This window comes from Dipodomys merriami, unplaced genomic scaffold (genome assembly GCF_024711535.1).
Source record: "Dipodomys merriami isolate MVZ:Mamm:240054 unplaced genomic scaffold, mDipMer1.0.p SCAF_21, whole genome shotgun sequence".
Taxonomy (NCBI): domain Eukaryota; kingdom Metazoa; phylum Chordata; class Mammalia; order Rodentia; family Heteromyidae; genus Dipodomys; species Dipodomys merriami.
Genome location: NW_027203493.1, coordinates 25041183 through 25185361, shown reverse-complemented (window position 1 = coordinate 25185361; position 144179 = coordinate 25041183). Strand labels below are relative to the sequence as shown.

At 35.4% G+C, this 144179-nt stretch overlaps 1 protein-coding gene across 1 annotated transcript; it reads left to right on the top strand.

The window, feature by feature from the left end:
• The first annotated feature begins 23264 nt into the window (after positions 1–23264).
• Positions 23265–141720, top strand: Gas2 (growth arrest specific 2). Its single transcript, XM_070032713.1, has 8 exons — positions 23265–23282; positions 30465–30629; positions 42589–42710; positions 67175–67316; positions 78839–78902; positions 88540–88681; positions 94627–94734; positions 140503–141720. The coding sequence occupies exons 2-8, from the start codon at positions 30485–30487 to the stop codon at positions 140719–140721; spliced, it is 942 nt and encodes a 313-aa protein (XP_069888814.1). The 5' UTR covers positions 23265–23282; positions 30465–30484; the 3' UTR covers positions 140722–141720.
• Positions 141721–144179: the final 2459 nt, after the last annotated feature.

Here is a 144179-nt window from a genome sequence, read left to right as displayed (position 1 = left end):
TCCTCTTATTCAAGGCTAGAGCTCTGACACTTGAGCTACATCACTGCTGGCTTTTTTTGGGATTAATTTGAGACAAAAGTCTCACAGACTTTCCTGCAGGCTGGCTTCAAAGTGCAATACTCAGCTCTCAGCCTCCTAAATAGCTAGCATTGATTACAAGCATAAGCCACAGGTGCCCAAACCCATAAAAATCTCTTAATCAGCAATTTGGACTCATCATTCAAAATAAGAATGTTATTAATAAAATTGTACTTGTAAAGTCAAATTAATGTTTATCTTCAAAACACACTTTGAATTTGCCTTTCTAAGAAATGATGCTATTTTACCTCTCCCTTGAATCTATCATATTTCAGTTAATATATTTGTATATACTTGCATACCACCCAACATATTTACTTTTAAATTTATAAGCTAAAATGAGCTTCCACATATAAGGGAAAGCATGTATTGTTTGTGTTTCTGGGCTTGACTTTTACCATAATTTTTTCCAGTTCTTTCCATTTTTTTTTTTTACCAATAATACAATATTATTCTTTCTAATAGATGAGAAGCAGGTACTTGAAAGGGGTGAGGAAGGCTTAAAGGGAAAAGGATAAATGGGTGAAGAAGAAAAGAGGGTAAGAATGCAGTCAAGAACCCACATATAGCTTGCAAAATGAGGAACAGTGAGGATTGGGGTGAGAAGGGGAGGGGTGGCTGAGAATGTTGAAAAGGATGACAGTTGATCAAGATGCATTGTTTTCATAAACTTTTGTTAAGTGGCAACTCCTTGTACAACTGTGTAAGGACAATAAAAATGAAGTTTGAAATGTTGGAAATTTTCATATAAATTTAATATTTAAAATTGTCTCTATAATCAGGTGCTGGTGGCTTATGCCTGTAATCCTAGCTACTCAGTAGGCTGAGATCTGAGGATCGTGGTTTGAAGCCAGCTCATTCAGAAAAGACTCTTCTCTCCAATTAACCAAAACTGGAAATGGAGTTGTGGCTCAAAGTGATAGAACACCACCCTGAACACAAAAACTCAGGGACAGTGCCCAGGACCTGAGTTCTAGCCTCATGACCAAAAAATAAAAAAATTAAAAAAAATACAAAATCCTCTATACAAAGAAATTGCAAGCTTCCCCTGCCCCCCAACATTTTATAATGCCTTGCAAATCTTTGGTTGAATGTCTGTGTCTTGATGAGATAGGCTAGAAAGAATTACGCTAAGGGAGGCATTCTCTATCACAAGACATTAAGGAAAGGCTGCAAGACAAAGAGGAATGTGACCTGAATTAGTTGGTCTTAAATTTCTATAAAAAGAACTGGGAGAAATTCAGTTATTCTCATTGACTGTATTAGCACTATTCCCTTGCCCTCTGGCTTTTTGCTGAATTGAGCAATAAAAAGTATTAAACAACCAAGAAGGCAGAAGAGAAATATGCTATGATTCTCTTATCTTGCTGTCTACTGAGGTTTCAGGATTTGAGCTCACTTCTCTAAAAATTCTATAAAGCCTCCCTGAGTTTCTTCTGGCAGCAATAGGGATATCCTGTCTTTGCTAATCCCTGCATGTCCTAACATAGTATTATGGACATCCTTAACCTTGCCCATACTTCTATAAATACTGCTGTATAAAGTTTTCTCCAAAATCCCTGATTAATAGGCTCTTCTTTCCTGACAGATTCTTAACTAACACAGCTGCCTGCTTTCTCAGGAATGCTAAGAAATTTACAACAAATGTAAATTTGTGAGTCATAATATTGTCCATCAGTATGTTTTCAGGGAATGACAAATACTCAATGAGTGGAGTCTCAAATCCCTATTGTTGCCATATACTGTTGCCAATTTATGACAAAATAGTCATTGGGAGTGTGCCTAATGAGTACTATGAGAGACAAGGTGAAGTTTTTCCATCAGCACATTTAATTAAAGAGGAAAAAACATTACTTAGTAGTGGAGGCAATAGTTGAAGTGGATTGTGAAGATATAACAAAGGAATTGAGTTTGTATTAAAATGCTTTTCAGATTCTATTGACAAATTTGGAGTATTTGAATGATTAAGTCACATATGTTTATAGAACAGAAAAAAGAATTGATTGTTACTTGCTGGGACAATTGGCTGAAGACGGAAATCCAATAGAAAAATGTTACTACTATAGTCCTGGAAGAAAAATAATTGTCTCATGGCAGAAGAAGCAAAAAAAACAACAAACAAAAACCATTGAGAGGTCTTAAGAAGGTCATGATCAGGTTTGAAAATTCCTTCTGACGAAGCATTAACAAATATTGAGAGAGGTATTCTGTGTTCTGTGATTTACATGAATGGGTAAAATCTTTGTACCTTTAGAACGAAATAAAACTTACTTGGTGAATGATAGCAGTTGGAAATGAGAAAAAAATTATAGCAGAATATGAATTTGATGGGACATTCTTATATTATTGTTATTTGGCCATTACTGGGGTTTGAATTCAGGGGCTTGAACTTGTTAAGCAGGCCGCCCTAAGCCACATCCTGAGCCTTTTTGCACTCTAGTTATTTTTTGTATATAATCTTTATTTTTTATTGGGCCCAGCTATGAAGGGTGATCATCCTAACTATGTCTCTTCTTTTATGCCTGGGATGCTAGATACATATATCACCACACACAGATATGAACTTACTTCTTTAGGCTTCAACTACTGTCATACCTCACACTCTTCAGAGGCCTCTGGTTTAAATATTAGGTAATAGAAAAGAAAATTAGTGAATACTGTGTATTCCCAGATGTCCTGGAGAACCTTACTTTTTCTTTGTTCCTTTTTCTTTGTTTTTAATTTTTTTTGGTTGAGTCATCAGTATTACTTCAAGTTTTATTTTTCTTATTTTTATCTTGAATTTGTGAACAGTGACATGTCTGAGAATTTGCATAGACTAGAAAGAACAAGATAATCCCAACTTTTGAAAGATTATATTCTGATATTACCATATCAGTATGCTTTCTAGGTATGGAATAGTATAGGGACTTATCTGATGTTTATTCCACTATCTGTGGTCAGGTTTAATGTCAGGGAAAAAATGATAAAATCAATGAAACTAACTATTAAATATTTTATTCTACTAACCTTTTCTATGAGTAAGAGAGCTATTAGTGATTATTGGTTAGGGAAGAGTCTAAGGTCCTATGTATCTTAGTTTTTGGAGTTGTATTAAAACTCTAGTTCCATTTCATAACATTTTCCCAAGTAACTATAATAATGACGAATAAATTTACAATAGGAAGATCATAAAAAGCTTTCATATTTGTTTGTTAGAACTTATAATTCTTGAGATTTAAAGGACAATTTGGTTCAAATTATATGAGAAAACATCTTGTTAAAATTAAATACTCATGTCTGGAATCAGGGACCAAATTAAGCAAAAAAAGAATTCAAATAATAATTTCTCTTCTTCTTAAGTAACATCCAATTCAATTCCCAGAGTTTGACCATTTAACTAGATACTTTTTGGATTGTTCATACTTTGAAACCACTAAAATTCTGCTGGAAGACTCTTCTCTGAGGTTTATCATTTTATATTGTTTGCCAAAGCTTGGACATCTGCTTATTTAAATATCTGTTTAAAAGAGATACTACTCATATTTACATAAATTAGTGGGGAAATGTGTCAATAGAGAGATTACACACATACGTTATCTGCAGATAATGTATACATTTGTATTATAGTGTGAGGAACTTTCTAAGAAGGTAAACTAAATAATAAAAAGCTATTTTGTCTTTATATTACACCTAGATGTATTGTAAAGAAAAAGATTCATATAATATATCTTTGATGGCTTTGTTTCCCACCCGCCATGTGCTAAGTAGAAAGAAAAAAAATCTACGAATTAGTTTACCGTTGAATTAGAAGTTAGATTTCATGCAGAAGAGCTCTGTAATAATAGTTGAGTACCTTTATTTTTGTCCAAGAGTTATCAGTACATTTTTATATCAATGCCTGCCAGAAAAGACTATTTTTCTGGTTCAATAACTTTTTAAATGTCTGTTGTTCCCATTTTCAAGTCTCCAAAACTTTTATATGAATTCTTTCTGCACATTGTTTTCATTATTTCACAACCTTTATTTTTTTCTGGATGGCTGGTCTTTCCAGACATATAACCTGAAATGTCCTAAGAGAATTAATATATATAAAAAAGCCAAGCAAATGGAAAGCAAAAGCAAAAAAGAAGCATATAAAACACATACATATGGACATGTGGATATGTAAACTCACTTTTATTTTCCTTTAAAAGATGATAGATGGATCTAATTTTTCCCTATTATTCTCTCAGTAAATAGCAAATATGGTAAAGAAATTATCAAGAAAGTTCCTTGTTTTTAATCACTTCCAGACCTAATCTGAGTCTTAAATAGTCTAGTCTGTTAATAACATTAATGTCAAGCAGTGTTTTCTCTGAAGATCGGAACATTTCAAAATGAACTGGCTGAATGAAGCCAAGTAAGTGATTAAGATAAAATTCACTATATTACAGTTGCATTTTATTGTAAGATTTTTTTCTGGTATTACATTTACCACTTAATTACCAAATTTTAAATTTCAGGCAGACTTTGCAGAAAATATTCTATCACATTTAAAGGAGACAAGAAAATATGGCTGAATTCAGCTTTGCTATATAGCTTATATGTCATTTTGCTTTTAATTTTGAATAGATGCTGAAATGCAATTTTAAATTTTACACATCATTCTTTAAACATACTAGTGGGTGAAAGTTCCTATTTTCTTTTAATCTTACAATGAGGTGAGTCTTTAACTTTCTCCTAGTGATGTGATTTTACTGTTTATTGGCTTTATTGATGCTGTGCATAGAGATATGCACAGATATTTATCACAAAGAGATATTTATCACAAAGTAACATCTCTGATACCAGGATGTTGATAATAACTGGATCCATTTGAAAACTTTTCATTCCTTGATCAATTCTGCGTGTCACCAAATGCTTAAAGTTTAGAGTAGTATAGAATTACAAAGGAAGTTATAAGGTAAAAAGTAGGAAGATAGTGAAAGTAATAAAGACAAAACTTTAAGATATATTAGAATGTTTAGTTTGACTGTATAATATGAAATAATGGAAAATTAAAGATTAATATCTTAAATAGTAATAAGAATTATTATGCAAAAATAGAATGTTTTATAGTGAAAAAAAATGTTACCTCAAATTGCAATGAAAGAAGTATAATATTTCTCATTCGAATAAAATTTTCTGTATTTTAGTTGTATTTAATTTTATTCATTAACTAAGAAAAAAAAATTCATTTAGTGGTGTTCCTGCCTTCTACCTAACAAGGGGAGTATCAGGTAATACATGTAATTATGTATAGTTAAAAATATCAAAATGTACTCGTTTCTCCTGTAGCTCTCTGATGTGATGATTTTAATTACTTTGTTTGCAGATTTTAATAAAAGGGGAAAGAAGTTTAATTTAATTTTATAAGAGTGACTTACGGTCTCTACGGTGTGCTTTGGGATAGATTTACTTTTTTTCAGCACATTTGGGCTGCTTAGAATTCCCATGTTCTGGACTATGTTTTGGTCTTAGAGTATACTCAATCTAGCCCTCAGGTTCTAATAGTTCAAGTTGTTTCAACTTTAAATATATCTCTGTTGTCTGGTGTTCTGTAATTTCATTACATATACAGCCAAGAAACATAAACTATGAAGATGAATCTAATATCCAGACAATAGGAAACTAACGGTACTTCTGGCACAGCATTATATGGCTGTACAATTGGAACTTCAAAAATATCTCCTCTAAGAAAGCAGAATAGGTTGGAATGAGATCCATGGGCAATTGACTATTTTAAATTGTATTTGCAATGCATTTCTTTCAGAAAGGAGTCCAGAAAACAAAACCTAGTTCACACCCTATCCATGATAAATGGCTTAATTAACTAATATTGGCCCACTGCCAGATTTTCTAATTCTCTAAAGTTTTTCTTCTTCTCTTTCTTGTTTTCTTCCTCTCATTTCCTTTTTATATCCTGTCTCTCCCTCTCCTTCCTGGTCTCACACTCTTACTTTCTCTCTCCTCTCTCTATCTTTCTATTCTCCCCATATGTGTGTGTGTGTGTGTGTGTGTGTGTGTGTGTGTGTGTGTGTGTGTGTGTGTTTCTATCATGAGGCAAGAAAAGGACTCATCAATTTTGTCAGAAATATTCTCACCTGTAAGAATTCAGGAAATAAAAGGCGAGGGGAGAGCTAAGAAGTCAGAAATACATGCAGACTTTATTATATGATACACCCTAAAAGTGCAATTTACCTTTCATTTAAATAACCTACTTTGCTTTCCCTCTTTAGACAATCTTGTTCTTTTCTTTCTCGAATGTTTGTACTGTTCTGCACCTGGAAGCTGTGTTCCATTCTGCCTCATAGCACTCACTTTCTTCCATGGTACCATCCCCAAATCAGATTCTTCCGGTAAATCCTTGTAATGTTTGGCTTTTAATTGATTATTAACATGTGATTTTTTAACTGATTTTAATATATGTTAACTTCTTTTTTATGAGTCAAATATTTAAAGACATGAACTCAATAGATCCATCATCGTGGTAGGAATATTACTATCTTCAAGATCCAATAGGCCAGGTTCATTACATAGAGTTCCTCTTCTAAAAAAAAAAATGACAAAAAACAAACAGCAAGAATACCCAGGTTAATTACACTTTGAAGTGAAAGTATGCATAGTATTTCCAACGCAACCTTTTGATTGTAAAGACTTTGTCTTAAAATATTATTTTAAATTTCCACAATGCTTTCTGGATTCTACACTATGTTCTGTGTATGCAGCATGGCAGAAAAAAGATTAAAAAAAGAGGATTTCCCTAGATGGATAAATATTTTCCATGTGATCTTGAGCTCCAAAAGAGGGGAGGCAGGCCATTGTACTTTTGTCTCCTAGTACACCCCTGTTGCATTACGTTGCATTGTTTGTCTGGCACAACAGAAGTTTACAGTCAGATAGGTATAACTTGACATTGAGAAAGGCATTTTATTTTTCTGTGTCTGATCTTTCATCCACATGGAAGAAACAATTATATTTATCACAGTTGTTTTGAGGTACTGATATAATCATATTTGTACCTAGGACTGTGAGCAGCACATTTATGTTAGTATTAGCATGTATCAAGGTGATAAAGTGTTAGGCAATGAAAAGAATTAGGCAAATGGGAAGTGGTGGTTGAAATATTCACTCTTCAAATATCTTTTATAGTGATAGAAGATATTTATTTGAAGTAAATATATATAATATCCATTATTATTATAATGAATAGAAATAATAATAATAATGAATAGAAAAGTCTATTGATATGTCTGAGAATATAAAGAAAACTTGAAATGTGGCCATTGACAATTAGGAATAAAACAGTTGTGTTAAATGGCATGGAACCTATAGCATCAAAATCCTCGGCAGTTTTTCTTCCCACTGAGAAACTGAGCTTGTGGTTGGTTCAATGAACTAAGTATAATAGATGACACTGTGACTCTTTAGTCCAGATCCCCCAAAGCCATAGAACTTCCATGTAGCTTATACTGCTGCCTTCAGGGTCCTCGAGAAACACTTTCTGGGGAACTCAGCTGTTACCCCAAGAAAGCCAAGTCACATGGAGAATTTTTCAGTTATCATGTCCCCTAAAACAAAGATATGAGTGGGAAAACTTGTAGATCATTGTGATCCTTAACACTTCAGGTTTTCCTACTTGAGATTCCAGCTGCTATGTAGCAACCACTCCTCGGTGCTTTCCTGTATCTCTGGCAGCATCTGTAATCATTGTAACTTGGAGTCATTTTACTAAATCTGAGGTGATTTGTCACACAGCTAGAGAAACTGGAGACTTGAATGATGTTCGAGTGTGGATGATAAACACAAAATCAGGCTAAAGTCTATGAAGTCATTATCACTTATTGGTTCAAATAATATTTCTCAAGTCATGTAGTTGGAATTACCCCATTGTTTTGTTTTTAATTAAGACAAAAATTATGAGAATACATAGGTGTAATCAATATTAAAAATAATAGTATAAAAGATACTCTTCTAAGAAAGGTGGCATTTCTTCCTATTATGAACTGAAAAGTAGATCATAAACAGTCATGGTTAATATAAAAATTATGTAATAGTCCTCATGATTAGAAAATAAAATGCAATCCTGAGATGCTTAAAAAACTGAATTGATAACCAAATCTGTGAGAAAATTGAGTTGAAGTAGTAGATACATTATTATGAATCCAAACTTCTCACTGTGGTGTTCAAGACCATCTGAAAATCTGATTAGCTCCCATTATTATTTAACATTATTTGAAACATCTGCATCTCTAGGCTACTTCCCCTTTCCTGAGACTGTTTTCAGGTCTCCATGCCTAAGATCAATCCTGCTCCACTTCTCTGATGAGGATCCCCAAATTGTCCTTCCCACACTCTTTCCTGGAATGATGCCTATTTTGCCTTTCTTCATTCTCCCACAAAGTATTATTTGCTCCATATTTAGCTTTTTTTTCATTCTGCAATAGATATATTCTTCTGATACCTATTCCTTGCCCATATGGAAAATTCTTCAAGGGAATTACTGTGTTTAATTTTTGTATTTCCACAGTGCCTATCTTAGATACCCAATAAAGACTCCTAAGTTCCATTACAAATTTAAATGTTAAAAATAATATACAAATACTCTGAGGTAAGGTTGGTCTATGGAGGGAGCATTCCAGAAGCATTAAGAATCTCTCTGGGCTCTTGGTCGATTCACAAATTGATTTGTGGTCCCCCCAAAAACAAAAACAACAATTACTGTATATTTTGAAATTAACAAAATTGAGAGTGTGGCAATCATGTTTGTTTTGGAAAAAAAATAGTGTCTGGATGTGCAAAGATAACTGTGCTAGTCCCATACATAATATCATTCTACACCTAAACTTGTCCTTGATGAAAAAAATAATGCATGGTTTGGCAAGGTTTATAAATGCCTTATCTGTTTGTTCAGTAAAAAATTAAACTAAACCATAAGATGTAAAAACATATTCCTTCTCAGTGTATAGCATTGCTTTATCCCCTTCCCTGCGGTGTATCTAGAAGGGCTTGAATATGAAATTTTATATGATTACATAGTTCTGAAGTCAAGTAAACATTCTGTTTCTTTTAGGCTTTGTACTTCCTGTACCTCCATGAGTAATACTTGCTTTCTGTTATTTTGTAGAAATAATCTCACTTAAAAAAGTATTGTAGTGGGTGATGGCATATTGTTTGAATGAAAGTGTGAACAAATATATTCATCAGCAAGGAGCTAAAATGTCTCAAAGAAAATTGGGGTATATTTATTTCGGTCACATCTATAATTTGTATGAACTGTAAAACAATAGCATATGCGAGAAGCGGATATCTTTCCTAATTCTTGGCTTGGTTTTCTTGGTCTTAAACCTGGCCACACTTTCTGAAATGTGATGCCTTCCATGGTCTCCTTAGGAGTTTCAGCCACGTAAGTCCTTAGCGAAAGGATCTGGATCATTTCCTCACTCTTTTTGTTTTTAATCAATTCATCACATGACAGGCACCAGCACCAATTAGTGGGCGCTTTCCTAAGGTTCCAGATGTGGAGAAGTTACCCATTGGTGTTATTACAAAAAACATCAGCAGGACAAGAATAATGCATATGCATCATGTAAATGAGCCATAATTGGAAAAAAAAAAAAAAGCAAACATAAAGGCCTTTTATTACCAAACCTTACACTTTCACAAGTCCACAACAATACAGTATGAACAATTAAACACCACCTCTGGTTTTCACTCCCGCTCCTGCCCTTTTTCTTAATTGACTCATACTTAAAAAATAAAATAAAATAAATACATAGCAAGCAGGGAGCCGGTGGCTCACGCCTGTAATCCTAGCTACTCTGGAGGCTGAGATCTGAGGATCACGGTTCAAAGTCAGCGCTGGCAGGAAAATCAGTGAGACTCTTATCTCCAATAAACCACTCAGAAAACCGGAAGTGGCGCCCTGGCTCCAGTGGTAGAGCACTTGCCTTGAGCTGAAGAGCTGAGGGACAGTGCCCAGGCCCAGAGTTCAAGCCTCACGACCGAACAACAACAACAACAACAAAAGAAAAAATGAAAGGAAAGAAACAAAAAAAGTTGTCAACTTTTAATTTATTTTAAGGACTGCAAATGCCTGTCTGCAACTTTTTATTTGCAGTTTCTGTAAACAACTTGTTTAATAGAGAAGCAGAGAAATAAATTGCCCTCCCCTTAAAAACCAAACCAAACCAAAACAAAACAAAACACATGTCTGTACTTCATTCATTAGCCAATTAGCTATAGGACATACAAGCCAGAAGTAATTGCAGGCAGTTGGATTAGCATACACATTAGAAGTACTGGTTCCTGTGTCCCTACTGGTGATGTTTCCACAGGATGAGTTAGTGCAGTTCTCATAAGTACTTGTCCACTTTTGTATTTTATGCTGGATATTTTCCATTTTTACTCACTAAACTTTTAATATTTTCTCACAGATCATTAATTTTAATTTTTATAAAGTGTTTTGGGATAGCTTACAGAAATTCATGATCATAGGGAAATTTGATCACATAGGAGAGAGTGGGTAAAAAGAAGCATCATAATAAAGAAAGGCAGAGACATTGAAAGCATATAATAGTCAAATTAGAAAAGAACAAAATATGAAAATGTGCATTAGACTAAGAAAAGACAGTGGTCAAGACAAATCAGCCTTTTCAACCCTTGCTTCCTCTTTTACAAAATTTACACATCTTTTAGATGGATAGACAAAATAATCTGACACTGGATAAAGGCAGGATTTTTTTTTTACTCTGTTACAGAGCCAAATGAGAGAAAGCTACAAGACAGATCCACCTAGAGGTAACATGCTAGAACAAGTTAACAAGATGCTGTAACAACCTGACTTGCATTCCCCTGAAATCAGGCACAGCAAAACAAGTCAACTTTGCCCCAACATGGTTCCCATTTTAATAATTGGACTGATAGCTTTTGACACTGCTTGCAAAAAATATTGAATCAATGGCTCTTGACTCTAGCTCTAGGTACTTAGAGTTTTCTGCTCAGGAAGATTCCAGTTAGAGAAAAACTTGAGCAGAAAGGTTGTCAGACTCCTATCTGAACCAAAAAAACTAGGTGTCATGCATTCATATGTGTGCTGGAAGGAAATAGGAGGGCTGAAGTCCAGGCTAGTTGAACATAACTACAAAACAATATTTGAAAATACCTAAAACAGAAAGGACTGAAGGCAAGTTTTGCTTAGCAAATATGTAAGTACCTGAGTTCAGTTTTCAGAATGTCAAAAAAAATCTAGGGAGTCACTTTTTTCCTTTCCTCAAACAACATATTGTTCTACCAGCAAGTTGTGATAGAATTTAAATAGTAATCTAAAATAAATATCATAAGGCATAATGGAGAATATAGATTTGTAGACTAGTATTTATCACTTACATAACTTATCTGTCTTATAAGATGAAATTTCTGCAGAACAAAGAACTGTTATGAAAAGAGAAGAGTTTCCTTTTGAAGATATCCAAATCCAGTTACATACCCTAACTTCATTATTGCTCTCATCCACACACTCACCTCCTCTCTGAATTATTAATAAAAGTCACTAAACAGTTTTCTCTACACTTGCCCTGCTTCTATATAATCTCACCGTAAGAAGTCAGAATGACAGCTCAAAATTATAAATCTTACCATATTCAGTAAGAAAAGCAAACCTTGGAAAGGTCATTAGGGCCTTGTAGAACCTGGACAGACTCTCATTTTCTTGCTGATTTTATCCTCTGTTCCCCGTGTGTCTGCTTGTCATAGAGCCACCTTTATTTTCTTGACATTGATTGTACAGTCCCTTTGTTTCAGTGGATTAGCCATGGCTGCTCCTTTTTCAAGAGTAGTCTTCAGGGCTCTGCATAACATGCACATATCCTTTGTTTCTCTGCTCAGAATCACTTTATTAGTATACTCTTGAATAATCATCTTATGCATAATCTACCAATTCCCTGTTGGTTTCCTGCATAAGATACTCACCTTCTTTTGCATTATGTATTAGTTTTATTTGTGTATTTGTTTAATTTGTTTCTCATTTCATTAAAATATAATGAAGTGGGTATTCTAGGAAGTTAGGATTCGATCTCCTTTAGAAAGAACAAAGCATGTCTCAGTTAAATAATTTATTGATACCAGTATTGAAGAAAATAGTATGAAGGAAAAACACTTCTTGGGAAATGATAATTTTTGATTTTCTATCCAAATAAATGGAGGAAGTTATAAGAGCAAAATTAGGGTCTGCTCTTTGTATGCAAGATTAGTTGAAAATTTAAATAGGTTGTATATTCATAGGACAAACCATTTGGGGTGCAGAAATGCTACTTTGGGACTATATGAGCAAGTTACAAACTCAGTGCTTAATTTTAAATAGGGTCACAATATGAATTCCTCATACTTTTTATTTTTTTCTTGTTTTCAACTAATGCATACTTGTCTCTTTTTCTCTTTTTTTTTACTTGTTTTAAAAAGTTATTTCTAAGTAGTTGTACAAAGGAGTATCAATTCAACATTTCAGTTTATGAGTACCACGCTTTTAAGCCATTGATGTCCCCTTAGCACAGATAAATCATATGACAAATTAATACTTTGTATATAATTTCCTAACTATAGGTTAGAATGTTCAAGGGTTCAGATTACTTCCATTTCTTCAGACCCCTACTAAGGTTCAGAAATTATAATATTCACAAACAAAATCTAAGTGTGTATTTCCTTCAAGTCTTTCCCCTATAGTTTTGGCAGGCATCACTAATAGATGACAGCACACTTTCACCTCTTTAGATTCAGACCCACAGTGATTTCTTTTCAGGATAACAGAATCTTCCTATAGACTTGCATTGGCAGTTCAGATGGAGCTATTCACTGCATTTACTCAATACATTGATGTGTCTGTCACATTCGAAATCAAGAGTATACAACCATCAAACATTGACATTGGTTTCTTTCTCAAACCATCTCTAATATTTTACTTTGAAACATAATCAAAGTTTTAATTGAGATTATTATATTTTAAGTATTAAACATAGTGGCTCTTTTTCACTAGTGTTTAAATATTATTATTGAAAATCAAATCTATCTCTGGCCTTTGATTAAGCCCTAAGGGCTATCATTAAATTTTTTAATCAACTTTTTATTTAAAAAAATATCTAGCCAATTGTTACAGTCTCATTTAGTCTCTTGACTGTTCAGTGCACTCCTGCTTGAGTGAAGAGATATCTAAAGAAATTATTAAGTAAGAGACACACTTCTCTGACTTCCATCTGACTTCTGATCAGAAATCTTCTCTCAAATGTCTTCTACTACATGTTTTTATATTTTCTTATATGCCCAAATATATTTAAACTTAATCCCTGAATTAAGATCACTATGTGATATTGAGCCTTGTTTTTTTGTTTGTTTGTTTGTTTGTTCGTTTTGTCGGTCTTGGGCCTTGAACTCTGGGCCTGAGCACTGTCCCTCAGCTCTTCAGCTCAAGGCTAGAGCCATACCACTTGAGCTTCAGCGCCACTTCTGGTTTTCTGGTGGTTTATTGGAGATAAGAGTTTCACAGACTTTCCTGCCAAGGCTGGCTTTGAACTGCGATCCTCTGACCTCAACCTCCTCAGTAGCTAGGATTACAGGCGTGAGCCACCGGTGTCCACCTTTTATAGAAGTACAGTTCATACTGGCCCCAAGTAAGGATATCTGATAAAAATCTTTTCAATATCTTTTCAAATATGATCTATTTATTTTTTTCAGAAAATTTCATTATTACACTTCAACAAATGAATATTAATTTATTCTAGTACACTCTCAGAAATTTTTAATGTTAACCTATATAGATTCTTATCATTTTCCTTAAAGTGAAATAAAATAGAAGCAAAGCTGGAAGGAAGGAAGGAAAGAAGGAAGGGGGAGGAAAAGAGGGGCTAAGAGAGAGAGAGGAATTTCTTGAGATAAGTTTCTTCACATTTCTTCACATTTATATTGTGAAATAAACACATGCATTTCTAATTGGTCAGACAGATTGAGTCCGAGTCCTGCCTATGCAATTTAATAGATGTAAATGGCCATTAGATATGGTCTTTAAAAACTTATTGCATTCTCGATGCCTATCAATATCCAACCTCATTCTTCAAGGAAATAGAAGAGGCAATCCAAAAATTCATATGGAAAAATAATAGACCCAGAATAGCAAAAATGATCCTTCACAGAAAGAACAGTGCTGGAGGAATATCAATACAAAATTTCAAACTCTACTATAAAGCCATAGTAATCAAAACAGCTTGGTACTGGCACAAGAAGAGACCTCAGGACTAATGGAGTAGAATTGAAAACCCAGAAATAAACCCACAGACCTATAGCCACTTAATCTTCGATAAGGGAGTTAAAAAAATAGAATGCAAGAAAGACAGCCTCTTCACCAAATGGTGTTGGCAAAATTGGTTAATCACCATAGAAAACTAAAGCTAGATCCTTATATATCACGCTGCACCAGAATCAACTCCAAATGGATCATAGACCTTGGAGTCAAAGCAGACACCCTGAAAACATTACAGGACATAATAGAAGAAACTCTAGGTCTCCTTGGCACAGGCTGAAATTTTCTCAATAGAGACCAAGAAACAACAAATCAAAGAAACATTGGATAAATGGAATTTCATGAAGCTGCAGAGCTTCTGCATGGCAAAGGACATAGCTAGCAAGATCAATAGAAAGCCTGCAGATTGGGAGAAGATCTTCACTAGCCATACAATGGACAGGGTCTCATATCTAAAATATACTTGGAACTCAAAAAATTAAATCCCCCAACAACAAATCTTCAAAGAAACAACTGTCTGATAAATTAAATGGGCTAAAGACTTAAAGAGAAACTTCTCTGAAGAAGAAATAAGAATGGCCAATAGACACATGAAGAAATGCTCAACCTCCCTAGCCATAAAAGAAATGCAAATAAAGCCGGGCGCTGGTGGCTCACGCCTGTAATCCTAGCTACTCAGGAGGCTGAGATCTGAGGATCGCGGTTCAAAGCCAGCCCGGGCAGGAAAGTCCGTGAGACTCCTATCTCCAATAAACCACCAGAAAACCGGAAGTGGCGCTGTAGCTCAAGTGGTAGAGCGCTCGCCTTGAGCTGAAGAGCTGAGGGACAGCGCCCAGGCCCAGAGTTCAAGCCCCACGACCGACCAAAAAAAAAAAAAAAAAAAAAAAAGAAATGCAAATCAAAACAACCTTGAGATTCCACCTCACCCCAGTTAGAATGGCTATAATCAAGAACTCTAATAACAACAGATGATGGAGGGGATGGACAAAAGGGAACCTTACTGCATTGTTGGTGGGAGTGTAAACTTGTTCAACCACTTTGGAAAGTAGTATGGAAATTCCTCAAAAGACTCCGCATAGAGCTCCCCTATGACCCAGCAATCTCAATTTTGAGCATTTACCCAAATGATCACAAACAATACCATACTAAAGCTACCAGTACAACTATGTTTATTGCAGCATTATTTACCATAGCTAAGATATGGAACCAACCCAGATACCCCTCAGTAGATGAATGGATAAGGAAAATGTGGTATATATGCATAATGGAATTCTGTGCCTCCATCAGAAAGAATGACATTGCCCCATTTGTCAGGAAATTGAAAGATTTGGAGAAAATTATATGAAGTGAAGTAAGCCAGGCCCAAAGAAACATAAGTCCCATGGTTTCCCTTATTTACAATAACTAGTATATGTCTGATACAAGCAGAAAAGGTCAGATAAAATGATGTTAAGTGAAATGAACCCCAAGATAGGGACACAAGTGGTTTTTCTTCCTTTCTATTGTTTCTAACATATTTATAAGGTAGCATGTGATTTTTTTGTTGTTTTGTATGTCCCTCTCCCATGGTATAACCCCTGTTTTCACTGTATTTGGTGTTGGTATAATTTGGGGAGGAGAAGGGAAGAAACAAAATGATTGACCCATTGAAACAATGATATGTACAAGAAACTTTACAATTTTAGAGGGGGTGGGTCTTTGGGGGGGTGGGGGTGTAGTTGAGGAGGTGGGAGGGACGGGATGGTAGGGAAAAAACAAAGGAGGAGCCAACAATGCTTGATAAGAAATGTGCTCATTACCTTGCTCGTGTAACTATAACCCGTCTGTACAGTATTTTCACAATAAAAAAATTTTTAAAAAACTTACTGCATTCTGAGCTCCACATGAACAGAGCATGAAACATCACCTAGCATAGAGAAGGTTGAAAAATAAATGACTAAACTATTAAACCACTGTTTGTCTAAAGATAAGTTCATCAGGAGAGGATTTGATACAGTTCATCAAATTCTATCATTTTCTCTTTATCTTTTCTCCTTTCTTTTTCTTTTCCTCCTTCCTCACTTCTCTTCTACCACCCTTCCTTCCTCTCTCCCTCCTTCCCTCTCTCTTTTCTCTCTACTTTGTTTCTTCTTTCTTCCTTTCTTTCTTTCTTTTTCTCTCTCTTCTCCCTCCTTCCTTCCCTCCCTCCTTCCTTCCCTCCCTCCCTTCCTCCCTCCTTCCCTCCTTCCCTCCCTACCTCCCTTCCTTCCTTTCTTCCTTCTTTTCTTTCTTTCTTTCTTTCTTTCTTTCTTTCTTTCTTTCTTTCTTTCTTTCTTTCTTTCTTTCTCTCTTTCTCTTTCTCTCCTCCCTCCTTCCTTCCCTCCTTCTTTCCTTCCCTCCCTCCTTCCTTCCCTCCTTCTTTCCTTCCCTCCCTCCCTCCCTCCCTCCCTCCTTCCTTTCTTTCTTTCTTTCTTTCTTTCTTTCTTTCTTTCTTTCTTTCTTTCTTTCTTCCTTCTTTCTTTCTTTCTTTCTTTCTTTCTTTCTTTCTTTCTTTCTTTCTTTCTCTTTCCTCCTTCCTTCCTTCCCTTCTTCTTCCTTCCCTTCCTTCTTTCCTTCCTTCTTTCCTTCCTTTTCCTTCCTTCTTTCCTTCCTTCTTTTCTTCCTTCTTTCCTTCCAAACATCTCTCTTTCTTTCCTTCCTTCCTTCCTTCCTTCCTTCCTTCCTTCCTTCCTTCCTTCCTTCTTCTATGCTTTAGTTCTTTTCCAGGTAAGTTCTCATGTTTTCTCCCTGCTGCCTTCTGCATAGCTGGGATCAGTCCTATAACCAGGTTGGTCTGGAATCACCATATTCCTTCCTCATCTCTGCTGCCTAATTTAGTATTGTTGTAAACACTTACGATGTAAATATGAATAATCTACTTCCTGCTCGCTAGGACTTACCATTTAGCAAGTGAGATAGATTTATAAGGAAAAAACTGTGACACTGTTTTAAATCAGACATCAAAAGAATTACTATGTGCTCAGAACACTGAACCCAAGCAGTATTTCTGCCAGGGAGATCAAAAGACTCCAAAGAAGGCAACAATGAATGAACTGTTTCTAAAGCAACAAATCTAATTCTTCAGAGGCAGGAATGAAAAGGTAAAAATATTTTTCTGATTTATATGAGCAAAGACCAAGGTGTTACAGTGTATGATGTTTGGGATATGATATTATTTTGTCTATTGTTGGTTACTCTATCCACATATCCATGCTATATTTTTATGATGAAATTATCTCACTAATCCTCTTCCTCATTATTGAACAATTTCTTCTTTAGTTCAATTTCCTTACAGTCAAATTTGTTTCAGACTGTGGATCATGAAATAAATTTTGCCATTTTCTAGCAATGTGTCTTTTCAATTGAACGGCACCAAAGAGCCTTAGCATAATGGCAAACAGAAAAATACCAGAATGCAATAACTAGTAAGGCAGATATTTTTGTGTTTAAAGTTATGTGTGTCTAAGTGTGTTTCTATGTGTCTGTTCTATAATGTATATCTTATTGCAGGTCACAATTAAAAAATAAGTGAAAGCCACTGTAGTAGTAATGTTTTCTATTACTTTTCATTTCAATCACATTATATTGGTTATGATTAAACTTTGAGACCAAGTCAACCTTGGTCTTTAATGAAGTGACAACTGACATCAACTGACCTCATTTATAAGCTTGGCATGCAGACAAGCATCTGTTTTAGCGAAATCTAGTTACATTTTACCAGACAAAACGCTCCTGGCTTTGAAATAAAACCATCATTTGTTTCATTGTTTTAACATTAGTTTTCTATTTTGAGTTTCAAAATACAAAATTAGAGATAGCCCATGAAAATATGACTATTAAGACTATATGACTTTTAAGAAATGATGCTGTCCTTAATATTCATTCAATCAGTGATTATTTATTGAGTAGCTACAATGTGTCCAGTGGTGTTCCAAGTGTTGGAGATCAGCAGTGCAAATACAGTAAAGCTTATGTAATGACAATACTTTATGTTAAACTTTTTAATTAAATTTAAGATTTTTGTAGTTAAGATGACAATTATTAAAATGATTTTTGGTACAAATAACAAAAATCTCTAAGGAAGGAAAATGTTTACAACACTCAACTCTAGATAAGAGAAGTCACAATACATTCTATATTTCATAGACTATTTAAAACTAAATGAGTCACAGAGCATGTTTTATAAATTTTAATATATTCCTTGTGGAAAAAAGCATGACATATACTCATACATATCATATATCATATATTTACAGAAGTATTATTCTTGCACAATAAAGAATGTTATGCTACTGTTATATTGAATTAATAAAGTTTCAAATTCTCCATGGAGAATAGATTTTTTAAGTTGTATTTTACATGCAAAGCTACATGTGTAGCAAAACTTAAATCTTCATGAAATTTCTTTCATTTAACATATTTTTTGATTTTTTGAAAGAATGGTAGTGAAAAGTAGTAAGATTTATTGCTAAAATTTCAGAAATTAGTACAGTTTTATTCTTAACACTATTTGTAAGTATAATTCTAGGACTTGTAAAATGTTAAATTAAACCTCTTTGTCACAATGACATTTCATAAAACAACACAGTGAATAAATGATAGATAGATAGATAGATAGATAGATAGATAGATAGATAGACGGACAGATGGCATTGAGGGCTACCAGTACAATGGACTAAGCTGCTAGGAAGGGAAAGATGAACACACTTACTTCACCAATGAAATATTTCCATGAAGTGTAAAAAGCTGTCTGACTTAATAAATGGCTTCATGCATTTTTTTCAGCTCTGTTGCATGTCTTTGTTATAAAGTAACTCAGCTGACGTGAAATGGAGAAGCCTTATTTTGAGAGGTTGAATTAGGAGTCTTTATTGGAGAGCTGGCAACTGTAGGTAGGCTCCTGTCTCAGAGAACCAACAGCCCCTCAAATACACTGTCGGAAAACAGCCCTGAGAGTAGGAGAGGAGAGAAAGAGCAGAGAAACAATATAAAAAAACCAGATCAACTCCAATTGAGAACTGATGTGGGATTGCAGGGTGACCGGAGGAGACAGGAGACACAGGAACATGAGAGACATGGTGTAATGGCACCTGGGTTGGTCCAAGCCTAAACAGGGTCAGTGTCAGGAGGCAAGGTCACAGGAAACTCAAGCACCTCTTAAGTTCAAAGCACAGGACTTATCATCCAAGTCCCTGCCCCTGCCTCTAGGAATTCAGGTACTTCCATCACCTGAGAGGTAGACTTCACCTTCCACCACCACAAAGACAATATGGCACCAGTTAAACCCAATCCCCTATCATCCACCACGTGGCTAAGATGGTGACAGATGCAGCATTCCTACTTCATCTTCAGCTGCTTTTTGTGTCATAATTCTCCCTTGCTTCCAAACTACCATCTTTCGCTGTTCTCGTAAAGCTGTTTCGAAATACAAGAATTTCTTAAGCACCTTTTGAAATTTATTATACATTTTCTAAAATATTGTCTTTTTCTAAGTTTTTTAACTTATTGGAAAGTATTGTCTAATCTCTATATTATCACTTTTCAGAAGAAGTGAGTATATTTTACTTACATTGGACAGACTAATAAAGAGTTAGAAGGTAGCATGTAGATGAGGAGAAATACAATATTCTATCACTCATTTTAAATGCATTTATTAAAGAAAAGGTTAGTATATGTTTAGGAAAATATTGATCGTTTATAATACCAGAAATACTGAAAATCCCAGACTCCTTCAATATTAAAATCCTTGAACTGTGATATTTTTAAAAAATGAACTATGTTTTCTTTAAATTTATCTTGACTTTTTTCATTCTGCTAAGTTTCAAGGATTTATTTAGACATTTTTTATGTCATTATTGGGACAGTTTCTTCTTTATCTTCGCATCAAATAAGCTGTAATAATCTCTAGACTATGGTTTCTCAAGGTGAAGAGTTTGTGTTGAGACTAAATCAAATGAAGATTTGTGGACTAAAGCTTATCTTTGATAAATGTATCAGTGAATAGAAATAATGACTTTGAAAAAGAAATTCATAGGGAGCCGTGACATATCTAGGAGGATTTAGCTGGGGACACATTTTGACACCACTTCAGAAACCTTGCTTTGCATCTCTTTGTCATCAACTCTTGGACTGGGAAGAAAGAAAATGGGTATTGTTTATTTTTCTGGATCATTCCTTCTTCATTCTTCCAAAAAGGATGAAGGATCAAATATAATGCATAATTTAAAACTAACAATATTTGAAGGGTAGGTCATCAAGGGGAAGTGATTAAGTTCTGCAGTGCTCCATAGGCCTTCTCATTTTACATATAGGTTTGGCCTAGTTCTGTAATCAATAAAAATGTTACTGTACACTTTGCTTTTTATAGCATGTGAATTAAACAGTGTGACCAGAATATTTATATCTGGGGAGTTAATAAAGTTATAACAATGTGAGAGTCTAATGTACTATTTTAAGTCTTATTATGACCCAGAAAACACATTAATTAATATTGATTGGATGTTGACTTGATGATCACAAAAAATTAGCAAGGATGTTGGCATTTTCACTTAAATTGAATTGGTTCAGAAACTCAGATCTGGTTAAATTGTATTACTCATAGTTATTTACTCAGATTCACCAATAATGTTCTGTATATTTTGTTGTTATCTATATCTATATCTATGAGCAGTTACATGTGTCTTTTTAAAATGCTGTTTATCTTTAATGTGAGGAATGATTGTTTTCTCTTTTTTGGGGGGGATACTAAAGAGAAATCTCAACCTAGCCCTTGTAACCTCAAACTGAATTATAACTGAATGAAAATAAAAAGCTTGGAGCTCAATATTCCAGACCTGTGAAGGTGTGTATTTTTCTTTCTTCTTTAATTTCACTACTATTACAAGCAAATGAGTAGTTTCTGCGTGTGTTAGAGCAACTAACCACTTTCATAAGAAAGCAATAATAAATACAAAGCATATTTTTAAAATTTTATCTGAACTTAGTTTCATCTATTGCTATTGTGGATTTACAGGTAGATTCTCTTATTTCAGTGGGACTCAGAGAGTAAATCACCAAACACAGGAACATCAAAGGAGACTGGCAACACCAGTATCATGCCACCATAGTCCTTGGATTGAGAAACATGGAAATGAACCTAAGAAGCATGCACAAGTGTGATATTTGTCTGAGGATTCCATAGTCAGGGATAATTAGGTTCTTACCAGTAGGCCTCTGGTCATCAAAGGTGAACCAGACAGTCAAACATCTGTCTATTTCATGGAGGACTTTTCATCTCAGAATACTTGTCCTAATAAACAACAGTTGGATTAAATTGTCTATGATGTTCAACATAATGCTGAACTAAGGCTTGGAGAAGGGAGGGTGGAATTATATTTCCTTTCGTAAAGTGAAAACAGCCGTTGTGTGCAGCCTGCTAAAATCTGATATTTAAAGAGGATTGTAAGACATCAGAATTCTTCACGTTGCAATGAAGAGTGGCCCAAGTTACTGGAAAGCTCATATCTTTGAGTCTGCAAAAAAATTACAGGCCAGGAAAGGAAAAAAAGAAAAAAAAGTTTCCAACACCCAATTTTAATATTGTGCTAAAGCCATTGACTCTGTTAAATCACTGGAGTTAAATATGATCCTTTCTCCACAACCCCCAACCCCCACCCTTTCCCTCCTAGGTTAGTATTGGGGGGGGGGGCATAAGAAGGGGCTGAAGCTTGGCCCCCAATCTCAGATTTGCTGCCAAAAGCTTGTAATACAATATCTCCCCATTTGAAGGGTAAATCAGTGTCAATTGCGTCTGCTGTCCACCAAGGGGGGGAAAAAGTAAGCATTTTCCTTCCGCTCTGTCTTTGTGGACTGATGAAATGTAGGAAATCTGTTTCTGGCAAGGGAAAAAGTCGTCCCCCCCCCTACCCCCCTCTCCCGTCCCCCAAACAGCACCAAGAGGAGCCATCACAGAAGTATGAAGAGGGGCAGGGCGGCTGTAGCTGCTGCCGCTGCCGCCGTGCTGGTGGGGTGCGGGGATCCACGGTTGCAGGACCGGTGCCTGGAGGGGGTCGGCCCCAAGAAGCTGCGGGAGCGCACCCCGCAGCCCTGGCGCCTCTGAGCCGTCGGCAGCCCAGCTCTGGACCCCGGGGTGAGCAAGGGCGGGTTGGGCCAGCTCTGCAGCCAGCGCTGCCGCCGACTGGGGGCTGGCGTGCTTGCGGGGCTCTGCAGCAGCCGGGGTGGCGGGAGCCCCTGCGGCTCTGTTGTTGCACGGCTGGCGCTGAAGGGGGCGGGAAGGGAGCAGCGCTTTCCTAAGAACCTCCGGGATGTGGGATGCGGTGGGGATGGGTGAGCGCCATGGCGATGGCCTTGGTGGTCCCTGCAGTGGGCTACGTTCTGATTTCTTGGAAACAGTCATGTGTTCCTCCGTCCTATGGTGGAGCAATCCAAACCACTGCAGCCCGAAAAGCCCGCTGGGACCGCTCAGCCAACCAGGGGCAGACGTGAGGATTTCTAATTAGCGCATGATTATAAATGCACACATATGCATATGTGCACAGGGCTGCAAGCTCGGTGTGGTGTAGATGGAAAGGGCTGAGAGAGGGTGTTCTTCCATCGTTTGGTTGAACCAGGGAGGCCAAGATAAGGAGGAATGATTCAGGACACAGCATTTGGTTGGGAGCTGGGGGGTGGGGGGGGTGGGCACTGTTTTGATTGCAGTGGGATGAAGTTGAACTTTATTATGTATGCGAACAAAGGCAAGCCCGTGTTTCCATCCGCTCTGCAGTTTTGTACGGTATCTTATTTTCGTCCAGATCCGAAAAAGTAGACTAGAATCTGGAATTCAGAAAGCAGAGGAGCCAGCTTTGCTTTGGAAGAAGTAATTCTTCTGGCAAAATTTAACTTGTATCGACTCAGCGTGGTAAGATCACACTTCACTTGGCACAGACAGCCAAAGTTTTAGTGTTTGAAACAGAGAGAGCGCAATCATGAGTTAACAGATTCTATTTTGTACATTCCAACACACATAGAGATGAATACCTTCTCCCAATCTCTCTATTTCTCTCTCCCTCTCCTCTATGTGTTTCTGTGTCCCCCTTCCTATCTGATTGTAACTCTTTATCCTTGACTCTGTCTCTCTCTTTTCTCTGTCACTTTAACTCTGTCTCTATCTCTGTGGGTCTCTCCCTCTCTCTCTCTCTCTCTCTGATTCTCTCTGTCTCTCTCTTCTTTCTAACTACCCTTATCCCGGTGTCCACAACCATTACCTTTTCCATCTCCTTCAACTTCATTTTTTACAGCAAGAATATACAGAATTACTCTTACCATCTTTCTACCCCTCTCCCCCCTAAATCCTCTCCAGCAAAGCTAGATGAATTGTGTATGGGAGGTTTTCTGCAGAGGAAATAAGATCTGCATGTGCACAGGAACACCCATTTGGCCTCCTGGTTGTTAAATAAAAGCTCAGACAGGTTGGGTGCACCAGCCAGGCGGAGGAAGTCCTCCTTTCCTTCCCACCTGTCCCCTGAGATCCACACAAGCAAGGCCAAGAACAAACCCTTGTGCTCATTGCTTCTTTTCCCCAGCCTCTCTTAGTCTTGTGAACACAGGTTAACTACAGCTGGGATCTGATTTGCCCAGCTTGTCTTTGAAATTGGTCAATGAGCTTCTTTTCAAGTAATGCTTCCCTCTAACTGTGGAGAAGGTGATGGTAGTGATTCTTTCCAACATGGGTGTCCAGGTTCTGACTGCCTAAGAGAAGGTAAGGACCCCAGAGAGGAGGTATGGGATGGTTTGCAGTTCATGGTAGCCTTGCTTAGAGCTCCCTCAGGGTTTTCTGACAAGGGTTGTTGGCTTGAATTTTAGTCTATACTAAATTTGGGTTCACTTCTTCATGTTATTGCAGAACACCCTACCTTGATGTGGACTGTGTTTTACTGGGAAATGAATTAATGGACAAAATTTATTTTACCTATGATTTCCACTGAGTTTTCCAGTAGTTTGGCACAAAACCTTGGCTAAATCTTAAGCTCATATATAGAGTGAAATGTTAAGTCTTAAAGTAATCTTGGGTATGATATGTACGTTAAAATTGTGCTTCAAGGCTACAAGTTTGCATTGTAAGCTTTAGGAGATTTTTGAAGACCTAAGTCACCTTGGTTCAAACTCCAGCAATTTGTTTACAGAATGACTTTTGTGTAAAACTTCTAAACAACATCCACTATCTTTTCATTTCCCTTGAGTAATCCACTCCATGATTTTTTGATTAGGGGAAAGAACTACAGTGAAAGTAGAAATTATCTTTTGGGAAGGGTCTTGTCTGTATAAATATTTGTATTAAATGTTTACAAGGTAAATTTAGTGGAATTTTTGCTCAATTTTCTATGTGCACAAAAGTCTCAGGCATGTACACACAAGTATATGAGTGCATATGTGTGCATGTATGTATATATATATGTTAACAATGACTTTTGCATAGTTTTATACCCAAGTTATGTTTCAATTTAATGTGAAAGAATTTTAAATTTCAGTGCTACATTATTTGGAAGAATAATCTAGCGAGAACCAATGAAAACATAAGACCACTTGGTCCTAGTTTTTGTTTTTGTTTTTGACCATGATTTGAGAAGGACTTATTTTTGTAGCATCATTTCATTCAAATGCAATGATCTTGGAACTATGGTGTAAGAAAGACACATTTAAAGAGAGCTAGCATTGCACAGATGGATCTGCTGAACATCTTGGAAAGCTATTTATTTGTCTAAATAACCTTATTATTTTGGGTATAATATCTTCATAGCCCTCTAGTCCTTATTAATTTTTCTAGATAAACTGTATAAGGTTTTCTTTAATTTAAAGGTTTTGATGCATAATTAAGGAAACTAACATTGAATACTCCTCGCTCTTCATGTTTGGAAATTGTTAAAAATTTGAGTTCAAGTTGCTCCCATACAGAGCTAGACTTTTCATTACAAAATGTAAAACCATCTTTCTGTCTACATTGAGGACTGCTCTTTCTGATTGGATACGTGGCTTAACTTGTGTGCATTCATATGGGTGGAGAATATACATTGTGTGGTGATATTATTGGTTATCCAAAACAAACCACATCAGAGTAAAGTCTTCACAATGTTTCAAGGGCCATCCTCAATTGTTCAGACTTTGAGTCCAGCTTGAAAGGTGACATTTTCTCTTGATAGATTTTGGAAGGATTTGGGGGTTAACAGCCTTCAAATTTTGCTTTGGCATTGTGTGACAACTGAAACACATAAAGTTGAGGTGAAGTCAGTACTACAGAGGGTTCATTCGAGAATAGGACCTCTGACTGCATTTATCACAACTTATTGTTTTTTGTCTACAGCTGAGAGAGTGTGGGGCAGGGGCAGAAAAGAGGAGGTGGGAGGGGAAGGGAGAGAGAGAAGAGAGAGAAGATAGGAAAAAAGTGAGAGAGGAAGGGAAAGCAGTGGGAAGGGAGAGGGAGGTAAAATAGATAGATAGATAGATAGATAGATAGATAGATAGATAGATAGATAGATAGATAGATAGATAGATAGATATGAAATGTCCATGAGTATAACACCTCTATTTTAATAGCTTGTGATCTTTAGTATCAAATGCAATATAACTTGTTAAAAACTTTATTTTAAAAAGCATAAATTACTTCCTAATGTTTCGTATATTTTCGATGGAGTAGCATTTTCAACAGGAAGAACACTTTGGTTTTTAAAAATATATATATTTATGGCTATAACATTAATGCTTTATCTGTTTGCAGTTTTCTGCCATTTCTATTTCCTTTTCTCAGAGATTTTGAGATACCTATTCTGTGGCAGAATTTGTTTCTCTATAATAAGTCAGTGAAGAAAAAATAAGTCAGTGAGAGTTATATTTTGGCTCATTCTCTCATGGTGATCATAGAGATTTTATTAATATAAAACATCAAATCTAAAATCTAGAAGTCAAGAAGTATCATAATATTTAATGCTCACAATTACTTTTGAAGAGTTAACCTTTATTGTACATAGTGTAGTACTCAGGTACAAAAAGTCCTATGATAAGGTAGAATCATTTCTCAATGGCAAACCAGTGGGGCCATCATTTGACTTCTTCATGGAATTGCACAGAAGACAGTACTGATATAACATGTATCTTGTTTGGCCCTACGTTTTTTCTTTCTTCCCTACTTATTTTTCTCTAATATACAAGCAGTTTAGAGATAAGCCAAAAATAAGTCTAGAGAAGAGCTTTGGTCATAATATAAGCAATTCAATAAAAGCCACCTCTAGGTGGCATAAAAATATCCTTTTTCTGCAGGGTCAAAACTATGATGTCTACAGCTGGGATTCTAGAGCAACAGACTAGACAGTCTTTAAACATGTGATCTTTTCCTTACACAGTCATTAACTTTTTTCTTCTTCCCTTGGGTTTGTTCAAATCTCATCATATTCATAATTGTTATTCCAGACTCTCTTCTACTGTGGAAAGAAAGAAAGAAAAATACACTGACAATCTTTGAAGAATTTTTACTTTGTTTCTGCATAGTTTTAAGTTTGTTTTTTGAGTTTCAAATCCTAAGAGTTGAGTTATACACATTTTGGTAGACCCATGAACCTTGCAGGAGCTGTAGTCAAGCTGACTCATAGAAGTGTTTGAGTTTTTACCTCTTTTCAAAGTGCTTGGTTTTAAGTTACCAAAGTTATTGATCAGTGCTTTTAAATACTTATGGTAGGTGAATGCTATTTAAGATATCTTTAAATATTTGAATATACAAAAGATTTGTTTTCGTTTTAACCTCTTCAATCTATTCGATCATTAACCATTTCAGTTCCATCTTTAAAAGCTACCCCTTGACATCTTTTGTACTGTAGGAAACTTTGGAATGCATTCATAAGAAATAACTAAAATGATCTCTTTTGGATATAATTTGTTCTTCATGAACAATCGCATTTCAACTTGTCCAGAGTCATCCAACATTTGTTAAAATTTTCAAAATATCAAATCTTGTAGTTACTATTTTATCTGGGAATTAACTTTTATCATCATTTTTTTCTAAACTCTTCTAAACTCAATGTATTTGTCCTGCTGGCTGGAACCATTTCCATATTTCCTGTCCTTGTCTCATCACATCTCTATCTAAGAGCTATACCTTTTGATTTTCAGGTAACATACTGAGTCACACTTAATGTACTAATTACCTAAAATAAGGGGAAAAAAAGGAAATTGTGTTGACAATCATACCTCTTTTCATAAGGGTCAGATAAAAAGAATCATTATCTATGAAGATGACTTTAGGTTTCTGCAAATTGTCAGCTTTTTAAATGTTTAAGTTTTGTTGAATTTAATTACCCAGTAAGCCTTTTTTTCTTTCATTACAACTTCTTCAGTAATTGTAACTATTCTTGCTCTCCTGCTATACACACACACACACACACACACACACACACACACACACACACATACATCTAAACTTTTGATGACAGAGTATAGAAATAAAAATTGCTTAACTATTCTTACAGTTTTTATTTAATGATTACCTGTTCACATTGGATGATAGTTTGAATTACATTTCTGGCAAAACGCAAGACAGATTACATGAGAAATAAATGTGCTACTGTCCACGAAAATAAAAACATCACTGTTCAGAAGAGCTGAGGGGAAGGATTGTGTCCCACTGGCTCATTGAAATTGCTACACACCATTAGGCCTTCTGTAAACTATCCCTTGATGAATTCTTTGCTGAACAATGAGCTTAAGAACCTGAGGTGTCTTCTTGCTTTTGTAGAGCAAAATAGGGCTCTGATGCTTCAGTGGAAATTGCAGAGCACATAATAGGGTGTAGGTAAAGTTACTGATGCACCACATCTCACTTTCAGGAAAGTAGTGGGAGAGATTGTGTCTTGAGAAGAAAGGCACTTTAGAGGTAACCCTTTTAAGATTTCAATTAATTATTTAAATGTATGAATCATGTGCTTAAATGTATGCTTACTTAAATGTTTGTTTCCAACGCCTGCCAAACCAGCCTTTGGAAATCGTACAGAAAGCATTGTTTTGTTGTGATTGACCATGTATCTTAGAGAATTAGAAGGGAAAAATTGTTTTAGGTTTTTGGTGTTTAATCTCAAAGTTTGGATTAAACCTCAGAACTTTATATATGAATAATATCATTATTATCTGGGAGAGAAAAGACAATGATCATGTTCTGATTTTTATACTGACAATTTAATACAAATAACAAGGTATGTCATATTTATACTGGTTCATTGTGGAGACACAGAAACATAGAGAAGGTTTTAAGGGAATTTTTGGCAAAATTTTCAAAAAGTTACTTAAAAGTGTAATTGCACTGGAAATAAAATGATGCCTTTAAGTTATACATTTATGATGCAGTTTAGGTATTTACTCCATTTTGCCAACAGCATTTTCTAATATTGGGACAATGAGCACATTTTAAACTTTTAGCCAAGATTATATTATTTATTTAAAAGTAATTTCTAAAAGAAATTAATTTATGCTAAGTGAAGTAAGAGTTCTAGATTAACTATAAAGAGATGCCATATAATGTTTCAAAGAATCAAACCCAAGTGAGAATTTAAGATCTCTTATACTTATCATATAATATTTCTATGATAATACATATATATCATATTATACTTATAATATTATAACCTATATAAGGAAATATAGCTGAACTCTTATGTAAGTTTACTTCAGTCATAATACATTTGGTATTCCATGTGTTTTATTTATAAAAACTAAACTACATGTTGTTAAACATTTTTATTTGTCATTGAAACTCCTTCAACACTAATTAATTCTATAGAATCAGTCCATAAAAATATACTATATTTAAAATGAAATACTATTTCTATTATTCAGATAATGGTGGAATAGGCATAAGGTTATTAAGTTAATGAAATAATCTCTTATATCAGATATATTACATTTAATAATTGCTGCTCTGATAATACTTGGAAACAAAATGGAGCATGTAAAAAAAGCTGAAAGATACAGAGCAAGAATAAGTTGACAGGAGAAGAAAAAAACAAAACAAGAACATCTGTGACAATATTTGTTAGACTTATGATACAATTCTTGAGTTACCAATTTGGATTCTTTTTTTTTTCTTTTTTTTTTGTCGGTAGTGGGGCTTGAACTCTGGGCTTGGGCGCTATCCCTCAGTTCTTCAGCTCAAGACGAGCACTCTACTGCTTGAGCCACAGCACCACTGCTGGTTTTCTAGTGGTCTTTTATTGGAGATAAGAGTCTCACTGACTTTCCTGCCTGGGTTGGCTTTGAACTGTGTTTCTCAGATCTCAGCCTCTTGAGTAGCTAGGATTACAGGCGTGAGCCATTGGCGCCCGGCTCAATCTGGGTTCTTGATTAATCATTTCTTAAAAATGTATATTTAAGGAAAGAGTGTTGGTCTTGGAATATGAAGACCAAACCTCAAGTTTAATTCTGTTATAGTCTAGCTAAATCGTCTTGGTTTAGTCACATGACCTCTCTGGTTTTTATTTTCTGAGAGTCAGAGTCTCAGAATATACCTCCTTGTTCTGCCAACCATTTACTACTTTAACTTTTCCTGGCCATCTCCAAAGAAACAAGTGCTATGTGTAATCTTTTGGACAATAGTCAAGAACAATGACTACATGTTTACATAAATTGTGCAAACACTGTCACGGCTAATATTCAGTCTTAAATTCTGTGAAAATCTGTTGTTTCAAAAATTAACCCAAACAATGGGGGTTACCAAGTTAAACATTAAAATTTTAAATCAACTACTTTTTATTGTGCTTGGATAAATGAGGTTTCTTCCTTGAGTAGCTGACCCTTACCAAGTATATTGCTTTATGTAAGCTAAGAGTTTTCTGTTTGGTTTTCTCTTTGACCTTTGATTGCTGCTGTTACCAGGTGGTTTGACTAAAAGAGAGAGGGCCAGCACAAATCAAGCAAATAACATTGCATAGAGTTTAATAATTAATAACTGACCTGTCATAAAAAACTATATATCTGCTTCATTACTACGTTAAAATGGCAAAATTTTTAACCAAAGACATCTGAAATAAAAGCAATTACTTTCTTGTTTTTTTTTTTTTCTAAACAGATCTTTTGAGTGGATAAATAATGTGTACTGCTCTGAGCCCAAAGGTACGCAGTGGACCTGGTCTATCTGATATGCATCAGTATAGCCAGTGGCTGGCCAGCAGACATGAAGCTAATTTACTCCCGATGAAAGAAGATCTTGCCCTGTGGTTAACAAATCTACTAGGTAAGGTTATAAGATATCATTTTGTGAGCAAAGAAACAAACAGTCTGTGTATGTCTCTGTGTGTGTGTGTGTGTGTGTGTGTGTGTGTGTGCGCATGTTTTTTTTTTATATCCTCTTATAGTATACTTCAACTAAACATGTGATTGCACCTTGGAGAGAAAGACTTCCACTATTTGGGGGTTTCCTATGGGAAACTTGAAGCATATGGAAAATTTAAATGAATTTCCCAGTGTGTCTCATATTAATAGCGCTTCATAATTCCAAAACCTGCATTGAAGTGTGGAAATACATGGTCAAATAGCTCATTTCATTTATATATTTTTGACTTTTCTTTCATGCAACTGACCAATTTGACCTACTCCTTTGACATTGTTCACAGGCTAGTCTGAAATCTAGCTTCTTAAAACTGGATTTCTGGATTTCTGAATTTCCTTTTCTAACATACCTTCTAAAATTGCTGAATACTCAAACTCAAGAGCAAAAATATCTATCCTTTGTCCAAACAAGCTGACCAGAGTCATTTAACCTTGAACTCAAAATTTTATTTCCAATTACCCTTTCTTTTTATGTGCTTGTCTAAAAATATTGCTGAGAAAAATGCTGTCTTATGCTAAATATGTCTTTTCTTTTGTGTCTGGCATATTCACAGAATAGCATTTGACTATAAGCAGAATAACTTCATACATTTAAAAGATCACAAGTGTATAGCAACACTATATCTACTAACAATTTTTTCCCATAGAGTCAAATTGACTTATAACTTCAGCAAAAAAAGCCTTTCAAAAGTTTGCAAGATATATAATTTGAATATGGAGTAGGCATAGAATTTATCATTCTGCTTTACTTTTTTCAGAAATAATTTCAACAACACTTTCATTACTTCAATAATCCCTTAGAGTTAGTATCTTTACCTTCTAGCTGATAAAAATGAGTTGCTGAATGAAAAGCATATTATCTGAAATTTTAGCAATCCCTAACATGTTTTTAGTATATTCAAAGCAAGTTCTTGGCTTTGAGGTTTTGTATGACTTTGTATTTATTTTTATCTTTTTGAGTCTATCTTGTGGTTACATGTTTATTCTTCATGATGTGTTCCCCTATTTTGGCCATTTCTAATGTGCAAGTTATAACCTTCATATAGTTTCTTATCCCAAGGTTAATCAGGCCATAAATGCAGAAGGTGCTCCCAAAAAGATCACCTAGAAAGCTGACCCAAGAGTGACCCTTTACTATAGAGTTGACTCCTTACCATTGAAGTTGTCACTTCCCAGGGGAGAGGGTATCACCGCTTAATAATTTATGCATGCAAAGAGAGATCTTTTAATTTCTATAGATAGAGGGAGTAATTTTAGCTTATGCATAGATTTGCAATCTTTCTTTGGTCTTTTCAAGGCTCATTAATGATGGCAATATTAGCAATTTATTAACTTTCTCTTTTATAATATGAACTATCATATGTATGTCAGTAGAAAAAAACGTTAACAGACTAGGCCCTGAAAATAGATTGCCTGTGTTTGAACTCTAGTTCTGTCACGTGCTAGCACTTCTGTCTTCCAGCAAGTTACTTAATCTGTCTGTGACTTGTTTTCCTCATGTGTGCAGCTTACAAGTTTCTGTGGGAGTGAATAATTGAAGCATGCATAGTACTTGAAACAGTATGTATGTTGTATTCCCATTTATGTAGTTTAGTGATGTTGTTAACTTAATGTTATAAATAAGTTTATTTGGTTTCCAACAAATAAGTTTGAGTGTATAACAGAATAAAGTATTATTCTGAAAAAGAGTGAGCTCTGGAATAAGAATGGAATGATTCAAATCTCATTTCTACTGTTTTATTATATCATAGTGAGTATCTGATTTTCCTGTGACTCATATTTATAATATGTAATATTAATGCACTATTCATGTTAACCTTAGAGAGTTGTTGGTTGTTAAAGCAGGTAATTACATTTAGAACAAATTAGGGCTCTTAATAGTCAACCAGTAAATAATGATTATACTTATTAAGTTCTAGATATACTCTGCTAGATCATAGAATGGTAAGAATGGTAAGAATGGACATAATACCTGTTTTAAACAGTTTGGATTAGCATTAGCAAAAAACCTCCACAATGAACACTGGAAATGTAATCCAGTACATGGACTTGTTATTAACATTATTTTGATATAGATTGCAGTTAGAATATGAATTGTGATATGACAGCATCAAGTATCAGAGGGCTTAAGGAAACCTTTTTTAAGGTCCATATTAAAAGTGAGATCTGGGAAATGACTAAAAGTTACCCAGACAAAGCATGGAATGAGAATTTTGAGGAGAGGGAAAGAAAAAAATCTAGGAAAAAGCTGGATTGGAAGACAAAAAAGATCATCTCCACAACACAGAATGACAGAGTTGCATGAGGCTTATTAGAGTTCTATCATATAGCACCTTGAATAGCATATTAAAAACGTTATTGTAATTAATGTGATCATTGAGCTGACAGGGAGATATTTGAGGCAGGGGAAAGTATGATTAGTTAAGAGTACATCCTGTCATGGCCCAATGTCCCATGATGGTGCCATGGTGCCATTTAATTTACTGAATGTGATCCTTTACAAAGGAGTTTGATCAACGTGAGCAGCCCATGACAACCTCAAGAATAGGGTCAGTGTGTGTAATGGAAAGATCCTTGGATTAAAAGTCAGGAGACCTGGCTCCTAACCGGGCATCAGGAGACCTGGCTTCTGGCTCTGGCTCTACCACTCAATAGGAAACTTGCCCAAAGTCACTCAGCTATCTTTCTGGGCTCAGTATCCTGAACCATAAAATGAAGGAGTTTGAGTAGATGAGCTCCAATATCCTTTCCTGCTCCAAAAATCTAAGGTTCCAAGAAATCTATCTTTTGAGATCCAGTTTAGGGCAGTTGAGGTCATCAGGATACATAAGTAAACAAAGAAGATTATGTTAAGGAATGACTTCATTTGAAGAATACGATTTTTTTGTTTTAGATTTTAGACATTGTAACACAAATGCAATTAGTGGCTTGTGGAATTTTTTTCAGAAAAAAATTGCCTTAAAGGGCTGGCGCCATGACTCAGGTCTATAATTCTAGCTGCTCGGGTAGCTGAGATTTGAGGATAGTGTTTTGAAGCCATCCTGGACAGGAAAGTCTGTGAGACATTTATCTACAATTAACTACCAAAAGGCCAGAAATAGAGCTGTGGCTCAAGTGATAAGTGCTAACCTCAAGCACAAAAACTCATGGACAATGTCCAGGTCCTGAGTTCAATCCCAGGATCGGTGTAAACCAAAAACAAAAAAGGTCCTATAAGAATATCATTATAATGCTAAGTGTTGATGGCTCACACTTGTAATCCTAGCAATTTAGGAGGCTGAGATCTGAGGATCTCAGTTCAAAGCCAGCCAGGGCAGGAAAGTCTGTGAGACTCTTTTCTCCAATAAACCACCAGAAAACTGGAAGTGGCACTGTGGCTCAAGTGATAGAGCACTTGCCTTGAGCTAAAGAACTAAGGAACAGCGCTAAGGCCGAGTTCAAGACCCACGACTGACAAAAAAAATTAGTATCAATATGTATTGAAGTATCATGTTCATGTTGACTTCATACAAAGAAGGTAGATAACAGCCCCCAACTGTACACTCTTATGGTAACTTAAAAAGTAGTCCAAAAATTGAGATGATTCAGAGATAGGATAATAATTTTACACACTATAGTGTTAATGATATGTTAGTAGATATTTTCGTTACATATTACAGGTATATACAGTGTCCATAGAATTTGAAAATAAAAGTTAACATTTAAAAGGATTTATTATTTTTCATTTTATCAACTTAGAAATGTTTACAGATTTTAATGTGCAATTCTTTCAGGTTACTTTTTTTTTTTTTTTTTTTTTTTTGGTCGGCCATGGGGCTTGAACTCTGGGTCTGGGCTCTGTCCTTCATGTCCTTCAGCTCTTCAGCTCAAGGCGAGCACTCTACCACTTGAGCTACAGCGCCACTTCCGGTTTTCTGGTGGTTTATTGGAGACAGGAGTCTCACGGTCTCTCCTGCCTGGGCTGGCTTTGAACCGCGATCATCAGATCTCAGCCTCCTGAGTAGCTAGGATTACAGGCATGAGCCACCAGCGCCCGGCTCTCAGGTTACTTTTTATGTATTTGAAATTAAGAGAAGTCTTGAAAATCGTATCAAAGTTAATTCTATTTCCATATAAAGTCTCCAATTTATTTCATGAAGAAGTATACATGTGAAATAAAGCTTTTTATGAGGTTTTGCTGTTTTGACATGAGTTCTTGCTTTATCTATGCTTAGTATACTTCTATAAAATGAATTTTTCTTTATATATTTTTTCAGAGGCATATTAATGACTTTTGAATTCAGATATATATGATCTTACATATAAAATGGCAATTGAAAATGTAGCTTGAAGAGAATGCTTAATTTGTATTTGTACTTTTTACAGTGTGGGGGTTTTGAGCTCAGGGTTTTACACTGTAGGAGGCACCCTAATGCCGACACCATACCTCCAGCTCTTTTTATTCTGCTTAGTTTTTAGATACCTTGCTTTTTTGCCATAGCCAGCTGAGACCATGATCCTCCTATTTACACTTCTTACATATATCTAGAATAAAAAGTGCATGCCATCCTACCCAGGTTGTACTGTTGAGATGGGATTTTACAAATTATTTTGCCTAAGCTATACACAAATTGTAATTCTCTACATCTTAGTCTCCTAAATCAGGTGTGAGTCACTGGTGCCTTACTATTTTCAGAATAAAAGTGATGTGATGTGGATAAAAAATATGTTTTGTTCATCCACAAATATTCATATTTATAGCCCAAATGTAGGTAATGTATTATAATTTTCAGGTATTATATATGTGTTTAATCACTAACAAAGATAAATATCTCTTTAGATTTCTAGGCACAGAATTAAAGAAAAAATATTAAGCAGTTAGGTAAGCTAAAATCTATGCATTCTATTGCAAAGTACTGGTTATCCTGTAGAAGGTCAGCTTGCAAAAGTGAAAAAACAGTTGTGGTTGCTGGGATTTATTAAATATTATCTCATGCCAATATGACTCATGAGCAGATCTTTGTCTGATACCATCTAAGAGGAGATGGGTTAGTCTATGACAAACATTCAGAAAAGACTACAAAGGAGTTATGAAGATACTATCATCCTTCCATATAAAACCTATCCTATATTGTGTATATTATTGTCTTTTACACATCAAGTATATGCATTTCAACTTTATTTTAGATCTTCTCTTTTGTTACTTTTGAACTACTGCTTATTTGATTCTTAACTGTTTTTAGGACATGTCAGAACATAAAACGCTTTCTACCAATAAATCTTGGGGAAAATGTAATCATTACAACGTATTATTAAATTAATAGTCTTAGATTATACCAACTACCCATGATCCAAATAGTTAAGGCTCATTATTCAAATTTCATGGTTGCTAATGGGTTTTGTTTTGTTTTGTTTGTCTAGTTCTTTTTGTATATGTTTGCTGGTTGTGGGGCGTGAACTCAGGGCATGGGCACTGTCCTTCAGCTCTTGTGCTCAAGGCTAGTGTTTTGCCACTTGAGCCATGGCTTCACTACCACCAGCTTTTTTGTAGTTAATTAGAGATAAAGGTCTCATGGACTTTCTGTCTGGGTTGGCTTAGGTCTTTGATTCTTAGATCTCAGCCTCCTGAGTAGCTAGGATTACAGGCATGAGCCATGGGCACCCAACTTGCTAATTGAATTTTTAAGGTCATTGTTGGCTTGGTTTTGAAATGACTAGCCTATGATAACTGAGCCCAAATTGTTTATATCACTTGTATTTTTAATGATTTTTAAATGATAGCTAGACTCTATTTTCTGTTTTTTGAGAAGGAAATATTTAAAAATTAACATTATTCGTAGAGATATTTAATCTTTAGGATCAAGCTATATATGCATGGATATACTCAAAGTCTTTATGAATTTAGAAGATAAATTAAAAATTCAGTTATGTTAAATTGATTTTACTAATATTTAGAAAATGAATTACAGCAGTTAAGGTAACAGTGATTTTCTTTATCTTTCCTTCTACCTACATGGTAAAGAAATTAGTTATTCCAACTTAATATGAACAGTTTTTTTTTTGTTTGTGTCTAAAAAATAGCTTCTTCAGCATAATAAATAAGTGCCTATCTATTCAAGTTGCTAATGTCAAGCCTAACTCAAATCTAATATGTTTAGAACAACTTGCCTTCCTTTTTTTTCTTATAGCATTCTATAGCATTCCTCATGTTCTTGGTATGGTCAGGAAAAATTCCTGAGGAAAAGTAGCATCCTCTGCTACTTCAAAAATTCTAAGAATTAAGTTCATGTTCACTAGTGATGTGCTTTACAGACAGTCTTGTCTGTCTTTTTGAGCAGGACCAGATTCATCTTTGTGAGTACAAGGTGGGTCCTTGTGAATAGGTTCTTGCCTAGGGTTTCCTCTCTCAAACCATCAAAACTCAGGCTCAAAAATATCAATAACTTGAGGTGGCAAATGAGCTCTGCTTGAGTTATCTAGTATAGGAAAGAAACTGAGGCGCTAAGTTCAGGGAGGACAGGAGAGAAGTTTGAGAGCACAGTATTTGAGTCATAGTGTTAAGAGATTGAAAATATGCCTGCTTTGTGATATTTTAATCTTTTCTCCAAGTTAGACTGACATTCACTGTCTTCTCTCCAAGCTATTCATTTTCTCAACAGCTTTCCATGAAGTTATCCAGAGAAAATGACAATTGCATTGGGAAAAATTAAATGTGCTTGGCAAATTTCTAATTTATTAAGCACGATAACCCAAAGAAAAGACTCTTTATTTGAAATACCGAGGTCAAGGAGCCAGATTCCTCTATAAACTGTTTGACTTAAGGAAAGTTACTTAATTTATATCTCTCAGGTTCATTATGTATAAAAGAGAAAAATAGAGCCGGGTGTGGGTGGCTCACACCTGTAATCATAGTTATTTAGGAGGCTGAGATCTGAGGATCATTGTTCAAAGCCAGCCTGGGCAGGAAAGCCCTTGAAGCTCTTATCTCCAATAAACCACTCAGAAAACCAGAAGTGGTGCTGTGGCTGAAGTAGTAGAGTGCTTGCCTTGAGCTGAAATGCTGAGGGACAGTGCTCAGGACCAGAGTTCAGGACCCATGACCACCATCAACAACAACTAAAGAACAAAATAGTGTTCACTTCACATTATTATGGGATTTAATATATAAATAGGTATTTTTTGCATTGCACTTGAACCAGTGCCTTTCTAAAGTATTCAAATGTTAAATATGCTTATTAAACATTGTGATGTTTTTGAGAATTCAGCACTGCTAGTTTTCTGAGAAAAGCATTCCTTCTATGCACCGGAAAAGACAAGATAGTTTTTTTTCCCATGTGTGGCTCCTGTGTAAAACATTGGTAAACTTGATGGAAATTATAGCAATTGGTTTTCTGCAACAAATGTACTGGCACATGTTGATTTTAGTTGCCTAGCCAAAATACAAAATAAAATGAGACACTTTGTCCTATCATTGAGGCCTACTAGCTGAAGTGACTAGCCACAGTATTTGATGAAACCTCTGACCTCTGACCTTAGTCATAATGGCACTGATACTGCGATGGACATGTTTTACAATTATAAGTAAAGGAAGTGAAGATACTACTTTGAGACTAGGGTATTTTACATTATCCTTCAAATCAATAGTTTTTACAACCTAGTGATTTTAATAGTCCAAAATGATTTATTTATATCCATCTTTCTCTAAACTTGAAAACAGCATGGAAAGATAGAGCTGAGGGAAAAATAAATAAATTTGTTGCTTCTAATATCACATTGCTGCTGGTATTTATGACATGTGAAATGAGCTAATACAGTTTAAATTACCTTTTTATCTTATTCTGTTTGCTAGATATATTTAATTTTATATGACTTCCACTTGAGAAATTGAAATTTAGTTCTTCACAGGCTGATTTTATATTTTGTTATCATTAAATATAACTAGTTTTATACTTTACTATTTTCTTATAAATGCCATTGGTTATATTAATATCATAAGAGTGAAGTAATATATCATTCCATATAAAGATTATAATTGATTTCTTACAATTATACAGCATAGTTAAAATGTATATTGAATGATTCTTAATGGCTGGATGGAAAATACATTACATGTGAAGTTTATTTTTTTTAAAGCTTCTCAGTCTTGCATTTTTCCTTCATTTGAGGTAGTGCATTTCAACTATAAAGTATATAACAGTTTCTTTTAGCCAAAAACATCACACACCTTTCCAAGCTGTAAAATATACAGAATTGAAAGTTGACACCTAATATATTTTTCATTAGATACAGATGTTCAGTATAAAATTCTTCAAGTGTTCATGAAAAGCAGGGTAACTAAAAAATCTTCAGGTATAAAGCATAAAAATGTTAAAAAAAAAAGAAAAAAAACATACCTTTTGGTAAATTGCTAATGGCTTTTAAATGAAAACTACTTTCTTTTCAAAATTTACAAGTCCTTTTCAGTTTATTATAATTTTCTAGTCACTGAAATTTGCAATAAGAATCTGTTAATTGCCATGGAATTTAATGAAATGAGAGCAAAGTCCTTTTCCAAATGTAAGCTCCTTTATCTTGAAATTTAAACACATTTGAATTAAATCATAATTTTAAGAAATTATTCTAATATTTACTTTTGTTGCCTGTTTACAAACTTTCTTCTTATTAGTAGCAAATGAAAGCCAACATGGTGAATAACACACAATACAATGTTTCGGGCTGGCATTTTCAGGTCTTGAGACATATTTGTGAACTGAGTTGAGCTTCATTCAATTTTGAAATAAAGGTAGTTCTTCATAGAAAAACCTCTGTAGTCAGTTCTCAGCCCTACTGGTGTTTTTCCAACTGCAGAAACTATTTAGGGGCTAAAATGTGAACTATCCAGTAGGGAAAAACAAGAATGTTAAAAAAAAAAGGAAATACTAATGTTCTCTCTTTACCCACTCTTCTCCCCAAAGTGGGAGGAGAAAAAAAAAGATTTTAAACTAATATTTATTTATTGAATATTATTTATTGAATAATATTTATTGAAATCGAAATATGTTACATACTGTCAGTTAAAACAGCTAGTTTATCTGTGGTTCTATTAAAGTGTTCATGGACTCAAGTTCCCTGTGTCTAGCTGAAGGAAAATAATTATGCCTTTGAAAATCTCCATATAAAAGTAGTTCCTCAAAAGACTCCACGTAGAGCTCCCCTATGAACCAGCAATCCCATTTTGGGGCATTTACCCAAATGATCACAAATAAGACCATACTAAAGCTACCAGCACAACTATGTTTATTGCAGTATTATTTACCATAGTTAAGATATGGATCCAACCCAGATGCCCCTCAGTAGATGAATGGATCAAGAAAATGTGGTATATATACACAATGAAATTCTATGCCTCCATCAGAAAGAATGACATTGCCCCATTTGTTAGGAAATGGAAAGAGTTGGAAAAAATTATATGAAGTGAAGTAAGCCAGGCCCAAAGAAACATAGGTCCCAGCGTTTCCCTTATTGGCAATAACTAGTATATGTCTGAGACAAGCAGAAACAGTCAGATAAGTTGATATTAGGCGAAATGAACCCCATGATAAGGACTCAAATGTTTTTTTTTCTTGCTATTGCTTCTAACATATTTATAAGATATTTCTTTGTTGTTTGTATGTCCCTCCCCCACAGTATAACCCCTGTTTCCACTGTATTTGATGTTGGTATAATTTGTGGAGGGGAAGGGAAAAAAAACCAAATTGTTTAAATAGAGATACAGGTGGACCCATTGCAACAATGAGATGTACAAGTCATTATGTTGAAAATGAACTTTACAACTTTGGCTCCGGGACGGGTGGGGGGTGGGGGTGGGGGTGGGGAGATGGGAAGGGATGGGAAGGGGAAACAAAGGAGGAGACAACAATGCTTGATAAGAAATGTACTCATTATCTTGCCCATGTAATTGTAACCCCTCTGTATGGTATTTTCACAATAAATAAAAAAAATAAAAACAACACAATAACAACAGAAGAAAATCTCCATATAAAATTTAGAACACTTCTATGTCTTGTTTTCTTTTATTTGCATACTTTTTTTTACAAAGATAGTATCTGATATTTTGTCCAAGTTTTTAATACTTTATGACTTGTTAGTTCACATATTCACAGAACCCAAGGACTACACGCCTACTATGTGAGGGAGTCAGTGTGCTTACCTCTGTGAGAGATTTTTCATTTTAAGGTAGCTCCCAAGAGTTTTTTAATCAGATCATGGGAGACAAAAAGCTTACAAAAGATGTTGCTTGAAATGGAAGCAAATACTGGACCTATGCCAAAACAACTGATATGCTTGAGAATGATGATACAAAAAAATAAACTAGTGTGCATTAGGAAATTCTCCTTCTGGTACTGTGGAAAAAGCACAGATGTAAGCGGGCCAGGCAGATGAAAAAGGAGGACACTGCAGGCAAGGGCCATGTTAGAGCAAAAGCAGAGCAGGAGAAGCAGAAAGACCCAAGAAGACTAGCAAAGGCAGTGTGTGGACTAGGGGCAGATACAGAGACTGAGGAAGGTTAGATTTGCAAGGTGAGTTTGAAGTAGCCAGGAAAGCCTATGGTTGTTGGGTAAAGTCCATAGATTTCATATTTTTAGTCAGAGGATAAGCTTAGCAACTGGGAATTAAGGTGTCTTGAGTGAAGGATCTTGACCCAGCTAATTTTGCAGTCACTGTCATGTGCATTGGAAAGAAAAGCCAAGGATACAGAAATAGCCATTGCCTTAGCTGCTAGAGGATTAGACACTAGATTATGAACGCTTTTGTGCTGTTGTGTTTTGTTTTTTAGGTTATGAGGGGGAAACAAACAAAATTTGAATTCAACAGTGTAGGAGTTGTGATATTATGAGGGGTAATTAAAAAGAGGTTTTTTGGCCATGAACTTATTGTTTGTATTAATGTCATCTGTATCTTATTCAAGAAAATCAGATAAATAGAATTTAGAGATATGGTTTTGTGCATTGCTCATCCTATTAAAGTTGTCAATATTCCTATTCTATGATAAACCATGGTTTGATATTAAATTATAGTTCCTGATATTCTTCTCAGCAGACATATACCTAACACACAAATGCAAAATCTGATTGGTGGCCAAAGTAACTGAATGAGCTTTTAAGAATGAGAATGGTTTCTGGAGCCCAAATTCACAATCCCTCATCTGGCTGGTTCTCTGAGTTTCATTGGCTGGTTGATTATTTCCTCTGATTAGGTTCTCTGAGTTTCATTGGCTGGTTGATTATTTCCTCTGATTATAAGCAACAGGTTTCTTTTACTCAGGATATCATTTGTCACCGTTAATGTGAAGTGAAAATCTTCTACAGTTAGATTGTATTGTATGAATATAAAATGTTGAGCTTCTTGAAACTTTATGAATTTGTTTTTTTCAAGGTGTCAGTGGCTCATGTCAATTAATCATTGGAGGCTGAGATTTTTGAGATCATGGTTTAAAGCTTGCCAGGCTAGGGAAATGACCATTAGACCCTTTCTCCATGAAAATATAGGCAGGGTGATTCAGCCCTGCTATACCCTGCTATATCCTATACCCTGGAAAGCTAATAGATAGATCTTAGTAAGATACATGTCCAGGCCAGGAACAAGCAAAAATTATCTAAATACAAAAACAAAAAATCAGGGCTGGAGATATGGCTGTGTTAAAAATATTCAGTTAAAAGCAAGGGGACCTTAGTTTAAAAAAAAAAGAAGAAATTCATTTTTCATGTAAGTTTCCATCTCAGCTATGTAATTCAGTGGAAATAGAAATTTTAGTGATGATAATTATGTGAAATATGTTCTTTAGCATGAAACTGACATTTGTTAATGATGATGATTTTTCAATGTTCCTTTCTTTCTGATTTCAGGGAAGGAGATTACAGCTGAAACTTTTATGGAAAAGTTGGACAATGGTGCCTTGCTCTGCCAACTTGCTACAACCATGCAGGAGAAATTTAAAGAGAGCCTAGATGCCAACAAGCCCACGAAGGTAAAGACCTCAATGCAGGGAGCTCTAAGCAGAGGCAGGTAGCATGTCTCACTGCTTAGGAATTCACTCTAGCTTATAATTAATTGTGAATAGATGCATCAGGATTTGTACTTATAACAAAACACAAAAGTACTTCCTAATTAACTAGCACATTTACTCTTTAGTTACACAAATTACATAAACCTTTCAGTAAATTGAATTAAATAAAGAGGTCATGGAAAAGGATTGCATTAAAAGAAGACTGTATAAATTGGTTGAATCTGATGTATTGATTAAAAACAGCATAGAAGTAACGTGTCATCAGGCAATGGATAAAATCTAGCTCAGGAAGTTGCACTGAATAATAAATCTTTGTTTTAAAAAACACATAGCAAAAATATTAGAATAAAATACTTAGAGTGTAACTTTTTGGACCAATTATTTTATTTTTGCTTGCTCAGACTTTCATTTTGTATATTATTTTTGATGTGTGTGTGTGTTTGGGTTTTTTTGGTCAGTTGTGGGTCCTGATCTCCGGGTCTAGGCACTATCCTTGAGCTCTTCAGCTCAAGGCTAACCTCTACCACTTGAGCCGCAGCACCACTTCTGGGGTTTTGGTGGTTAATTGGAGATAAGAGTCTCATGGACTTTCCTGCCTGGGCTGGCTTTGAACTGCAATCCTCAGATCTCAGCCTCCTAAGTAGCTAGTAGTGCCCAGCCCATGTTCCTTTATAGTGATTGTATTATTATAAACACATGATGGAAGTATGATATTTGTTTTCTTTTACTTTTGGTGGTATATGAGTTTTGAAATTAGGACCTAAAACTTAGTAGGAAAGTGTTCTACCTCTTAAGCCATGCCTCAGCCAATTTCAATTGTTTTGCTTTAGTTCCCCCCCCCCCCATATTTTCCTTTGCTAATTTCAGACCTTGAAATTCCTTTCTATGCCTTTCACATAGCTGACACTACAAATGGACCACTATGACAGTTTTGCCAGTTTACTTTTTGAGATAGGGACTCATTAACTTTTGGTCCAAGTTGGCTTTGAACTGTAATTGTCCTATCTCATTCTTCCAAGGGTTCGCATTACAGGTGTGAACCAACATATCTGGTCTAAAAGTTGATGTGCTTTGGGCTTTTTTTTTTAAATACTAGGGCTTGAATTCAGGGCTTTGTGTTTGTTTGGCATGCTTGTTTAACTGAATCTCTACAAACTGGGTCTTGGCCCTGCTTTTGCTGATTATTTTGGAGACAAAGTCACAGCCCTTTCTTTTGGGCTGGCTGCAAGCATCAATCTGACTATCAGTCTCTTGAATATCTAGGATTACAGGTGACAGACATTGGCACTTGGGGAGATTGTTGGTTTTTGAAGTAGACAGACAGATGATGCCATTTCTAATTACTAAACTATAAAGGAAAACAAATCATGAAATGATGGTTAAAATAACATTTAAGACATGTTAAAATAAAATTAGAAACCCACAAATGTTAAATTGTTTCTGCGATTCTGCCAGAAGAGAATAAAAGTGGTGGTAGTGTTGATTGTGGTGGTGGTGGTGTGTGTGTATGTGTGTGATGTGTGGTGGTGATATTTCATATCACTTGTATTTTTTTACATCTTATTATAAAGATGATGCACAGAGTGATTATAGTAACGTAAGTCAGGTAATGAGTACATTTCTTTTTTGTTTTTGTCGGTTGTGGAGCTTGAACTCTGGGCTTGGTAGCTATCCCTCAGCTCTTCAGCTTAAGGCAAGCGCTCTACCACTTGAGCTTCAGCACCACTTCCAGTTTTCTGGTGGTTTATTGGAGATAGGAATGTCACGGTCTTTCCTACCAGGGCTGGCTTTGAACCGCAATCCTCAGATCTCAGCCTCCTGAGTAGCTAGGATTACAGGCATGAGCCACCGGCGCCCAGCTTTACATTTCTTTTTGGATGTCACCGTCATAGCACTTTTAAATGCTGAAAAATAAATACTCAAGCCCTCCAGTTTTTCATCTTATATGCAGCTCTGTAAAATACCAATTAATTCAGTGCTTTCCAAATTTTGCTTGTGCATATTAGAATTCATGATAATCCTTAAAATCTACTAAGTACCAGGTTCGATGTCTAAACATTCTAGTAAATCACAGTGGTCATTTAGACATTTGAGAAAAAAAAAACAAAAAACAAAAAACACCCCTCAGGAGATTGTGACATTCTGCGGAGTTTGTTAGGCATTATGTCCTTCCCGTTATTTCCCCAAACACACAACACTGCTTTTCCTTCCCTTGGATAGATGCAGATTTAAGATGACATGTGTAAGATTTCCTGGTTGTTGAGTGACTAAGCAAGAATTGGACGGTTTTCTATCAGTTCACTTTGGCTAGAAAGACATGAGAAAACTGTGAAAGAGCTTCATATCAAGCTTGTTATTAGAGCACCAATTTATTTTTTGCTGTGATTTCCCATGTAAGGCATCTGACATTCACTTCAGATTACTGATGAGTAAACACAGTACCTAAACAGGATGGCGGATTTGGGAAGAATATTATAAAGCATTAACAAAGGGGAAAAGTTAAGGTAGCTCCACTGTACATGGCCTCAGTTCTGAACCTGTGCTTTTAAGTGCTGGTTGTTGAGGACAAAAAGGCCAAGTCTCAAGGCTAGAATTCCATGACTCCTTCATGGTAAGTGAAAATAATCAATAGTATCCATACTGGTATACATACAGTACTCTGCTTTGGTAAATAAGAATAATTTTTTTCCAAATGGAGTTAACATCTAAACACTATCAAATATAAGAGATCCAATGTATCAGCCATATTCAAATGTTTGAGTCCACCTTACTTGAGTTCTAATTTTGCTTGAATTCTTAATTGGTTATGTCCATAATGTTTATTATACAAAAAGGTTCTTGATAAATGTGACCATTTGGTCACAAAACATGGTCAACAGACAAAAAGGAGACCTTTCAATTAAGAAGAGGAAAATCAGTATTTTGTAAAAGCTCATATTTAGCCAAAGAGCTGTTATGTGCAAAGATACAAATGTTTCCTCCAAATCTCAATGCAAATATGTAAGTGATATGTAGATACATTGTGGGCAAAGATTTTAATAACTGCTTATCTTTGAAATGTTTATTTCAGGGTAATAGAATTCTATAATAAAACATAAAATAAAAGGATGTTTCCTTTCAATCTGAGTAGAACTGCAGTGAGATTTTATTAAACTTGAAATATTTTCTTAGCTCCTAGTCTTTTGTTTAGTTGAAGATAGAGATAAAATTTGATCAAGATAAACTGACTTTAGGACAAAAAGAAGAGCAGACATTTAAAACCCATGATGCTTTACATTTATTGCTCAACAATTCAAATCTGAACTGAGTAGAGACTGATACAATTGTTCTCAGGTGTCTTATCTTCTGCATTATTGGTAGCATTTTTCTATTTCATAAATAACTTTCAGTGACTTGCTTACATCAACATACAATGTGCCTTACATGTGAAAAAGTGTAAAATTTTTCTTTTCTACATTTTATAAGTATCCTTTAAAGATGAAAAGTGAGGTGGCTAATAGCATTACGGCCATAATTGATCATAGACATATTTTTGTCAAATTATCACTTATCCATCTTCTCGCTATAAACAAAAAAGTAATTATGTATGATTTGACACCATTTTGTTATTATTAAAAACAAATATTGTAAACTATTAGATTAGCTAAACCAATGTAGGTAGGATGACACTGATTATTTCCCATTGGTAGGAAGAAATGAAACTTTCAATTGTGCTTAGATAACAATTTAGTTACAACAGTAAATCTTTTCCTTTCCTTTTACTTCACACCCTCTCTACTCCCCTCTTCCTCTTTCTCTTCTTCCTCCGTGCCTTCCTCCCTCTCTCCTTCCCTATTCTTTCCCCTGGATATGGTACAGTGATCTTGGGTTAAGAACCATTATGATAAAGATATTTTAGTTGGTCATTACCTTCTTTGATTTAATAAATCTATGTATTGGGAAATGAAAAAATAGAAGAATTTTAAAAAAACGGCAAATTTATAGGAAACCCTTGGTAATTTTCGTCAAGCAGCTTAAATTTCATCTTCTTATTTCCATAGCAGTATTTTTGTTTTTCCTGACAGTATATTTGGGAACTTTACAGCTGTGTAAACATATTTGAACAAGTAAGTTACACGTTATGTGTGTCAAGTAGCTCTATGCTAAGAATGATTTACAGGTTCTGAACCTTTGAAAGCAAATCTTAATATATGTTACAGAATTTTTATACTCAATACCTTAGCTACAAATCCATGGCTCTTGTATATCCCTCTCTGGTTTTATAAAAATCCTCTAAATACAATGATTCTTTCATTTGCAACCAAAATAGGACACTGGAAAAATAGCTTCTCTAGGTGAGTTAGCAATTTAGCCATTGTATGGTGGGACATTTTTTTTTAACTAGGCAGAGAGGCATTGATGGACTTACAGAATTAGACAGAAGTTGAAAGAAGCCATGTCAGACTATTGTTTATCAACTTAATGTAAAGGCAATTTAATTATTTTATATGCATTACAATATGATAAGTTGTAATTAGATTTAATTATTTTATATGCATTACAATATGATAAGTTGTAATTAACAACTTTAGTTTTCTAGAGTTCATGTTGCTCAATGGCAAAAATCTATTTCTAATCTTCCCAATATCCTATAAGTTAGGAAAACCGAAACAAATACATAGTCCTTGGTTAGATTTTTAAATCTTTTTATTCTTAGTTAATGGACCAAAAGTTGATTTCTCTAATGAAGACTGAGAAAGTGTAACATTTCTGCATGAACTTTTACTGCCTAGTTCAAATTGAGGTCAAATGTACAAGCCCCTTTGTATTGTATATTTTTTTCTCTTTTTTTTCCTACCACCAACATCTTTGATGGTTTGTGTATAAGAATCTCAAACAATAGGATGTCAACACAGTGCTAGACATTCACAGGGTTCAAACTCTTTTTCTTTTAAAATTCCTTTCCATTGATCTCATTTATTTTGAGTCTCTGCCTCAGACATCAGAGTTCCTCTGGGTTCAGAGCTTCCTTTGACTTCAAAGAGCCAGGGTTGGTTAGATCAAGTTTGAACTACATGAAGAAGAAGAAGTATAAAGAAGTTCTGTTACCTACTAGAATGCTACATTATACTCTAAGGAAAGAACTGGACATTCACCACAGAAATGTAAAATCCAATCCTTGTTCAGAGGAAAGAACATCCTAGTCAGATAGAAATACCTGTCGTACATTTGCCCATCAAGAATACTTAGTTCCTTGAGCTGCAATGTAACAATGCTTCAGGATGTTGTACCAATCAAGAATTTAATAAAATATAAAGATTAGTACTTTTATTTTTTTTTAAAAAGAACAAATAGCATTTTTTTGGGGGGGGGTCTGGTCGTGGGGCCTGAACTCTGGGCCTGGGCGCTGTCCCTCAGCTCTTCAGCTCAAGGCTAGCGCTCTACCACTTGAGCCACAGCGCCACTTCCGGCTTTTTTCTTTTTTGCTTATGTGGTGCTGAGGAATCGAACCAAGGGCCTCATGCTTGCAAGGCAAGCACTCTACCACTGAGCCACCTTCCCAGCCCCAAGCCATTTTTTTGTTTTGAGAATGTCTTTTCTGGTTGACTTCAGAGAAACTGAGAGACTTGTGCTTACTGATGATAATTGTGACAACAAGAAAGTATGGTATCAGTAATAAAGGAAAGCTTTTTAAAAATATTTCTTTCATATTTTTTTGTTTATGTGATACTGAGGAATCGATCCCAGGGGCTTCATGGATGCTAGGCAAGCAATCTCCCACTAAGCTACATTCCTAGTCCAAAACAGAAGTTTTTAATGAAAAGGAACTCTTAGCTGTTATTAGGTGGAAGCCACTGATATCTACTTATGTATAGTTGTATATATCTAAAAGAATCTGAACTGGGAGTAAAACTTAGTGGTAGACTGCTTGCCTAGCATATGTGGGGTCCAATGTTTGATACCTAGCAACAATGAAATAGTAATAACATAGTTTTAGTTTCTTCTAAGAAGTACATTGTCCAAAGTGCAAATAGAAAGATAGTATTATTCCAATAGAAAGTGAATCATAATGAGATCAAAATATTAAAGGCAAAATTATTTGAGAACATAATATTTATATTCAATAAATTATTAACAAATGTTTAATAAATTATTTGTTATGCAATAAATTTGCATATCTAATTAAATATTAACATTTAATATGTATAGGTGTTGTTCCTTGGGATTAAAAGGAAAAGGATAAAAAAACATGAAAGTGCTAAATTTCAATTCTTTGAGATTTGCAAATATATATATATATATACTAAAATATGTTTATGTAGAATTAAATTCTCTTATAACATTTACCACTTGGCTAAGTCTTTCATCTCTATGTCAGACAATTACTTTACTGGGTTAGTTTCTTCTTCACCTGGACAATTCTTGGTCTATACTACCTTACAGAGATATGCTCTAAAAAGAACTCAATTCATTCATTTCAATACACGTTGGTATACCAGCAAGACTGAAAGGATAATATGCAACAATTTCAAATGTTTTCACTCACACAAGTATTTACACAGCTATAGCACGCACATATGTATATGGAAAAATGCTTGCAGTTCTTAAAAAATGGGCTTGGTAGGGAATGAATGATATGCTTATGAAATTTACCTAGATTTTTAGGCCTAATTAATCAATCTGTATATGTCACTTCTTCTCAATGACAAAGGAATGCTAGACACAATTAATGCCATATGATCCACACATGGATCATAAATTCATAAAGCTCATAAGTCATGCAGACTAGGTGATAATAGTATTTTGTTGTATAAATTAGTCTAAATTGCACTATAATTGTAGCTAGAAAGAGTGGCATGATATCATTTGTTAAGAAATCAATGTTACTAGTTGGTTCCTACAGCTAGACCCAGAAACAATTTAGTTGTCATACCTTCCTCCTGGGTTTTCATTGATTTATCCTCCACCCTCTAGAATACATGTACGTTATGAAAACATCTAGTCAGTCTACCATTAGTATTGTCCAACATCAAACTAGTGAAATATAATATAGTAGAAATTGACACAATTGGGAAGTAGAAATACCCATCATCTCATATATGTTAGTGGTAAGTTTGGTGTGAAACATATGCAAACCAGCTTTGAAATTTAATTTATTGCAATCAAGAAAATTACAGTTTCTAGACCAACAGATGAATGTTAAATGCCAGAATATTGATTGATATACTTCAATGAAAAAGACCACAACTGCAAACAGTAATTCTGATTGAAATTCTTTTTTCATTATAAACACCCTACTGTCTTCCAACACCCAATGATATTTTATATTTTCTTGGATTGAATAGAAACATAACAGAAATAATTTTCAAAGTTCTGGTCATGAATAGTAGTTTGAATCTGATTTCCTTTCGAAGGTATGAAATATTATTTGGTCCTTTACTACCTAAGATCTTTTCCATGTGTCATGGAAAAAGAATTTCAACAGTTGTTGAAATCCATACTAATTATTCATTCAGATAAGACTACAAAAATAACTTCTGATATAGTAAAATTATGCCTATTTATTATGTAAAGTAGACTTACTTTCTAAAAAAATCTTATTACCTACTCTTTATACAGCAAATCATTTTATAGGAACCAGGAAAATTTACATAAAGATATGAAAAAATTACTGTTATTCCTTCATTCACTCAAACTGACTCTAACTTGGTAACTTGTTTATCAAAAGATTCTATAATATTTTGTTGGTTTTATTATAAGAAACTACTTATGGGGATGGTTTTCAATTAATATTTAAAGGCCATGTGATTAATAAACCAGTTGCATTTCCTGTGGTACAGTTTATTCCCAGATTTGATTGCCCTGTCTTTTCATTCTGGCAGCATTATCTATTTGCAGGTGGAAATTAAGTTTACCAAGTATTCTGCCACCCTTAGAATCCCCATTACAGTAAACATGAAGGTACTTTTTTCTCTCATTCCTTTCTGGAAAAAGAAGTGATTAAAACATTTAGAACTTTTCTTACTAACTTATTCTTCATATCTTAGTTAAAAAAATATTCTCACTGGGTGCTGGTGGCTCACGCCTGTAATCCTAGATATGCAGGAGGCTGAGATCTGAGGGCTGCAGTTCAAAGCCAACCCAGGCAAGAAAGTCTGTGAGACTCTTAACTGCAATTAATCACCAGAACACCAGAAGTGGCACTGTGGCTTAAGTGGTAGAGCATTAGCCTTGAGCTGAAGAGCTTAGGAACAGTGCCCAGGCCCAGAGTTCTAGACCCACGACCAAAAACAAAAACAAAACAAAACAAAACAAAAAAACAAAAAAAAAAAAACGCCAAAAGTCTCATGAACCTCATCGAATGACATGATTGATTACAAATATGTTTAGGTGAAATACATGCTATAGATTGTCCCATTTCTTTCTCTGTATCATACTAAGCCTGTATGTCATTGAGTATAAGATAGCATTACATCTACATTTGCACACTTTCACAGGGTGACCATCCATGCTAGCATGGTACATTCAAAGACTCCTGTTAGTATAATCAGAATTCATTAATTCTGCCTAATTTAAAATTATAGCCTGCTCTTTCTAGATATACACTCCCAGAATCTCTTACATGGATAGAGAGTAATTCTCTACATAAAGTGGTGTTTATATTTTAAACATATATTAAAGCTATGTACCTACTTTGCCAAGAATTTGAGTCTTGCTGTGATATGCAACAAAATCCATCGTGAGTCTGGCTGCAGTGTTTTGACACCTGGTCTAAGTTCTCAGTTGGGGCATAAAACATAGTTTCTTAATTCTGTGGCTGAGATGTTTAAGGACAGAGATAGAATTCCAGGAATGTCCAGAATACTTGGTATAGTTTTCTAATCCTAGTCTAGAGAAAGTAGTGGGAGATTCAGGGAAGGTAATGGTCCTTCCCGTTTATATCGTTGCCTTAGCACACAAAGTGTTCAAAAACTCACTTCATAATAGAACTTGATCAAAGTATAGGACTTAAGCAAAGACCAGGAGCCAGTACCAAAAGTAAATCATATTGCTATCCTTATTCTTTCGGAAACTCTTCAAAACCTAACAGTTCATCTATGAGTAAAACGTGGTCGATTTCTTGGAATTTGACAATATGCTTGTGAATTTCAAGAATTATGTTTGCCAGTAATGATTTGTGAAGCTGAAAGAGATTTTTGAAACTATTAAAGTATGTGTTTCTATTACTCATGCTAGAGGAACAATTCCATAACATTTCTATTCCCACTATATAAATATGTCTATATTTGTGTTTAAAGTGGCATTCTGAAGTATAAAGCCAGAAACTACAGGGAAAAAATAAAGTAGGGTTCTTATGGCAGTTTATAAGAATATGGTGTTTTATATGATTTGTTTTTTTTTTTTTTCTTTTTGGGTCTGGTCGTGGGGCCTGAACTCTAGGCCTGGGCGCTGTCCCTCAGCTCTTCAGCTCAAGGCTAGTGCTCTACCACTTGAGCCACAGTGCCACTTCCGGCTTTTTTCTTTTTGCTTATGTGGTGCTGAAGAATCGAACCCAGGGCCTCAGGCATGCAAGGCAAGCGCTCTACCACTGAGCCACCTTCCCAGCCCCATGATTTGTAATGATTGTATAGTTTACAGTGTGTGTGTGTGTGTGTGTGTATGTGTGTGTGTGTGTGTGTGTGCGTGTGTGTGTGTGTGTGTGTGTGTGTGTGTGTGTGTGTGTGTGTGTGTGCGCTGATCCTGGGTCTTGAACACAGAGGCTGGAAGCTGACCCTGACTTTTCTGCTTATGGCTAGTACTATACAATTAGAGTCACAGCTCCATTTCTAGCTCTTCTTAGTTAATTAGAGATGAGAGTCTCATGTACTTTCTTGCTTTGGCTGGCTCTGAACCATGATCTTCAGATCTCAGCCTTGTAAGTATCTAGGATTACAAGCATGAGCGATCAGCACTGGGCTGTTTATCACCTTGTAAATGCATTAGTTTATCATGTTAATACAATTTTTACGAGACAGTAGAACATTTAACTCTATACCTAATGTAGTATATAGTACAGTTTTTCAAAAGATGATTCATCAACTAGTATAATCTCAATATTTCATAAAATATTTCTTTTTTGTATGTTTTTTCTTGTAAAAATGCTGTACAGAGGGGTTACAGTTACATGAGCAAGATGTCATGGGCTGCTAGTTTTCTAGTGTAGTCTATAAGCTTCTTCCAATATCAGCTGAGAAACTTTTAAAGACCCTACATTTTTTTCTGATACTTGATGTTTATATGCTGCTGTCTAGTTCTAAAGAAAGAAAAACCAACTCTTGCTACATTAGCCAAAATAATATAATAGAAAAATGTGTATGTCCCTGCAAGAAGAAAGATGTTTGTAGGATTGTGAACATAACCCTGGAGGCACTATGATTTTGACTATATCCAAAATTTATGAAGCATTAGTTAGTTCATGAATAATCATTTCAGAGTTCTGCTACAAGAAGTAGTCATTTCAGATGGGTTTTATAGAAGTCAACTGTACAGAGTGATTAATTGTGTAAACTCAGCACACAGACTGCCTTAGCTTAATTGTAACTCCAACTCTTATTATCTTGAGACAATTATTTAAAATCTCTGTGCTTCAATTTCCTCATTTGAAAAATGTAGTTATTAATAGTGCCTACATTATTGAATTTTTATTAGCATATATTAAATGTATACAACCCATTTACTTTGACCCTATTTAACTTCCATTACCTGCATACAATTTCCTTTCTACTTTAAGAATATTCTAATCTATATCATACATTTCAGAGAAAACATATGGTATCTGTCTTTCAGAAATTGGTTTATTTCAGTAATGTGATGATCACTGGTTCCATCAAGTTTTCTGAAAATGATATGATTTCATTCTTCTTTATGGCTGAGTGATACTCAAATTTGAGTTGCTATGAGAACTAAATGAGTTAATATAAAGAAATGCCTGAGTAGAAAATAGTATATATGGGCCCTTTTTCATATTTAGCTATTGATTTGAGGCTATGAAGCACTTCAAGATTAACATTTCATCATGAAAGTGTTTGAATGGTCTTAACTATCAACTGCCTGGACAGATCATAGCTTTCTTGTTTGACCAAAAGTTCTTCCAATGAATTATAGTGAGAAATGGATTGTTGCCTTCGTCAGAGATTGATGTGATTCTACGTTAAAGGGGAGAAAGGAATCTGGAGTCATAGAAATGTCTTGCACTACCTGTATACTCCTAGATAGAACTGTCATCCTTCTTCATAGGTTGCCTATTTCTGTATCATTCTCCATCACTGCCATCTTGTTATACTTGTTTTGTTGTCTTCACCTCTTTGGGTTCTCATCTGTGGGTCTAACATAGTGTGAGATATTTTAGGTTAAATAAGTAAACAAAATAATAAACAAACAAATGAAGGTCTGCCCCAATATAAATGTTGTTCAATTTCAGATCCAGAAGTTTCTAATAATCTTTGGTTTATCATCCTGAAAATGTTTATTAACTTGTCCATATCTTGGAAATTCTTCCCTCTGCTGGTTTAATGTTCAAACTCATAAGGAAAATCTAACATTTTATGTAACAAAGATGACAGAGGAGTATGCATATTTGGATAGCTTGAGGAAGGACCAGGGTCTCAGGAAAGTGCTGACAAAAGATTGGGTGAAGTGATATAACATGGAAGTCTAAATTATTTGTACAATTCATCCTAGAAAAGTTTTCTCATGTGCCTAATCATGGATGCTAAGCATATATGATATCCAGTTACTGGAACTTAGAGCATTATCTAAAGACAATAATTAGGATAAAAGTTTGCACATTAACAGCTCATTCAGTGTGAGGATGTAAGACTTGTTTATATACTTTAGTTTATATAATTCCAATATAGTTTATATAGTTCCAATAAAACAATGATTAGATGAGTAATAATTAGTAGTTTTGTCAATTTACTCATCATTTAAATGAAGGAAAAGATTGTTGTTTATGTTTCTTGTAATGCATTTTCAGAAGATGTTAATGTGAAATAAGATGTTTTTACAATAATTAAGAGTTGTTTCTGTCAGTTCTGAAGGAGCCATAATGATGAAATAATTTTTTTGATGAAATCATCTTGTTTTATCTTTTGTATCTTTCCCCATAACTGCCCCCTTTGGCCCAATAAAACACTTGATGAGTGAAATAGGCATATAAGGACCTTTGTTTCTTCCAGAGCCCCTAATTAGCCATCTACCAAAGGACTATTTAACAATCATGGTAAAAAAATTAGTAAACCCAGTTTCTGTAAAACTAAAAGAACAAGTCAGGGAATTCCAGTGAATAGTGACATTTTATTAATCAAATGTTAGCTCTAAAGGGAATGAAAATGTTTGTGGACTATGCAAGTTCATCTTTTTAATTAAGCTTTAATCATATAGAATATTATAAAATGTAAATACCCTTTGAAATTAATACCTGTATATTATTTATGTATCATATTTAAATTTGATAGAAGTTTGATAACTAAGTTAGAAAGAAGATGTGACATACTTTGCTTAGGAAGTTTATGATTATAAATATATTGTTTGTGTTAAAAATAGGTATAAGCCTATACTCAAAACATTTACTATTTTAGAGAAAAATAACTTGCATGTGGTACAATGATACTGTTTGTAAGATGGAGTCAAAAAAAAAAACAAAATTAGATGCAGCTTGGTGCCAGTGTCTCACATCTGTAATCTTAGCTATTCATGAGTCTGAGATCTAAGGATCACAATTTCAAGCCAGCCTAGGCAGGAAAGTCCATGAGACTGTTCTCTTCGATGAACCACCAAAAAGTCAGAAGTAGAGTTGTGGCTTAAGCTGTAGAGCGCTAACATTGAGCAGAAAAAGCTTAGGGGCATCGTGCAGTCCCTGATTTCAACACCAGAACCATCACAAAATAAATAAATAAATATAAAAAAGACTGATTTCAACACCAGGACCATCACAAAATAAGTAAATAAATAAATATAAAAGATTGGGCAGAGTAGCTCACATTATTTGTAAGACAAAGCCCAGGAGGATTGCAAGATGAAGCCATCCCAGAGAAAAAGGAAGACTCTCTGTCATCAAAGAAGCCAGTCATGGTAGTCAATGTCTATCATCTCAGGTACATACATCCTTAGGAACAGGGATCACTGTCTAGATCCAGACCAAAGAAAAATATAAAACCAAATAGGAAAAATATCTGAAGTAAAAAACATGGGCTGGGTGTATTATGCAAGTGGTAGAGCACTTATCTCCAAATGGAAGGCTCCAAATTTAAAACTCCAATATTAAAAATTTTAATTGAACTCAATCACAGGTTTTAAGTGTACAAAAATTAATATCTTAGCATGTGGCTAAATTTAGAAGTCAAAATGTAGAGGAGTATATATTACATATTTCACCCACATTTGTAATACTGTATTTTGAGTTTTTCTCATTTAGTATCTAAGCCAAAGAGTTATATTGGTAAGTAAGAAATAACTACAACTGCTTTAGAATGTATATAGCATATCTTTAGAAGGTGGACCGTATTCTCACCCATTTATTCTCAGTGAATCACAGAAATAATGGCCATTCTCCTTATTGAATAATTTTTCTGGCAAGTAACTAGAAGAGAAAACTGGTTCCTAACCAGATAGATGGTTTGAAATACTTCAAGAAAAGCATGTAAAGCAGCATAAGATTCTATGGACTATCTGTAGATGGAATTAGAATATGAATCTAATTACTTGACATGTTCTTAAACTGATGTAAGCAAGAGTCTGTAGGTCCTGGACAACTAAAAACCATATTTGCAATGAAAAGGACTTGATCTTTGGGAAAATATTCAAAACTAAGTTGGATTTCCTTTCATATACTAAACAACAAATGAGAAATGGAAGATTAAGTTAGACTATGACCCTCAAACTATGACAGTAAATATTGTCATGTTTGTTTGTTTTACCTTTTTTTGTATTTGTTATTGACTAGAACCTGGTAAACTTTCTGTTTGAGTAAGATCAAGCCATTATTTCCTGTAATCCTTATGCTGTCTCCGTATTTGAGTGTGCTTCTGATAAGATCTTTGAGCTAGGATTGGTGAATGGGAGTATTTCTAGCTGCATTTTGTAATCTGTTGAGAATTTATATCCCAAGTTAGGGGGAAAAAGCAAAAGGAAAGGAAAGATAAAGATCTCCTGGCAGCATCTAGCCTAGAGTTTGTCTAGTTTTCAGTGGCTCCAGATTTTATGTGAATGTGCAGACAAAGGATCTCTCTTTCATATGACACACAAAATAAATATTTTAAATAAAAACTCGAGAACATCACAAACCTAAAATAAATCCTGATTTTGAACAGGGGTGTGTACATGTGTGCAAGCATACATACCACATATGCAGTTTCCAGCTGTACGTATGATTTCTCAGCACCAGCAACAATTTGCTCCTGGAGCATGAAAGCAGAGTTGATGAAATTTTTCTGCAGTGAGGTCATCTCTTGCACTCACAGGCTCACATCCTGCCTTAACCACATGCAGGCCCATAGGCAAGACAAGATTGTAAAAGGAGTGGAACTGGGGAACTGCGCTCATGCTATTTGATAGCCCTAATTGTGCTCAGTGCTTTCAAAGAACCCTGAATGTAGAATAGTATGTCAAGAAAAGTCGCTCTCACCATATGGAAATGGGAAATTAATTTTTTAAATGAGCTGTTACTAAATGCTTTGGAGAAATTCAAGTCATTCAAACCAATCAATAATAGATGTATATGTCCTTTCTTTAAAAAAAAATTCATAGACTTTGTTTTAAATGAGAGTCCTTATAAGGAATTTAAAACTCAGGGGAAAGGCTTGTTTTTTCATTTAAAATATGTCTGAGAATTAATAATTTTGAATGTGAGTGCTCACTAGATTGTGTGTGTGTGTGTGTGTGTGTGTGTGTGTGTGTGTGTGTGTGTGTGTGTGTGTGTGTGTGTGTGTGTGTGTGTGTGTGTGTGGTCCAAGGTAAGTGATACTGGCACATTACAGAGCAATGGCATGTTGTGTTTTAGATGAGGTAATTGAATTTGCAGTGTATAGAGCTCTTCAACTTCATCTTAAATTGCAGGAGCTGACTATATGAATGCCTTCTATTGTTTCACTTAGCCATTTGCAAATACATTGCATATCATGCATGAAGCCATAAAGTATGGGGATTGGGCTCCTGAAAATTTTCTAGTCATGTCTAATTTCACCCCAGCCTTGGCTGTATGTCTTTTGGATGCCTAGATAGTGTTATTGCTCATATGAAAAGTAATGCATTAATTTGTGAATTTTAAAGCCAAAAGTAAAAAAAAAGCAGCTCAATACGAAATTATTTAAATCATTAGACCTTTAATAAGAACAAGGAAAGAACTTTAAAAGGGAGATGAACTAACATAATACATTCATGATGTCTTTTGAGAATCTATTTTGTATCATATCTTATGAAGAATGTGAAGGAAATAAATCTGATTATCTTCCAGAGCAAGGGTACTTAACAATTTCTGTGCCACACTCTTTGTGGCAGCTGACAGAAGCCTACAGGTATATCCTCATATTGTTATTTTTAAATATGTGAAATAATCAGTATTACAAATATAACACAAATGGAATAAATTTTATTAAACTAGACCACAGGAATCTAAAGTGTTCCTACAGCATTAAAAGTAAATCTGAAAGCTCATAGAAACAATATACTTACATTTCTTAAAAAAAAAAAACCAAAACAAAGCAAAACCTTAATCCTGCACTGGTTCCATTAAACACTGTATGAGTTTCAAAGTATAGGAAAGAGTATTTTTGTGGAAAGTAAACCAAGTGTTTTCAGACACCCTGTGACATATTTAAACCTACTTTATTTTTATGGGTTGGTCTTTGGGGCTTGAATATGAGGCCTGGACACAGTCTCTGAGATCTTTTCAAGGCTAGTGCTCTATCATCTTGAGCCACAGCACCATGACCAGTTTTCTGGTAGGTATTTGGAGGTAAGATTCTCATGGATTTTCTTGTCCTAGATGGCTTTGAACCATGGTCCTCAGATCCCATTCTCCTGAGTAACTACTCAGGATTACATGCATGAGCCACCCACGCTCAGCTCTAAACCTATTTTCATAACTTTAGAAAACTTTAGAGGCCTATGAACATTTAGTTTGTGTTCATCTCAATGCGTTGGCCCTCTTGTGCATGATCTTTTTGTACTTATAAGATTATCATATAGACTTGCAAACCTCAAACAGATTTTGACAGAGTAAACCAAGTGCATCAGAAATTAAAGTGAGAGAGATAAATCTGACTATGTAATACATGTGTGTCAATCCTTACCTATATAATAAATATATGCACAAATGTATACACATATATACTAGTTGAAACTCTAATCTGAAATGTTCCAATTTTAAAACTTTTTTGAGCACAAAGAATGGATGCCAAAATTGGAAACTATCCACCTAAACTGATATAGGAGGGATTCAAATGAAAATGCAGATTCACTGAGAAGGTTGTATAAAGTAGCCTCAGTTATTTTGTATACATGATATAGAAAATATAAATGAGTTTTTTGTTTAGGCTTCGCCCCTCCAAAGATATATCATTATTTATCTACAAACATTCTAAAATCTGAAAAAATTGGAATGTGAAGACACTTCTAAATATTTGGATAAGAGATACAAAATGTCAAAATAAACTACATAATTTTCCCTGTTCTCAGAGTTGCTATTTTTGGAAGTTGTTTAACTATTGATAGGTAATGCAGCACATGTGTAAGCCCTGAGATGTGCACCGTAATTTTGAGAAAGGAAAGGAACGTGAGTGTGTCTGAACACTCATGTGCCATGGGGCTGTCACGTGTTAAGATAGTAGCTTAGCTGGAGAAGATTGGCCTTTATCCTTACAACCACATTATGACACTGAGATGTTATAAATGAAGCATGATAAATCTTGTAAAGAGGTGATACTAGCCACGTGGAAAATGGATCACAGGGGAAACAAAGGAAAAGTGGAATTGAAATTTTTTCATCAGTGAAACTATTGTCTACATCAGAAGAATGGCCATGTACCCTAAGGTGGTGGTAGAGGAATTGGAATGGTGTAGTTGGTTATGAATTAGGGTGAAATGAAGCAAAACATGTGACGGACCTGGTGAGGAACTAAATGAAGTGTTCTCTATTTTTCAATTGGAAAGGCAAGAGAAAATTAGGATGGAGGAAAGAACACGGCTGAATATGCATTATGTGCATTATGGCCTCATGGGTACTCCAGGGTTAGAAACTCAGTGAGTTTCCTGTCATATCACTCCTTTCTGTTCAAGGAAATGTATAGGCAAAGGAGTACAGACGTCCTCCAGAGATAACCCTGTCTTCAGAACTAGGCTTGCTATAGTTCTTAAAAACTGTTTTGGTTGTAATTATTTTTTTTTATTTTATTATCTTTAAGTAACTAAAAAGTAGTGTCTATTTAACAAAGCAGTTTTTTAAATTGTGAAAATACCGTACAGAGGGGTTACAATTACATGAGCAAGGTAATGAGTACATTTCTTATCAAGCATTGTTGCCTCCTCCTTTGTTTCCCTTTCCCATACCTTCCCATCTCCCCCCCCCAACCCTACACCCCCTTCCACAGCTCCAAAGTTGTAAAGTTCGATTTTCAACCTAACGTCTTATACATCTCATTGTTGCAGTGGGTGCACCTGTATCCATATTTAAACAATTTGTTTTTTCCCTTCCCCACCACAAATTATATCAACATCAAATACAGTGAAAACAGGGGTTATACAGTTTATGAATGCAATAAATCTTGATCAGTGTCTACTCTTTCAATATTCTTACACCCTTTTGACTCACCTCCTTGTTTACTTTTCTTTTGTAGCATATATAGACTGCATTTTCCTCTCCTTTTGCCTCTTCCTTCCTCTACCTCTGTAACCCTGACCCTGTCCTCTCTCTTGCAAGTATCCACTTATTGGTGCTTATTTTGTTGGGCTTTGACTTGTCTTTCTAAGGGATTACATTATTGAAGTTCTCCCTAGAGTCTACCATATTTCAGTTAACACATTTTTTTTTGCCCCTCCTGGAGCTCAAACTCAGAGTCTAGGCACTGTCTATGAACCTCTTTTCATTCAAGGCTAGTGATCTGGCACTTGAGTCAGCGTGCTGCTTATGAGCTCTTTTTGAGTGGTCTCACAAGGACTTTTCTGCCCAGGCTGGCTTTGAACTGTGATCCTCAGATCTCAGCCTCCTGAGTAGCTAGGATTACAGGCATGAGACATTGGTGCCCAGTTAAAACATTTGTAACCACTCACATACTACTCAATGTGTTTATAGATTTATAAGCATATTCTAGCTATCACAAATGAGGGAAACCATGCAATTTTTGTTTTTCTCTGTCTAACTTACCTCACTTGATATAATATATTAATATATTAATATATATTTCCCAGCTTTTCTATTTCCCAAAGCATGGTCAATAGGTGCATGAAGAAATGCTCAATATCCCTGGCCATAAAGGAAATACAAATCAAAACAGCATTGAGCATCCACCTCACCCCATTGGTCATTATCAAGAAAACTAACAAAAACAGATACTAGCAGGGTGGTACTTTGGATGATTCTTCACCTGGGAACTGCAATTAACTGAGCAAAAAATTATGAGAAAGCCAGTTATGTGTAAGGACCACATGGTGGCATATATGGAGAGAATACAGGGTAAGAACAAAAACCAGTGTGATTATAAGAGATGGGGAGAGGAGATAAGAAGGGAAAGAGAGAAGGAAAGGGACAAAGATGTAAAAGAAAGAAATGCAGAGAGAGAAGAGAGAAGGACAGAGAGAGATACAAGTTGCACTGGGAAAACAACATTTTTAAGCAGGGGAAACAAAAAGCTTACCTTTGGAAAGTCCAGGTTTTGATTAGAATGCACATATCAGATAAATCCACAACCAGGTAGCATGAAAACCACATTGAGAAAAGCAATTTGTAATTAAATTACCACACAAATATAGAGCTTTTCTCTTATGAGTTCTTATATGTGTATATATATATGAGTTTATTATAATTATTACAGAGGTGATGTAACTAATATGTTCCTTTCACTGAAACATTTGAAAATGCATCCTAAAGTTGATATGCATGTGAAAAAATAATACTGTTAGTAAAGCCATAATCTAAGATCTCTACTATGTACTTTCCAGAACATATTACTTAATCCTTAATATGAGTTGTATGTTAGACCTGCAGTTGAAAAAAGGCTAAATAGGTTAAATAACTCATCGTGGCTACTCATTAATCAGTTGGCAGGCACTTACGGCATGCCCTAAAAAAATTCCGCAATATAGTGGAAGTTAACCAAAACACCAACAAAAATCAGCATATCCTTTGTTGAGAATGTTCAGGGGGCTGGGAAAGTGACTCAGTGGTAAGTGCTTGCCTTGTTTGCATGAGGCCCTGGGTTCAATTACTCAGCACCACATAAGCAGTAAAAGCCGGAAGTGATTCTGTGGCTCAAGTGGTAGAGTACTCTCCTTGAGCTGAAGAGCTAAGGGACAGCTCTCAGGCCCAGAGTTCAGGCCCAATGACTGACAAGAAAAAAAAGTGTTTGGGAAACCTCATTTGGTTTCCTGGAATTCATCAATAAAATAATTTGATTTTCTTAAAAACGTATTTTCTGTTTATGTTATTTCACAGAGAGGTATCAAAAAGTACCTATCACTAAAAAATTACAATTAGTGACTCTGTGAAGCCAAACTTTGTTACTAATAATGATCAATTATTACACCTTAAAAGATGCAAACTATTTATTAGAAATGAAAATCCAATATATATATATTTAAATTAAGGTCAGTTTTCCTAACCTTAAAATCCTGTGTGCTCAACCTTCTCATGAAGTCCTTCTTGGATGCTTCCAACTTTTAGTAATTATGCAGAAAGCTGCCATGAACTTCTGGGCAGGTATTTCAGTAGGTGAAACTTTAGAAGTTATTTATAGCATAACATTTATGGTTTATCTTATTTAACCCTGAGGTTTGATATCTATATGTGGCCTTCATTTTTAGCATCATTTCATAGTTATATAAGATATTATTCCAAGTAATTCAAAATGCTTTGCATCTTTGCTAGCTTGATTGTATAAATGATTATTCCTGAACTTTCAAATGCAGAAAAGTATACCATATGTCTACATAAGAAACATTTTTTATTCCTTTTTTTATTTTGTGAATATAGTTATACTATGGTATTAAAATTATAACAAAACTTTGATGCATGGTGAGATCTTTATAATGTAGAATTCCTCTTGGAGAGAAAGTAAGGTGGCTCCATTTGGAATTCCAGATTAGCTCTTTCAGTTATTACTGTACTAAATCATAACTAAGGCATGTGGTCCTATAGCTGATTCCCCAATGCTATGATACTAGAAATTTATTTTCTCCTCTTTAAGAATTCTCTACAATTTTGATCTTAGAGAGTGGGTTGTTATCCTCTACAAAACCACTTGCTATTTATATTTAGACACAGTGATGCCATGAATGTTCAATGAGATGATTTTAGTGAAAGAGATTATTTTTCAATAAAATACATAGTGAAACTAAATGCAACATGGGAATACAGATGGAGGCTGTGAATTCCATCATGGAAAGAGTGAGTTTATTGCCTGCATATTTGAACAGTACATTCTATATACCCTTTGGAAAAGCAGAGATATTACTTCTTGGCAAGCACTATGTCTTCTTTCTGTTTTATATCTGCAATGTCTACTGAAAGTAATTGAGAGGAGTATGTCTTAAACTCTGGTGTAGAATGCATTATTTAAACTCCTAGTATTAAACTTTCAATTTACTATCTACACAAAGACTCCATACTCTCAGTCTTTTTTCCTAGATGAAATAGGAGACAGGCAAGATATAATTCTTTATTTTAATTTTACTTGGCCAAAAAATTGGGAAATAAAATCACATGCTGAAAACTGTTTAAATTAAGGCGTAGTTGGTTCTCATGGAGTAGTTCACAGTCTATGGATGTGAGACTGAATGATTTAATTTGAACTATATGGAAACTCAGGTTATTCATCTGGAAAATGGTGATAGGACTATCTACCTCATTCCTGATGCTGTGCTCTGAGAGTTGAAAGGGCTATCTCACAAAAAGTTAAGTGCAGTATGCCTAGAGAGACTGGTGGGCATTCCCTCTATAGATTAATTCATCCCATCTAGACTATAAGTTTGAAAAATCAAGGCAGTACATCCTTTAAATAAAGCACTCTATCTGTGTCACAGAGCACTGCCCTTAATAAGATACTGGCTCTCTGGATACAGATTATTACATATGAATTATAAATAGATTAATCATTAGTGCTCTACTAGTAGATTCTTGTGTTGAACACTTCATCATATAAATAAAATCCTGGTAAATAGTGAGCACAGTTGTCTATCTCAAGACCACACATAGCAGGAACTATAGGATTTAAGGTGAACTGGAGACATGGAGATGATGGTATGGTTTGGGGAAAAAAATCTGTCAAGTGGTCAACATCCAATTTTACAAAAACCAAATAATTTTTCTTTCCTCATTACATATGTTTTATCTACCATGATGGTATTATCTACATGTGGCTATTAAAATTTAAGTTGGTTAAAATAAAATAAAGTAGGTTACTTATCCAATACACTAGATATCTAGTACACTCAGGACAGCTCAAGGCTCATCAGTGTTTAATACACTAGATGCAACCTTTCCATGGGTGCTGAAAAGTATTCTAGAAGCAGATATTTACATTAACAGAAAAAGGAAGAATCAAATTATTTTCCAGTGCTTTCATTGAACTTTATATCAAAAATAGAAAAAAAGTATCTATGAACGAGAAAAGGTAATTTAATGTGTTGTTTGCTTGTATTGAGGACAATGACAATATACAGTCTTTGTTGAACACTTACTGCTACAATTGAATTATATGATTTTACTTTTACTTACATAGATGAGATGTATATGTTTTCTATGTGCATTGTATAAAAAAGACTGAGACATAGGTTTGATTGAGTTGCCAAAGTGCCTACAGTGTAGATACTATAGTTTGTATGAAGTCCATTAAGTGCACTCCAAAAGTCAAAGCAAATCACCTTTTAATCAAAAAGTGATTAATGTGAGAGGCCATGGATTAGATGAAAACCTTTACAAGATAATTTAAATTAGTCATTTTTACTGCAGCCAACTTTAGTAATTGCCTAAAGAAAATGAGAACAGTGTTTTTGAAGCATATAAGCATTCTCTCTCTCTCTCTCTCTCTTTTTTTTTGGTAGGTGGTGGGGCTTGAACTCTGGGCTTGGGTGCTATCCCTCAGCTCTTCAGCTCAAGGCAAGGGCTCTACCGCTTGAGCCACAGCTCCACTTCCTGTTTTCTAGTGATTTATGGGAGATAAGAGTCTCACAGACTTTCCCGCCCAGGCTGGCTTTGAACCCAGATCCTCAGATCTCAGCCTCTTGAGTAGTTAGGATTACAGGCGTGAGCTACTGGACCCCGGCCTAAGCATTCTCTTTAGGTTACTCAGCCAACCAATCAGCATCAAGACACTACAAGTGTATATCTTGGGTTAGTATCATTGGGAAGTATAAGGATAACACAGATTATAGAATGAGAGGGTGAGCTACAGTAGCAAGACATTCTCCTGAGTGATTGAGTCTAAATGTCTATCAGATCTCAGTTCAGCTCCAGCAATTCCATTCATCATTCTATGTAAATAACAAAAATGTTTGAAAGGCAATATTTAAAATTTTCATGTCTAATTTCATAGTTTATGGGATGCATTCAGGCATAACCACACAATAATTATATGAATTTTGAGGGTGCTTTGAGGATGTAAAACTTCTAATAGAGAATATGTGGTCCCACCTCAAGTTTATGAGGCATTACTGTATGCTATATAAGAGATAGTTATAAGACAAATTGCTATGTGGGTAATTTATATATAGTTTCTACAACTACACCTAACACAACTATTTGTATAAATGTTAGTACATCCATGCAATATTTTTAATTATGTCTACCCGGAATCAAAATTATACTTCAGGTGGGAAGGTGGATTAGTGGTAGAGTGCTTGCCTAGCATGCATAAAACCCTGGGTTCATTTCTACAGTACCATAAAGGCAGAGAAAGCCAGAAATGGTGCTGCAGCTCAAGTGGTAGAGTACTAGGCTTTAGCAAAAGAAACTCAGGAATAGTGCCCCTACCCTGAGTTCAAGCCCCAGGACTGGCAAAACAAACAAACAAAAATCTATACTGCAGCAGAAAGCTCTTAGAGATTAGACCAATAAAATCTGGGTGAGATACTGATGGATTATTTTTCTCATAGCCATTAAATCTCTGCATATAAAAATTAGTAATAGTTGATGTCAATGACTCCAATGCTCCACCTAGGACCCTACTTCACCTTTAATAACTATTATAAATGAGCTCAACAATCTACAACATTCTGGTCATTGCATTTGCTGGCTCTGTGATTAAAAGAAACAACCTGTCTATGAATTTAATAACAAGTGTTTTCATCTGTTTGCTCTTTGAGATAAAGGTCTGCATAGCACAAGCTATCCAAATATTGGCTTCATTTTTACAACATATAGATGCACATTCTATGGCTTCATGCTTTGCCATGGAAACTGGCTATACCCCATTAAAGAAAACAAAAGTAGTATTAGTATGGTGCAAGTGGAGATTTCTTGGCTGAAAGATGTATGCATCTAGTAGTATCATCCTCAGTTTGAGTTCCTGTCTTCCCTTATCCTAATCATCTTCACATCTTCACAGTGAAATGATGCAGAATTTAAGTAGTAACTTTCAAGGATACTAAACAGAGTATAAACAAGAATTATGTTCATATTATATAGTACAGCTATACAGTATGGTGAAAAAGGAAAGAAACTAGAAGAAAGACTGTAGAAAGTTATTTCAAGATTATTTTAATATTTTTATTTATCATATAGATGTGGAAACTATTGCTCTCTTTATGATTTGTATAATTATGAATTTTATGATATATATAACTATCGGATTATATCATTTACTAATTTTATTTCTGTATTTTTGGTTTGTTTTACAAATGAAAAAATACTATGTGAACATACAGGTAGAATAATTACATGAAATAATAAGTAAAAAATGACAACAATAAACAAAGCATAAAGTGTCAATTAAAACCTGCAAAGAGCTTTGCATATGTTTACTAATAAGTATACAATAGACAAGGACATGTGCCTGTATGCACAGATTTTCATAGTGTTTTAATTTTCATAATGTTTAAGTTTCAGTAACACTACATTTCTTTTCTATAATTCTTCACAAGCCTATTTATTGTTAAGTTCCTTCCAAAGAATTCTGTTGATACATCATATGTTTTGGCATGTAACTCTGACAACTTTACCAGATATTCCATCCAAGTGAAATTCCTTTACTTTTCAGACTCTGCCATTGAAGAAGATTCCATACAAAGCCAGTGCACCTTCAGGCTCCTTTTTTGCTCGAGATAATACAGCAAATTTCTTATCCTGGTGCCGAGACTTAGGAGTGGATGAAACATGTCTATTTGAATCTGAAGGTTTGGGTATGTATTTCCTTCAGAAATGTAGCTGATTAAATATTGCAATTGGTTTTGGTCAGTATAGTTATCAAGAGGTATGGTATCATGGCACAGATTTTTTTTTTAAAGAATAGAAGTAGTACAGTCTTTTTTCAAGCTAAAGATGAGAGTCATTAAGGCAAATTTGGTGAATACTTGGAAATTCAGTGTTATTGTCAGGCTGTAATCTGAAATAGAAGGGTAACTCTATAAAATGCTACCATGAAAACCATGTCTTTTCAGCCCTATGAAGTAAGAAAGGTTTTGTCTCTCTGTGGATTTGTCTGTTGAAACTGAAGTTTGCTAGTTTACAGATTCACCTAGCTTTCAGAGAATTACAAAGTGGCTAGGGGAGTAACATATTGACACTGAAGATGATTAAATGAGCAATATTATAAGGTAACCTCTACCCAGACTGTTGTTTTGCTTTGTTTTGTTTACTTATTAAATTTGGCAGATCCATTTTCAGGCCATATAAAGATGTTTTGTATTTCTTTTGAAGAAAATATATAAATTTCTTCTATAGGCTCCAGTGAAGCATAACATTAATGTAGAGAATATTGGAATTAAATCCAATTTTAGGGAAATGGAACAAACTTATGAAATGAGACATCTAATGGGGAAAAAGTTTTGGTTATCTTGCCTGAGGCTTAAACAATCAATTTTCAAAACATAGATATCATGTATTAACATTAAAGTAAACCGAGTATACTTTGGAGAGAACAAATATAAAAATTGCCACCTAAACAATCAAAATTTCCTTTGTCCCTGGGCAATATTACTTTGCTGAACACAAAATAATTGAGGGTAACAGACAAATTTTTGTGGTTAAGGTAGTTTTCATATCTGTTGTGATGCAGAAAAGAATGCTGATACATTTTGGGGAATTCTCCCAGCACAGAAGAAAGTAGCAGGACTTGATCTGAAAGAAAGATAAACCAGAATATTGCCACAGAAGCTAGTCAATATACAGAAGTGAGCTGCTTCAGTGCTTCTTAAAGAAGTGAACATTGATTATCTTTCCCATTTCTCACACCAAAGTAAAAGAATCTTGCTAGAAGATGTGTGTGTATGTGTAGCGATGTCATTTTTACAAATAGATGTTAGTGTTTAGGTTTATAGGAAACCATGTGAGTGGAAGATTATAGAAAGGGAATGCAACTATAAATACAAACACATATAGAAACCCATGGCAGACCTAGTAATTATCCATGTATAAACACACACACAATATTATTATCTAAAAATGTTGAAGTCAATCCAATTGTCAAGGAACTTAATAGTGATATATTAGTTTATGAATTTATTATAAATATTTTCATTAAAGAAGCATTTTTCATTGTAATTTACAAGCCAAGTCGATTATCCTTGTAAATACTGTATTTTCTCTATTTTCTCACAGTCTGGGTTGTTACTTGAACAAATACAAATTTCTGAAAACATGGAAGCAGAATCAATTTAATATTAAATTTTCTCTATGGAAAATATCATCAGAGTCAATGTCTGAGTGTGGTTTTTGCACATTATTTATATTTCTGTCTTTTAAAAGTCCAATTCAGGTAATAACACAGTTCATTCAGGAACTTTAATGTCTAAAGCAACCTAGATGATGGCAATGTAAAGGAATATAAACTTTAGAATATACAATTATATCAATAAAAATTTGAGATGGCATACTTTCTTAATGTGCTAGAAAAACAGGCATAAAAAGAAAATCAGTGGGAATTTATACATATATAAAACTATTCAAGTATTTTGTTTTTTGAGCTGGTGGCTCACACCCATAATTCTAGCTATTCAGGAGACTGAGATACAGAGGATCATGATTTGATCCCAGCCAGAACAGAAAAGTTTGCTGGACAAAGTCAGATCTGGCAGCATGATATAAGTGGAGAGCTTCTTTCTCTCTCTCTCATTCTCTCTCTCTGTCACACACCCCCACACACCCCCCACACACATTAATCTTCTATTTGTTTATATCTTGAAATTAAAATGCATTTAATAAGGTATATTAACACTAAGTTTTCAAGGCTTACTTAATTTAGAAATCATCTTTAATCTCCTGAGAACCAAAGCACATCAAACAGGCTTTCTATTTTTCTTTTCTCAATTAAAAGTAACAGGACACAAGGAAATGCATAAAAGTTCCTGGCGATACAGCAAAAGGGGACCAGTATGATCACATTGATATTAGAATTAGTCAAAGGAAAGGAAGCAGCTGTGCCCATAGATGTTAATAATAATCAAGAGGAGGAACAAGAGAAATTCCATTTCCACAGAGGGAACCCTTTCTCCTTCCTCACAATGGGTGAGGAAGTGATTGGGTTGCTGCTGCTAGCGTTAGCCTCTGTGGTTACAGAATTGACTTTCCTGCCACAATAACATACTCGGCTTGATGTCTTTCCACACTTCACTTTGGAAAGGAAATTTAGGGCATCGTTTTTCTTTCTTTCTTCTTTTTTTCCTACCTCAAGATTTCATTTTAGCGGAATACAAGATGAAGAGCATCCTTTGTCTGCTAGTGTTTTTGAACAGCAAATAAAATGAAAAGATGCCCTGATGAGGGGAAAAATGTGTTTGCATGATAACATAGATCACTGTGCTGTGTGTGTAAGAAGAGGGATCTGTTGGGAGTGTTCAACGGTCTTTTCCAGAATAAAGCATCCTTATCTGTGGCAACTGATAGGTTACCATATAAAAAGACAAGCAGGGCTTTCTTGTACAATTATTTGTCAGAAGATTGTGATTGACAAACTCATACAATCTGTGCTCTTTCCACAACAGCTAATAACCAGCTAATAACCCGCATCCTCTGTGGGATTGCCAGGGGTGAACTTGAGAATACGGGCAGTCACTGATTTCATTAACCTCCCATACTTCTCCTGCCTTTTTGATGGTTGGGAGATTACTTCTTATACTACCTAAAATTGCACGTATGGGGTACAATCTGAAATTTACTATCTCTGACATTGTAGGAAAGATAATTGTTTCCTCTGTAAAATGTCATTGGTTAATTCTAAGCCCCACAGTGGTTCAAAAGTTAGCCAATGAAAGTGTACAAATGTCACAAAGAACCTAGTCATAAAAGACTTATAACACCACTGAAAGTGTAAAAAGTCATGGATGAGCCAGGTGACCATAGTTCATGTCTATAATCCTCGCTACTCAAGAGGCTGAGATCTAAAGATTGTGGTTGAAAGCCAGCCAAGCAGAAAATTCTGTGAGATACTTAATACCAATGAAGCAGCAAAAGGCCTTGAGTAAAAAATACAAGCAAGAATGTGAGGCCATGTTTTCAACACCCAGTGCATACATGCACACATACACACATACACAAACACACACACACACACACACACACACACACACACACACACACACACACACACACACACACATGCTAGATCCCTTGTAATAAGGTAAATATAAAATAAGACCAAAAATATGAACAAAAATTTAAACATTGTATGTTTAGACTTCTATTTTCTATCTGTCTATATAGTTTTCAAGAATAGCATATCAATGTCTATATATTTTGTTTAGGAATTAGTCTTTCCTGCAGGACAACTTGACATATATTTTATACTATATACACATATATAGTATGTTTCATATATATGTATCTCACCAATCTCATTCATATATATAGCAAAGATCTCATCATATATTTCAAAGCTATATCAAAAATCTGACATATATATCAAAGATCTGAGGAATATATATATACTGTTCATTTTTTCTATTTCTAAAACTTATCTAAAGGAAATAAGAAGCACCAGAATGTTCATTGAAATTATTTTAAAAATAAGTCAAATCTATGATATTTGATATCAGTATAAAGAAACAAACTCTAGCCATCCAAAGATAATATTTTTGAAGCTACTGAAGGATATGGGGAAAACATGACACACTATAAACATGAAATTGCGTATTTACTGCTAGTATATCACAATAAATTTCGTACTCGGGAGTTGAAAGAAAAATGAACACTAATTGGGTTGTCAGGTACATTTTCTTATCTCATCAATTAACAGACCTTACATAGTGAATAATTATAGCATACACTTTGAAGCATGAATAATTCATTATATTTAGACTAAAGCGTCAGAATTGATGGTAAGTCACGACAACCCTAGGGCTTTTTTGGCTAAGCACAAGTATCCTGAAATGAAGACTGCATAGTGAATTGAAGGCAAGCTTGGGCTGCAGAGCAAAATCCTCTCTTGGGTGATATATATTAAAAACAAAAATGATGAGAGTGAGCCTTCTTGTTTGGGGGAATTATTTGTTGACACTTTTAACATCCACATGTGGGATTCTTTTTTCCCCCTTTTTTGCCTTATTGAGGTTTAAAAGGAAAAACCCTTGAAGTGATTTTAGAGTCAAATACATAATACATACACTCTCTCCAGCAACAGATATCACAGAATGTTACAGATTTTATTTTATCACATTGGGGTTCAGACTCAGGGTTTTGTACTTGCTGAGAAAGTACCACTTGAGCCATACATGCCTCCAACCCTTTTTGCTCTTCTTAGCTTTGTGGCATGGTCTTATTTCTGCCTAGACCAGCTTGGAGTGTATTCTTAGGACATTCTCCACTGTAATTAGGATGACAGGCACAGGCCACCAGACTCAACCTTTATTAAAAATGTAGTCTTGTGAACGTTTTTCCCCTAGGGACAGCTTTGATTTTTTTTTCTCTCAATCTCAGTCTCTAGAGTAACTAGGATTACTTTACTGGGCCACCACTGCTTGTACAAATAGCATCCATTATTAACACTGTGGAGCATAGTCTAACCTGATACAATTGCTCCTCCTGGTCCCTCCTGTTGAAAGCCTGTTGATATGCAAGGAACTGCCTAGAAGTCTTCTCTGTCCTTCCTTGTTTCATTAAGATTGATGTTTTGCTTTCATTACATGCCTTGAAAATATTTAGGATTGTGCTTTAGGTTAAAACGATGAGCAAAATATTTCCTTGAATTAAGAAATATTAGCCTTCCAATAGTTTTAAAGACATGAACTTCTAGTTGTGGAATAAAAAGTTAATGTATTAAGTAAAAAACTATTTCAGTTTTAGTTTCAAAGAGATGTAAATGTCATTCGGCAGTAGTAATCAGTACTAATATTCCTGATAGTGATGTTAATAATTTTTAAATATCAATTTAGAAACTTTAATAATCTGTCATAAAAATATTGGATATTTCCATGTAGCTCAATTTTGCCATCTAACATAAAATCTGAGGTAGTCTCAGCTTAAAATCATTTTTAAATTATGCCAGAAATCAATTCTCTTCTGTGGTACTTTTCCAAGGTATTGTAAGTATACATAATTTCATTTAATTAACATTATTGTTTGTAAGGTATGTATAACTTACAATGGAAATTTGGAAACTGTTTTGCTTTTCATTCCCTGGAGATTGTTTATTTTTTTTCACATACAGCTGACCTGGGGATGGAGGAAAAGAAGGGATGTGGGGATTTTCTAAAAATACACATTTTGCTTTCTGTGATTGTGATAATATCATCATGTTATAGGATTTGGAGGCCAGTGACTATTCTTCAGCTATTTCTCTGACAAAGAATCTACCCAGCAAGAAAAGGGTTTGCTATCTGCTGTGTAGCATGCAACTGTGTGATGTGATGTGTTTGATTTTAGCTTTATTCCCCGTGTTTGTGCCTGTTGTGTGGTCTTGTCTTCTTTTGATGCATCACTCTGATGAACACATTGGACAAAATTTTTTTGTTCTCTGGAATATAGGTCAAAGGCAAACATTACCTCTCTGTGGTATTGGTTTTGACTTTGCTGCCCCAAAATGAAATGGATTGTGCTTGGATTTTTCAACACTCACACTTTCCATTTTATACTTTGAAGTCATTGGTTGCATCAGAAAAAGAATCTTTGCCTGCTTTTTAGTGTTTGCCAAATCACCTCTGTTCTTGTCTTTGTCTCTACTGAAGACTGCAAGAGTCTTTCTGGGTGGGAGACTCTATATTATTAATATTAATATTAATATCAATGTAAAGTAGCAATTTCATGACCCTCATTTAGCTCCAGTTTATTGACATTCACTTTCTTTCCAAGACTTTTATTTAGTATTTTTAGAACTGTTAAAAAAATAAATGTTGTGTTGACTATGGTAGTATTTCAATATACTTTTGTTGCTTTTGAACTCATGAAGCCCTTTTTCAAATCTAGTCATCAGCCAGGGTAAAAGTAAGATAAAATGATGTTGAAACTGACCAAGGAAGCTGAGTGTCTCCCTGAAATGAAAGATATGTGTCAAGATCTTGATGAGTCAGGGTTGACTTAGGAAAGTGGGCAGCTTTTTGGTTTCTATTAGCTTTTCCCTTTCCCAGGATTAGATCTTTTTTCTTCCTATGTCTGGTGATTATAGCTCTGTGCTCAGCAAAAGTTAGCTAGGCTGTGCACATAGGTCAACATAGATGTTCCGCCCCCAATCTAGCTTTTTATAAATGGGGAGCTTTTGAGGCTCTGAGAATTAAATCACTTGCTCAGTGTTACTCAGGGTTTTTTTTCCTGCCTAGTTTAATTTCTCTTTTTTAAAATACATCTGTATTGTAAAGGTGATAGACAGGGAGGGTTACTGTTACATAAGTAAGGCAAAGTGTTACTCAGTTTTTCAATGACCCAAACATTTAAAAATGGAGCTGGATTGAAATTTAGCTAATTCAGCTCAAAGATGGTGCTCCTTTGCTTTGGAAATTTATACTTTGTGTCCATTTTCAGTGCTTGTAGATTAGTTAAGATGAAAGGAAAAGTGAAATGTAAATTATTCAACTAATTTAGAAAATACTCTTGCCCTCAGTTGCTGTGTCTGAGTGCTGAATGCTAACGAAGAAAAGAAACTCTTGTTCTGTGATATTTCTAATCAGAAGTAGAAACAATTAACTACAAGCATTCCATTCTGCAGATCTCATATTGTTGATCTGTAGTGTTGGAGTAGGACTGGATAATAATATTTTCAAGGGAGTACTATTTACTGTATACCTTGTCCCAACTGCTGTTAACCATATAATTACTTCATAAGAAAGAGTAAGTAGAAGGCATGCCACCTATTTTATTTTATATTTATGTTTATATTAGGCAGCCTTGGGTAGAACTCAAGTCTTCTGACTTCTAATTACTAGAAGTTATTTATTTTGTTCTATAGTAATAGAACTCTCTGAAGTAGTAAAACATATTTTCTACTCTGTCAAGGTAGGAGCCATTAATGATGTGTTTATAATTCAACAATATTTAGGCAGTAATACACTTCTAAAGTTTTCTTCACAAATAAAAAAGCTTAAAAACAGGCCTCCTGAAAAATTACTATAATTACTGTAATCTTTAGCTATATAGAAACCAAATGGACAACACATTTCTCCTGCTTTCATTTCTTTTCCCATCTGTTAAAACTTAATATATTGAGCTAAGCTATATGTTCATGCTCTAATGCACTTTATCCTTACAGACTCCATGACATTGAAATTTGACCCCTTGTTGCAGTGGAAGGCCTCATTTTCTCTTCCTGGAGCCAGCAGCATTCTAGCTGATATTTGATACCCAGGAGATTTTTTTTCTTTTTTTTTTACAGAATCTAGGTTATGTGATGGAGTCTCTAGCCACACATATTTGAGTGAGGCTCTGCATTACTTTTTCTAGAGGCATTCTGCATTATATTTTCCACTGATAGGATTTATAGGATTTAGAATATAATAATAGCCATTGGTAAGAGAGCTTTTTATTCTTTTAATGAGAAACAAGAATATGAATCCCCTTTTCTACCTATACGTCAAAGGAAAAGCTCATGTTTATGTTATAGTAATACAGTGGGAAAAATATATCTGGCTATAAATTTCATTATAAGTGGGAGTTATTAATTGTTAGGAAGGCAATGAGGAAGTATGTTTGAAGTAAGTAATATATATGACTCAGCTGAAACACAATACATTAAGATTCATCTCCATAATCATTTTTAGGAACACACACATTCAGCTATTTGGTTTTCTAAAAGAAACAATGCAAGTTGGGTGCCTGTGGCTCATGCCATAATCTTAGCTACTCAGAGGCTGAGGTCTAAGAATTATGATTGTGTTTCGAAGCTAGCCCAAGCAGAAAAGACAATGAGACCCTTATCTCCAATTTTATTCTTAGTGATAGAGGAAAATTAATAAGAAGATAGTTGATGCATTTAAACACCAATACCATCTGTTGATGTCATATGCACAAATATAATTGTTTTTAAAACTTACACTACATAAAAATTTGTTGTAACTCTATATATGTGTATATATAGACATATATTTATTAGCTTAAAATATGTTTATGTTTATATTTAGAACTAACACTTGCAGATATAATGCTAAAAATAACTAAAATATCCTCAGGATCATAGGACTACACTAAATTACATCTCGCAATAATGAAGATTTTTTTCTATCATTTAGTGTAGCAAGTAATACATTATATGTTCACAAAAAAATGTCTACAATAAAAAAGTAAAAGTTAATGGTAACTAACTAAACCAAATGAAGATAATAGTTCTACAAACCATTTATGACAACAGAAAGCTAAATAATAAAATGAAGACAACTATCATTGAACCAGAAATTCCTATGTGCCAGTTATTATTCTAGGTATAATAAATATTACTTTGTTTAATTGTTACAAAATTACAAAATACATTAAGAAGTGATCAGTACTGTTTTTCCTGAGAAAGGTGAAGTTTTACAGAATAATCTCTCCAAATAAAACAAATAGTAAACGTTAAAGGTCACATTCAACACCCAGAATTGGTGCTTCAATCACACAATCACTAGATTTTTTTTTCTATTTTTAGCTTCAGTTTAGAATTTACTTTAGGCCAAAAATACAATGTGGACTCTTAAGTATAATAGACATATAGAGACCACTTAATGACTTTTAAATTTATCATGATAATAGGCTAAATTTTTGCCATTGAATAAACTTTTGTATAAATTGAATTCTTGCATTATGAAAGACTAGGTAAAACCTCATTCTTTGTAGTTTGCTCATCCTTACAATCCTTGTAGCCACCATGAAATTCTGGTCATCATCCTTCATGTGCCATATAACCTAACTAAAGGATTGGTCTGTCCTAGGTGTGGTGTTAAGTCATGCATCTCTGAAGATGGTCACAGTTAGTGCTTAGTAGTCATCATCATTTTGTTTGGAGCCATTTAAAACCAGGCATGGTGTGTCCAGTATTTGAAAATCCAATATCATTTGAGATGATACTATATAGCTAGGATATTTTCAAGAAATTCTGTTGCTTACTAAAATAATATTTCTGAGAAGACTTGAAAGCAACATCTTTCTGTTCATATTGTCCTAAGAATTGTGGGTGGAGAAGCTTATGTGTGTTGAGCTCTAAGGTGTGGTTCTGTTATGAAGATGAAATAGAGTGATGCCTTCAGTTTTAATTTGGCAAGAATGATTCTCCTTGGTTTTTAGGCACATAATATATATTAATTTGACAAAAAAAGGAAACAGTGAGAAAATTAAAAAAAATCTTTTACTTGAATTCTCTCTTATATGGCCCATAGTATTGTTTTTCTTTGTAACAAAATTGATTTTTCATAACATCTATTTGCAACTATTGTTTCTAAAAGTCTTCACAATATGCATAGTAAGTTGGCTCAAGAGCCACCAGGGTTGAAACAGGTGTTACTTTTCATTGTGAGTTATGGAATGTGCATTGGCACAATTGGGTTTCTTCACTAACAGACACACCTCCTCTTAATTTTCATTAGCATGAATGCTAAAGCTCCTGGGGCTTTAGTCACTTGCTCACACAGCTTTCACTTAACAATGAGGGCATTGACAGAGTCAAAATCTTTACCTCTTCAATTGTTGCTCATCCTTCCTCCCACCCCAAACTCCTGCTTGTTTCAGACCATGGAAATCTGTTTAAGTTAGAATATGAGGTTGGAGATCTAGACAATTAGGTAGCTTTCATGTGCTGACTTCTGTTTTGGTATGTGTATTCTCTTTCTCCGTGTACAACTGATGTTGTATATAATAATGTAATATAGAATATTAAACAGCCCGTGCTTGAAGTTGATTTACTTGTGAATTTGGTATCCTTCTCAACATAGTCAGCTGATAAATCCAAACCTGGAATTAGTAGTTACCTCTATCTTGTTAAATAAGTTAAGGCTTCCCTTAATAGAATTTGGTGACAATTCATAGTGGTCAACTGATAACAAAAATTGTATTATCAACAATGGAAACAGTCTATAGTCATACTTTTCATAGTCAATTCCAACTTAATAAGCATTGCTTGAGAAACATGGCATGTATATATTTCAAAAGATAATTTTTGTCTATTTAAAGACAAGTGAAGTCACAAAATTTTTAAATCCAAACAAAGGTATTTTTCTACATATAGTGATTTCAAGAAAACTCTATCATGTTGTCAGTAAATATTACCACTGCCATAACCTGTAAAGATGAATTACATATTAAAATAAGTTAGATAGAAAAATACTGAACATCAAATGATTTCCAAATTCTATCCTGAAGAATTAAAGCAGCAGTGCTATTTTTCTTAGCATTCTATTTGATTAGTAATTTCAAAACTTTGTGAAGACTGTTCTCAAGGAATTGACAGCATTAACTGTTTTCTTTATATGATTCTGAATTTAATATTTTTAACATACCCTAATCATAGTTTTAAAAGGGAAAGTTGTCTGAACAGTATATATTGCTTTGTATACTCAACAAATGCAATTGTGAGTGTCATCATTACTGAAAATATCCAAAGCAATCACATATTTAACTAATAATATTTCCTTAGGGTAGAAATATTAACTAAAATGTAAGGTCCTCCTTTGATGGACAATGCTCGCTGGTGTTACATGGGTACATATTTACAAGTCCCAATCAGTTACAAATGTCTTATTCTAAAGTATTACTTAATCAAATTTGATCAGGATGGGACATCAAGTTTCATTTCACTCTTGACATCTGTCATTATTTGGAGGAAACCAAATATATGGCTTATAGTTTTTATTAGTTTGTATTGCCTAATTCTCATTATTATGTATTTCTGCTAAAGTCACTGGTTGAGGGTAGTCCTAGGATGTTAAAAATCCCAGTCCTTATCATTGTTTCATATGTCTATGTGTTTATAAGTGTCAATCATACACTTTGAGAATTAGTTTTATGTATATCCTTTATGATTTACATATACATTAATTCCAGAAAATATTAACTAATTGAGTAAAAACTTATTTAGGGTGAAAGGCCTTGAGACTAAGCTTTCGTGAGGGATGGCAGACATAATTTTTTGAAAACTCTTTTTTTTTTTTGAAATCTGTCTATACTGGGGAGTTGAAATTAGTGTTTTGGAATGTCAGACCAAATCCAGCTTGTCCCTGGCATCATGAGTGATTGGAGGTGGTGTGATTTGCAAATTGTTGGTTGTTAATCTCTTTCAGAGTGCTTTCTACCATAAAGAAATCTGTGTCTTGTCTTCCAGTTCTCCACAAGCAACCCAGAGAAGTGTGTCTGTGTTTGCTAGAGCTGGGCCGGATTGCTGCCAGGTAGGTCAATGTACTGCCACCAAGTCAAGACATAGACCATCTCAACCCAAGTAACATAGAAGCTACCGGCTTTTTATTGCTAATATTTACCTTAGTTGTTGAGAAAAACACTTATTCAAGTAGGATGTGAGACCATCTTGAGAGCAGTTGTTCAAACTAAAAAGCATGCCACCAGTACTCATAACATCTCATCAGAACTTCCATCTCTAAGAATTGGCTAATATCCTTTATTCCAACACATTTTCTTTTAAATCTTCCTTGATAGCATGTGGAGGAGAAAGTTGGACATGTAGGTTTATTTTACAATTAACTCAATTACTTTGGTTCAATTACCTTATTTACTACATTATTCCTCAGTTCTTTCAGTTTGTACTTCTGAGTGGGGAGATTGTTTGTAAATTGCACTCTAGTTTTTTTTTTTTTTTTGGTTTGTTTGTTTTGAGTATTTTTGTTATCTTTACATAGTTGTAGAAAGGTGTGGCCAATCACCAAAGTAGTTTATTAATAGTGTTGCTTGATCAATGTCACCCCTTCCAACCTTTTCACCTACTCCTCCCTACCTTAATTTATGTACTATTTTTTATCTTTTAACAAAGCAATTCATGCGTGTAATGCATCTTTATCTGTGTCATCATTTCGACATCTTCACTTCCCTTCGACTCACCCACCCCTTTTCCTTACATTTCCCAATTCTTTGGTATATACAATGAATTCTTGCCTGCATTTTCTCCCCTTCTCAGCATTATTTTCCGCCTCCCTCCACTTGTCCCCACCCTCCTCTTTTGCCAGTAGCCATTTCCTGGTACTTATTTGTTGGGCTTTGACTTTTTAAAGAATTTTAAAGAATTGTACTATTTGCGCTCTCCAGAGTCTATTACAAATCAATCAATTCATTTGTAACCCCTTGATTACTACCCGGTGTGTTTACTTGTAGCTTTATAGACACCATCTGGCTAGCACAATGAGGGAAAATATGCCACCTATGTTTCTTTGGCTCTGCATTTTGTTTTTTTTTATTGGAGAAAGACATATAGTGTTACTCTTATATAGAGACATAGTTAGAATCTTTTTGTTCTAGGGGAATAAAGAAATCATAGCCAAATAAGCAGAGAAAGGGGACCTTAATAATGAAATCAACTTGTTTTGGTTTAATGTTTTCACATTTATTATTTTGCAGCTAGATTGTTTCTTATAGTTCTCTGAAACTCAACCAATGAAAAATGATAATATGAAAGTTGGAAGAGGTCTTAAAAATTCAGAAATAATTAGATATTTTATGATCAAAATCTAGGTATACTCCTGTGTGTATGTGTGTTTGCACGTGTGTGTTTATGTCAGTACTGGTGCTTAATTCAGGGTCTGGACACTATCCATTAGCTTTTCCCACTCAAAGCTGGTGCTCTATCACTTAAGCCACAACTCTACTTTGCCTTTTTGTAGCTTAATTGAGAAGAGAAGTCTCACAGACTTTTCTGCCTAATCTGACCCAAACATGATCCTCAGATCTCAGCCTACTGAGTAGTTAGATAAGAGGTTTGAACCACCAGTGGTTGGTACATTCTTTTAGTTAAGAATATGGAAATAGAAAAGTATGTAGAAAATCAAGCAAACAAAAATAGAAAGTGTGACAGTGTGGCTATTAAACATTTTTTATGATCCATTAGAAAATTAATCTGGAGTCCAGAGTAATACTAAATTGTTTAAATCACCATAGTCTATCTAATTTTAATGAATAGTGCATCCAGTCTGAATTTTATTGAACCATTGTAATTGAATTGAGAAAGAGTGCTTTAATATTTTAATTCAAATTAAATGTTATCAGTCTGATCCAATCTGGGATAAAAATGAAATGGTTTTGAGACACCTTAAGTCTTTCCTGTTTTCTGTCATATCTTTTCTAGGAAATTACACAAAGGTGTACACAGAACTTTTTGTCTATGGCTCAACAGTTATCTACCTGAGCATGTGGCCTGTATCTGTTTAAGACTGAATTTCTTTTGGTTCTGCCACATCCCTGAATTTCATGAGAGAAGAGAACAGAGGCCCTGTTGCTTCTACAACCCTTCCACACTCTGTTCTTTCCTATTAGTCTTGGGGCTTCTGGCTACAGGACAGACAACCAGAGTCAAAGAAATACCAAGGGAGTCATTAGCCATAACTAGGGGAAAATAGGCACAAAGTAAAATATCTTACTGAATGAGCTGCTGCCAGTGACATACTTGTAAAAGAATGTGATTGATTTAAAGATCCTACTAAGAAAACATGGCATTATGCATTTAAAACTGTATTTTATGCATCTGAATGTATTTTAATATATAAATATCGGAGGAAATATTTGTTTTTTTACCTATCTGAATTGTATAAAGGTGTTTTAGTTAATATTTATAACTAGCATATAACATACTTTGATCAAATTCAGCTCATTTTATTACTCTTTTTTAATCATTCTGTCTCTTTCCTTGTCCTTTCTAAGAATTTTGGGTAAGTTTTATTATGCTATTCTCATATACATACACAATGTACTTCTATAATGTTCACATACACACACACACACACACACACACACACACACACATACACACACACACAAATACACCTCATATCATTACAGCCACAGTATTAAAGGATGTTGAATGATAAAATGCTTTAGGACTCAGCCATCTTTCTGCCAACTGAATTACCTATTGGTTACTTTTCCATAGAATGTAAGACAGATTAACATTGTGGTTAATGAACCTTAATAACTAGGGTCAATTTACCATAAATATTTTATATTGTGATTATTCTGGGTTATCTCATATCTGACCACACTTTATTATCACATGAGCAGATAAACCCGATGATTATTGCAAAAATTATATTTGAAAAAGTTACCGATAGCATGGTGGAGATAAGTAAAAATTAAGATAATTTGAAAGGTTTACTTTCCATCTTCTTTACCTACTTGAGTGGTGTGAAATACTATTTATTTTTAAGTGGGAAAATATGCTAACATATTACAGTGTTAGTTTCCTTATGATGTGCAGGGTAAAGAGAAATAATTGAATGCCAGTTATGTAAATTATTTAAGAATAAATACCCATTTAAATTTTTCTGTCTGTATTTGAAGATATTTATTGTGATTGAAGGTATATTGCACTGAATTAGGTCAAGTGACTTCCAAGTTTGCCTTAGATATATCCACAACCATATATTGATATGGAGATACTTAAATTTTTGTTCCCTTCTTATCCACACCTATTCAGGAGATTACATAAATTGATGAATTTAAACAGCTTCAGCCAAAAGTGTCAGTGATATTTGAGAGAGTACAGAAAACCACATGGTTAATTTGTACACAGAGGAGATAAGTTTCAGCACTCACAAAGTTCTAAATGCAATCTGTGAGTTTTATATTTTTCATCACCAAGAGATGATGTGTTCTTATATCTGCCTCTAAACATTTACTTCTGCAAATTTCATAAATATCATCTTAAAGGCAACAACATCCTCTGGAAATGATTTTCAAAATGTTTCTGAATCTCTGCCACTTTCTTCTGCCTGGGGACATTTAGTGTGAAGCTCTTCTGAGAGCTGTGGGCTGCTCTGTGTTCTAAGATGGAGAAATGAGACCACTTATGTTTTTTCTCATGGGTAAAACTTCCTTTTGTTTTTAACTAAATAGAGCAATCATTGCCAGAATGTGAAATCTCTCTGTGCTTATTTCAAAAAGACATCCGTTTCTGAATGTGAAATTTGTGTTTGTCTTGTGAAAAATAAAACATTCAGCAAAAGTAATTTGGGACAACCTCAAATGTATTTATAATGACATTGGTTTGACGTTAATTGTTGGAATGAAGGAAAAAGATATAATGAATTCAACAGTTTTATTGACTTGAGAATTAAGATTATAACAAAGGCAAAAAACTTCTAAAATAATAATGAACATGGTAGTGGCAGTTTCTGCTTTATTTTTGAGTGCTTCCTTGATTTGGAAAAAATGTTATGACAATTGAAAAGAAATGTTCTATTTAGATCCCTGTTCTTTTTTTTTGGGGGGGGGGGCGTCCGGTCGTGGGGCCTGAACTCTGGGCCTGGGCGCTGTCCCTCAGCTCTTCAGCTCAAGGCTAGCGCTCTACCACTTGAGCCACAGTGCCATTTCCGGATTTTTTCTTTTTGCTTATGTGGTGCTGAGGAATCGAACCCAGGGCCTCGAGCATGCAAGGCAAGCGCTCTACCACTGAGTCACCTTCCCAGCCTCTAGATCCCTGTTCTAATGAAAAGAAATATCAATTAAAAAGGATATATTTGTATGTCAAGATTACATACTTTACTAATTTTTACTCAGAGCACATCAACTATCTGCTAAGAACAGAATTTGCTTTCACATGATTGGATTTAAAAAATGTATAAACCTGCGTTTAAATTCCTTTAAAATAGGAAAAATGGGGCAAGTTTTATCTCGCAGGGATCTATAAAGGATAACATGCATTAAAAAAGGAGTTTCTTCCATTTGCCTATAAAATTTGTCCCTCTAGCTCTAGTAAAATAGACTCCAGATGTCTTGTTTGAAAGCCATATTCTATGAAATAGCTTGAGAAATTTTTCTAGTTTGCTATTCAAGTTTTTCTTTTTTTTGGGGGGGGGGGAGCGGGCAGAGGAGGCCGCAGTTATTTTATCTAGATCCATTGCAAAACTTGCTTCATGTGCCAGAAATATAAGAAACCCATTCTTAGATTATCTTCATGAAGTCATCAGTCATAACACCCTTTCCTTGGCACTTTACTTTCCTCTAATGAAATAAAAACAAAGCTTTGCCTTCTAAGTATTTACCTTTTTATGTCACTTAGGTCTACAAGTAGGAGGCTTTACAATTAGTGGCTTCAACCTTCTTAGTACCTTTAGTTTGATCCTTATTGAATTTGAGAACAGCTAGCTCCCTCTACCACTAAAATCTTACAATTGGGAAAGAAAAAGGTAAACCATTACCTTTGTGAGAATCTTATGGAGAAAATTGAAATGTGAACTAGTATAGTGTTAATTATGGAAACTGAAGTATAGCAACCCTTTTTTTGAGAACAGAAAAAGAACTATTTGATGATGAAGTTGGCTTGCAGGTGTAAGCCCCCAGCCCCAGGGGAATCTCATGATATACAGCTTGTTGACAACTCCAGACAGACAGGAAGCCAATGAATGGTATTTAAGTGTGCATTTCAGGACTGTCTGACTCTACCTTAGGCAGCTTGTAGCATTCCAAAGCCAATATAAGCAGAGATTTTGGACTTAGTGTTGATTTTCTATGTTCAGTGGCACAGCTAATTTTCAGCTTTCCCAGATAAAAGAAATCTCCAGGGCAAAATTTTCCATGTGTGATTTTTTGTTAATCAATTTTCTTCAGACTTCGTCCACTTTGTTTATACTGGACATGAAGTGGAGTCTGTTGTTACTCTAAGAGCATATTTATTTTCATTCCACTTTGTTTTAAAAAGTCAAACATATGTACCCCACTTCTGAAAAGTGGCATGCATCCACTACAACTGCAAATGAAATCATATTTTCCAATTGACCTAATGTGTGTTTTCAAATATGATGGGTGCTTTCACTTATGATTGACTTTAAGTTGGCTGTTATTTCCAGTGCATTAAGTACCACTAGCCTTACTGTCAAGTTTATATTATTCTCCTAAGAGCATTAAACATGACCAAATTGTATACCTCAGTAGAACTAAGACTCCACAGAACTCTAGAAAGATTAAACAGGGCTACCTGCTTAAATTCATCCAGCCAATTACGAGAAAAGCTGAATTTATCACTTGGCCTGCTAAGCTCTCTTTCAGAAATATTTCTATTATTTCACAGTGTAGAAAAATTCCTCTACCCTAGTAAATTCCTTTGTGGAATGCAGCTATAGTACTAATACTACCCTTCATCTCAACCATACCTTAATTTTGACTCTGTTAACATTATATCTCATTTGATATATTTAAAAAAACCTGAGGAGTTTATAGCAGATAGTCACTGTTGTAATTTTGTGCAGAAAACTAGGTCATTAATTATGAGTTACTTAACCCACAGAAATTTCAGAAGTTTTGCCATGTCTCAGAAACTGTACTGGACATGTATTAAGTACACTGGTACTCAGAATACCAATGGCACAAAATTGAAGCTGAGAAATAATGTTTGTCAAGATGTCTCATAGTGACAGATACTTTGAAGGTGTTCCATGTTGTTGTCTTGCTAAAATTCTTCCTTTTTCTTTCTTTTACTATTAACAGACATAAAGGGCAAGCCATTTTCATCTCTACTTCTCTGATACAAAATAGAGTCATAGAGTGTAAGTGATTTGATCCATTTGAAGAGTAGGCTATGATAGTTCAATTCTACCACAGACAAGAGCCATAAATCAATCTCCATATAGTATTATTTGTATTTATCCATAGTATTCAGAGGCTGTGTTCATGAAGACCAATGATTGTGTCAGCAATTTTAAATATGCATTTTAATTTGGGGCTGTGTTCAAATATCTTTTACAAAATGGAGTACATTTTTATTTGTAATGTTGATGTTCAGTGTAAGCGATACATTTAAGGATTCAAGACCATGAAACTGAATTTATATTTTGAACACGGTAGCACTCATGTGTAAGAAAAAGGAATTTTCACATTTGTGGGTAGCTGTCATGTACCCACTCTGCACACAATACTAGATGCTAGAGATACTTTGGCTCAGATAGAATGGCCTCTAAACTTACTGATTGGAAGCGTTTCCAGTAATACCTCATTAATTGGTTAACATGTGTAAAAGACGACTAGGTCTTCATAGCTAACTATGACTCATTATGGAGTAAACCTTACTCTGTAGACTAGAGACTATGCTCAGAGCAGTAATTTTTCAGTTGAGCTGTGTCTGTTTAAGCTGATATGTACTGAATTCTAAGGTACGTTTTCCACCTTTCAAAGGACACCTGAAATTTATGGCCTCTTTTTACAATCTGAGTTCTAAAACAGAGTATGAAACAAATGACTGGGAAATGAAATAACAACTATTGCTTTTATAAATAAAAAGATCTAAGTTGCAGACATGGGTAATATCTTCAATGAGAGTTAAACTAATTAACCAGGGTGGGGCTTCCAGTCTGCTGCTCCTACATAGAGGGTTCTCAGTGTTCAGAGGCTAAGATCATTCAAATTCTTTTGTCTCACTGGAGAGTAGAAATCAAGAATTGAACTGATTGAGCCCATAACAATACATCAAGAGTAGATAAACTGCTTAACCTTAGAAATGTGTACTGAGCAAATGTGCAATATTATTGGTTAGAATTACAATTCATTAGAACAGAATAATAATTTAGGCTTTACATCCAATGATGTTTTAAAATAGAATTCAAAGGCTTTAAATCTACTGTCAATATACTTATTGTCTATCTGAAGATTGTATTATTTGTTATCTACTTTTTGATCTGTGAGGGACTTTCTCCTCTCCTCTCTAATAAGCAATCACTTGAATAAAAATGTTAAAGAAAGTGACTCAGAAACCCGGCACTTGGGGACTTACCTGCTCCAGCTGGTTCCTCTACTATATATTTGCATTCTTGTCTATTAAAATGAATGTGTGACTGAATGGGACTAGGAATAAGCCAGATCCAAAGAAACATAGCTTGAATGTTTTCCCTCATCTATGGTAACTAGAATGTGCCTATAAATTTACAAGTAAACACACTGGATGACAAGACAAAAATAAACTGGGACAGGATAAATCATGCAGGTCTCTAGACATGCACACAGTGAGACCAAAGGAGGCTATTCATAGGAGAGGATCACATGGCTCAATAGCTATGTATATGTATCTGATCATATAAAATAATATTTATTAAAATGAACTCGAAGAAATGGGTATGAGTTTTTTTTCCTTTACTTTGTTGCTGTTTTTGTTTTCTGTATCTTTTTTCTTGTTTTGTAAGTTTATCTGTTTGGGAGAGGGTAAAGAGGGCATACAGCAATGGTAGGACAAAGGGTGGACAAACAGCAGTGATACTAGACACTATGTTGAAAATGAACTATACAACTTGTAGGGGGATGGGAGGGAAAAACTGGAAGAAATCAAGGGAAAACATACTCATTACCTGACCTGTATCTGAAATACCTCTATATATTACCTTTATAATGACAATAAAGAATGAGTGTGTGCAAGTAACTAGGTGATTAAAAAAATATCCTTACTGGAAATGCGTGATGGCTCAAGCTGTAGAGCACTTGCCTTGAACTGAAGAGCACAGGCCCAGAGTTCAAGCCCCACGACCACCACCACCACCACCAACTATATATATATATATATATATATATATATATATATATATATATATATATATCCTCACAACTCCTGAACTTTACGTAACCCTAGCCTTCCTGACCTAGTTGTAGTTGACATTTATCTAGGAAACCAAACTTTTAAGAGTTTTGCTTATAGAAAATGTGATTATGAGAGATAATATGGAAAAAAAATCTCTGTCCCTTGATTTCTTCCCCTCACTTTTCTGCTCTATCTTCTTTTCCTGGTCCTTCTGCCCCTCCCTCCCTCCCTCTTACTCTTCCTTTTTTCCAATCTCTTCCTTACTTTCCCTCTTGCCTGGCCTTTCCTTCCCTCTTTTCTTTCTTCCCTTCCCTCCCCTCTTCTCTCTCTCTCTCTCTCTCTCTCTCTCTCTCTCTCTCTCTCTCTCTCTCTCTCTCTCTCTCCTCTCTCTCTGATTTTCTGTTGCATTTAAATTCACAAATCATGAATTTTTACATATTGTTATTCTAAATCATTCTCGTGTCCTTTCTGTTCCTATTCTTACCAACAACAATGTGTATGCTTTTATTGTATTGTTCCTAAAAGTTTAATACCTGCTCCTCTATTACATAGAACATTGTTCTAGGCCCTTAGGAAATGCACAATTAACACTAAATTTCTACTCTGTGCTATAATTGACTCTGACCTTATAATTTGACTTACATCTTTTACTTACTGTGGTCAAAATGAGTATAATTACTGCATTGATGATATTGTCAAAGCTGGTAAACATAAAAGCTAAAAACTGAACTTCCCCTGGTTATTCATGTTATTGACTCATTAACATGTACATTGAAGATTTTATTTTTAGTATGTTATCAAGTGTGTCTCATACATATACAAAAAGTGCCTGTGGTTTTCTTCTTAAAGGATACTTACCATTTCAATATTGGAAAACATTACTGCCTTTTAAAAAGTAGTAGTTGGGCTGGGATAGAGCACTTGCTTTGCATGCATGAGGCCCTGGGTTCGATTCCTAAGCACCACATAAGCAGGAAAAAAAGCCGGAAGTGGCCCTGTGGCTTAAGTGGTAGAGCACTAGCCTTGAGCTGAAGAACTGAGGGACAGCGCCCAGGCCCAGAGTTCAGGCCCACGACCGGACCCTAAATAAATAAATAAATAAAAATAAAAGGTAGTAGTAGTTTAAGAAAGCATGCATGGTTCAAGTGGTAGAACAGCAGCATGACAAGCATAAGGTCCTGGGTTCAAACCCCAGTAGGAACAAAACAAAAGAAGAAAGAAAGGAAAAAAAGAAAGAGAGAGGGAAGTGGAATGTGTTCTCATATCATTGTAACTTATCATGTAAAGTGATCTTTCTTTTCTTTTTTAAGGTATGGCGTGGAACCTCCTGGTCTGATAAAACTGGAAAAAGAAATTGAACAAGAAGAAACACTTTCTACCCCATCTCCTTCACCTTCTCCTTCATCAAAGTCTTCTGGAAAAAAGAGCACAGGAAACTTGCTAGATGATGCTGTAAGTACAACTGACCAGATGTCTTAATAGCTGTGTCTTCAACTATAATACACATAGCTGTCTGACCTCACTTGATTTCAATGTCCTGAAATTTATCTCAACATGTTGTGAAAATGTTTGTAGACTTTACAACTCACTTGGAAGTTCAAAACAGCCTGCCATTTAAAATAAGCTCCACTTAATGCTAGGATGTAGAATCTAGAACTGTAGAAAAATAAGTCAACCCCTTAAAAAACTAGTATTTAGCATTACTGTAATTCTCAGTTACCATTTCGTGTTGCCTCTTTTTTGAAGTCCAAAAAACAAAATATTGAGGCTTTTAAAGAAGAGAAAGTGAACCCATGATGGGTGTTAAACGTGCTCTACTGAATACTAGCTATTGGCGAGTGTACCATTTATTTTCTCAAGATCTGAGATCTGAAAGGCAGAGCTCTTAGTGAAGAAGGGAAACAAAATTTGTGAAGCCTTCTGAGAGAAGAAAAGTAGTTTAGATCCTCATAAAGTCTTATCTGACATTCTGAGGTCTCTCTACTGAGCAAAGTCCTTGGGTCAGAGGTTTTTTTGGTTTCTTGGATATCATCACAGTGAGAAGAAGTAATTTCTAAGTAAAACAGCAAACAGGATGATTTAAAGGCTCAAGGTAGATTTGCTGTCTGTTCAGTTTTTCTTGGTTATGATTACTGTGTTGGATTGTATGGATGCATATGCCCCCATAAACATTTATTGTAGGACAAACTTAAAAAGAATGATGAAGAAAGAAATCATGAGACTGAGAAGTTGCTTAGATGTAGGTATAATAACTTAGGAATTATATCAAAATGGTAACACCACGGGTCTTAGAATTAAATATAGCATTCATTCATAAGCAGAACCTTAGAAATGTATCACCAACTATGATGGCAGCTGTACAAAAAAAGCAAGATTGTGAAGGACCACTGGCATTTAGCTGGTAATTTCATTATCAGGGTTCTGAACTGAAAAGGGCTTGAAAAAAATGCTGATGGACACTCTAAGATACAGGAAAGGAGATTTCTCCTTGATTTTCATTTCTCCTTCTGAAACTTTGACAGGCAGATTGAGATAAGCAGAAACACAATAATTTATCTGAACAATTAAGGGCTCTCATTTCTCTTGAGGGCAGCAAAGGTAAACATGCATCAAAGTAACTTAGCCAATATAATTTGCATTTAATTTCTTTTGGGTAAGACTGTTTAACCCATTCAGGGAATAATGAATGGGAGAGACATTTAAATTTAAAGTATCTTACAGTCTTCTTAAGGATCAGTCACACATCTTGATTTTTAAAATACTTTATTCTCTTATGAGAAAGAGAGCATTTTTTCCTGGGGCACCATAGCACTCCCTACTCATTTCCTTTGAACTATGATATTGAGTTATGTTCATCAGTGCCATATAGTCAGGGTTCAAGATCACGGCTGTGGTCATCTGGCTAACATCACCTTTTACCTCCTAATCAAATGAATCATTTAATCTAATGAATATTTCAGTTCTCAAAAGATGAGAGTTCTTCCTGACACTTACACTGTTGAGCAATTTACTCTTGAAATGCTTCTTTACGAATATTCCTCTAATCAGAATGGCCAAACCATATCATAACCTGGGTTAATTAAAACTGTTTTTCCATAAAATCCAAGTTTAAAGCCCAACCTCACTGACATGTCACTTCAGTCGCCTTGTTCTGGTGTAATGTGTGTTTTCTAGCTATTCAGTCTCTGGACTGGTTTCATTGTTATTTCCTCATCCTACCTCCTACTCCTCTTTTATGTCTAATTTTAAGTATCTTTCATCTCCTAATGATAAGGTTGTGTTACAGTCCATATGCAGTTTTTCTTGTCATTTCCTTTCTTTTTGTCATAATTACATAGTTCCTTTCTTTTTGTCATAGGGGTCATAGTTACATAAGTCAGGTAATGAGCACATTTCTTTTTGAACAGTATCACCTCCTCCCTCATTTTCTCCATTTTTTTCCTCCAGAATCCCCACCTCAGTTCATTTTCAAAATAGTGACACTATGTTCCAAATAAAAGTGCCAAATCATTCCTTGCCTTCTTACATACATGTATTGATTTGATGAGGCATTTATCTTCTAGTATATTTATCTTCTCGTATCATTTCTAGAGAGATATAGTCTTAATTTTCAGAGATGAGATGCACATTTATTAATCTTTGTCTGTCCAGTTCCACATTTGTTGGTCATATTATCAATGTAGGTAATTAAAGTTTAAAAATATCTGCTCTGTCTCATATATATCTGCTTTGCTCATGCTGTCTAGGAGCATATGTGCTTTTCAGCTCTATTGTAACTTTACAAAGGGTAATGTTGCCACTGGATGCCACTTATGTGAACCACGGAGAACTACCCCCAAATGACTCCTCTCTCCAGCTATCTCTTATAGCTAGCTGTGTCTCATGAGAACTGGAAAAGACAGGAGAAGACCAGGAAGTGGTGAAACAACTCAATGGAATTAGCAAAGTTTTACTAACACTCTGGTGTAGACAAAAGAACAGCAAGACAGAAAGACCAATAAAGGCAAGGCAGTTGTTCTGCAGAGATTTCCTCTACTCCAATTTCTATTCTTTCAACTGAGAACAATGGAGGGCATTCAGAAGGGTTGTAATCCTTCTTTAAAGTTTATAGGAGTCTGAGAAAGTAACAGTCAGTTTTGTTAATGAGGGGGGGGTGTTGATTAAATATAGGTTATTTCAGTAGTATTGTCAGCTATAAAATACTCTATCCTGTAAGCCTTGACCATTTTTCAAGTGATATTTCACCAATAATTTTTCTGTCACTGGATGCCCTGAGAGGAAAAGATTTCTCTGGTTCGATCAGTTTCAGAAATGTAACTTTGTTATTGTCTCCATATAGAGGTTAGAAAAGTGCTTTGGCATGCCACAGCATCTGCAGACGTACACAATAACATCTTATGGAACCTGGAATTTTCCAAATTCACTTGACCACCTCAATTTCTTAAGGTAGTAATCATCCTATGCTGAGGCTAGGTACACAGAACTGTTTGCATGCTGTTTATGTGACAGTCTTTACTGAAGTGTTTTGTTTCAGTAATGGTGGAACAGAGAGAAAAGTAATTTGAGCCTCCTTAATGACTTCAATGAGAATTTCATACGTCTAATATAAAAAGGAAATGGTTTCTATGACAACTGTATAGCCTCAGGTGCAGCAGTTGAGATTTGAAATTGATGTACCATAACAATTGTTTTAGAACCAAGGTATAAAATAGTCCTTTCAGTGGTCAGTGTCTAGTTCATATAGACTATTTTTTATGCTCACAAAGTTACTATCTGCAATGGCAAAAAAGGAAGGATAAGGGAGTAGAATAGTAAAGGAAGGAATCGGAGGAAAAAGAAATGAAGAAGAAAAGGCAATGAAAGGAAAAAAACAAACAAAGAACTGAAAGTCCTGGATTAAGATGATCAAATTCCAATGGATTCAGCAAGAACTCCCATTCCGAAACCTTCAATGCTTCCCTTAGATTGTATTCTTTAATACTTAGGGGAATAGTGGAGAAAATAGGTGACATTTAATGTGGCTAGTGCAGCCCACATTCCTTAATCAAGATATCATGAAAGAAGTACAGTGGAGTTCATTGAAATTAATTTATTCTCCAGATGTCCTGATAGTGAGATTCTGCTTAGACAAAATGGTTGGGGTCAGGTTTAGTTCTCTTTGCATTCCCTTGTGTTGAGCTAGTTCCACACAAAGAGTTGAATACAATTCTAAGAAACCTTTCTTACCTTCTTCCTCTTTGCATCCACTTCCTCGGTCTGGGGAAGGGAGATAGAATACTTCTGAGTAATCAGGCTCCTCTTGAAATCCCATTTCAACAGAAAAACTGGCTAGCTTCCTAGCCAAGAATAGAACACCTGCCAGACTGTCTTATCCCAAGGTAATATAAGAAGCACAGATGTCATCGTTCACTGTTTGCTCAACAATATATTTCCACTGCCCACAGTCTGGTCTTGTCTTTTCCATTTCTTCTACTATCTTTCACACAGTTACAAAAAAAAAAGCCCCTTCACTATTATAATCAAGTCCATCTTAAAATGAAGTAGACATTAGAAAAGGTCATTAGAACATTTTCTTGTACTTTATTTCATGTGACACCAGCCATTTCTGTGTTTCCTATCAGAAAGCTGCACAATGGAAATCCTTTCCCGGCAGATCTGAGACTGTTATTTCTTTGCAGAAAAATCACACCAGTGCCAAGTTACTGTTTGTGAGGAAAGTTAGGGGCAAAATGTTGAAAACTTTATGACAAACTCTGTGCATACCCATTATGTATCACAGGATGCAATGAAGGGCACTGTTGTCATGGGATGAGTAAATGTAGTAAATTGACACATGTCTTAGATTTAATATCTACTGTGGTATTTTTTAGGAATGTATATTGTCATTAACTGTAGGCACTAAGACGTCCACTTGATCTTGAACATATTCCTTTTAGCTAACCCTTATTAGGTATTCTTTGGCCTACATCTCTTTGTTTTACTAAACTGTAAGTAACCACTCTAACTCCATTTCTATGATACCAACCTTGCTTATATTCCTCATATACACAAGATCCTGTCTTTTTGAGTGCCTGCAGTTGTTTTTTTCTTTAACACATCACACATGGGTATTTATATTGTTGGAAATGACAGAAAAGACTTTATCCTAAAGGAACAATATTGAATTTTTATTATTCCTGAGTCTACTATGGTCATTTATGATAAATATCTTGGTAATTAATAGTAATGCTACAGCAAATATGAGAATTTAGATTTTTCTTTGAGATACAGATTTCCTTTTATATGAATACATAGCAGCATCAGTAGTAGTAAATTATGTAGTAACTTTATTTTAAGGAAATTATGTAGCAACTCTATTTGAGGAACTACTATATTATCATTCATAATAGGTGGATATTCCCTACGATGAATGACAATTTTTTAAACTTATCGTCAGTCTCCAACATCTCCATGAAAAAAGTAAAACTTGGTTGAGAAAAATACAGATCATTGTATTCAGAATGTTAACTTGTTCTGCTTAGCTGGTTTCTCAAATATAGGCTCGCTGCCATTTTCATATTTCTAGTTCTTCCATGAAAATGTTCTTGATTAGTGTTTTACTTTGTTTGGTGAGAGGTCAGTAATGAGACACAGAATGACAGATGCTTGTTCTTCGATAGATCTTACCTTATATGATCTTCTGATGGTAACATAGCAGCTATTGTAAGATTTGCACATGTATCACTCAGATTATGTACTTGTAAGGAAGTGGAAATATGTATTTGAGATATAAAAATTGATATTTTTAAGGATGAATTTATGTAAAACACACAAAAATTTAAAGATATTTCCAAAGAAGGATTTAATAAGCAATTGCTTAAAGGGGGTGACTTGTTGGATGACTCTGAATGAATTAGATATCATTTATTTCAAGAAAATTTAGGATTCAACAAAATATGAAGTAATCTATTTTGAGAATGATTTAAATTGAACATATTTAAATAACACTGACAAAATAAATTTTGCTAGCATATAATCTATTCTATTTTTATACAAATACTTGATTTTAGCTTTCAATACACTTTCTTATCAAGCCAGTGTAAGCAATCATCTTAAATCACCAAAAAAAATAAACACAGCTCTTCGTTCCTATAGTAACAACTGAGACACACATGGTAGGCTTTCTGGTCATGACTGTCATTGACCCCATGCCTTCCTGCAGTTCTTGATTTCAGAAGATTGCTTCCGTACTTGGATGTCATCCAACTGTTGTTATGCAGTGTGATACTCCTCTGCTCACATGAGTCCATAGTTATACAACAAGTTTTAAAATTGTCAGTTGTCCAGGAACTTGGGAAACAAAAGTGATCTAGACATAGAGATTTAGGGGAATGACCTCACCTGCTTTTCTATTTCAGGTGAAACGGATTTCTGAAGATCCTCCTTGCAAATGTCCAAGCAAATTCTGTGTGGAGAGGCTCTCCCAGGGCAGATATCGAGTAGGAGAGAAGATTCTCTTCATTAGGGTAAAGTTGTACTTTTACTTATTATCTTGTTCTTTATGAGATATTGATTGGGAAAAAGGGCAAAAGAGAGTGATAAGTAACTAAGCAGGAACTTGAAATGAAGTTAGTAAGTATGAGCACTTAATATACATGATAACATATCACCAAGGGCTAAGTAAAGATAACAATCTTTATTTTTTATACACATACACAAATACATAAATAGACAGAAGATCAAATACAATGTTTTGTATACTTATATCTTTTCTAAGGCACTATACCTACCTCTTGTATGAAGAATGGAAGCAATGTTCTTCCCTGGTCTTGCATACCTAATGCTATAGAAATTGTTTTCAATAAATCTGGTTTATGGTACAAGTGAGAAGAATGAAAGCTCAATATTATAGGAAGGTCAAATAGTAATGGACAAAAACTGATGAGTAAGATTGATTGTATTAATATTTGATTTGCAAATCTTTGTCCATTTCACAATCATACTAAATTAAATCCTTTTAAGTCATAAACAATTTTAGATTGTAATGAGTAACTTAATCAACTAGCATTTCAGAGCTTTCACACTGAATCAGTTTTGCTAATTATCAAAAGATGTTAGTCGCTCAAAATAAGTTTGTGACTTTTGCAAAGACCAGGAATTACTCCATGAAAAGAAAACAAAAAAAAATCAGCAAACCATACTGTGTGTTTTATATATTCCTAGAAATCTCCACTCAATAAAAGTGTTTTTCTGCCTTGCAGCTTAGTCATATCCTGATAAGCAAAGTTTAGAATTTGAGGAGCTACGCTCTCATCTCATTTGGATAAATTAAAAATATTTTGCTTGTTAATTTATAGACAAGAATGTATATTGAGTATGTACATTGAATACAATCAAAATTTGTTTTATACTCAAACCTACAGTAGTCTAGTAGAAATTGTGTCTGTGAAAAGTTTTATTAATTTCACATTAAACAGAAGCTTGTTTCTTTGAAGACTCAGCCACATTTGCCAAAGAAAATGTTTAAATATTTTTAAATCTTTTAAGTTAAAAAATCTTATTATTTTAAGTTGGTGTACAAAAAAGTTTCAATTCAACATGTCAGTTTGTGAGTACAATCCAATTCAACCTTAAAATGCAATGTTAATAATTTTGTATTGTAGCCTAATTTTTTAGGTCTGTTTTTAGTGAACTTTACATTTCCAGGTAATAATTGCTATTCTGTATTGGAAACAAAAGGAATATAGTAACAATATATTAATACTATTTGATTCAGAAAAACAATTCTGTGTAAATGTTCTTACCAGGAAAATCATTTTGCATTGTTGTTTTGTTTTTTGTTCTTTATTACAAAGTTAATACATGTTATTGTTTTAGCTAAAGTGTCTGCTTTCATTTACCTTACAAAAATACCATGATTTTGAATCTCCATGGATATGTTGGAATTTTACCAGTCTGGCCTTTCTCAGTGATGAATCAGCCTTTATTAGATTATTAGGCATTAGGACCTTGAATTAGCAAGGCTTTTATTTGTTTAAACAAATAAAGTTTCTTTTTATGATAGAAATGTTGATCATACATGATTATTAAATTAGTTTTCCTTTCATATAAGTTAAATTCTACTATGTGTCAAGAAAAGAAACTATCCATGAACATGTATTCACTGAACTTTGGCTTTCTGCTTGCTTGGTATCTATTTCCAATCTTGTGATTCACAAATCTTCTTCAACTGTCTCTGACAATCCTTAGAGGCATCAGGGTTAAAATTTCACAGGTAGTTCTCATAAACTCTTCAGTGCAAATTCTTTCTATTTTCTCTTGTTTGTTGAACTGCTTAGGCGAAACACATCTCATTGATGTACACATGTTTAGCTAGTACTTTTGATTTGTGGCTGGAAATGTAATAGACTATAAAGGGATCATCAAGGGAGCAGAATTAGTATCACCTGGAAATTTGTAAGAAATACAAATTCTTGAGATTCCCCCAAAACTGAATTGCATCAGAAATTTCAACATTATGGAGGACCCCGCAATTCATGCACTTTGTTTATTTTCTTGCTTGTGTGTTTTTGTTTTGTGAGTTATCTTTTCTGGCACTGGGAAGTAGAAAATCAGGGTGAGTGAATGAATGGTGAACTTGAAGTTCAAACCGGTAACTATGATTACTAAGCTCCTAAATTTATGTTCTTTGCTACCAAATAACATGAATTTCTTTACTTGCAATTTTTTTGAATATTCACTGTACTAATTCTGGAAGGTCTTCAAGACAACTTTTTATTACTTTATATATACATACACATATACATTTATATGTACATGTGTTTCAGATAGACAGATGATAGAAATATAAGCATAGTTTCTTTCCTTCAGTTGTTTATTTAGTCATTCCTTCATTCTAGAGAAGTAGCTGGGCTAAGAAGTCCTGAAAGCATCTTTAGGGAAAGGTATTATAAGTAGAAATGTTTTTTTTCTTAATGATATGTGTAACAGAATTATATTGAAAAATGAAAGTTTTCTATATCTTGCTTACTACAGGACTAGTGAATTTGTACTACTTTTGCCTTCCGGTACTATTTGAAAACAATTATTTTCAGTGAAATAACTAGAAACCTTTTATTGGAAAGTAATCTAAAATTTAGGGAGTTATTTATGCTAGATATTTTACCAAGTACATTTTATACATTGTTGGAAAGAATCTTTTCTGCTTTATAACTGAGAAATAGTTTTAACCCTTTTGTTATGGCTAAAAAGTATCTTATACAGTATAAAGTCTCAAATAGATATGATGAATATAAGTCAAGCTCTGCCTCCAACCACAAGACACACCACTCCAAGCTTCCTAGCATGGTGTATCACTTAGACATAAAAATTTGCTCTCAAGATTTGTTTCCCTAAAAGCACATACTTATCACATATTTAAGGCTAAATTATAATAAGGGTCCCTGTGAACATTTTTCTTTAAAATATTCAGACTATCATTGCTTAACAGTAGTGCTTACATGAAAAAGAAATCTATTTCCTGAAAGTATCATGATAGTTAAACATTCGCAACTATTTTTAGGTAGTTGGAGGCTAGGCAATATCCAACAATGTATTATATTGTCTATTTCATTTATGAATCAAAGCTATTTATAACTTTATATAATTTAATATATGCGTTATCTGTCCAAATATCTTTTGATAGCAGTTAGAAGATACTTCTTCCTCAGGGACTCTAGAGTCTTATTGAATCATTACTTTATATAATTTAATATATGCGTTATCTGTCCAAATATCTTTTGATAGCAGTTAGAAGATACTTCTTCCTCAGGGACTCTAGAGTCTTATTGAATCATTACTTGCTAATTTTATTTCTTTTAAAAAATAGATTAATGTATTTCAAGGTATTTTTGCAGTAGAGCTCAACATTTGGATAAAATGTTGAAATTCCATACTAAGACTCTTTTTATTGAAGGGCTTCCCTTCTCCCTCTCCCCCTCCCCCCACACACAGTTTAAGATGTGACTACTTTAGGGCCCCAAAGAAAAGACAAATAATTCAATTTGAGAGTCAGCACGAGGATTTACAATATTTAGAATTATTTTCTTTGTAGTGCTTTTGAATTAAATCATCACAGATCAAAAGAAAGGTCATTCTCTCTGTATGATTTTTTTCTTTATCATAAAAATTCTTCCGACTCGTACCTGTGCAGAAAAAGTCAACTCAATATAACAAAGCAACAAGAGAGGCACTAGAGCCCTGTTTCTATGGTAACAGAACATGGCCCTGTCATCTGGGGTTTGCTCTAAGGGAAGGTCCAAGGATAGTGAGTAATACCACAGTCTTTTCTGCTATTGTGACACATTGATTTACTGTGAGTGAAAAGTATCCAGTTTAAATTCCAAACCTTCCCTGGCAATGAAATATGGGCTGGGGTGCAAAAATGCAAAGGAGTTTTAAGTAGAAAGAAGATTAAAATCTGTGTGCCACACCTTAGAATCAGCCATTACTTAAGAGCAGAATAAAGATTGATGTTGGGGAAAACATAAATTTTCCAATGAATTTGAAAATTTATGAGTGCAGTGATTAAAAATTCAGAATTGGTGTTTTGTGTTTATTGCTAAAAAAGTATATAGCTGGGTTTGTTTCTTCTATAAATGAAGAAAGCTCATTCATTTAGAGTTTCTAACCTTGATGTGAGGTTAGCAGGTATTATTGCATGATGAATATTTCCAAACTCATTCACTTTCTTGTCCAGTTGCCACAAAAGGACACCAACTCACAAAAAGAGAAATCAATTGCATTTAAATGGTATTTTTGTGCCTTGATTTTCATTCTAGTTTTAAATGAAAAAAAATTATTCCCCTATTGAAGATATTTTTATTCACTTGTGTTTTGTCCATGTTCACTGAAGCTAATAAAGGATGTAATGTATACTTTGGTAAAGCATCTCTCAAAAGACCTTGTAAATGTTATTAAATCCTCTTAATTCCTCCTCTCTGAGCAAAGCATTTATCTTGGAGAAATGCAAATAAACAAATGACTCGTCTTTGCTATAAAGAATTTAAGCCAAGGCATGTTTTCCTTCTGAAAGATACCCTTTGAGGTTGAAAAAAATGAAAAAATACAGAAAAAATAAATTCATTCAGATTTACATAAGATGATAGCTTGATATTATATACATTCATACAATTTTTAAAAGCACACACGCACAATTAAATTTGATACTTATTTCAAGAACAGAAAGAATGGGTAGTACAATTAAGCAGGTCTCTATACTCTTAAGGTACACAATTTATTCTGCTTCTATGACTTAAGAGATAAATCTAGTGTGCAATAAATATGTGAGAGCCCCAAATCAAAAATTATTCTTTCCTGGAATTTGCCAGTATTGGTCATTCAATGAAGGGTACTTTTTTAAATGTGTCTACCTTCATGATTTTTGTTAAGGTTTCTTATTCACTCCCAACTCAGTTAAAAAGGTGAACTGTGCTTTTAAATTGTGCAATAATACTCCAGTGTTTCTGTTCACTTTGAAGAATTTTCTATTGTCATTATGCTGAAGTGAGACTGTATGGCATTTTTCTTTTTCACTAGCCACAGATCAAAACTATTTAAACTTATTGAAAATCCCTATTACTTCACTGAGAGCGCACACAGTTACTATTATTTACATTCCCTGTGTATCCATTGCCTAATATCTGTACCATTAGGAAAAATCTTGTTCCATATATGTGTACATTTATATAATGATGTGTTGAATGTGTACCTATCCACCTCTCTGTATATCCATATATGTATGTGTAATAGTTTGTGCTCTGAAAATGAATTAGTTAATTTAGTACAATAATTTGACATTTTAATCAATTTTAAGAGCAAACTGAATTTGACATTTTTTCATTGCTGGAACTTGAAATCTCTAATCAAGAATCCTGTGAGACACATTTTGCATACACATGGACACACATGAACATACATTATCTAGCACTTACTGATGGCATTCTATACATTAGCTGTTGGCGTAAGTGCTTTTCTTAGATTGTTTTACATCATTCTAACAACTTTTTGAGGTAGGCACTAATAATATGCTCATTTTAAGAATAAGAAAACTAATTGTTAGAGCTTCTAGGAAGAGTCAAAGACATTATTTGAAAGTAATCTATATTCCTGCAGAGCCCACATTTTATGGGAATTACTTTATTTATTTGTTTGTTTTTCACTTATTTATTTATTTTGGGGACAGTCCTGGGCCTTGAACCCAGAAGCTGAGCAATGTCTTTGTTTGCTCAAGGTGTCCTATCACTTGAGCCATACCTCCACTTCAGGCTTTGAAAATTTTATTGGAGATAAGAATTTCATGGACTTTGCTGCCTGGCTGGCCTCCAACTGTGATCTTCAAATCTCAGACTCCTAAGTAGCTAGGATTACAGGTATGAGCCACTAGCAAAACCCACAGCTTAAATCATATACCATTCCTTCTACTTGTAGATTGTCTTTTGTCTTTTGGCATATCATTTTTTACTGTATTTGTAGTCTTTAAACTTCTATTAACAAATTGACACTCATTAAATGTGTAGCTCTTAATTTGCCTCATTCTTTTCTGTATGCTTTATCAAAACATGGAATTTTACAGCCCACTTCCTGATATGGAGTCAGACAGAGAACTTAGGAAATAGTCTTACAGAAGAGCAGCAACCATCAAATATGAAAATAAAATGAGAATGCTGAACAAATGTGAATTTTTAAATATTCAACAAATATTTGTTTACATTGATTGAACATACTTGAAAATTCCACCAGAAGCAAAACTCTTTTTCTAGCAAAGTGTTTGAGGCCAAGAAGTAGTCTCAGTTTGCTGTATCACACAGTTTTCTTCACACTTGGCTTTTGCTCCATTAAGATTAAATTGCCTTAATTTAACTATATACAGAAGAAGATTAAGTTGCCTTCTGTACTTTTTATATGTGTTCATCAAAGGCTCTAAACTGAGCTCATCACCAAGTGCAAATCAAAATTTTTACCACAACTACTACTTCTAGTTCTCTAAAATCAGATGCTTAATAATTTAAAAAATATTTTTCTTAACAGTTTTTAGTATTATAATTTGGTATCAGTGAAGATACTTTTACCTGGTGTTCAAGAGACATTTGCTTATACATTAAAAGTCAATGTGATCAATCATTTACTTATGGCATTGTTGTGGAAAATGTCTCCCAAACAACTTCCTTGAGATAAATCAGCCACTAAAGGTTTGATTCAGCATAAATCTCTTATATCTGAATTCCATGTTTTAAACTTCCCACAATTAAAATTCCCTTAAAGTCTTCCTTAAACTTAACATAAAGGAAAATGGTTCATTGTTCACATTGTATACTAAATATATTGATTATGAACTTTAAATTACAAAGTAGGCATTTCCTAGTGGAATTACAAAGCTTATGAGTTCCCCTTTGCAATTCTTCCAACAAGAATATTTGTTAGTTTTTATGCTCTATTCTGACATAAATGTGAATGATTTTTTTGTAAATGGAGAAAAATGAAATAATTATACATTATATGTGGTGCTCTTGAATTATTGATGAATCTTCTAGCAGCTGGAGAATAAACCTGTGAAATGTGTCATTATAAATGGCATATACTTCTCCCACGGGGCTCAAGTTACATAAACATCATGCAGCCAGACTCATTAAAAATGTACTTTGCAAATGTGGCCATCTTCAGTTTGAACTCAATAATTTCAAGCTATGTGGCACAACTGTTTCCATTACAGCCTCCATAATAATAAATTAGAACTCATTTATTTAGTGCTTTGTTTTGCACAAAATTAGTAAGTTAAGTTTGGTCATTTTAGATCTGGCCTTGCAATTCCCTCTGAAAATTCAGTTCCTCAGTACAAATTTGTAACCTTATTCTTTCATTCAGCAGGTGCCTTTTTCATGTAGACCACTCAGCCTTCCATTACAGTTCATTGGAATGGTGTTTTCTGACTTTAATCAGTGTTAATTGTAATAATTGATACTTTCCTAACTGTAGTATTAACAAAAATTTTTATAGCATTAAATTGAAGTATGGCTATACATTGTTTTACCATATGGTCTTCCTATTTCCTGCCATCTTGTTAGAAGCAGAAGCATTTAGAAAGAGTTCTTCAAATTTGAAGAACTCTTTATACAGATTTGAGGAGAAAGGTAAACTAGTTGTCCTTAAGATATATCACTTAATTTTCAAAAGAGGAAATTACTGACACTACTAAAAACAGAAAAACCTCAGTAATTGTATTTGCCATGTTTCTTGCTAAAAGAACCCTAGCAAGAAATCACAACAAAGCATTGCTTGTCTCATAACTGCCGCCTTTTGTTTACATACCAGCTTCTCATGTTAGCTTCAATCCCTCAATACCATACGGGTCCACTGTTGCTAATTACAACTGAGAGTTCTTACAATCCAGTTTATTCTGGAAAAAATAAAGTTTCTTGGATTATACATTCCATGAAAAATATTATCATTTGAGACATCACCATGTAAAATATTTTCTTGAAATTTTATATAAATCAATCCATCCAATACTTTGTTTCCTTTCTTTTAAATGTCCCTTGTCATATTTTTCTTGAAATCCAGCCTTGTAGAATATGAGAGACATAATTGAGTAGATTTTCTGAAGCCTTTTTTAAAGGCAGATAAAGATAATTTCAGATTCATTTTGTGACCTTTGCCAAAGGCATATAATCTCAAGAATCTTAATTCAGTAACACCCACATGAAGGAAACCATTAGTTTGTCATCATATACCAATGTATTAGTCACGACTATGTCATTAAGCTCAGAACTAATTTTCATTAAACATTGTCCTTTGAAGACCAGGGTGTTTAAAAAGGAAGAAAGAATGAAAGAAATGTAAAATGCATCCTGCCTAACCACCCGGTAGACTAAGCTCTGGTATGCTTTATACCTGCACAAAAAAGTAGCCTCACCACAAGGTACAAGTCACAAAGTTGTTTTTCCACTGTGATGTTCCTCTGTAGTGCTCAATAGATTATGATTTATTGTTACGAGTTATTGAGAAAATACAAGAAATAAATAAGATCCCTGAGTCTGGCTATGGAAACATGGCTGGCTTTGCTTGGGAAAAACAGTTTCTCTTAAGAATACCCTTGTTGGGGCTGGGAAGGTGGCTCAGTGGTAGAGTGCTTGCTTTGCATACATGATGCCCTGGGTTTAATTCCTCAGCACCACATAAGCAGAAAATGCTGGAATGGCACTGTGGCTCAAGTGGTAAAGCATTAGCCTTGAGCTGAAGAGCTGAGGGACAGGGCCCAGGCCCAGAGTTCAGGCCCTATGACCCACCAAAAAAAAAAAAAAGAATATCCTTGTTTCTTGTCTGGTTTGCTATAGATTGTGGGTGAAATGGTAAGAGGCTTCAGAGTGATTTTCACACATCACTGTCAGTGCAGACTTTTGAGCACCAACAATAGGAATAGACTCTCCCTTCATGCTTTGTTTCTGTAGATCTCTTGAACAAAACATATTAACCTACATCAACTAAAGGAAAGAGAAAGATGAAATAATCCAAGAATGGGATGGACCCTAATAGATACTAAATGAATAAATAAATAAGTTTATATATAATAAATTATTTAAGTAAATTACAGCCTTGATAATAGTCATGGGAATGGAAACCCCTCAAAGGTGATTTTTTGTTATCACCTTGCTTAGAGCAGCTAGAACATTTTATTCAGTCCTTTAACAATTCACCTTTCAGCTAAACTATATGTCTCCTTGTAAAAACACTAGATAAGAATGCTGTATAAATGCACTTTTAATTTCAAGAAAAGAAGTGGTAGAGAAAAGATTGCTCATGTGTCAGGCAGTTTCCTGAACAAAAATATGCATATATACTGGTAAAACTTTATTGTATATAAAAAAGGAGACCTAGAGACTAGCATAGGAGAATATAAAGGATATCATGAAAGTTGGAACAAGATGGCAGGATATTTCTCCAAAGTAGGAAGCTGCACAGTGAAAATAAAGATTTAATTGATATAACAACTTTTCCTAGACTTTACTAGACATCTTATGGACTCTGATACGTTGCTCTTGTGGAACTGAGAGCCCAGACTCCATGTCTGCCTCACAGGTAAAATTATTTCCTTACCTGTATCTTTTGTTTTGGAACAGGAGACCAAAGGACTCCAGGAAAGTGATAATGTTTGTATGGCAAAATGTCAACTTCTGAATAACACAGAGTATAATTGTCATAGTACGTATGCATCACTTCTCATTTAAAGTGGATCACTATGCTGTAAGCGTTCCTTTACTGCAGAATGGGAAGAGATACAAAAATGCTCATTCTCATCATAGAGGAAAAGTTTTCTTTAATCTTGTCACGAAAGGTCACAGTTTGCACTGGTAGCTGGTGTTTCTGTGCCTTTCTGCTATGGAAATGGAGACTCTTTTATGAACTTCATATCTCTTGTTTCAGTAGGGTCTTCATGGTTGTTACTATGTCTCCACAGCCAAAACAAAGCAGACATTTAAGGTAATTACTTAGATAATTAAGGGAAAAAAATATCTCTCCTTCACTTTCATTGTGGATCTTTGGCTTCCAATCAGAAGAGGAAAGTTGGGCATTCAAGGATTTTATTTACTTTTCAGTTAGGTTCTAAACAGCTTCTCTATGATTTTCCTGGAATATTAGCTAAAAACCAAACCAAACCAAACCAAACATAATGCAGCCTGAGTTTTATTTGGAGTAAAGCACAGTTTTGCCTTTGTCTTAATGTATTTCCCATGCAGCAATACTTATTATTAAAATCTCATAAAGTATAAACCTGGGTTTAACTTCTATATTTAATATTATCTCTGTCATTACTTTGGGATATTTTATATAGTATGCTTTTGGAATAAAATTTAAGCACAGCTCAAATCCAGAATGTTTCCATCTTACTCTCATGGCACAGCCTGCCCTTTGTGGTTTAACACATATGGAACCTCATGGAGCCTGGCCAAACTTCTCTTCTCCTGACACCATGCCTAACTGCCAGACATATTAGCAGCATTTTACCTAGTTAGCATGTGTGATTTATTACTTGAGAGGGATCAAGCGTGGATAGAACTTAAGTTTGAGGTTCTGAGTTTGCCAGTGCACATGAGAATTTAGTGGTTTTCAAATTTTGATCTAGACAAAAAGAAGTGTATTGAGAAACTCTTGTATATTGTCTAAAACTACAAAATAATTAGTAGGGGACATGCATTTCATGAGCTTTTTATTCTTTGAATAGGTTGAGCATATCCTCAGATTAGGCTATAAGATTCCTAAGCATACAGTTGCATGCATGCCTTCATTTGGCACATATTCCTCTATTCATCCACCAAATATGTGTGTATAGGACACATAAAAGAGAAATTGGAGCCGGGCGCTGGTGGCTCACGCCTGTAATCCTAGCTACTCAGGAGGCTGAGATCTGAGGATCGCGGTTCAAAGCCAGCCCAGGCAGGAAAGTCTGTGAGACTCCTATGTCCAATAAGCCATTTAGAAAACCAGAAGTGGCGCTGTGGCTCAGGTGGTAGAGCGGTAGTCTTGAGCTGAAGAGCTCAGGGACAGTGCCCAGGCCCAGAGTTCAAGCCCCACAACCGACAAAAAAAAGAGAAAGAGAAAGAGAGAGAAATTGGGAAACCTAAGAGTTTGATATCTGTGTAAGCTCTGGGTTTTGTGTGGTGTGTGTGTATGTGTGTATAGAATGTGTGCATGTGTGTACAAATATTGTACATATTGGTTATATATAATTATTCTGGCAATTGCCTATAATTGAATTGGTTATCTCTGTTTATAGGGGACAAGCAATTCTAAAATTCCCTCAATGAGCCTATTAATATATCATAGAATGTAACAGTGAATGGCTAAGTTGGATTGGGAAAACACCAGACTCAACTTTTCTCAGACCCTGTTGAAAGACACTGCCTGAAGGCTTAGGAGGCATGATAACTATTAAATGAACCTGAAACCTCAGTCCGTGGAGGTAATATGACTATGACAACCTTCACCCTTTTCATCACTGAAGCTGATTGAACCACTATTGATGCTAGTGTTCCCTTTCCTTTTCATTCCTCAGGTGTCAGTTGGTCAACCTGACAGGTGTTTCTCATTGTTAATATATATAGGTACATATATGTATATATATATGTATATATATATATATATATATATATAATGTGTTCTTTCTACTATTCCAATTGCTGCACTTCCTGCTTCTCTTCAAAGTAATACTTTACTTTTTCACAAGTGTCTTTTAAAAGGGCCTGTGTTTTGAACAAGGCAGACAAGAAATGTAGTTATCTGCAATATGGTAGTCACAATTCTTCCTATTTTAGGGAGAGTCATTAAAGACAACTTCTGAAGTTAGCACAATGGCAGTAGATGGTTGGTTGTACATGCGAAGTCTTCAGTGGAACTGGCTTGTTACTTCTTTGGGTGGAAATTTAAATCCCCTTTGGACAAGCTAAATGCTTTATGAGAGTCCTCTTCTCAGCTTTCCCTTTTACCCCTGAGAAGTGGGAGGAAACTTTAACAAGTTTTAGGGCTGGTGTTCCCATCAGATCCTGTGTATTTCATCCTGTCTAAACACAAACATAGCATTACAACCCCAGCATTATTTCAGTTGAAAAATAGGTATATTAAAATCTAGGGCTGATGGTATGGCTTATGTGGCAGAGTGTCTGCATGTCAAGCACAAGGTCCTGAATTTAAACACCAAATGCAGCCAATAAATTGATTTCCACTAAAGTTGCTTCAAATCACGTGCGAGATTTACTTCTTGTATTTTATTTCTCAGAGACCCTGGAATTCACAAAGAAAGATTCCGGGGCTAAATTGTATTAGTTGACACCCTTCTGCTCCTTCAACAATCAAAAGGAGCTTGTCAGTGGGGGCAGGCTCTTTCTGGGTTATCTGTGAATGCAGGACATTCTGAGAGAAAGCCACACACTTCCCAGAGAGTGGGATCATAGGTAAACATGGCTTACAAGTCTTTGCCATGCCTTGGAGCTGAGGGATGAGATACCTTTGAGTCTCTTCATACAGTACCTTTTGTCTACAACTCCTGGAGATGGCAGTCTATTGTCTGTTGTCTTACTGCACTCTTTCACTGTTTTCTGGAGGAAATTCAGTGGTTTGAATTTTTTGGAAGCTTTGAGAAACTATCTTTATTTCTGTGTATCTTCACCATGTCTTTGCCCAGCTTTCAGTTTTCTCATTTCAAACAGCTCGTCATGGATGGGATTCACACCCTTGTCATCTTTACTTCTTCTGTCCACAGCTACTCCTCTAATTTTGCGCCCCCCCCCCATGTTGACCATCTTTAATCTTGCCATGTCTGTGCAGGATTGGAGTATAGAACACTGCTTGATGTTTATTTGGAATGAAATGTCATTCTCACTCAAGCAACATTCTCCTCTCTAACAGGAAGTTTTTGTTTGTTGTTTATTCTTATTTCCACATCTTAGATAAGTTCTTTTTTACTTGATCAACATTTCAAGACACTACTTCACAGCCAGGCTCCCATAGTAAGTTACAAAAAGGTGAAAAACATATTTACCACCATTTAGATTTCAGTAATTTCTGCACAATGGGAGGCGGCAGCAGTGGGGGATATGTTTACATACTGAAAATATTTGTACTCATCATCTCCTACCTAGACATTCTCAATAAGATCTATGGATGCTCTATTTTCATTTTATGTGCAAATTTCATATTTATTTATATGTGCATGTCAATTTTGCATGATGAATGGTGACATTTCCACATATACTTCTAATGTATTCTGATAATACCCTATTTTACTCCTATTTACATTGTCTCCTCAGTGATCTCCAGTGTTAACTGTGCTATAACTAATTCTCCAAAATAATGCACTAGTTTTTCAACTTACTAAGTATTGGGGCTACTACAAGAAACTTATCTTTAACAGTTTCTCTGGCTTTCCTTAAATAAAGGTTTTCATAACAAGACTTACTTTGATTAAAATGTATTTATTGTGCTGTTGTAAATATATACATTAAAACAACAACTCTTAGATTTTTTTCCCGGTAACGAAGTATTTGAAGATTTATTTGAGAGACCCAGATAATATACTTGAGAGAGCACTTAAAAGGAGACTTGGTGCACTGACTTTGTGACCTGATATGTTACTAGGAAGAACATGGACAATCTCTCAGTAATTTAGATGTGTACTTTCATTAATCTTTCATTTGATGTATTTCTTGGGAATAGATTTAGGGTTAGCATTTTCAGGAGACTTTTACCTACTATGATGCCTTTCAGTTAATTTTAATTTCAAGAACAAAGAAAGGATATTAGATCTAGGTAGGATAAGGTTTAATAAATAAGTCGAGAGTGATCAGAGAAAAAGTAAAACAAGAGTAAAAATGAAGCATAAGTTGTGTGTGTGTGTGTGTGTGTGTGTGTGTGTGTACAATGAAATGTACAAGAAACCATGTTGAAAAATGAACTTTACAATTTAGGTGGGGGAGAGGGGAATGCAGTTGTGGAGGTGGGAGGGAAAGGATGGTAGGGGAGAAACAAAGGAGGAGGCAACAATGCTTGATAGGAAATGTACTCATTACCTTGCTCATGTAACTGTAACCCCTCTGTACAGTATTTTTACAATAAAAAAAACTTATTAAAAAAAAAGATCAGGCTGGTGATGAGATACTGGTGTAGAATTGGAGATAAGAGGTACACACATCCAAGCCATGAAGACTGACTTCTATTATGCACAAGTTGGCATTCTTATGACTCAACAAGTAAATTCTAAAGAAGTCTTTAGAATGGGAACAATGCAAGCAGATCACTTCAGACATCACCCTATTTCTACTGCACAGAATGAAATAAAAGAGTAGAAACCAGAGCAACTCCATCCAATCAACTGCATCTTGGGTTGAGAGGTGGGTGGGTCAGGAACTGTGGTAGCACATCCCCATATCTGCCTGAAAAGAAAAAAAAAATCTAGATGCAATGCATATTACCTTTCACTAGTCAGGCTTGAAACGTTATTTTATTTAAAACAGAAACGTTAAGTTAACATTTACCCACTGGATAATAGCTGAAATGCAATGTGTTTCCCCCCCCCCCAACTTTGCTCTGCATCTTCTCTTGACATAGAGTAACTGGCTAGGTTTCAATAGGTCATGATTTCTGTTTGGTAATAAGGGACTTCTTGGGTGAGAATTTTAAACAAAGTAAAATTGGAGGCTAGTCAGAGAAAGTAAAGAAAGAATGGTGGGAAATGATGTTTTTACATTTTATGACTGTAGGTTTAAAATAAAACCTCTGGATAGTGTCAATTGACAAGCCAAATAAATTAAGAATGCCACAGACTAGGACTCCCGTCAACAAGTTTTTTGGGTTGTACTTTATTTTTTTCTCTTAGAAATGAGTTCGTATTCTCCAGATGTCCCTCTTAATCTTAGTTCCAAATTTGCCTGGTAATTTAGGACATGTTGCCTTTCACATAGCAGTACTTATTTTTCTCTTTATCTGCCCCCACAAAGCTTTACAATGAGACCAAGGCATTTGCATTAAAACAGTTCCTTGGGCCAAAATTTCACCCCCTAGAGTAGTATTTGTCCATTTATTTATGTGCTTATTTATTTATTTTAAAGGTCATGTATAGTGGGGCTACAGGTACATACAGAAGGTAATAAGTACATTGTTACTACCTCCCTCTTTTTCTCCTACTTTCCCTCCTCCACTACTTACAACTTTCTTTACTTGAGTTTATTAGGTTTATACTCAAGAAGTAATGATTCCCAATGTGTGGCTGATTCCACAGGTCTTCCATCTCATGGTACCAATAACAAATAAACACCTACTGTGTACCTAGCCTTGATTTCATGTTTAGAATAGAGAACAACACAGTCTGTGTTCATATTCTGGAAAAAGGGAAACAAACAATAAACACTCAGCTCAATGATGAAATAGTGAAAGACCTGATATAATTATGTAAAATTTTAACAGGCATGTGGTACTTCTGACAGTTACTTGATCCTCTCCTTTATGTAATAAAATATCATGGCTGTGTTTTCTTTCTTTCTTTCTTTTTTTTCTTTTTACAGGTCCTGGAGCTTGAACTCTGGACCAGGGGCTGTCCCTGTACTTTTGTGCTCAAGGCTAGCGCTCTACCATTTGAGCCCCAGCTCTACTTCTGGCTTATTTATTTTTACTTTTTATTTTTTTAGTTTAGTGGAGATAAGAGTCTCATGGACTTCCCTGCGCAGGCTAATTTCAAACCTGATCTTCAGATCTCAGCCTCCTGAGTAGCTAGGGCTATGGGCATAAGCCATTGGCACCAGGCCTTGTGGCTATATTTTAATACTTTATTTATAAGTAAAAGACATTGGCTGTGTCCTGTGGACTATAATTTATTGACTTATGACATAGATCATTAAGTAAGTTTATTTAAGTACCAGTGTGAAAGAAACAAGACCTAAACGTTAATATGGAAGAGAGCTATGACTGTTGTTTGGATGTTAAGAGATTTCCATGGTTAAGATACATCTGTATCACAGTTATTAAAGACCATGTTGCCAATCCCATGTATTTAGGTAAATATGTAAAAGCTAAGTTACAAATTACAAATTTTAAGAAGCAAGGCAACCCAAGAATGGTACAAGGACTCAGGCTTATCAGTAAGCTTCAGCTTTCTCCAATCTGTATATACATTTCCATGATATTCATCAAATCATGATACTCTCGCTTAGCTGTTCTACTGAGGCACTACAACACTGAATCCTGTTTTTGTATGTGCTGCCGTGAGTAAGTGGATAGTGTTTTGTTATGATCTTAGGAGCAGAGCCCCAAGCTGGCATAGAGCATCACATGGAAATAGTAAATTGGAAATGCATGCATGTCTCCTCTGTTCTCTCTCTTGAAGCCATCAAGGTTCAATCATAGGAGCCCCACTTGAACTCCTTATTTTCTCCTAACCATCTCACAATGGCCCCAGTGCTAATCATCACAGTCAGAATATGTTGACATCTGCTTTATAATTTACAAGAGGGGACTGACATCCAACATGAGTTTTGGAGGGGAAACAAACCATATTAAATCATAGCAAAGTGAAAAGGTAAATGGGAGACTACCATAGAAGATGCTGAAGGTAAAGCCAAAAGAAACTATTGGAATTCGTTTCATAAAATATTATTTTATATGGTCATATGAAATGAACTCCAAGAAAGGGAAATGAGATTTTTCTCAGTTGCTGTTGTTGCTGTTTTTGTTTTCTTTTCCTTTCATCTTGTTTGTTAGTTTGTCTTTGGGAAGGTAGAATATGGGTGAACAAATACAACAGTGGTATTCACTAGATACTATGTGGAAAATGAACTGTTCGTCTTGTGAGTGGGACAGGAGGGACACACTGGGAGAGAGTGAGGGAAGGGGAGACATGGTTCAAAAAGAAATGTACTCATTATTGATTGATGTAACTGTAATCCTTTTATATATCACCTGTGCCATAACAATAAAATATGAAACATTTGATCTTCTAGCAATTGAGGTTGTTAGACAGAAAGTAAAGGGCTTGAAAAGTAGCATGATACATTGAAATTTAAGTCAGTTACTCTGTTAGAGGTTTGTGTATAGAATTCTATATTGGAATAGAAAGAGACTAAAGTCAGTACTGCCAATCAAAGTTCAATTGCAGTTGTCCACTTGATGTGATTAGTAGCTTAAAATCTTAGCAGAATTCAGTCAGAAAATTAGAATTTCATTGAGTATTACTAATCTGATAATATAAAATTTGAAATGTTTAGAAATCCAACCCTCTTTGAGGATTATGGATCTTATAACTATAAATGTTTGAATCAATTTCATGTGAACATCGCAAATGTAAAACAAAAGGCTCCGAAGTCTGAAACATTCCAACTCCCAAGAAGTTCAGATGGATACTCAGACCATGGTAAATTGAGGCGAGGCAATACAATGTTAGAGAATAGAGGAAAGAGGCAAAGTAGAAACTAGAATTTTGGAAGTAAAGATATCTGAATATACATTATTCATTCCACAAAATAAGTCAGTTACAAAGACAGAATTTCTGAGGTCAAGTGATTCTACCGTTTTGCTACATAAACTTGATCAAGTGACTTAAAGTTTCTGTGACTCATCTGTAATGTGAATTATAGTAATATTCATTGCTAGAGGGCATATCGATTATTTGGCAAATTTTTAATACATTCTTCTCAGCTATTGGGAACTGAGTTATAATACGACAAGGACAGCCTTTAAGAGGTACTTTTTCTAGTAGAAATGGATATATTTTCTTTTTTAAAAATGCCAGTTCTGGAGCTTGAACTCAGGGCCTGAGCACTATCCCTGAACTTCTTTTGCTTAAAGCTAGCACTCTGCCCCTTGCAGCTTTTTCTGTTTATGTGGTACTGAAGAATCAAACCCAGGGCTTTATGCATGCTAGGCAAGCACTCTAGCACTAAGCCACATTACCAGGCCTAAAATTGGTATCTTTTCAAGTAAGTAGATATACAAGGTACTTGTACGAGGTACAAGTTCAGATCAATGTTGGGAAGGAATATTTGATGTACTATAGAGTAATTGAATTTAGTAGAGGTAAATTGTAATTACCCCTTACTAACTAGATTTAGAATTTAGCCCTTGACTATTTCTTCATAGTGCTAGCTTGATGGCTCTAATCCTCCAGTTCCTTGAGACTCAGGTTGTCCCTTTTGGGGACAACCTTTTTCACTACCCCTTTCAACATAGCTCTCAGGGATGCTTTCTGGAGCAGGTGATATGAAAGCATAAGAGCTGAGAAGTCGTGAGAAGTTCAGGGAAAACTGTTTATATGTGACAAGAGGAAGAAGCAAGCATGAAGTCGGACTTATCTAGGGAATGATGTAGCAGATGGTTTTAGCTTCTTTTTGAGCAAACCTGGGGAGTAGGACCCATTTTTGAGTATGCACCTACAGTGTTAATATTTAACTCTTAGTCTGTGGGTAGAAATTATGATCTATGTGGGGGGGGACACCTGCTTACTTTGCTTCTTTATTCCTATTCATAGACTAATTCTTGATTTTTAGAACCTTGGAGGATGCTGAAATCGTGTGCATGCCTAGTTGATCTATGAAGCATGTTCACATTTCTCAATGTAGGAAACAAGAAGAAAAAGTCCTGGGAAACCACCTTCTGTTGAAGTACATTTATTTGTTTATTTATTTTTGTAAATGAGTAGAATTGGAAATCTGGGAAACAAGCAGTGTTCTGTTGAGAGGGATGACTTGCATATTTGCTGTGTTCAGTTCGTTCTTTTATAAACTGGGGCAAAACAATGACCCCATTCACTGCTATCTTTTTTTTTTCTTCACTTCTGCATTTCAGGGATCTAGGGAATAGTTTGATTCTGTGGGGTGGGTTTAAATTATTTCTCCTCACCCACCAGAAAATTCTGGAAAATAAAAATGAGTCATGACATTTTCTTGTTTATGATCCCATTTATTGCTCTCATTTTGTGTCCTTCCTGCTGGTGAGTGGCTGGGAGACATTAGAGAAGAGAGAATTTGTTGTCTGGGCTACTGCTAGGCCAGCATCTCTATCTCTCTTATCTTTATCAACAAGGCTTTCAGTACCTATCTGTGTCTGTTTCTACTTGGTTTTGTTTCTCTATCAGTATCTCTTATCTTTGCCTTTGTCTTTGTCCACACCTTTATCTCTGTCTCTATCTGTGGTTCACAGCTCTCTACCCTAAGTGTAGGATTTTTCTTTAACTCAATCTGATGCTTCCTGCTTCTGGGCTTTTATAAAGACAGCTCCCTTTAAGTAACCCATGCTCTCTCAGCTCTTGGCCTAATAATATTGGACTGGGTTTTTGTTTGTTTGTTTGTTTGTTTTTAGCTGTCATTTCATTTTCCTGCCCTCCAGCCAACCTTCCTTGGTGAGTTGGGTCACAGTTAGATATGGCTATTTTGGTTGAATGGGTTCTCATTTCACTTATGGTGTTTTTTGATGTTGCAATTAGTCTTCCTTACCTTTCTTTCTTAATTATTATCACTGGCCTTCAGGGTGCATCTTTTATTGGAGTTTCTCTCTGCTCTCCCCAGCAATGGACACTTTCTATCCTATTCCCTGGCACAAATAATTATTTTTTCAAATAGATTAAGGTAAAATAAACAGAAGTTGTTTAGTAATAATGGAGAATTGGGGAAAGTTAAGGAACTCTGAAGACAAAGATGACAGGAAGGAATTTCATTAGTTATATCAAAGGTTGTATAAGACAAATTCAAGGAAGTTGCAGTGAACTGAAGAAGACACCAGTGTATTTTTCCATCAGAGTCTATGGCTAGCTTGATAACGCTGCTCCTCAATTCCTTTTAGACTCAGGTTGTTCTGCTCAATGCTCTGCCCTTGCTAGGGGTGGGGAAAAGGCACACAGAGTGCCAGGCACTGTCTGTCCTAGGCAGAAAGACTGAGGGAAGGACAAACACCATATTTGTCACTTATGAAAACTTCCTGAAGCTGTCATTTGTCTCATCTGCTTACATCTCATTAACGGTAACTTAAACATACAGGTACATCTCGCTTTATGGGAGACAAGCGATATTATTTTTTTTCTGGGAAGTTTTGTGCTCTGGAGGAAGAGAAAAAGTTAAGTACTGACTAAGTCCCCTTACTGGAAGGTGAGAATGTGTATCACAGGATTAGGTACTCTGACCCCTGGTCAGGGCAACCAATGATCGTTGGGCCTTGCATTTAAGGTTTTCATCTTACTTGTTTCAGCGAATATGAAAGGGACAGTAGTTAATGATATTGGTGATGCTCACTTGAGTAATGTTTTTTGTTTGGGAGAATGAAGTACAAATGTATGGGGAATTTATATTATAGAATGCATCTAAGACAAAGATGATCCTAATAAAAAATACAGTATAAATTTATGTTGAAATGTAATAGTTTACAAACAACGTGATTATACCTTGAACTCAAAATTAAATCCAATCAACCACCCATGTCTTGAGCTTTCAGTGTACTAAATATTGAGAAATACATTTAAAAGTATATTTTTAAATTTTAATTTAGTAAAGGCATCTGATATTATAACAGCTCTCAAACTAGAGAAATTTCCACTTGAGATCTTGAGAATCAAATAGCTCAGGCAACAGGTGATAGTCTTAATTGGTAATGAGAAGGCTGAGTTGTGTTCATGTCACATGAACTAAGAGACCTTTCTCCTGTCCCACAAGAAGTCAGAACCCAGTGAAGAAACATATGAAGATATTGTTGAGAAATCATGAATCTCCTATGGACCTTTCTAGTAAAGCAGGACATTGAGGAAGGAACATATATTGCTTTTGTCCATATATAGCTAGTTTTGCTTTGTTTTATTTATTTATTTATTTATTTATTTATTTTTACTTTATTTTGTGCCAGCACTGGGGCTTGAACTCAGGGCCTGGGTTCTGTCCCTTGGCATTCTTACCAAGGCTAGCAAAATCCCAGTAGAACCACAGCTCTGCTTCTGGCTTATTGATTGGAGGTAAGGGTCTCAGAGACTTTCGTGCCCAGGCTGGCTTCTAGTATTCTTAATCATAGTTTTTAGACAGATTGCAAACAGAGTTCCGCTTAATTACCGAAGCAAAAGCAGAAGGACAGAACAGCAAAGCATATTGTCCTTTGACAAACACCATATAGCAGCCCCACATTAAAGACATCCTGTGGTCCACGCTCCAGGGTCGCTAAGCAACCAAGAGCAGATTACTTTGTATTCTGAACTACTCACTGAGCTGATGATGGTGGGGGTCTCCTAGAAGGCCTTTCAGAGCTAGGTCTTGTGGAGCGCCAGAGTAAATGCAATGCAGAGGTATTGTGGCAGCTTGCACAGAGAATTTCCTGGTACATGCCCCCCTCTTCTGATATTGAAGCAGGTCAGGTATGAATACAGCTACCACTCAGCCTAATTCAACATTTTTCATTCACAGGTTTAATTAAAATTTCTAGGAAGGGCCATTTATCATCTCCCTTTTGTAATTTTGTTTTTCGCTCTCAGAGAGAAAAGCTTGGTGCCCATTACTTCTCCCAAGGCTGGAGTGCTTTTATTTCTATAAGAAGAGATTAGTAACCCCTTTAATAACTCATACATCTTCATTAGGGGCCTTATTGGAAGAAAATTATAATTGTTGATCTAAGTTTTGAACCAAAATATATGAGAGTAATAAACTTTGAGACTTACTAACTCAATTTAACATAGTATAAAGTACCAACTATTTGCAGGATTTTTTTTTATAATAATGAAGTACTTCAACTCAGTACTAGTGGATCATGCCTATAATCCTACCTGTCATGAGACTGATATCTGAGGATTATGGTGTGAAGCAAAGTCCCTGAGACTTTAATCTCTAACTATAAATAAAAACAAACAAAGCAGGCACTAATTTAATTCCTAATGTATAAGTTTTACTAAGAAATTGTTTAACATGATAGTGTAAATATGACACAGGTCTTAGGATAAGACCTGATACTACTTTAGTAAATTTGAATAAGTTATACAACTACTGGGAGAATAAATCCATTTAAGGGGGATAAGCAATATCCATGATATATTTCTAGTGAACTGCAGTCAGAATACTAGCACATCGTTGCCTCTTAATAAAAAGTGATTAACAGAATCTTCTTCTTCTCCTCCTCCTTCTGCTTCTTTCTTCATCACTTTTTCAACATGTGGTGCTTACAGCAAAAAATAAAAATAAAAAGACTCCTTTGTTGCCAGTCAGCTTGGAAGCATTGAATGTTCAATAAGGTTAAGACCCAGCTGATCTGGGATTTTTTTATACTAAAGCTAACATGGAAGCATGTTATTTTCGAATTTCCTGTTGCCAGCTCAAACAAAAAAGGCTTTGAATTGATGTCCTATTATGTTGAAGCTCCTATAGTTTATATTCATTAGCACCAACCATCTTCCTTCACGTTGCCATACTGGCAAGTCACTGATCTTGGAGCCTGTGTTTTCTTTTCTCTAAGATTCATACAGAATAAGTACCTTCAGATTATTTACATAAAGACAAGCGTATGTTAGAACATGCTTACACTGTAGGTGGCATCTGGTCACTGTGAGAAGTTCCCTCCACCCTCCACACTCAGTTTCCAAGGGTCTTCACTATCCCGGCCATCTGTGTGTTCCAAGTTACCTATACCCCTCCTTCTGCATGAATCTCAGAATCAAATACATTCCTGCAACCCCCTTCCTATAGTCCTCAGCAGGCCTTTCTCTTCTACTCCTATGTAAGGAACTTAACCTAATTTGGAGATAGCCCTACTGTCCTTTCTTCCCTACTTTCAAAGCTCACTGTCACCTATAACTAACTGCATGGTTTAAATTTATCTGCAGAGTACTTTACGTTTGCTGCCATATCCACAGACTCTCCGGCAAACCTATTTCAACCAAACCCTGTAGTTTCATTGCAAGGTCATTTTTCCTTGTAGGAGACACAAAGGAAAAGAAGAATAGAGAAATATCCACCGTCTGTCTATTTCATTCCTCATGCTGTGGCTTCATTGATTCTGGATGCCAAGGACACATTCTATGTCCTTGGCCCATGTGAGTTGGTGGTGTTTTATCATCCACACCTATGCTACAAGACATCACAGACCTGCACTTCACAGCATTGCCAAGCGGGAAACAAAAACGGAACCACAGCAACAAAACTCTCTGCAGCCCTCAGAAAGCTCATTCTTATACTCTGTATGGAAAACAAGGTCAACTGCACAAAGCATTTTGTGTCCTACCACCTCCTCTTTCCCATTCCTCCTTGGTAAAGGGTAATCTGGCCACTTAGATCCCACCTAGCCTCTCTGATTCACTCTGACACCCTGTTGACTTGGAATAGGCTTTTTTTTTTCTCTCCTGACATGTTGTTACTGTACCAGAGCTGTGCTAGACCAGGAAGTGCCAGATGGTACTGAATCACTCATTGTTAATATTCAAGAACAATACCATATCCAGGCTAGAATAATGTACATGCTGATTAAGAGAGGAAAGTTTTCAGTGCCTTCTGAATCACAGTGTGCCACAGTCACTTCCAGACCTATCTGAAATAGGAAGGAAGGCCAACAAAATCATGGAAGTGTGTGTGGGGGAGGGGAGTGGGGGGGGAGAGATGGTGGCAAAACTTATAGAATATTTGCTTATCAAGTGCCAGGCTTTAAGTTCAAACCTTAGTATTGCAAAGAAAATAAAAATAGTGGATGATATTCCAACTTCTCCCAAAGGATGGTTAGAAAAGTTTCTTCCTCCTGGTTCCCTTCTTCAGGATGTTGAACCAACCAACAGGAATGTTAAAGTTTTATGGAAACTATTTAACAAAGTTAGTTGTAGTCTTCTTAGGGAAGTGGCATTAAAATTTCTGGAAGATATTAACATGTTACACATTTAGGAACTGCTGTCCTAATAATATTGTGTAAGTTATTTGTACTGATTTGGAATTGAGACCGACTAAATAGGGTGTCATTATATAAAGGTGGACTTTGATAAGTCTTTCTTGAAGGATTAAGGACTTTGTTTTTCATGGAGAGCTTTGGTTAGAAGCTGAAGCAAACTGGAATGAAATACCCACCATCAATGGTTCTGTTTTTCCAGACAGATTCAGGGGCAGCCATCTCAAAGGACCATAAGATGTTCCTTGGTCCATCTCATAGTTCTGTTAAAACAATCACAGGGCCTGCCAGACATTCATTTCTGAAAGCAGATTGGCACTTATACATTAGCTGAGTTAAAAGCTGTGAAAAGGAGCTTCATCTGAGCCATAACCATCACTATTATTCTTTAAACAACTGACTCATGGAAATACTAGTAGAAATGACTAAGGATGCCTCAAAATGGGTGTTTGCAGATTAGTCAATGAGATTAGCCATGTGTCTCATTGCTTAACAAATGTTATATCCATTCATCTACTTGTTTGTGAATGAATAAGCATCTGTCTGCTTACTCTAGCAGAAAATAAAATTATCAGTCATAGTAATTTAAGGTTAGCATCAATAATACATCACACCTTCAAGGCACATTTTGGGCATTTTGTTGTGGTAAGGACAACATTCGTAGATGATATGAGTATATTTCAGATAGACACAACCTGATTCCTGCTTCTGCCACTGAAGTCACAAAAGTGATCACAGAACAAGCAGATGCAGTTTGTGGGGCACTGCAGATTCTGTTAAGCTACACACTTGTATCCTAAGCAGAACCCATCTGAATATGATAACATCATACTCATAACCTTCTTCAGAATTATTTGATATCTTAAGTTTTATCTGTACCTTGTCAAAAAGAAAGGAAAACTACTCACAACTCACAACTTGCCTGTCATAGTTGTTGTTCAACTATGGCTGCACTTTTTTTTTTTAAATCTCTTATTGGCCGGGCACCAATGGCTCACTCCTGCATTTGTAGCTACTCAGGAGGCTGAGATCTGAAAGTTGCTATTCGAAGCCAGCCTGGGCAGGAAAATCTGTGAAGCTCTTATCTCCAATTAACCTCCAGAAAATAGGAAGTGGAGCTGCGGCTCAAAAGTGGTAGAAAGCTCAAAGTGGTAGAGCACTAGTTTTGCTCAAAAAAGAGCTCAGTGACAACACTCAACCCTGAGTTCAAGACTCACATAGGCCAAAAAAAAGATACATATATATATATATATATATATATATATAATAAGAATGTAACATTTCAAAAGATATTCTGATTCAATTAATTTAGAAAATGATAATTCCCATTTTGACATCCATCTTAATAATTAATTTTGTCTGGACATTTTTGGCTCACATCTATAATCCTATGTACTCCAGAGGCTGAGATCTGAAGATCATCATTTGATGCCAGCCTGGGCAGTGAGGTCCATGAGACTCTTATCTCCATTTAGAGAGCAAAAAGCCAAAAGTGGAGATATGGCTCATGTGGTAGAAGACTAGCTTTGTGTCAGAAGCCAAGTGAGAGCCTGAGGCCATGAGCCAGCACACACACACACACGCACACACACACACACTCACACACACACACACACACACACACACACACACACACACAAAATCAATCAATCAATTTTGTCTTACCATGTAAATTATTTTTATCCACTACTATGAAATGTGCTTGACTTGTTCTTTTGGCTGGCATAAGAAGTTTGTTGTACACTTGTCTATGTTTGATATGAAGGAGAATAGAAATTAATGATAAATTCAAAATCTCTGAAGCCTTAGAAATTCCTGAAATATGTACCTTAAGTTCAAGTTCTATAACTCATTACACGGTGTAACCGCTGACCAAGTTGCTCAACATGGATCAAAGCAAATAGTACTAAAAGCATTCAGTGACATAAACTACTTGACATAAAGTAACGAATACTACTATTACTGTATTGTATATGCTATCTTTTTATAAATTTCATGTGCAATATATATGCGACCTAGGGACATTTAAATAAATAGTTACATTTACATAATTTGTATGTCTATGTACATGAATTTATTTTCACACAATCACACATATTCAAGAATGAAAAGAAGATTTATTTTGAAAACAAAACAAATGTATAGCTCTGAGCATAGCAAAAAATGAATACCAGACACTGGTGAGAAATATTGAGAGGGAAATGTGTTCATTTCTTTTGTTCTAACACATTTTAAACAATGCTGCATTAAAGTTTTGGTCAAGGCCAAATCCACGCAGTTATATGCTGCTGCCATCTAGCGAGCAACTTCAGTGACTACAGTTTTGCTATTCCATTCACCAGCAGGTTGGAAAAACAGCTTGTTTGTTTGTTTTTTTAAATAATTATTTAATGTGAAAATGCTGTACAGAGGGTTTACAGTTACATGAGCAAGGCAATGAGTACATTTCTTATCCAGCATTGTTGCCTCCTCCTCTGTTTTTTTCCTACCATCCTGTCCCTCCCACCTCCACAACTACACCCCCCTTCCTCTCTCCCCACCTCACCTAAATTGTAAAGTTCATTTTTCGACACAGCGTCTTGTACATCTCATTGTTGCAATGGGTCAATTTTTTGAGTCTCTGATGGTAGAAAACATTAGAATCTATCTGTGGGAATATTTTTATTTGCCTTCCCACTTAAATATTGAATATTGTTTAGCTGACTGGCTCAAGAGGAATGATTTGCTGGTTTCTTGTTGGTTGTGGGGTTCATCTTTCTTTAAGGTGTCAAGCTGTCTCTACAACCTGAAATTTGCAATGTGTATTCCTTCCCATTTGTCTCACAGGCTCTGCTGCTGTAGGAGCAAAACAAGTGTAGCTACAAGATCTCCTCTAGCTTCATTGTTGTTATTTTGGTGGCAGAATGTGGTTTTATGAGTCCTGTATGCTAATGAACCTCAAAGAGAAGATGGAGAAACAAGAAAATATGTTTGATAATAACAAAATGATTAAAGCAGAAGCTGTTTTCCATTTACAAGCAAGGTTTCTTTACATATGATGTGATTTCTTCATTTGGAAAGATATATGATATTAAATAATTTACAAACTCAGCACCACTGAGCTCTGGATATTTCCTTGTTGGAAATGTGCAGCTGTTCCACACTGTTGTAGGATTTTGCAAAATGTCTTTACCTGTTACAAGACATTGCAAACACCCTTCTCCCAGTGTGACAAAGAAAACTGCTTCTGGAAAATCCTAGATGCCCTCTGAGTTTAAAACTACTGATATAAAAATACCTGATGATCATTATAAAGAAGAAGCAATTATTGCTATTTGAATTATCGTAGGCTTTGTAGTAATTGAGAAACAAATCTTGTATGATGCCCAGTAAATTGCTGGAAAATAAAATCGGCCCATTCATTCATATGTTTGAGAGAGCTTTTCATGTAAGGATAAATGATTTGAGTTTAATCTCAGCAGGCTCAATGATTCAGCAGCCATCTCCAGTCTCCTCTCAGTTTGCCTCTACTATAGAAATAGGGGCATTTAAGAACTTACATTCTCAGCGTTCATTCTAGCTGGGTGGCCAGATGGCTTTCCTGGCATCAAGTCATACAGAAATGTCTGAAAGGAAACCAGAACTGTTACTACCAGCTTTCTCTCTTCTCCTACCTTAGGAACATGTAGGTTGACTTCGGTTTGCAGCTGCCATCTTGTGGCCATGTCATTGATTGCCAGTCACTATTGTGACTTGCTGAATTTGCAGTTAAATGAATCTACCTAAGTTTCCAATTTTACATTAGAGATGGTGATTATACTATTCTATTAAAAACTAGTATGAAATTTAAATGAGAGTCGAATTTGAAGCCCTTGTCACAGTCTCTGTCAATTAGTAATCACTCAATGATTATTGGCTGTCATTTCATAGATATATTAGTTCCTGAGAGGTGTCAGATATTTCCCCCCGGGATATAATAGTGATTATTTTACAATTATTTTTAGAAATGAAATTAGAGTTGTAGATTGGAAAAAATGAATGTAGGTATATACAGATATTTTTATCACTATTATGAGACAGGTTCTTACTAATTGTCATTTTATTGGCAGTGACATTAACTTGAGGGACATACTTTTACCAATTTAACTGCCAGGCAGCAATCAATGATGTAAAATAGAAAAAAAAAACATTTTCCAGTAGCGTGTTGGTTTCATGGTTAGTTGTATCTATATCTGAATATCACTTTATGCATTCTCTGACATTAATTAGAAGAAAGTACACTTAACTCTTCATCTTGACTGTGTTATAAGAGGTACTTTTTGAACAAAGGTTTATGTAACACAGTAATTAGCCTCAGTTGGTTCCTAAACTGGCTCTCAGAGCTTATTTTAGAAGTCATTCTAAAATTATGAATTCCTTGGCAAGCTGGCTTTCTTTCCATGTCTTGTTTTTCTCCTTCGTTAAAGGGATTGTATATGCCCTACCTACTCTTCCTATCTGACAACATATCCAAGAGAGTGGCACCATCCCCATCTATATGTGAGTGGTGCATTCTAGAAAGGTGATGACAGAAATCTGACAGGAACTATACTGTGGTCATTATATGAAACATAAAGAGAGCATTGGAAATTTTTTTTAAAGTAGAAGGCAAAATAAGACTACATTCCCCCTTTCCATTCAGGTAGAATGAACTTCACAGAGTATGTAGAATGAACTTAAAAATATATATACACAGTATTTTCCTATTCAGAGTACTTAAGAATTGCCTTGAATTTAGGGACCAGCTCCTTCAGTGGCTGGTGATGCTGTAGCCTAGCTCTTCAGGCTTCTTTCCTGACATAGCACCTTCTGTTTGCCTTCATTAACATTACTACATGCATGTCTGTAATACTACCAGTAAAGAGCACCTCAAATCATGGTTTTATCCAAACTTGATTCTCATGACAGGAATATTCTTTGTCAGCTGTCATTTACAACTGTAATTGCTAGCCTCAGACATATACATCTTTTAAGGTAAAGACCAGACTCATGTTCCAGGTAGCCTTCTTAGACTTCACTTCATTGTCAGGTTGTTGTTGTTGTTGTTCCTATAGGGATTGCTTGTAATTGTGATGATGGTGGCTTAAACATCACAACACTCTAAGGTTCAGAAATCAGTCTCAGGTGTAATTTGTTTATTGACAAGGTGGTATCATTAAGAACAAAAGATCTTCCTGTCTTACATTTTGCTGTCTGGAGCATGTGGTGTCTTGGCCATAAGCAGCTGCTTTGTAGCAGGAATGATCTTGGATGAGTTTGAGCTAGAAAGAGGATGGGCAAGAGTAATGACAGTTATAATTTTATTTCAAGCATCTCCTTAAGGGCCTCTCAGTCACAGAGTCAAAGACCCCTTAGTTAGAAGGAAATATGAGAAAATAAATTATTAGATTTCCTTGTCACCAAAGTTGAGTGTTTGAATTGTTGAGTGTATGAATCTAAAGTGTTTTATGCACATAATTTTTCATTTGTTCTCTTGCATTTGTGCTTAAAGCCCTGGTCTGTAGAAAAATGTTGCCCTTCTTCGAGACTCAGATAATTTTTTCCAACTAACTTTTACAGACCTCCCTGCCCCAACCAATGACTAAGCCAAAGGTCTTCACAGCATGCTTCCATGACATCATTTGAAAACCTTTATAGAAAAAGCTTGGTAGAGTCATGTGAGAGATAATTAAAATTGTGTATGATAAAGAAAGATTTAAGACATGATACATACAGGGAAATCTTTTTTTCTGTATAGTATCAAAAGAAAGACAGCCTATACAAATAGAGTTCAGAAAAGAAATAAAAATAATATTGGGAGCATAGAGAACAACAAAACTCCAACAGAGCTAAAGAAATTTAACCAGAAATAGCTACTATCAGAGATCAGACAGACTCAGGATAAAAAGAAAATAAAGATAGATCAGTCCATCTTCCTTTCTTTCTGAAGATCTCATAGGGGAAAGGTGAGACTGAGGAGAAAGGGTGGTGGTTTTGAGCATTGAGAATGGTAGCATCAGTGAAGATGGAGACTGCCTAATGAAGTTTCTTGTAAAACTATATAGAGATCTAGAAAAGCTATGGAGGGAGGGATTGTTCACTAAATAAAAAGGTGGGGAAGAGAGAAAAATAAACACTTTAAGGCTGATGTCAGTTGTAGATGGCCACCTCTAGCTAAATGTAGTTGTTTAGCACATCTTAGCTTGCTGAACACAGTAATTTTGACAATGACCTCTAAAAAACTACTGGTCAGGATGGACTATTGATCTCCATTAAATAGTGTATGTCAATAATAGTATGTACAGTGGAAGAAAGAAAGGTTCTGAGAGTATGGAAACCATTAATGTGGCTTCAACATTAATAATGCAATTTTGGCTTTGATTTTATGAACAGGCTAGATGCTAGGGGTCATAAAGTGGCAGCAAAGTGTTTTGGGCAGGCCTCAAATATATTACAACAAAGAAAAGCGTGCATTCAAAATGATCACAGAAGGAATAGAACCAGAGGAGATCACACACCACTGCCAAATTTTCTTTCCTTCACGTGTACTGTAGATAATGTAGTGTCTTCATGTTGCCAGAAGTCATGACATTTCTATTAGCAAGTTATATGACATGGTCTCTATAGAATGCCATTCATTGGACAAATATGTTGATGGGGTTTAGCTAAATTGGAAGTAAAGCGTTATGAATTACAGATTAAAGTTGTCAGTGACGAGAAGAGGTTGGTACTCTTACTTCACTATTTAGCATAGAATGAGAGAAACAAAGGAAGACAGTTATGAGAAAATGACAGCATGTTCATTGATATATGTGAAGGTATCTGTACAAATAGACACATCATTTTATGCAGTGTGTTGTTGGGGAGAGAAAAGGGAAAAGGAAGTGTGGCCAAAGAAACCATTTGTCTTAAGATTTATACGTTGATTTTTATCATTGGCATTTGAAAAAGGCAGCCTAAAACACACAATAGCATCTGTATGCTGGCCAGATTCTACTTAGAAGAACTATGGAACTCTTTGACATAGGTTGAAGAGAAGAAGACAAATGATCAGGGATTGATGTATATATGAATTTGTATACAATGGGATACACTTATAAAAATGTTACATCTAGCTATGAGTTTGTATTTAACATCCTAGCATATATACCTATGTAGAGCCCTCACCCACATGCAGAATACCCTAAAAATATGGACAAAAATATAGGTGGGAGACTACGAAGATAAAACTATGGAAATACAAAAATAAAAGATGAGCTGGTGATAGTATGAGTGTCAACTTTTTAATAATAAGTTATTAGAATCTTTCAAGAGTGAAGGATGATTCAAGAGGAAAACAAAACAAAAAATCTCAACATAGCAGCTTTGAGAGTTCATGTCTGAACACAGAGTGATTTTCCAGCAGCAGTTTCTGGTGACAGTTCCCTGTGTGTGGCTTTTATAAACAGAGTTTGTGTCATCTTCCCTGCATTGCCCTCTGGATGGCCTCAGAGAACAATAGGCTCATTTATCAGTGACCATGTGGACAGTGCTGAACCAATCATGTGTAGCCATGAATTCCTTAGTTCTCTGAACTTCAACTTGGGAAGACTGAACAATTTGAACCGAGAGCTCCAAACTTCGCCTACTTACAGTGGAAAAATAAATGGTGAGATTGGAATATAAAGACTTCTGAATTCAGAATAGGTCTAACTGTTCAGAATATTTTGCAAAGACTATAAATATGTGAAAGATGAAATCAAAGGATCTATTTAGAAAGCCAAATACATTAAAGAGTGAATTTTTACATATATACGTTGACAAAATAGGTTGGTTTATAGATGTCTTCTAGATTTGCAGATTGAATATACTGAAAAGTAATCATTAAAACATTGAAAGGATAAGGAATTCGGGGTCTCAGAAAGATTTCTGGAGGAGGAACACTGAAGTATATAATTACTTTGGATATATCTTATAGCAATGGAGAGAATTGATTAGGGAGTCTTTGGAGCTGGGGAGAGGGACCATATGAATGGCAAAGCTATGACTGCCAATTTTACAAACTTACCTAAAGACATCATGGTTTGGTTTGAGTGATAAGACTGTTTTCAAGTAATGTATAAAAGAAAATGGCTTTAAAATAAAATGGTGTAAGAGATTTGTAACAACAAAGTTATATTAAGTGAAACTATTATACTGTGAAATGATATAAAATAAAGCATATAGATTATTTCATTAGCTTCAACTATTGATGTATGTTACAAGGATCATATAGCATTTCTGATTTTTATTGATTTCATATAGAAGTGTTTCTTTCTTTGTCTTTCTCCCCCCCCACCCCCACCTGTTTGGGGCTTGAACTCAGGACCTGGCTGTTGTCCCTGAGCCAGTTTGTGCTCAAGGTTAACACTCTACCATTTGAGCTACAGTGCCACTTCCAGTTTTTCTGAGTAGTCTGTTGGAGATGAGTCTCATGGACTTTCCTGCCTGGGCTGGCTTTGAACTCAGATCTCAGCCTCCTGAGTAACTAGGATTACAGGCATGAGCCACCAGCTCCAAGTTCAAAGTGTCTCATTATAAAGTGAAATGTCAAAATTCCTGCCGGTTACTCTACAGAAGAAAGAAGGAGAAGGAGGAGGAGGAGGAGGAGGTTTTAACAATAGATAATTTTCCTAATGAAAAAGAAAAATGCCTTTGTAGATGGGTTAGAAATCCCTGTTTGTACGCATTTTTTATTTTCTTTTACTTAGTAGTGGCTCTGGATTTTTTAGTTCAAGTTTTATAGAAATTCACATACGTATTTATTGAAGTAGTACTGTAAGACTTGTGACCAAAGCTAGTAACCTATCTCCCCTCTTACCTTTCCTCCTTATCTTCTTGCTGTGTTTCCCCACAGACAGCGTGTTTCATCTATTAGAGCTTTTCCTCCTTGGATTTGTGTATGAATTCCTTCACTAGATGAATATGATGCCTTATCTTATTTATTTTAGCTTTAGACATGTTCCATGGTATAATCATTAATCCACTGTCACAGGAACATGAAGATAACAATTCTCTGTCTCCTTCACCCTGGGTCTGTCTCAGTGTTATCCTAATATTTTCTTTAACTTGATTTTTAAGGACTCTTTTTCCTGGGTTAGTCTCTCATTTATTTTTCTTTGGAGTACTAGGATTTGAATCAAGAGCCTTGTGGTTGCCATGCAGGTGCTCTACCCTTTGAGCCACATCCCCAAACTAATGAGTTCTGATTTAACAAAACCTCGCTCACTGCTTTACTGACCATATTAAGGAGCGACCTAAAGATTACCTTGGAAGTTACTGAGGTCATCCAGGTAAGATCAGGAAAACTTGGACCAAGGAGGTGGCCTTGGAGATAGTGATAAAAGAAGGGAATCTAGATATATTTTTCCTTTAACCTTCTGTTTGGAATTACTTACCAGGGTATTAAAAAATAGTGAACCATAGAACTCCCATATGGGTTCTGTGGTGGACATTTTGCCGTATTTATTAGCTATTATCGTCTGCCTCCCTCTCCATCGTGTTCCAGTACATAACAGTTCTAACAGTTGGGAACATCATTCATCGATTCAATTTCTGCAGAGATAAACCTCTCTCTTCTGCTGCAAGGATGTAGTGCTCACTGGTAGAATGAAGCCATCATCAGCACAGTGGATCTGCAGTGGGGTACTAAAGAATCTTTGTGCTGATTTTCATCTCATTATTCACACACACACACACACACACACACACACACACACACACACACACACACACACACACACACATACACATGTTGTGGGGCTTGAACTCTGGGCCTGGGCTCTGTCCCTGAACTTCTTTTGGTCAAGGCTAGCACTCTGCCATTTGAGCCACAGTGCGACCTTGCAGCTTCCCCCTTGGTTTGAGTGGTCTATTGGGGATAAACGTCTCATGGACTTTCCTGCCCTGGCTGGATTCAAACTGCCATCCTCAGATCTCAGCCTCCTGAGTAGCTAGATTTTCAGGTATGAGCCATCAGTGCCCAGCTTATTTTTTCTATAGCTTCTAGGTATGCTTTGGTCAGCTTATTTTGTACAGCTTCTCTTTCAGGCTTTTAGCTCTACCTCTTTCAACCCCTACAACTCATTTATTTTCTAACTAATAAGTGTGTGTTAATCACTCTGGTCTGTCCATTTTTCTGAGTCCTGTGGCTCTATATCTTTTTCTTCTTAGCCTTTCACTTGTATTGGGGCTTTGAAAGGTAGGAGGCACCTATTATCAAATGTTTTGTCAATATAAAGTATTGAATACCTTTAAAAATATTTAAGTTTGCATTTCAAGAGATCTACTAATGTACTAAAGGTACATTACATTCAAAGGAAAGGAATAGTTGTTTTTTTTTTTTCAGAGTATTTGGAGGACAATCTTTGTTACCTTTCAGAAAGACATCTGTTTGGAGACCATTGCTGTACATTGCCATCAGCAAATCTTAAATCTGGCTGCTTATGCTAGACTGCTGTTGATTTTGGATTAGAAACAGTTAAGTTCAAGTTGAATCAGGGAAACACATGTTTGCTTAGTAGAAAGAATGCTTCTACTTTTTTTTGTTTTGATGTTTTTCTTGTGTGTCTGTGTGGGTGTTTTGCCTCTGGATCCAGTCCCCCTTTCTTGAATAGATTTTATGTCCTTGCAAGATGAATTCTACATTCACTCTGTATAGATCAGCTGTAAATACTTCTTCAAGACAACCTTCTCTTTCTAATACCAGTGTTATCTGCTTCATCACCTTCACTCTGCTGACTGTTCTATAAAATATGTATTAAAACCATGTTTTCCTATCTGAAATGGTGCCATGTATTGGTAATTAGGTTGCAACTGAGCCTCTTAATTTCATTTGGTGCAGAGCTGGGCAAATGGAGATCTTATGTAACAAGTAGACACTAACTGACAAGCTCTGGCATTAAGGTCTCCTACACATATTTTCAAACAGATGCCAAGAAACCTTTTTCCAATTCATCATTGCATGTCATCAGCTAGCTATTCATCTCATGTTTACTTCCCGAAAGAAGCTATTATAGAGTCATTTTTCAGTAGAGCCTCAGAAGTTAGCTTTTCCTCCCAGAGGATGGCAGTAACCATAGGCCAGGAATTTTTTTTCTTTCCTGTCCCAATATTGAGTTATTTCTTGAGACCTTATCCACATTGGAGGATTGATTTTCAACATTTAGATACTGCAGCAACTTATCATCAGAAGACGTGTGCTGTGGGTCCTTGAGCCACTCCTTTTATCGATCTGAGGCTGCAATTCTCCATCCGGATCATGGTAGCTGAGATACCAGACTGCCAAAGTACTGAGTAATTCTGATAGCAAAGTGAAATGGAATAAAGGGAAGTACTTTTCAAATTTGTCTGGGTCTTGACATAACTTTATTATATGATGTAGGGTCCAAGGCAAAACACTCAGAGCATACTTAAGTTTCAATCTTTTTTATATGGGTAATGTTTCAAATTTGAGTAAACTCTTCCAGAAATGAATTACAGCTCCTTCTTTGTTCTGGGATTGGGATGAGTTCAGAATTGAACAATATAATTGACTTATAGAAATATCATGAAATAGCAGCACTTGGTTCTAAAGTAAAGAGGCATTTCTTATGGAAAGAGCCTGGATGAGGATCAGGAAACTGTAAACTCTCCGGAAAGCTCCATTAGTTGAGTGTGACAATGAACCTTGCCTTTATTTACTTATTTTATTTTATTTTTTTATGAACCTTGCCTTTAAATTCTGAGAGACTCAGGGTCAAGTCTAAACTTCATGCTTGCTTAGCTAGGACAATTTATTTAACTTCTTCTTGCTACCGTATTCTCACATGGAAATGTGAACCATAATACAAGACACTTAAAACATCTCTAAGAATTTAAAGACTTAAAATCTGTAAGGACCCCATCATAACCAACAATGACAGGGGTAGCAGTATAGCAGCAGCATAGCTAGTATAGCTAGTAGTTGTCATAGTAATATAAATAATGGGCTGGTATTGTTTGTACTATTCCAGATTTCAGGGGCTGTGGATATGTGCCTACATGCATGAATATCTTTTTCTACAAAAGTCTAGGAAGAAAATATATTGTGGTCATAATTGTTAGAAAGAGAAACTGAGACCCAGGGAAATTAAATAAATCAATTACAATCATAACAAAGACATCATTTGAGGTAGAGACCAAGCAGTTATTTCTGCTGTGGGTACATCACTTACCTTTTGCCCTCTATCCAAAGAAAGGTCAATGAAAGGACAATGATATAAGGAAGTTAGCAATGAGAAGATAAACTAAACATGAGAAACCACTCTAAACAATGAGGAACTAGTCTTGCATATGCTTATCTGGGTTATGTTTAAGAAGAATTTCATAGAACTAGAAAGGTGGGGATGGCATCCCAAACTCTGGCAAAGGCGGCTTGAAATGCAAGATTAGCTGACTCCAGTTTTTGCTGATAACATGTGACCCTGCTTCTTATCTTGAAAATGCTGCCTTTCCACAAGGCGAGCATATCTGTTGAACACCTGCTTTCTTTGCTCTTCCACGTGTCAGGGTATCTTCAGCAGATAGCTGAATTCCCAGTTGCCCAATTCTGAACATATGCCATTTCAGAGTAATATTAGACAATGACAGAATCTGTTGTCCTATAAATTAATTTAACGTTCTCCCTCAGGATACAAGATGACTGCTTTCTAAAAACAATGTTTTCACTCAAGTTACGATGGCTTGTTAAAACACACAGAGCATGAGGTTGACAGGGAGGTGTAAGGAAGCAAATGCCATCTCAGGAGGCAGAAGGGAGCCAGAGCTGAGGGTAGAGGAGTTATTTCCTTGTCTCCTCTAGGTAATCAGCATGGGATATGACTGCCTGTGTAAAGTATGGCTCCACTGGAAAGTAGATGATAGGGCAGAAACATGAAACTCTTACAGTCCATTAAATGGGAAGGGTTTAATGAGCACCAGAGTGATACTGAGGGACCCACACCACTTTAGCACTACAAGAAGAAGAAGTAGAATGTTTATAAAGTAACATGTTGTATTTGTGAACTGTTTTTTAGCCAAGTGCGAGGAGGATTTGTGAAGAAAGATCATGAATAACAATGTACTCTATTTACTCTGGAGTCAATCAAGATTTTTCTCTCTTATCCTGTTTTTTCTTCTGCACGTTTCTCTCTGGATTTACTGTACCAATCCCCTTTTTATCGTTATATTTTATTTTGTGACTCCAAATCTGTGTCTTGAAGAAATTCTCTGAACAAAAATTGATGTGCATTATCATTCACATCCTCATTTTTTTGGGGGGAGGAGTTCTTTCCAAAGTCATTCTACTTTTTCTTTTGTTTTAATCTTTCTGTGAATTCTGAAGACATGCAATATTTCAAATATTGATTATTGAATGAGACATTTTTAAGTATTAGCTTTAATTCACTGAATATTCACTCAATAGTCATTTAAATATCATTCAATAAACAGGGTGTACCTAACCTATACAAAATTCGGAGTGCATGAAATTTAGCAAGGAATAACTATTCAGTGAATAGCCAAAAGAAAGACATTCACTTCAGTTCAACCTGGTAAATGTAAAACAATTACATGCATGCGAAATAAGAAGTGCAACTTTCCGGGAATTTTAAGGAATTACTAACATAATGTGGGGTAGGTGATTTGGAGATTAGCTCAGGCATAGGTAAGTACCCCTGGGGTGTGTCTGTGCTTTGAACTATGCCCAATCTACACAATACAGTAGCTGATATACTGATTCAAGAATGTGAGAAAGAATAATTGTGGGTGGTCCGTGAAGTGATTTGTGCATTAGAATAGTTATTCTTATGGTGAAGGCAGAGACAGGAAATTTTAGCACTGCTAGAAAGCTGTTTCTGTCCACCCTGGGATGCTGATTCTGTCCTGTTCCCATTACCGCATCAATGGGATTGAGGCCTGGTCCTCAGGTGGGCTGGAGCTAAAAATGACTAAGAAACTCAACAGACAATGGAGAAGCACTCAAAATGGTTTAAGCACACCGGCAGCATGAGGAGATCTTGTTTGGAAGATCAGGAATGGAAGGGGATTAGTGTAGTGGGACAGATGAAGAGGGCATTCTGCTAAAAGGGTCTCACAACCTCCATGTCTAATGGTGGTAGCATGCAGAGCACTTGACACATGCTCCTGAACTTCTAATTGCGGATGGTAGGGGCACCAACAGAAGGGTAAAGTCAGAAGAAAACCGATTTGCCAGCATTATCCTGAGGGGTTGAGGACACCCACAGCATCTTATACGAATTATGGTCTGGGTCAACCCCCTGCCAAGCGCTTAATAGAGCTATTTAATAGGAACACACAGCTTTTAAGTTCTGCTCACTCAACAAAAACATTTCTTGTTGGGTATTTGGGTATTGTTTATTTTTCTTGAGGTTTTTTTTTTTAAGCTTGTTTGCTGTTTATGTTTTCAGCTAAGTGATACACAGCCAGGTAACTCTGAAAAACAACTACATTGCTGATAAACTTCTAATATTTTTCAACCTGTCTTTGGTGCATCCTGTAGTTTTTCTGGGACCAACAAAAAAATACAGGTTTTCTTTTTCATGAGAAATGTGTTGATAAATTTCTGTTCCCAAAAGCTGAAGTCCCCACAAAGAAGAAAAAAGTAATTTTTTTCCTGAGTCTATTAATACCTACACGTAATTTGATTCCAGTGTGCTTCTCAAAGCTATATAATTAGAGAGGAAAAAGTTCTCTTCCTGAGTTCTTGTTATCACATGTCAGAGGAACCAGAGCACTGGCTGTCTTGAAATAGATGTGACCTTTCCAGTCTTCCTAGGAAGCTATGGATTGATCATTTCTACAACAGAAGACACTTCCATTGTGTTCTAACTTTACATGGGAAGCTTCACTACCTTTTGAACCATGCTTTTCCTTTGGGATAAATAGCTGGATGAACTATACAACTTGGTTAATTATGAAATAGCCTCTTACCAGCTGAAGTTATGAAAATAAGAATAAATGGTGGTGCTAGAAAGCAGGCATTAGGTAGACATGCTATAATGACAATTCCCTTAAATAAAGATGATGATTTACCTGGCACATTCTAAACTACTTCTGAAGCAATGCATGAAGGACTATAGCACCTTTAAATATTGGATCCATTTTCAGAATAACATATTTAAAATGATAGAGTTCTTTGACTGCAAAGCCATTACTAGACTCAAAAAGATGAGATTTTTAGCCTATCTCTGATGAATCACTTGTCTGACCCTCTCTCTGCCTGTCTGAACCAAAAGCATTTCCAATGACTTTGACTTTTTTTAAACCTCTTTATATAAAAAACTCTGTATTATCTTTGTTTCTGGCTTATAGCAGATACTCTTAAAATGTCTGCAGAAAATGGTTCCAATAGGAGACTTCGTAACAGGAGATAGCCAGAAAACAATATGCCCTGGATAAGAATTAAAGGATTTTTAGCTGGGCACTGGGGCTCACACCTGTAATCTTAGCACTCAGGAGGCTGAGATCTGAGGATCATGGTTCAAAGCCAGACTGGGTAGTTAATTCTGTGAAACTCTTATCCCCAAGAAACTACCATAAAAATGAAGTGGTGCTGTGGTTCAAATGGTAGAGTACTTGCCTTGAGCTGAAGAGCTGAGGAACAGTGCCCAGGCCCAGAGTTCAAGCCCCACTACCAGCAAAAAAAAAAAAAAAAAAAAAAAAAAAAGGAAGATTTTTACCTACTACTGAAAGAAATTATTTAAAAATACAAACATAACTTTCTTTGGGTGAAGCAAATGTGTTACTGGTATGTGAACAGGAAAATTATTTGCAGTGTGTGCTACTACAGAGGTATGTACCTATAACTACATTAATGCCATTCAGGAGAAATGTTGGTAACACTCTGGTTACTGTCTTGTTTCTGTTTTTCCTTCCTCCCTCTTTACTATTGAGAAATATTACCTGAACCTGTAATGATCTTCTCCCCACGGTTAGGGTCATTTGATCTATTGTGGAAAATATTAAATGTGAGCTGGGGATGTGGTTCAAGTGGTAGAATGCCTGCCTGCCAAACCAGTACCACCAAAAAAAGGACAGAAAAATGTAATAAGGGCTGAAATAGTACCTAATATACATGTTACTGCTATGCACTGTACAACAGTGTAAGAGAAGATTTGTAATAACTCTACCTTGTTTTTTTAAGTATATACATATATATATGAATATATATACATATAAATACATGTATAGAATTAAATATACTCAATTTGAATACTCAAATTGATGGTGTGCATTGTGCTTCCCGTAAAGAGAAGCCACATAAAATTGTTCAACACTGTGAATCCTCAGTATAAAGGAATGATGAGATGTACATTGAACAGGATTGTTAAACCTGGAACTCCTTATGCCAACATATATTTGGCAATAATGTACTGCATCCTGATAGTACACATGACACATGTTTGGTTTTGAAATAATTAGGGCCACTAGAGGATAATCTTCTGAAATAAAAGTCAGTTTTTTTTTCTTGGAGCTTATTAGAATATAACTCTATAAATTAAATCAACACAGTTAATGTTTAAGCTAATTACTACTATTTTAATATAAGTGATGCTTTTTGCATGCAAAGTTATACTGACAAATGACTAAGAAAAAAGTCCAAATCTAAACACTTGGTGGAATAAGTGTAAAGGGCTTTTTTCAATTTCTGCCTACTGATTTGTCATATGATCTTACATGAACTCCTCAGGCATGAACTCCTCAAGCTGAACTCCTCAAAGCATCAGTGTTCCTACTCATAAAATGTGAGGAACACCGTACTGATAATGCTGTCATTGGTGAGACAAAGTATAGTCTAGAAAATATAGATGAGAGGGCCTATTGAGTGTTCAGTCTGTTGGCCTCGTTCTGAGAATCTAAGTTTGTGTATATAAGATTCTAAAATTGATTATTTTATTATCCTCTTCAGAGGGGCCACAGATTATAAAAAGGAAAATACAGATGAAACAGTCATTTCAATATAGTAGGATAAGTCCAATATGAAATCACATTTACACTGACCAACACACAACAAGAAGAGGTTTTCTATGGAAGGTTTTCCATGTGGAAGTCAGAATTGGACATGCTAAGTTTCAATTCAGCTGAGAAGGTAGCTCTGAGGAGAAAATGTAAGTCTAAGGGAGAAGCAATGGAAATTAAGATATTATGGAAAAATGGAACTTGCACAGGAGGATTTCATTCTGCAATGAGAAGGTACAGAAGAAAAAAAAAGATAAATATAGATTCCACTAAATTAGGCAGTGGAGGGACAAGAGAAAGAAGAAGCATGCTCAATGTAAGAGACAACTCATGAGACAAAAAGCTTATTATCACTAAGACTTAAAATGGATTGAGTTCCTGGAGCAAGCAGAGTCTTCCTTCTAAGCCAGCTCAGCCTTTCTGTTTGAAGAACTCACCATAGAACAAGTGTTAGGAGGAAAGGGAGAAAAAAAAAAGGTAATTTAGTTTATTGCAAGTTCATTAGCTTTCAGGTTGAACAATAGAGATTTTTGTCACAAAGATACGATGAGTACAAAAGTTATTCTTTTTTGAGACTGGAAATATACTTTGAAGAGGATGGAGCTAATTCTGTATAATCAGGGTTAACAACCTCTATGACCTTAATACTTTAATCCCATACTTGAAACTGCTGCCTGGTTTTGACCACTAGCTTTTAGCAAATTATAGGTTCCTGATTAGCAATTTCTAAATGGGACTTCAGCAAAAATGTCTCAGAACTTAGAAGTCTGTTTCCTCAAGTGCATCCTCAGACAGTCTTTTATCTCACAAAGGACTGAGATAACTAATTTCTGTAGCTTTCCCGTAGAAAGTGAATGGTGCCACCCTAGTACCCTTCCGAGTCCCAGAAGTGGCGAAATTGAAGTGTGGGGAAAGGTAATGGATTCCACAATTGCTTTTCTTCATTAGGGAATCAATATTCTTCTTTGAAGATAAAGAAATGTCCTATTTGTTTTAAGTATTATGGGTATAAATGCATCTGTGAAGGGATCCCACATGCCTGAAAAGCACTTAAAGGTGTTAATACAGTTATGTGTGTATTCTTTCTGTTGTTGTTGTTGTTTTACAATACAGTTTAGATACAGGAGTGGGGATCAATGTAGTTCCAAATTAAGAGAGAATTGGATCGCAGTTCTGAGAACTGTATAAGCAGCCATGCTTTGGAAATGTGTCTGGGTGTCCTTAGAAACCTTCGGTGGGGTGGGGGTGAAGGGCTGGGGGTGGATGGGAGGTTGTATGTGGAAAGACTTGTATGAAGAACTAGCAAAGCAAAACATACAATTAAGGCTGAGAGTTAATAACAATTTTCAAGAGAATAAAACCACTGACATCAGCTGCTAAAAATCAGTAATACCTCAACTCTTCAGGTTTCAAGTGAATTGATTCAATGTCAACCACATCAAAATATCCCTGCAAAAGATGAAACATTAATTTTGTGGTAAATATATATATATATATATATATATATATATACACATATATATTTTGTTTTGTTTTGTTTGTCGGTTGTGGGGCTTGAACTCTGGGCTTGGGCACTGTCCCTGCATTCTTCAGCTCAAGGTGAGTGCTCTACCGCTTGATCCACAGTGCCACTTCCCATTTTGTAGTGGTTTATTGGAGATAAGAGTCTCACAGACCTTCCTGCCCAGGCTGGCTTTGAACCGTGATCCTCAGATCTCAGCCTCCTGAGTAGCTAGGATTATAGGCGTGAGCCACCAGTGCCTGGCTTTTTTTTTTTTTGTGGTAAATATTTTTAAATATGGGCATAGCATGTACTGTCTGTTCATTGTTTCCTTTAGAAGTTTAACAGTGAGTGGGTAGCTAGTCAAACCTTTGGGGGAAAATAATTATTGACTACAAAATGCCATCAAAATCTAAAAATGTCATAATCACTGGGGAGAAGAAAACCAAAACAAAATGAGAAAACAACAAATATACTACCTTTTCCCACATACATGATCGCATAGTCCTTTAAACAACAAAGCTTTCAAAACTCCAGAGAACTAGGTTGGATTTTCTGCGTTTCCTATTAGAGACACTATTATATGATGCTCAATTTTAGAACAGGAAGTTAGAGAAATGCAATTTTGTCCATTAGTCTGAACTTATTAAGTCAGAAAAGTGAATCTAGATGTATAAAACATTTCCTGGCAACTCTTAGACATTGATAGTGGTAAGAATCAGAAGTCTACTTGTGTTAGAGCAAGCAAGTGAAAGAGGAACTGGGCAGAAACTTGCTTCCTTTTGTGTGTATAGTCAGTTTGACTCTATTTTAGATTGGATGTACTTTGCAGATTCCTGTAGATTAATCCTTAGAGACTCTGCAAGCAGAATATGTACCTAAATGATCAGAAAAAAAGAACAAAATTCTGTTCCCCAGAGATGCTGGCCAGTGGTTTCTCTGACGGAAATAGGCAGCTCATGGTCAAGTGAACTTGGGTGACTGTCACAGGCAGTATTCATTCTAAGGTTGTTTGAATTCCTGATTGTAATGAACAGGGCTAGGAGCTGGCAGAAGGTCAAAGGGAGGCGGGTGGTGAGTCTGGAAGAATGGGAAAATGGGTCACAGTACTATTTCAACATTAGCCTTTACAAACTTTGTCTCAGTAAACATTTCCTTAATTTTATAGTAAAGAAAAACAACAAGTTTTATGCTTCAGGTTTGCTTGGCTTGTGCTAGGTAATTAGATATGTAGGTTTAATTGGCTGATAAAGAGAACACCAGGCAGTATTCAGGCAGAAAGAGAAGTTTATTTTACCAAGCTGCTTCCCTGCCCTCCACCCCAGCGTCTCCCCCATGGTGGAGACCACATGGCATGGCCGAAAGGATCAAGCTGAGGTCTGACCTGGGTTTAAGTAGGAAAGGGGCAGAGAGAAGATGCTGGGCCAGGGGAGGGAAGGTGTGGCCACACTGAATGTGGACATGACCTCAAGGCTTGGGACCCTGCCCTGGTCATGGGAAGCATGGGAAGCAGGGTGTGACCTTGGAGGAGGGGGAGGTGACTGTCCAGGTGTGCCAGTTTCCTAGGTGACACAGGTAGTAGGAGGGGACTTAGTCAAGAGGAGGGAGGAGTCTGCCTGGCCTTCTCAGGGCGGACCTTAAAGCTTGCTTGCAAAGCAGTCTCACTTGAGCCAAGCCTCCATTCCAACTTTTTGTTTCTTGTTTTGGAGATGGAGTCTGCAGGACTTTTCTGCCAGAGCTCCTGGCTTTGAACCGTGGTCCTCTAAGTCTCAGCCTCCTAGAAGCTAGGATTATAGGAATAAGACCCTGGCATCCAGCAAGCTTTATGGTTTTGAAGAAAGCAGAAGGCAAATATAGAACCTATTCGGTATTGAATATATTGATGCATCTATTAAAAATATTGATGGATTTTAATTTTTATTAACTACTACTCTGGGAAAAGCACTAGGTTGGAGTTAGGAAAGGTAGATCAGGAAAATCTAGCATTCTCAGTGTGGTCTATGTAGAAAGACCATAGAAATACTGACTACTCATATGTTCCAGGCTAAATCCTGACCACTTTAAATTACTTTATGATTCTGGGGCTCTCCTTAAAATTTTAGCTGTGAGTAGATTCCAGTTCTAATCTAAATTTCAACAATTCTCCTAAAATTCTAAAATCCATAAATGGGAATAATCTGTAGTATCGTATTGCATTTAATTCTTATGAGTCTATTTTAATTATTGTTTCAATAGTTTGCATAATAGTTGATTTAAAAACTGCTCCCCATCAACCACGTGATGACTTCCTAGATTCTAAATACATGAGCAAAATTGTGTGGCTACATGCACAGAGGGAGAGGATCCAAAACTTTCTTCAAGTTCTCAAATGCTACATGAAGGTTATTGAGTCCCAGTAAGTTGGGATTAAAACAAAAACAAAAAACCCAACAAAAACAAACAAATTAAAAAAAAAACAAAAGCAAAAATCAGATCTCTAGCAGGAATAGAGTGAGGTGACTTAGACTTGGCATACTCTATGACAGAAATGGCATCCCAGGTGCCCTTTCAAACTACATCCTGTTCCCAAAATTTGCATAGCCAGGATGCATCCACCAAACTGCAGGCAGGAGAGGGTTCGTCAGAGTCCTTGATTCCAAAATATTCCTACCCCCTTTTCTTTTGTTATTTGGTTAAGATAAAATGGTCTGGCTCTGTGCTAGATCTCTACAATTCTGAATTGTTTTAGTTAGATCGAAAGAACTGTGTGTTCTCTAATGTTCTCATTGACAGCTTTACGTTGCTTTTGGACTTGGAAGTGGGAGTTTTGTTTTTCTTATTCTAATTAGAATAAAAAAATAACAAAGAATAAGACTTGAAGCCAAGCATAAATTGTTCGACTCTTCAAAAATACCTTGCCTTGAAGGGTTGTGACAATGATGAGAGAAGATTTTCATTTTTCTGAGTACATTTTCAATTCTATGTTTGTAGCAACCATCCCTGTGGTGATTAACCTTGAAGTGGATTGAGACGTTTCTTTAGCCCTTCAAACTCTAATGGAGAGGGAAGTAACCTAGTGGGAGGGTGATTTCCAACAAGCACTGAGGAACTAGGCCTTAATGAGAACTCGAAAGAAAAAGTAGTTGTCAGACAGAAGGCTTAAAACTCAAGAAACCAGACTGTTAAATGGATATAAAATGGAATTCTGGGATGTGTACCCAGGATTCACTTGCAAGGCAAGTGTTGGAATGCTTTCATAAGCCATCTGCTAAGTCAGACAGCGAGACACACAACTGGGTAGAAAACAATGGGACTGAGAATGCAACGCAAACAGAAAGCAGTAATTTCACCAGGACTGCGAATTCATTTGAGCTTCTGTAAGCATCCTCAGAATTTGACCTTTTTTTCTTTTTCATTTTAGATGCTGCACAACAAACATGTGATGGTGCGAGTGGGAGGAGGATGGGAAACCTTTGCAGGGTATTTGCTGAAACATGACCCCTGCCGAATGCTGCAGATCTCCCGTGTGGATGGTAAAACATCCCCCATCCAAAGCAAATCTCCAACACTTAAGGACATGAACCCGGATAATTACTTGGTGGTCTCTGCCAATTACAAGGCTAAGAAGGAGGTTAAGTGAAGCTGATTGGTTGCTACAAGGGGACTCTCATAATGACCTATATCCTCTTATCCAGTGTAGTTAGTTTAGTTTACAGGCTCTGAAAACTTTTTTTTTTGGGGGGGGGGAAAGTGCAACAAGAAGAAAAAACAATCTCATTATACTGAAAAAATTGTTCAAAAAGTAGCACTATTTATTTGTAATGCCTCTATAGAAAATCACTTATTCAATGCATTCTAACTTCTGATTTAAATTACATAAATTATGAGCAAGTGATCATTTCTCAATATATGAGCATCATATTTAGAACAAAAGCAATTTTAGGAACACAACTCTAAATACAGATGCTAAAAGATAAAATCCTGTTGGAAGAAAGCGTTTAGCATTTTCAGATCGGTCTACAGGACATACCTGCTATATGTCTAAGAGTAAAAAGCACCCCAGAAATTTTTATAACTACAGGATTTTAAAGATATTTTTATCAAATGACAATTAGTATGATATTGTGCTACTAATGTTTCCAACAGCTCCATGAGTAAATGTAAAGTATTCACAACAGTGATACTTTACTGGAAAGACCACTTCAGAAAAGTTTACATGCACTTGAAAGACTGCCTTAAAATGCATCTCTCTTATTTCTGACCAAATATCTGGGGTACTTTTGGAAGTTTTTAGTATACTCCCTTAGAGAATAGCTTATACATTTCACACATTTTCCTAAGCACCTGGTTGTGTTTAGAATGACAAGTATAATTCACACATAAGCTGACATACATTTCTATTTTGATGAGTGAATTGTACAGCCAAATGTCATTGACTTCATGTTATTTTAAAATCATTTTCTTATTAAACTCTATCTTTAGTTAATCCTACTTTGCTATGCTGTCTAGTACAGTAAATTCACTGTAGCTAATGATGTTACAGGCTTATGTATACCCTTGTATACCCAGGACAGGGCTGGTTTGTACCATTAAACTACAAAATATTGTCTACACTTGATTCAAAAATAAATCAATTTAAAAACCATTATCTGTTTTTGTCTTAATACTTGAACCTGAAATAATACTAATCAACTTGATAGTTTTATGAGTGTTGCAAAAAGAGTCAAATTATGGCTACCTAGAACCTCTTCAGGATGAAGGGTTATAGATGGCAGTATTCTTGCTTTTAGCAAAGTTTAGATTTTATCACAGGTGCTATCTTAAGTGCAGGCCTGAGAATGGGAGCAATGCTTAACATGGCGCAATTCATTTACCCTTCTTGACACTAACATCTAGGGACAACAAATCTGACACGTGACAAATATAATTAAACTCAACAATCAGGTCTTTGGGACAAGTTTAAACTTCATGGGGAAATTTGATGGTACTGGAATGATTGTGAAAAACAGCACTATAGATGAAAAGAAACAGTAATATAAGATGTTTGTAAGAGATAAAATCACTTTAGTGCAATCAATAGTATGAACACCTTTTTTGTTTTGTGACAGGGTCACATTATGTAGTTTGGACTTGCTTGAGACTCATGATTCTATGGCCTCAGTTTTCTGAGTGTTTGGATTACAAGTGTGTATTAACACCCTCAACTAATACTTTTCGGGATATAGTGCTGACTAAGGCTTACATTATTAAACTAATATTGATACTACATTTCTTATATTATTAATGGTCACTTTTCTGTCAAAATTTCCTCCTGTACTTATATTTTCCATAAACATATTCTTGTCTTTACTAATGAAAGCTAAATTTCACAGTTCAAATATATTGGTAGCTTAACAAAAACATTATCTAAAAATACCAATTTTTTTTTTTTTCTGGGACTTGAACTTGGCTTGGTGCTGTCCCTGAGCTTCTTTTGCTTAAGGCTAATGTTCCATCACTGGAACCACAGCACCATTTCTGGATTTTTCTTTGTAGTTTATAGGAAATGTGAGTCTCACAGAGTTTCTTGCCTTGGCTGGCTTTGAACCACAGTCTTAATATCCCAGCCTCCTCTCATAAATTCAACATGCGCTCACTGGCCTAAAATCAGTATCACTGGGGTCATGTTGCCTTCTGAACATTGGAGGAGAGAATCCATTTCCTTGCTTTTTGTATCTTTCAGAATTGACCTGCACTCTTTGGATGGCCTCTTCTACTTTAAAAGCTAGAACATAGCCTATTTTTGACCCTTCTTTCTTAATCTCTTTCTTCTGAGTACAGGTTAGAAAGATCTTCAGCTTTGAGGAATCCATGTGATTAGAGTTGGTTCACCTAAATAATTCCCATTTAAGGAAATGAACTGGATCTCATTTCTAAATTCCTTCTGGTGAAAACAGTACCTTCATGGATTATGAGACTAGGACATAACCGCTTTTGGAGGGGGAGAAGTTACTACAGCTATACCATATCTAAATTGGTTCTTTCAGTGTTATTGAGAATGAAGTCAGAATTGAAGCCCAGCACTGAAAAAGGATGTCAAAAAATGGGACTGTATTCATAAAGAAATAACTAAATGCAGATAGGCACTTTACTCAGTAACTTCAGGGTAAAAATGGACTAGGCAATAGACTGGGGTGGGCTAGCATCAACTTATTTTCAATAAGAGTTAAGATCTAAAGAAGGATAATGGTTTCTAAACAAATGAATAAAGCATTAAAAATCTAAATAGTCCAAAAACCTATTTGAGAACATGAGTCTCCAAAACATAAGTTCAATTTAATACACAGTGGAAAGGCCACCGTCCACAGTGATTTCAATCCTAAGCAGATAGTCTGGTATCTAGTCTACTGTTACAATATTCATTTAGTTTCTTCTGGGGTAGGAGGCAGAAAACCCCATACAATCTCTATCATTGACAAAGGTGCTTAGATCCTTGACACCTAATGAATGATTTCTGAAATTCTAAGAGGTATTCATTTTGGATTCCTCAGAAATTTCCATTCTATTAAGAAAGCTCTGTTGGATGTCAAGCCTCAGGAGAGTTTTGTAATAGCCAAGAGGATTAATGCAAGAAGAATGTGCAAAAATCTCTATCAGAGTAGAATACAGCAAAGAAGAAATTGTAAAAAATGCCTGTCTCCTAAGATTTGGACACTGTGTCACTAGCAAAAAAAAAATAATTCATATTCCCTTAAAATCCATATTAACTCAGAAGACATATTCCCTTAAAATTCATATTAGCTCAGAAGTTAAAATTGAGCACAAGTGTTATTTAATAGAGCTACTACAATTCAGGATGTAACAAAGCATACTCTGGCCGAAGAATTTATGCATATTTAATTCTTAAAATGACAGGATCATTGAAAAAGCTAAGGGACAGTGTCCAAATCCCTGTTCTCCCACTACTAGCCAAGATTCACAGGGTTAATCATCTGACATCTCTGTGCTTTTGCCTGGCCTATGCTAAAATTCAAGTAATAGCAGTAGTGACAGTCTTAGGGTGCCTTCTTAAGAGACACAAAATATGCTTGGAACAGAAAGATTGCTTTGAAGAATACA

Bases quoted from the DNA above. Each gene is read 5' to 3' on its own strand.
- Gas2 (XM_070032713.1), top strand. From the start codon at position 30,485: ATGTGTACTGCTCTGAGCCCAAAGGTACGCAGTGGACCTGGTCTATCT. The intron at 30,630-42,588 runs GTAAGGTTATAA...TTCTGATTTCAG, and splicing joins GTGGTTAACAAATCTACTAG to GGAAGGAGATTACAGCTGAA. The intron at 42,711-67,174 runs GTAAAGACCTCA...TTTACTTTTCAG, and splicing joins ATGCCAACAAGCCCACGAAG to ACTCTGCCATTGAAGAAGAT.